The sequence below is a fragment of the Pleurodeles waltl genome, chromosome 9 (genome assembly GCF_031143425.1).
Source record: "Pleurodeles waltl isolate 20211129_DDA chromosome 9, aPleWal1.hap1.20221129, whole genome shotgun sequence".
Classification (NCBI taxonomy): Eukaryota; Metazoa; Chordata; class Amphibia; order Caudata; family Salamandridae; genus Pleurodeles; species Pleurodeles waltl.
This window is the reverse complement of record NC_090448.1, coordinates 1004737062-1004881240: the sequence shown is the minus strand read 5'-3', so window position 1 is coordinate 1004881240 and position 144179 is coordinate 1004737062.

Below are 144179 nucleotides of genomic sequence, written 5' to 3'. Positions count from 1 at the left end.
AGCAGGGAAACAGGTGGATGAGGTGGAAAGTGACTAGAATGAGGTGAAGAGAGTGAGGAGGGAAGAGGCAGAGGGTGAGATGAATGAGACTGGAGGGTTAAGTAAGAAGAGAGGAGGGAGAGACAGAGAGGAACGAAGGTAAAGTGGACAGAGCAGAAGTGATCAAGCCCATAGGTTTAAACCTCTAGAAATACAGTTAAAACTAGTAGACAGAGCCCAGCAGTAGAAGTGAGATGCAGCCCACATCTGTAAAAGACCATCCAGCATGCCCAGACCAAGCACTTCGGTACCTGGGAGACTCTGGCCCACCCATGCCTTTTCATAGCCCTTCGAGATCCCAAATTCTGGAGCCGGTCCTGGTCTGGAGTCTTCTGGTCAGGTGAGCATTTATTTCCACATAGAGAACATTGCTGTGGTCCAGCTTGCTGGAGATGAGGGCTTGGTTGAGGGTTCTGCGAGTGTTGGCGACAAGCCATTTGAAGATTTTCTTGAGTGTGTGGAAGCAGGAAATGGAGACTTTGTTTACATTGCTGGTTATGGTAGACCCAAAAATATATATATTTTCTTTGGACCCAGCAATACATTTTGTTGAAATATTATTACGAGCAATAATATTATGATCTAGCCAGTAATGCATTGGTATACTTACTGCTTTGGTATATTAGAGAAACATATGAGCTCTGCTTACTTTTTCCGTGGGCAAGGCTTTGACCAAAACGTGTTGGCGGGGAGATCTGATTTTCCAATAAATCACATGAATTGACGGCGCATTTGGAGGTGTTCTGGCTTTCCTTGAACTAAAGGATTGTTTTTTGGCATATTGTGGGGCTTTCCAGGACCCGGCCGGGACCGCTGTGTGACTGCTTCCGCATTCCAGACACTGTTTGGTAAAATAAAATATTATATATATATATATATATATATATATATATATATATATATATATATATATATATATATATATATATATATTCACCACCAGTTGTCTTGCAGCGCGCATCTTCAAAGCATTGCACATACTCCAACCGACGCGTTTCAACTGTAGCCTTTCTGCAGCAAGAAAAAATTCAAGCTAACTCTTATAATTATGTTTCACCTAGAGAAGAATCATACTTTTGTCTAGTGGCAGTTTTTCTTGCCATAAAGTAACGCAGAAGGTTTATATTTCTTCTGCAAAGATCAAATCTGTATTTTATGTGAATAGCTGAGTGTATTAGTAAAACCAGCTGTTACCTGCGCTATAATACAAATGAAGTGTATGCATGAAGAGGGCTATGGAGAGATGAAAGGCACTTTTGCTGGGCGGTAGTGAGGGAATCTGAGGAGGAGGTCATGGGAGTGGGAGCACCTATAATGATTGTCAGACTGGGCGCCACAGGCGCTAAAGACTGTGACGATGGGTATGTCACAAGGTGAAGTAATAGTGTGTCTTTTTTGTTTTTTTGAGTGTCTTGAGAGAACATGATGATTGACGGAAGAAGTGAAGGTAAGGTGACTGACATTTACTGTTACACGCATCACACACACACACCCACCAGTTATTTTGAGACTGTCTATGTAGGCTAGTGTTTTAGAGGGACAGTTTAGCCAGTAGCAGAGATGGCGTCTCGTTAGATGACTGCTACCCAAGCCCTTATTCGGGTTATGGAGGACCGCTCTGATGGATTAGAAGCGAAGACATCAGATACTGAGACAGCATCTGAGGGATAGAACAATGGAGCAGACTCTGAGAGTGATTTTTCAGTTATCGGAGTCCCATCCGACAACCTCTGTTCCAGTGATTCTGAGGGAGGTGATGAGGACAGACATGCTTTCCCTTTGCAAGCACAGACTGTTCAGCGGGACAATAGTGGGTTAGCCCAACCCAGAGAGCAAATGCATGCGGTGGCAAACACAGTTGGAGTGCTCTCTTGGGAGCTCCCCAATTTAGTTCAGCCCCAAATTCCACCACCCAAATCGTATTGTGGAGACATCAAAATTATCTGTCACAAAACAACCTGGTTTTGTAAGGCAGGCACCTGAGGTTTTGGTCCTGGGCTCGGCGGCTATTTAGGGAAACCTACCAAACCCAGACCTTTCTGGAAAATAGATGCCCAGGGAGTCCACGTAGGTGTGGCTTGTGTGGATTCTCCAAAGTTTTCTTACCCAGAATACCCCCGCAAATGTGAAATGGTGAATTAAAAACTCTATTTTCTTCTTGTATTTCTGTCACACAAACTACAGTAATATGCCATGAAATTACAAGTCCACAAAATTCCTACCACCCAGTGTTTCCCCACCAGCCCTGATAAAAACGCTACCCACTTGATTGCCTGTACCTAGTGCCTGCATCAGGAATGGATCACCCCAGGGTCAACAGTTGCCCTCATGTAAGGACTGACATTGACCATTGTGTGATCCACTCCTGTCACAGGCACTAGGCCAACCCACACAAGTGAGGTACCATTTTTAACAGGAGACTTGGGGGATTGCTGGGTGGAAGGAAGTTTGTGGCTCCCCTTAGTTTCCAGAACTTTCCATTGCCGAAATGTGCAGCAAACATGTTTTTAGCCACTATTGAGGTTTGCAAAGGATTCGGGGTGACAGGTTTATTTTCCATAAATGTATAGGTTTGGTGGGTTTCCCTATGCGCTGGCTGAGCTACAGCTCAAAATCCACAGCTAAGCAAAAACATAATTTTTCAATGGAAAAATGTGATGTGTCCATGTTGCGTTTTGGGGCGTTTCCTGCACTGGCACAAGCCTATCCACACAAGTATGGTACCATTTTTGTCAGGAGACTTTGGGGAACACAGAATAGAAGAACCAGTGTTATTGTCACTTGTCTTTGTCTAAATTTTTGCCTTTCAAATGTAAGGCAGTATGTAAGAAAGAAGTCATTTTGAGAAATGCCCTGTAATTAACGGGCTAGTATGAGGACCCCCGAAATCAAAGATGTGCGAAAAACCACTTTTTCTAAACGCCTTATCTCGTGTCCATTTCGAAAATATATAGGTTTCCTTGATACCTATTTTTCACTCTTTATAGTTTACCAAATTAATTGCTGTCTACCCGGTATACAATGAAAATCCATTGCAAGGTGCAGCTCATTTATTGGCTCTGAGTAGCTTGGGTTCTTGATGAACCTATAAGACCTATATATCCCCGCAGCCAGGAGAGTCCAGCAAACATAACTGTATATTGCATTAAAAAATCTATCATAGTTGGAAAAAGTTACGGAAGAAAACATAATCAGAAAGGGCTGCTTTTCTCAAATCACTTTCAATATTTGTTTATTTCAACTGTTACTTTCTGTAGGAAAATCTTGAAGGATCTACACAAATTACCCCTTGCTGAATTAAGAATTTTGTCTACTTTTCAGAAATGTTTAGCTGTCCAGGATCCACCATTCCTTTCACACACATTTCTGTCATTAACTGGAAGGAGGCTGAAAGCACAACAAATAGTAAAAATAGGGTATGTCCCATTAAAATGCCAAACTGTGTTGAAAAATGTGTGTTTTTTTCAGCTTCAAGTCTGTGTGTTCCTGAAAGCTGGGAAGATGGTAATTTTAGCATTGCAAACCCTTTGTTGATGCCATTTGCAGGTAAAAAACAGACACTTTCTTCTGCAGCACTTTTCTCCCATTTAAAAAAAACCTAAAACAAATTGTATCTGTATTTTGGCTAATATCTTGGTCTCCTCCAGTGGAACCCACCAACTCTTGGTACCTTAACAATCCCCAGAATGTTGGGGAAAAAGGATGAAAATTTGGGGTGTATAACCTATATGCACAAAAAGTTATGGGGAGCTAAGCCTAAACTTCCCCTAAATAGCCGAAAAAGGGCTCACCATGGGGGTGGGTGGGAAGGGGGGATAGGGGAAGCCCAGAAGCTGAGGGGTTAAGCAAGAACCCAATCAAAACACCGACCATGACTCCGCCCATACCCTGAAACCACAACAATGCCAACAAACAACCTATAACTACAAAGTAAAAAAAAGTGAATGGAACAATAGAGAGGTTGTCTGCTTTTGCGGGAGACTGACTCAGATGCATGGTGTAGAAAATCGCACAGCCGTTACAAACCTACATGTTGTAGGACCACGGGCCCTAAAGCGTGTTGGAATCTCTGCACAGGACAGTACCAGTATTAATGCAAAACAACAAGCTAAAATAAATATTACTCATGATATGAAACAATCACAGATGGAAACCAGAATCGAAGGTCTGCAAAGGGCTTTGTCTCTTGTATAAAGAACTGTACCAGAGCACGCTCTAAACATAGACAGATGCAAGGTACTGGCAAGCAAACCAAACATAAGCTTAGAGGTGCAGTGCAGTGGCCTCAAGGTTAGGAATGGTCCCACCTCCTCTGGGATGTGTCCAATGTGATGGTTGTAATCAAAACAAAAGGATTGTTTGGACATAAGGAAGAACTTCAGAGAAAGCACACACGCCGGAGTCCGCCAAAGAGATCTAATAACTATTGCAACCAGCCAAAAGACAGTCATCTGGTTAAACAGAGAACGTGCAAACGGAGCACCAGGCACTGGTGTAAGCTGCAGGAAGCTCTGCCCTGGACATAGGTAGCCTTGAAAAACAAGTCCACTTCCAAGTGGGACACTAAAAGAAAGCGGAGGAATAAGGACAAAATATACTGCTGGAACGGAGAAGAGATGGAGATCAAGGATGCGAAATACGAGTCATGGGGGACTCTCGGGGATACTCTGAGAACCAGACTCACAGTGCCTGGCTGGGATATTGGAATGTGTCCCATATGTAGACGAGACTGAGATTCAAGGGTGCTGCCGGACTGCAGTGCATAAGCATCTAGAGTGGTAGTTCAAGAGCAGTCATGCTGTATAGGGACTCCACTCCAAAATATGACCTAGAACTGCTTAAGAGCATCATTGTCCTTTAGCTCTGGCACAGAAGCTCGCAGGTTCACACCAGTAAGTTCTCGGAATGGGAATAGCCCCTCTCCGCCCCCACTGCTCATGAGCAAGCCCACCAGAGACACTGCTCACGACACGCGGGCGCAAGGAGCCCCTCTGTGACTAAATTGTCAAAATGCTCAATGCTTTGCAGTAGAATCATGGTGAATTTTAATTATATGGGGGTCATCTGCGAGTCTGTCTTTGAAACTAATTTTGAAACAGGGCAGCCTTATCCTGATGTTCAGTTCCTCAAAACCCCCTTTCCATAACTCTATTTAAGTTCCTCATTAATTGTATGATGTCCTCCACCACACTGGGCAGAAGAACTTAGGTAAAGAGTTAGTTTACTAGCATGTTTTTTTAAATAATCCCTTGTTTGCAATAAGACGGCTCATCTTTTAGCTGGCAGCAATAACGCAACACTGGACAGACTTGTGAGATTTGCAGATGCCACGACAACCCTTCAAAGTTGGATCCTTGGGGTTCCCCCAAGAGATGAAATGATATGAGCTTCATCTGAGGAGTGCAAAGGTTTGGGGGGGAATGTCAAAGTCCCTCGACTGGATTTCCCAGAGCAGTTTTTCTCAGGCAAATTAATTGCTGAACATGGGCAGAGCAAGGCTTCAACGGGTCACTGTATCTGCAGATGCTTCCTCCAGTCTAGCCTCTGAGCCCCAGCCCCCAGTTGGCAGCCCCCAGAAGCCGCAGGGCAGCACAATGCTAGTCAGTGTTCAGAAGTCCAGCATATCCTTCATGCAGGCTGCTGGGCTAATGTTTGTCATGACACATGCCACTTGTATTGCATTGTAGTGCCTTGGGCTGTCCGAGTATGCGCTCCTGCTCATCACTGGGATTTAATCAAAACCACCGACTGGCTCGCGGATGTTTGTTTTAAGTAGTTGGTTGTCTTTAGCCATCTCGGGGTACAGGAGTGCATTTTTAGGTCTTGCCTAAAGACAGGTTTAGCTGTGACCCATCTTTTTGTTTTCCAAAAAAAAATCACAATAAAATGCATAATATAAATTTACACCCACGGGATTTCAGTCAATCCTGTACATTCACTGCACTGTTTTAGTGCTTTCACATTGAACTGCTGCTCTCCTCTGCAGAGAGCAAGAGCAAATATGTATGCCCACTTCATCATTTGGCTGTCTCGCACTACACAAAAATAAATAAAACACTGCACACTTGCCAAGGGTGAACTACTGGCTTCACCAATGCTTGTTGGCCGGGCTTTTGCGAAGTGTATCCCAGGAGTGCTCGTTTGTACGCAGCGCTTGACGGTGACATATCTGCTGTGGTGTGCTGGTGGTCCACGGGGAGGCCAGCCATCCAGAAACTGCAACTTCTTCAGAACTGAGCAGTGCGAGAAGTAGTTGGAACTGCAAAATAAAAGAGTATTTCACCGATTCAGCAGAAGATAAGAGCACTGGTTCCTCCTCTCCGCCGGACTAAATTCAAAACCCTTACGATTATTTATCGAGCCAGTTTAGAACATCTTAATCGCAGTGCACAGGTAAATAAATCAAGTCAACCTTCGTCCCCAAGAGAGCCAATACTGAACTGGGATGCAGTGGATCAGGAGGGCCGGGGGAAAGCTCGTTATTTGCTCTGACTGGAGGAGATACGTGGAATGCTGTACCACCTCCCAAACATGAAACAGAAGCTTACATCTTCAAGCTGACCTGAGAGTTTTTCATTATATGTTCTGATGCCAATTGCGGGTCGGGTTGTGCTAGATGATGCCGATGCTCCTAGGTTTTGGCTGCACCTGAGACCATTGCAGAGAGAGAGAGACAAAATGAGAGAGACAGACAGAGAGACAGAGACAGACACAGTGCAACCTGTATGGCCTGAAGGGTGTTGGTTAGTTGTGAGTGAAAAGCTGGTGTCCTCTGTTTTGTTACACCAAGTTCTGGGGTTCATGCCTTTGTTTCATGCGTTCAGCTTTACTTTAGATGTTCAAGTCTTCCGTTTGTGTTTAGTGCTCTTGGAGAAGGGCATTTTGCTATGTGTAAGCCCCTCAAGGATAAGCTATTTTAACAGGATTGTAATATCGTTGTATTTAGAGTGTTCTTTTGTGTTGGCAACATTAGGTCACTCCTGTTTTGGCTAAATTGCATGGCAAAGACACTGGTGGCATCGGCTGTGTATTGTAAGTGTGTGATGCAGGAGTGCTTAGTGTTATTGTATTGTATTGTAATCGTATTTATATAGCGCTTACTACTCCTGACGAGGCGTCGAAGCGCTTTTCGGGAATGAGTACAGTTTTAGTATTATTATGAGTTAATTGGAGCCGCGGATCTGAGAGTTTGTTAGTTAGATTGACTGGAGTAATGGAGGGGTTTAGGAGGAAAGAAATCCAGAAGTTTTAATTGGGAGTATATTCTTAATTTACTCAACCCAAAGGCTTGGGATGAGTAAAGGAGGTGGAGGAGGGAACAGTATGTGGAAGGGTTAGGGAGAGCATAGTAGCAGGGTGAGATAAATACGGGAGAATTTAGTAGGGTTGTGTGGGAGGTCACGGTAGTAGAGTGAGGTTTGGTGAGTTAGATGTGGAAGCGGAGGGAAGAGCTTAGGCAGAGTTATTTAGGAGATGAAAGTAGTAGAAAGGATTTGGGATGAGTCAGAGTGAGAATGGAGGATAGTTTGATAGAGACATGACATATGATGCTGGGTAGATAAGTGTGATAAGATGAGAGCAGGAATTCACATATCTAGTATAACAACCCACCACGAGCCATGCAATGACCCACGAACATGCCAAGCACAGAAACAACATATACACATATATATATATATATATATATATATATATATATATATATATATATATTTGTATATATATATATATACACACACATATGAATACACACACATATGCACATACAATACATAATTAGAACCCTGGGTAAAATATACTTAGTCAAACAGGTTTAAAGAGTGTGTGTGTATTTTATTATGACATAGTAGCAATACATATTTTCTAAAGAAACCATAAATAACTAGAAATATACACATAATCTGAAAAAGATATTTATCAACATAGGCATATGCAGTTCATAGTTGTTTGAATATGGTAGTTATGATGGAAAGAGACAACTCTTGAGTAGTTTTCTGAAGACAAGAAAGTTATCTGTGGCTCTTATAGTTGGTGGTAATGAATTCCATAGTTTGGCTGCTTGAATGGAGAAAGATGTACCACCTATAGTCTTTTTCTTGTATGGTGGTGTTCTAAGGCGGGGTGCCAATCTTGAGCGGAGGTTTCTTTGTTGGATGTATTTGGTAATTTTGTTTCTGATAAAAAGCAGTCCTGTTCCATGTATAGCTTTGTGGGTGATACAAAGCAGCTTGAAAGTGCATCTTCTGGCAACGGGTAACCAGTGTAGTGCTCTCAAGGCCGTGGAGATGTGGGCTTGCGGCTTTACATGTAATAGTAGCCTGGCTGCGGAGTTCTGGATACGTTGTAGTTTTTTCATAACAGATAGAGATGATCCATGGTAGAGGCCATTGGCATAATCCAGTTTGGATAGTACAAGCGACATAGTAGCTTGCACCTTGTGTGGAAATCCGAGGTGGGGGAAAATGCGTCGTAAAGTCTTCAAGGTGATGAAGCTTGTTCGTGCTAATTTGTCCACTTGGGCATTCAGAGTTAACTTGGAATCCATGGTGATTCCTAGGTTTTTAACTTCCTTGGATAATTGAGGAGGTGGTCCGAGATCGTCAGGCCAGACGCAGAGAGGGTCATCATTTTTCCAGTCACCACATATGAGTATTTCTCTTTTGGAGGTATTTAGTTTGAGATGGCTCCAGATCATCCACTGATCAACGGCTCTGAGGCAACTGAAGATTTGTGAGTTTTCAATGTTTTTGGGGGATTCTAATTTAAGTAGTATTTGTGTGTCATCTGCATAGTTGTAACATGTGAGATGGAAATCATTGATCAGTTCTGGTAAAGATATCATGTAGATGTTGAAAAGCAAAGGTGAGATGATTGACCCTTGGGGGACCCCTGCTTTTGTGAGGTAGGGTTCGGACGAGAAGGGGGGCGAGTGGATGATATTCGATCTCTTTTGAAGATAGGAAGTAATCCAGTCGAGAGCAATCCCTTGTATGCCAGCTTCGTGGAGTCTTTGAGTTAGGGTGTCATGGTCAACCGTATCAAAGGCAGCTGAGAGGTCCAAGAGAAGTAGTGTAGCAACTCCATTTCGGTCGTCTGTGTTTTTAAGATCATCCCAGATTGCTATGAGTGCCGATTCAGTGCTTCTTCCTGGGCGGAATCCAGTTTGGAAGTCTGAAAGTATAGAATTGTCTTCAATGAATTGTGACATCTGGGCGAATGCTGCTCTTTCTATCAATTTGCCCAGGAAAGGTCCATTTGTGATTGGTCTGTAGTTGTTGGGGTCTTGCGTGTCTAGGTTTGTTTTCTTTATTAAAGGCCATATGTATGCCTTTTTCAGGTCTACAGGAAAAGTTCCTGAAGATAAAGAGTTGTTGATGATTCTTCTTACAGGTGTGGTAGCAGAAGTAGATAGAATAATGTTCTTGAAGATTTGTGGTGGGCAAGGGTCAGAAGGGCAACCAGAAGGTCTGCTTGCTTTGACCAAATCCATAAATTCATGCTGGGATATTTGTTTGAAGGACTGTAGAGGTTGGGTTGGTTTATTCTTAGAGGGTATTTTAGGAAAGGGGTTGGCGCTGATGGGTTTCTTCTGTTTTAAATAGGAGTCCAATGTGTCTGCCTTGGTTGTGTAGTGAGTTGCTAATTTGTTTGTGAAATCTTGAGTAGTGGGATGACTTCCTTCCATGCATGTAGGTTTTCGAAATTCATTGCGAATTTTATAAAATTCCTTGGTTGTAGATTGAGCATTTTGAATTCTGTCTGAATAGTATCTTCTTTTAGCTTTTTTGATTGATGATTTGTATATCCTGTTAAGTTTGTGTAGCTGCAGTTTGTCTTGACTGTTGTTTGTTTTGAGCCAGTTCCGCTGCAACTTTCTGATTTGTTGCTTTATCTTTTTAAGTTCTGTGTTTCTCCAAGGTGTTGGTTTTCTTTTGTTGTGTTTAGTTTTTCTGAGTGGTATTAGGATATCAAAAGCTTCCTGTAGCCACTCATAAAGTTTTGGCACATAATTAATTGTATCTAGATCTGTGTTTGCTGCTAGTTGTGTTTCTAAGTGATCCAAATTGAGTTTGCTCCATGGTCGATAGGTGTATGTATGTAAGTAGTTGTGGGGTGTGTTGATTTGTGGAGTTGTATGTCGGAAAGTTATCATATGGTGGTCTGACCAAGTGATTGGCGTGATGCTATGAATAGTAACTAGTTCAGGCTTAGCAAAAATGACATCTAGGATGTGTCCAGCGATGTGTGTGGGATTGTGTACAATCTGACGTAGGTTCAATGCAACTAGGCCAGTGGTGATAGCTTTTGGATGGGGCATGTTGGGTTTGTCAAACCAAATGTTTACATCCCCAAGAATGCATAGGTTGGAGTATAGTGTAATAAGGTTTGAGACTGTGTCTAGAAAAGCATCTGGGAATGTGGAGTTGTTAGGTGAAGGCCTGTAAAGGTGGAGAAAGTTACAGGAGGAAGTTGGAGTAGGTTGGCATCTGGTAAGGAGGGCTTCACAACCTTGTATGGAGATGTTGTCTGTTTTACTGAGGTTCAATGCCTGTTTGAATATAATAGCTAGTCCACCTCCTCTCTTGCCTATACGGTTTTGAGTGATGGTTTGATAGCCCGGAGGAATGGCTTAGTGCAACACTGGTGCCATGTCATCTCCCAACCAGGATTCAGTTATGAATAGTAAGTCAGGTTGTGTGTCTGTGAGCAGGCCGTAGATGTGGTGCTTGTTTTTTGAGAGTGATCGAGCATTTATGAGCTGGCAGTTTAGAAAAGGTGTGTTAGTGGTAGCGTTGTTTTGTTTAGGAGAAGGGTAAGTAGTGTAATGTGAGCTTGAAGCAGGAGTGTTGCTAGTTGTGATAACTGTTTGAGGCTCACAATAGTCGTGCTTTTCAATATAGTGTTCCTCTTCCAGCAGGTTAAGGAGGCATTTTGTTGGGTCTGTGTGTGTGGGTGGTGGACTTGGTGGCTGAGAGAGCCATGAGGAGTGTACTGTTTTTTGTAGGGTAGTTTTATTATGTAATAGACAAGGGGATGCGAGGTTGCTATGAGTGGCATGTTTTTTATTTTGTTTGCGTTTGTTTAGTGTGGATGGAGTATGGGTTAGGGGTGGTGGAGGAGCATGTGGATCATGATGTATGGCTCTAAATTGTGCAATGAAGGAGAGGCGAGTGAATGAAAGTTGCTGGGTTGGGGTGCTTATGGTAGGTGTTTGTGAAGAGTGAGAAAGTAGGGGTGGAGATAGGATGGAATTTGTATTCTTTGTGTAGTCCTGAGGGTGGGAGTGGGTATGACGATAAGTGTAATGTAAGTTTGTGTTGATTTGATGTGCTGATGTTTGTGGTTGGTATTGTTTTTGTGGAATAGTGAGAGGGGATATTGGTGTACTTGTTTTTGGTGAGGGATTTGTTTGTGAGTTAGTGCTGGTAAGTGGAATTTGAGTGTTAGATGGGGTGTTGATGTGTTTTGGAGATGAATGTACGAGGTGTGTAAGAGGTGATGGATCTGTGTCAGGGGAGTTAGTATTAGTTGCGATGAGTGGAAGAGGTAATATGTGTGGTGGAGTGAAATGTGGGGATTGTATGGTTGTGTGTAATTGGTGAAGAGAGGGGAAGAGTGTTTGTAGATGGTGTGTTTGAAGGCAGGGTTTGGGCATTGTTATGATGACAGGTGGTCTGTGTGGAGAAAAAACAGCGGATAGTGTTGTTGGTTAGTATGAGCAGAGAGTGTGTATCTGGAAGGCTGAGACTGAGGTAGTTTTGTGTTGTGTGGGTGATGGCAGGTTGTGTTAGTGGGAGTGGACAGAGTAGTGTTGGCTGTGAGAATGCAGGTGTTTGACTGTAGTAATTGTGGGGGATATGTGTATATGTGTTGTATAAAGGGTATTGTGTTGGGTGATGGGGCAATGCAATCTGTCTGTGGTCAGTTTGTGATGTATGAGTTGGATGTCTTTGTAGGATATGTGTTTGCATGTTGAGGGAAGTGTAGGGGCTTGAACCAATCTTGGTCCATAGAGAATTGGGCAGCATTTCTGGCCCTAGTCCCTACCTGGCCCAAACAGGCCCAAACAGGCCCAAACAGGCCCAAACAGGCCCAAACAGGCAGCTGACCTTGTCCTCTTCGCCCTTTGCTGAGACGCCCGGGCTGAGACGCCCTGAGTCCTAGCCTTTTATAGCCCTACTGGCCAATAAGAAGCTGGTCCTAACCCTAGCCAATCCAATTTCAAGCCCTGATTCAACAACTAATGGGAGACCCAGCCCTAATCACCAATCCTAGCCCTATTCCTGCCCACCAATCCCAGCCCCAGCCCTAAAACCAGCAACCAATCAGAATCCCAGCCCTATCCACCAATCACAGCCCTAGAACCAACAGCCAATCAGAATCTCAGCCCTATCCACCAATCACAGCCCTTGAACCAACAGCCAATCAGAATTCACAGCCCTCTCCACCAATCACAGCCCTAGAACCAACAGCCAATCAGAATTCACATCCCTATCCACCAATCACAGCCCTAGAACCAACAGCCAATCAGAATCTCAGCCCTAGAACCAACTGCCAATCAGATTCCCAGCCCTATCCACCAATCATAACCCCAGCCCTGGAGCAAGCAACCAATGAAAGACCATCTCCCAACAACCTATCACAACAACATATGAAACAACCAATAGCAACTTATATAAGGAGTAAGTTAACTGGAGTCCAGTCCCTGTGGTCAGCGGGAAAGGCATCTGCTGCTCTATTCAGAATCTCCTTGGATACAGACAGGCTGAATCCACACTTCTAAGATAGCAGAGTCTACTTTCCAGGTAAGTGAGAGATTGTTTAAGAAGCAAACACTGGAATTGTGCTGGGCGCGCACTCCAAAATCAGGCTTTTTTAAAAGGCAAAAATACAGGGGGCAGACAGTTTTTAAGCACAATTTAAATCACAGAAACAGATTAAAACAGTCTCCTAAAAACACACTCTGCAAGATGTATGTAGCCTTTTTACTTAGAAGAGAAAAAAAGGGGGGGGGGACAGGGGGGTGTGCCACATACTAGCAAGGCAATTCACACAGTCACGGCAAAAACAAATTAAAAAAAAACACCACTTAAAAGAGGCCAGGCTGCCTGAAACACAGAGAGTCCACAGTAAAACAGACACAGGTAGCTGAAATAAACACTTCAAAACAAATAATACTATTTACCCAGAAGAATCTCAGGGCTCCTTACCTAGGTCTTTTTGCAATCCTTGAACACTGGGCTCTATCAGGACACAGGGGAGATGCACAGAGGCTCACAAAATGGAGGTGGCTGATTTGGGCTTCCCTCCACAAACTTAAGGGGCCAGAGCAGGTGTGGAGGGCGGGTCTCAGGTGCAGCAGGGACTCAGGGAGCCAATCAGCTAAGTCCAGTCCCTGTGGTCAGGGGGAAAGGCAACTGCTGCTCTATTCAGAATCTCCTTGGATACAGACAGGCTGAATCCACACTTCCAAGCTAGCAGAGTCTACTTTCCAGGTAAGGGAGAGATTGTTTAAGAAACAAACACTGGAATTGTGCTGGGCGCGCACTCTAAAATCCGGCTTTTTTAAAAGGCAAAAATACAGGGGGGCAGACAGTTTTTAAGCACAATTTAAATCACAGAAACAGATTAAAACAGTCTCCTAAAAACACACTCTGCAAGATGTATGTAGCATTTTTACTTAGAAGAGAAAAAAAAGGAGGGGCAGGGAGGTGTTGTAGTAGTGGTGAGAACTTGTTAGGTGGCTCATTGGAATGTACCTCTGTGCCTTCGGCAACCTGGACTGTAAGAAATCTGAATAATAGTTGGAAGAGGTGAGCGCCACACTCGGGTAATAAACACAGTCCATGTCAGGGTGGGCCACAAAAGTGACTATATAAACCTCTGCTTGACCCTATGGTACCTTGGCACAAAAGCAGTCAGGCTTAACTTAAAGCCAATGTGTAGAGTATTTATGCAGCACCCAAACAGTAATAAAGTGAAAACACAACCCAAGAAAAATTACAAGCCAATTTAGTAAAATAGAGTCCATAGAGTAAAATTTAATAAATAAAATGATGACAAAATCCAATCAGCAAAGCCAGAGTTATGCATTTTTTAAGTTTGAGGTTTAAATAGCACCAACAAGAACAAAGCGCCACCTGGTCGTACTGGACCTGGTCAAATACTACTTTAGAGTGACCTCAATGGGGTTTTCCTTCTCAAAGTCCAAGTGAGAAACCTTGGGTGGAGCTTTGGTTGCTGGGGGCCACAAGAAAGGCATTGTCAGTTTGAGAAGCAGTTGCTGCTGGAGTTTTGAGTTGGCGGTTGACCCAAGCGGTTGCTGTTACGCATGGACAGCAGGTTGCTATTGGACCTTTGTGTTGGCAGAAGACACTGATCATTTCCGATGCCAGGAGCCCCAAGCTTCCTGATTTTCACAGGGAGCTTTATTTTGAAGCAGAAAGGGTACTCTTGGTTGCCAGCCAAGGGTCCAAGACATGGGAGGCACCTCTTGGGGATCAATACTCACTCCAGTAGTGACCACCAGCAGAGCTTAGGCATGTCCAGTTTTTGCTGGCCAGTTGCAGCGAAGGCATCTGGAAGCTTGTGTCCATATAGCTCAAACTAGAGATCAGTCAGCTGACCCTAGAAGTTACTTCTGGGGATTATGGGTTCAAGGAAAGCAGATCCAGTCTTTTTTCTTCAGACAGCAGTGCAGTCCTTCTTCTGAATATTCCAAAGGTCAAGGAGTGTTCTGATGAGAGGTTCATAGGATGCCATCCTTAGTGCCAGCTTGTGGGTGGGGGATACACCCTTTGTCTAACCTTCTCCATTTTCTGGGTTTAGCTCCAAACTGTCTAGTGGGACAAAGAGTGGGCAGGTCTAGATGTGAGCTGCATTTGTGGCATGGCAGGCAGCTTCAGAAATCAGGAAGGGGGTTGGCACAGCCCTAAAGCTACCCTTTGAAGCTAAGGAAGGGCTGAGTACATCCCCTCAGGCCATCCTGCATAGGAAAGGAAAACCCTGCTCCACCCCCTAGACCCTTTTGTCCCCATGTCTGGCAGGGATATACAACACACCACAGGACCCTCATTCACAGTCATGTGACCTTGGACACTGGCATAAAGGCACATTTGGTCTAGACATAAAAATGACAACTATCTAAAAGTAGCATTTTCAGAATAGTAGCTTAAAATCAATCTTTACCATTAAAGCCTATTTTAAATTACAAATCAAATGAGTGAAAGGAGTATTTCTCTTTGCTTCCAAACTGTAGTTATCACTTACTCAGCATAATAAGGTAACCTAGTGTTATTTTATGAAAGAGAGAGCCTTGCTACAGTGTAAAAACTATTTTAGGAGTTTTTGACTGTCAGAACATGTAAAGCTAACCACACATACCCTATGTCTTAACTACTAAGGACCCTACCCAAGAGCCTTTAGGGGTTAGCTTAGGAGAGACTTTAATTATTAAAACAGAAGGGTAAGGCTTGGCTAAAGGTTGTTTTTGACAGGTCGAAACAGCAGTTTAAAGCTGCACTAAAGCTTGCAGTGCAGACCTGATATATGTTTTATGGTGTTACTTTAGTGGGTAGCACAATGAGTGCTGCAGCCCACTTGCAGTTTTTAATTTATAGGCCTTGGTATATGTAGTACCATTTTCTAGGGACTTATAAGTAAATTAAATGTACCAATGAGGTGTAAACCAATTTTGCCATGTTTTCAAGATAGATCACAAGTAGTTGACCAATGATTAGCAGGGAAGACATGAACAGAGTCCTAATGCCAACAACAATGGGCTCAGCAAAGGGAGGCAAAAATCTGGGGTGACCCAGTGGAAAGGGCCAGGTCCAACATGGACTCTATTGTGTAAATTACATTTTTGCTGAGACTACCGTGTTGAAGAACCACATTGTTGTCAATAAGATATTAAGAACTTTGACATTTGTTCCAGACTTTAAAGCCAGCATTTTCAGTATTTACTAATATGTAACAGGCAATTATGGTATTTTAGTTTTTAGCCCTGTTTCGATGGGGATGCTTTAGACCTCTATCAGCACCAGATACTTCCTAGTCATATAGCTGGTCTTCCCGAAATCCCCACATAGAGTGTCTGCAGTGTAAGAAATTGGTTTATTAGTTGTGATGGATGTGAGTCCTTCACAAATAATAGGCCTAAAATTACCTCCTTATTGGGAACCAAGTACCCTATTGTAGTACTTGACTCTTTCAGGGTAATAAAACAGAGCAGTCCAAAGCCTACTCAAGGAAGGTGGTGTAACCAAGTAATCTCCATTTGCTTGAACACAACATCTACACTTAAAAAATTATTGTCCAATCAGTGTTTTTATTTTAAAAAGGAAAAGTAAATCTATTACACACACACTACTGAATACTACACATCAAATTACAAACAGGTACATCAGGTAGATGGAAACCCCTTTGGTGACACCCTTGAATCACATTTCACCCCTTGTGGGTCCTGAACCCCAAATCCCAATACCTCCCACCTATACCAGATGCAACATCATACTATAAGGGCGGTATCACTTATAAAGTGAGCCTAATGCCTAGGTAAAGGGGTCATCACATTAATATATGTCACAGGCCTTTTGGCTTATCAGAGTGTTACCACATTATTGAAACAGTAAGTACATGGTAGGATTCACCATTGAAACCATTGGGAGTAATAATCCTGTCAATGCAATCATTATTTATAAGGGCACTGCAATGTTAATTAAGGGAAAGTATTTTTAAATTGAAAACAACCACAAATGTGTCAATCTTCCCTTTACACTCCACAGGCAAAACAAATGCAGTCATAGGACCAACCACTATGGATCCCTGAGCTCCAAAACCAAAGAGTTAAAACTCCAGAATTATTTTTAAGACATTCAGGGGGTCATTCCTAGCTTGGCGAGCGGCGGTCGCCGCCCGCCAAGCGGGAACCGCCACTTGGCCGCTCCGCGGTCACAAGACCGCGGAGGCCATTCTGGCTTTCCCGCTGGGCCGGCGGGCGCCCGCCAAGGGAGCGCCCGCAGGCCCAGCGGGAAAGGCCCTGCAACCCAGAAGCCGGCTCCGAATGGAGCCGGCGGTGTTGCAGGGGTGCGACGGGTGCAGTTGCACCCATCGCGATTTTCACTGTCTGCTAGGCAGACAGTGAAAATCATGCTGGGGCCCTGTTAGGGGGCCCCTGCACTGCCCATGCCAGTGGCATGGGCAGTGCAGGGGCCCCCAGGGGCCCCACGACACCCGTTCCCGCCATCCTGTTCCTGGCGGTAAAAACCGCCAGAAACAGGGTGGCGGGACGGGGGTCGGAATAGCGCCGCCATGGAGATTCAGCCCAGACAGGGGAAATCCGGCAGGAAACCGCCGGATCCCCTTTTCTGACCGCGGCTTTACCGCTGCGGTCAGAATGGGCAGGGAAGCACCGCCAGCCTGTTGGCGGTGCTTCCGTCATTTTAGCCCTGCTGGTCGCGGACCACCAGGGTTAGAATGACCCCCTCAGTACCTACTGCAACTTCCACAACATGCTTCAGCAACGTTGGTGATGCCCCTAAGCATTTCGGGCTGCAAAAAGGAAAGAAATTATGCCTTGTGCTATGTCTTCTTTTTATTTTAATCCGTGCTTTTTTAATCTTCCCAGAGCCGGGTGCCCTAGCCCCTTTGATAGGGCACTCGGCATGTATCTATGGTACGGACCACACGGGCAGCCTACTCTTGTGCAGCCTGCACAATAAGCACATCCTCCTCTGTGCTCCCGCCTCACAGGTATCAGACCCGCTGTGCTTTGCTTCCGCCCAGTGGAGGGAGCAGTGTTGTCCTCAGCATCTCTCTTCTTCAGTGAGTTCCAAGGGATCGGGTCTCCAGGACATTTGGGACTTGCGCTGGCCCTCTCGCATCAGCGTCCCAGGCATGATGTACTGGGGCCCAGTAAATACCGGGTAAGCCCTTGGGGAGAAAGTTGCCCCAGAGGGTGAACTTGTATTTGGGAGGGGGCCCCACATTTCCCACTGCAAATGGATGATAAGAAACAACCTAGTGCTGGCCATCAGGGTCTTAGCCTTCCCGGAGTTCAGGGAAATGCAGCGGAGGACTATACACCAGTTTTTGCGTTTCTTTCTTTTTAAGGTAAAGTCTTTGAAAATGCAGAACTCTGGTCCCTTATTTATGGCTGATGTAGGTGATTTTTGGCTCATTTTGCTCCTGGTGGCCACGGCTATTCACCAGGGGTATTTTCAACAGGTCCCCTGGTCGCTAAAGAGTGCACATTGTAGAGAACTGGTTTTTCTGGCACCTGTAGGAGGCTGGCTTGGTTTGTAGTGGGTACCTTGGGTACTTACACCTTATACCAGGTCCAGTTATCCCTTATTAGTGACATTTAGTAATGTTCTAGCAGCTTAGGCTGATAGAGGTAGCCATAGCAGAGCAGCTTAGGCTGAACTAGGAGACATGCAAAGCTCATGCAATACCACTTATTTAGGTGACACAGTACCAAAAATATCTTAGAGACAATACTCCTTCTGGAGGTAAGTATTATACACAATATATACAATAGACACCAAAATAAGGTAATTAATTAGACATAGGATAGTGCAAACAATAGGGAATGCTATAGAATGCAATGGGAGAAAATAGGTCTGGGGCAACACTAACCATATACTAAGAAAGTGGAATGGGAATCACAAATTCTCCCCTAGACAAGAGTAGTGTGTGCAGAATCGCTGGGAGAGTAAGAATACAGTAAAGGTAAGTAAATTACCCCACTCCAGAGCCCAGAAAAGCAGGAGTAAAGTACTGCAAGTTTCCTTAGAACACACTACACCTCATGATTGGAATTATTGCAAGAACCAACCAAGTCTGCAAACAACAAATAGTGGATTCCTGGACTTGAAGACCTGCAAAAGAAGGAGACCAAGTCCAGAAGTCAAAAGAAGTTCCATGAAGGACAGGATCCCCTGCCAACCCAGAAGAGGGTGCAAAAGAAGAGTTCCCATTTGGACGAAGACTGCAGAAATGCACCCTAGGAAGATGTCAGCGGGTTCCTGCATGGTGCACTGGATGTCCCACGTCGTGAAGTTGGATGCAGGCGAGATTTGGCACTGGAATTCTCCAACAAGCCTGGGTTCCGGCAAAGTCGTGTTTTGCGTCAACTAGGTGCTATCTGGACCCAGGAGGGACCTGGTGGCCTCCACTCTGTGTGAGGAGGAAGAGGGGGCTCTCAGCACTTCAGATAGCCCTCAGAGCACCAGATAGCACCCACGGGTGTCCCAGGACACAGGGAGAAAGGAGGAGCAAAATGCGGTTGGTGCAGCACTACAAAGGAAGGTCCCACGCCGCCAGCAAGTTGAGCGTCGCAGGATAGAGTGCTGGGGACCTGGGCCAGGCTGTGCACGAAGGAATTTTGCAAATAGTGCACAGAGGCCTCAGGAGGTGAAGAAGACGTTGTGCACAGGGGTACTATCATTCTCCGGGAAGGCAACGTCTTACTTCCTCCAAATTGGGACAGCAGGACCTCAGGACAGTCTGTGTCGATGGGGTCCACCCTCTCTGTTCCAAGGAGCACGCTCGTCACCAGAAAAGGAGTCCAAGAGAACCGGTCGTTGACTTAGAAGGTGACTGCTTCATCAGAGGAGTGACTCCGTCACCCCACAGGAGATTTTTTCGGTCTTTCTGGTGCAGGGTGAAGACATGGAGTCCTCGGAGCATGCACACCGTGGAAGCTGTTGCAGTTGCTGGCTGGAGCTGAAGTTGCAAAGGGAAAGTATCCCTTCTGGACACTTTGCTGCTGTTACAGCAGTTCCTGGTGCAGGCTGTGGTTGATCCGAGGTCAGAGGATGAAGTAGTAGTTGCAGAGGATTCCTGCCGGAAACTTGCAAGTAGAATCTGAAGAGAACCCACAGGAGAGACCCTAAATAGCCCTGAGAGGGGGATTGGCTACCTTATCAGGTAAGGACCTATCAGGAGGGGTCTCTGATGTCACCTGCTGGCACTGGCCACTCAGAGGCCTCCAGAGTGCCCCCACACCTTGCAAAGCAAGATGGCTGAAGTCTGGAACACACCGGAGGAGCTCTGGGCACCACCCTAGGGTGGAGATGGACAGGGGAGTGGTCACTCCCTTTTCCTTTATCCAGTTTCGCGCCAGAGCAGGGACAAGGGGTCCCTGAACCGGTGTAGACTGGCTTATGCAAGGAGGGCACCATCTATGCCCTTCAAAGCATTTCCAGAGGCTGGGGGAGGCTACCCATCCCCAGACTGTTACACCTATTTCCAAACGGAGAGGGTGTAACACCCTCCTCCCAAAGGAGATGCGTTGTTCTGCCTTCCTGGGACTGAGCTGCTCAGATCCCAGGAGGGCAGAACCCTGTCTGTGAGATGGCAGCAGCTGTAGCCGCATTGCAAGCCTCAGAGAGCTGGTTTGGAAGTACTGGGGGTCCATGGTGGAGCCTCCAGGATGCATGGAATTGGCTCCCCAATACCATACTTGGAATGGGGTGACAATTCCATGATCTTAGACACCTTACATGGCCATACTTGGAGTTACCATTGTGAAGCTACATATAGGTATTGACCTATATGTAGTGCACGCGGGTAATGGCGTCCCCGCACTCACAAAGTCCCAGGAATTGGCCCTGAACTATGTGGGGGCACCTTTGCTAGTGCAAAGGTGCCTTCACACTTAGTAACTTGGCACCTAGCCTTCAGCAAATGAAGGTTAGACATATAGGTGACTTATAAGTTACTTAAGTGCAGTGAAAATGGCTGTGAAATAGTGTGTGCACTATTTCACGCAGGCTGCAATGGCAGGCCTGTGGAAGGGTTTGTCTGAGCTCCTTATGGGTGGCAAAAGAAATGGTGCAGCCCATAAAGATCTCCTGGAACCCCAATGCCCTGGGTACCTAGGTATCATATACTTGGGACTTATAAAGGGGGTCCAGTGTGCCAATTGAAATTGGTAAATTAAGTCACTAGCCTATAGTGACAAATGTAAAAGCAGAGAGAGCATAAGCACAGAGGTTCTGATTACCAGAGCCTCAGTGACACAGTCAAACACTATACACACCACACACATTAGGCCATAAACTATGAGCACTGGGGTCCTCACCAGCAGGATCCCAGTGAGACAGGCAAAAACATACTGATATACAGGCAAAAATGGGGGTAACATGCCAAGAACGATTGTACTTTCCTACAGCACCTGCACCAGCCTTCTCCTCTGATTGGCTCCTCCCCTGCTGGTGAGTCCCTCTTGCACAGCCCCTCCGCCACAAGCCAGCAAAGTACCCTTCCACCCGCAGTTCCCTGCCCTATAGCATTCTAGCTGTCTGTAAGGGCACCGTAGGGAAATATGGAAATCCAGGTCTTCCCCCAACTAGTCATCAGGGGTCATAAAGGGGCCAGTGTCACTGGCCCTGGAGAGACGCATCTAATTCTAGGGGTCTGCTCGAGACAAAGCCCGTAGTCCTTGTAGGCTATCAAGTGGCTACTTTTTCCAGCTGGCCATTCTTCTGCTGTCATCGCTCCTTTGTCCAGGATCATCTTCCCTGTCCCCCCATGAAATTACAATGAGTGAGACTCACCCACAGCAAAGGTCCAAAACGGGGTGATCAAAAGGCAAAAATCCTGGTGGACCGAATGGGCAGGAGGAATTTGCAACACGCACCTATGAGAAAAATGTGTTTCCCCCGCTTCCATGTGTGGGTCATCTATTATTTATTTCTGTGTGTTTTATGAGCAATCAACCAGCATGTTTAAAAGATTGGTCCGTGGAAATTAGGGTAGGGCTCTGGTGTAGATACGTTTAAGGATTTATAAAGTCACCATGTGTCCAGAAGTGTTGCAAATATGTTTTGGTAGGTAACTGGCTATTTTAATGGTAAGTACATGTTAAGATGGGTGTTCAGGAAATGGACAGTTTTTAGCATTGTCCATAAATGTGTCAGATATGATTTAGGAGGGTGTTTGGTGGCTTCTACCATAGTTGTTTGAGTGTGGGGAGGACACAAAGGTGCCCAAACTGCTATTGCCTCCAGAGGTGACATCTTTTGTTATAATCCTGCCAGTTGCTAATTCTTCAGTTAGCTGTTAGTACCAATATGACTGAATAGAAATTGACTGAAGTAAGTGAGGGATGCACACAACCTATCGCAACTGTGTGTAGGATATTGGCATGGTTTGTTGGAGGTGGATGTGGGCTAAAACTGATGGTGGTCACATGGATTGTCCTAAACAGCATTGGAACCCTGGCACAGTAGAGTTGAATTTACTGGTGCAACTTACTGACTGCTTCTAATGTTGGAGGTGGTATTATGGAAGTATATCTGTGAGGTGACCACAAGATAGGCGGAAACATCATAGGACCTGTCACAGAATGGGTGGAGAAGGTAGAGGTTGTGAGTAAAAAGCTGAGGGTGCAGATAATTCAGAGCATTATTTTTAGCCCAGGGACAGCCAACCAGTGGGACTGGGAGAAGGATCCCCAGTGGGGTCTAAGATCGGAGTAGGGTAGGATGGGGAAATAGAGCTATTAAGTATCAGGATCTATGGCGATTAGCCCAGTGGTGCCCTTGTAAAATATTTGAAAAGGAGGTTCCTATGATTCCACGCCATTGGTCCATCATCATTCTAATGCTCATACCTGGGCAGCCACAAAAGCAGGACCTAAGTGTGCTATGCATGACAGAGTAGTATGTCAGAGAGGTCTTAAAAGCTCCCTTGACTATCTGTAGAAGCTAGGTAAGCCATGGAGTATTGGGTGATCTGGCTCAAACTGTGTCCCCACTGCTTGCCCCAACCCCTCGACTTTCTGCAACACCACGTCGCTTTCATTTTTCACCCCTCTGTACCCCTCCATCGGCTCGCATCTCTTCAGCCGGACAGCATCCAGCTCCTTCTCGGTAAATAGAGCTGGCTGTGTATATAAAGCGGGCTGAGTCTCACACACTAAGGTAAAGGGGCACCCTCGCCAGACGATGCAGGTCATACATTCACACATGAAGAGGTACCTAGAACGAAAGCCCCGTTCAACAGTTAGGATGAACCTGCTGAAGAAAGTCCAGAGGCAGACAGGTGAACTGTTACAAAGCCCTATATATCTGTTATCTGTGAATGCACATGTACTGCCAAAAATCCATAGGTTTACGTCTGCTGGGTATTCACAAAAGGGTACCTACCTGATGAAAACGCCTTTGATCTTGCATAATTCTACACAGTGACTGTGTACAAATACTCAGAAGTAAACTCCACGCAAGGGACAAGGAGTAGGTGAATCAAGGGGTGGCTTGGCTTGTGAACCGTTCTTAAGCCTTAAATATGACCAGACATATGCTACCGGAAAGGGCGGGAATACGACCCATTCTAGGATGAGAGGGTAACGGAAGGGCTCAAAACGTCCTAAGAGGGTAGGGGAAGCCGTTGCCACGCAGTGAAAAATGTTGTGTGAAAGGTAAAAAAAATGTGGACTTTTACTTTATGTACAATTGCACTTTGTGGGAATTTCAGCATCCAAACATTTCATATGACATCTCCAGTAGTACACATTGAAACAGCGAATGATGCCCCTTTCCTGGTGTGAAACGTAGTAAGTCTCCCCTCATTCTGTGGGTGCAGATTAAATGCATTTTTCGTGAACTGCGCCAAGGATGGAGGTGGGGTGGAGGTGGGATGGAATTTAAGGTTGTAAATGAGACGGAAGGGAGTAGGGATGAAATCTACAGACCCACTGAAGTGCCTGTGAAGGTTGTAAGGAGGCGATCCGGGCTACACCTGCTTATTCTGGGAAGAGTGCTAGAAAATAAAATGGTGACCAGGGCGAGAGGACTGCACGGCTCGAGCCCAGAGAACAAGAAGTGGTATCTAATAGGCAGCCGATATTTAGGAGACATACATTCATTTAATACATCTCTTAATAGAGGCTATTAAACCAAGGAGTGCCGCGCCTCAGATCAGCACTCAACCTTAAAAAAAAGAAATCCCTGTGTTAGGGTTTTATTTATATCATGCGTCCTTATTGATGACAGGATTAAAGGTGTTGGTCAGAAGCTGCTGTGCCACGCAGTGATCTCGGGGTCCCTTACCTTAACATGCCCATTATCGTGTGTGAATTCAAAAACTAACAAAAAAAGCATTTGCAATGCAAAGGGTCTCGCATCTGCTTGAGTTAGAGCTATTAGCGTTGTAAATTCCTAAATGGACTGTTCTTGCCACACAAATTTAAAGAAAAAAAACGAGCGCGATCTCGCTATGTAAAACCCAGTGCGATTGCGCTGAAATTGAAATCCCAAAAAACAAGTGTGATCGCACTATGTTAAACCCAGCACGATCGCGCTGCATGGAAAATAAAAAGATAAAGTAGTTCAGAAATCAGGCTGAAAACATGGAGCCTTGTATGTTTTCAGCAGTTGGTCGGTGCGCTCGAGGAGGGCTAAACACCGGAAAAGGCATGATGTATGCATGCCTTTCACTAATGAAAGAAAGCAGATTTTAAAGGCAAGCCCACGAACCAATGAAAGTGACAGGGGTGACATGAGCATTGTTACAAGCCCAAAGAGAGATTACAACAGGGAAGGAGCGCTTGTGCTCTCGACGCTTAAAATGTGTAAGCCTATGAGAAACAAGAATATTACTAAGCATGTCTTACACTGCAGGACACTCCCCTGTAATGGCACAAGTAAAATGTCATGTTATGGTTAACACTGAAACAATCTGTTCCAGTGGGTGACCTGTAAGAATTTTAGCTGACTAGTTTCATTGCATTTAGTATCTAACCAAGAGGAGCGACTTCCTCAGGGCAAAACAAGGATACCCTGTTACTAAATATTATAAGCACATCCTTGAGCCATAAATCCACATATCTTCTAGAATGAGAACATTTGTAAAATGTTATGAAAGGGGGAAAGAATGTGACAAATATACGTAATAGGATCCATGTAACCGTGATGACCCATTTAATTTCATTCTCATATTTACCACCCTTGTTCCTGAGTATGTTTCACAGATACAACACGTATTCCCCTGTCGTCAGGTTAGGATACAATTGAATATACTGAAGCGGTCTGTTATATAATCTGTGAGGCAACCCTCACCTGTTGATGTAGGCAACAAATGCTATGGTGGCTTCTAAGAGCTGTAATACACAAGAACCCACCAACAGGGCCACTTAAGCAAAGCTAGAGATTGTGCAAAGTATATACAGAAGGCTTAAATAAGGGACATATTTAACCGTACAAGCTCATTGCTAATGTTAACCCCACAAGCAGGTATCCTTGGGAACTGCAACGTCTCAATATTTCATCACTGACATATGCAAGCTGACGTTTCAGCACCCCCAATTGATCTTCCTTTGCCCCATCGGCTTGTGTTGTTAGCCTGTGAATCTGTGTTCCAGGAAAAATGTACAGGGGCCCATTGACTACTTCATGGGCGACGTCAGCATGGAAACTGACAGACTTGCCAGCCAAGACCTTCACTGGCCAGTTTTAGGTGGGCCACCACTTTGGGTCTGAGAAGTTAAAGAACATGACAACAGAGTATCTACAAATCTTTGCTGTGCGCTTTTCTAGTGCAGGAGCCACTGCTTCCTCCTATAATAATACATTTAAAATACCCAGAGCTGTTAACAGATAATATCACATAGTAACCACAGCATGTAAGATTAAAGTAATGACCACCCCGTGCAGGTTTACCATTAGTAACCACTTTGCACATCAGGTATGGTTAGAAACAATAATGTCATATAAAGCTCTATAAGTATGAAATGCTTCTACGGGAGTAATTACAACACAACCATTGTTATGCCAGAGGTAGAATCAATAAGGAGGCAGATTCCCAAAATATTCCAGAATGGATAACATGATGCCTGAGCTAGACACCATTATGCCAAGAGTACTCACAATTTGTCAGAACCTGGTCACCATTATATCAAACCAGGGCCCCCATTATGCAAGGGCATAACCACTATTACGCCAAGGATGCCAAAATGTATCAAGATGAATCCCTATTACACCAGGGGAGTATGCCACTAAGCCAGGGATACATACCATTATTCCAGGAATGGTGATCATTGTGACAGATAGCCTCCCAAATGCTGAGGCACTTTTTATACCACTAGTGGTCCCAGATGACGGAAACTGCCACTAGGCTGAGAATTTATCTGGCAGAAAGACACAACTGTTTGCCTATTGCTCACACCCTAGTAACCCAACAACCCAACTTCTCACAAACTCTTTCTAGGTTTGTCCTGAATTCAGCACCAAAAACCTGCGGAACCTGATTCCGGGTCAGATGGGACTGCAACATGTTAAGCAGAAACCCGTGCTGGACTAGCATTTAGCATTCCAGAGATAATTATTCTGATTGCTTTCTCTTGTTGAAGTATGTAATCTTCATTCGTCCAGACATGGGAAAACAAAGATACCTTATTTTTCTAACTTTTCCACCAATGGCAGAAAGATCCTTGTAAGTACCCTTGAAGATAATTTCAGGCTGAAAAGTACACTTCACAAAAAATAACGTACGTCATGAATGGCAAAGTGGAAATAACGATGACCCTTTCTATAAATTGGCACTAAAAGCTGTACATCCTTCAAAGTACTGGGAAAAGGATATTCCCCGTCAGGGATAATGTGATGAACACTCTTGAAATGGATTATCTGCACATAAATACACTGGCATCCTTCAGAAGCGGCTGTTTTTGAAGCACCGTTGGGGAACTGGATTCTTTTATGGAAGGAACATCCCTAATTTGGTAGCCTGTGCAAGTAAAACCGAGTACTCTCTTGTCGTCTACTAAGACTTCCTAGGCTTAGTACATCCAATGAAGAACACCTTCCAACATGTAAATGATCATTATACAACATCTGCTTTCTGGAAGCCGTCCACAATCCTACCTCAAGCCAAACTTTGTTTTGGGCCGTGGGCGATGATCCAGCTACCAAAGCTCCCCCTTCTCAATACATCACTCATGATGTCATATAGAAATTGGCCCCGAGCTTCCATTTTATTGAGAAAATCAGCACAATTTCCCCCCACTCCACTCTTGGATTCTTGCTTCCAGTTTCTGATAAATCAAGCAAATGGGATGCATAGATGACTTATGTTCTAGAACACAGTGTTGGATTCAGGACTGGGTATGTTTTTCCCCTAATTGTATCTCCCTTCTGATCTGCAGGCTCGGCTGGAGAGAGATCCTCCGCCATAAAATATTGGCATCTAACCAAGTTTGCCGACATGGAGTCCCCCTTGTTTGCTGGTGGGAGTTCTGAATCCGTCACTTCTTTGAGATTTAAACTTGCCTTGATAGGGGATCGCAGCCTTTTCATTTCCTTGGCGCTGGTCCTATTACCACGCGTTGCCTCAGCAGTTCAAAGGCGGACGGACTGTCAAATTCCTGGAAGAACCCGCACTTTGATGCCAGGCATCTTTTCTGCCAGAAGAAGGTCCAAATGCGTCTGTAAAAGTGCCAATTGGCTCAAAAACTCCTCCGTTCTGATAAACTTGTCTCCCTTGCAGTCACTTATTGAAGTGAAGTTTACAAAGCGGGAGAAGATGAATGAGAAGGATGGCCAGACTGCAGATGCATTTTATTCACTTGTTTACCTTTTTCATTTTCCTCTAATAGCTCCAAAAGAGTCTACTGTGTTAGTTTTTTCTTGGGACTTAGATGCTATTGGCTGAATTTCCCCTCTGCTTCTTTAAGCAAAAGGGATCTGAACGTCTATATTAATCTGAAACGTTTGATATACTGCATTGCAGTTACAGCTCTGTACCTGTGCTTAAAATGTTCCATATACACCTATGTCACTGCAACCTCTTTTTCTTCTGTTTCCCTCAGTAATGGACCAGTGAATTCGTGGTTCATCCTCGGCATTCTGGTGTCCACGGAGAGGAGTCTGTTGCAATATGGAGACCTGCCTCTCTAATTTATTCTCGTGGCACTTCCTTCCCAACAGGATTTAAGAGCAGGCTGGCATGCAGGGTGGTGGCCACTCTGCATAAACCACTCTGTGTCCTCAGCGTATGACTGTCTATGTAGTTAAGGGCTCAATAACTTCTCTGTCTGGCACCTTCAAGATCAAAAATCCCTGACCCTCCCGCAGAAGACTCTTTACCTGCTGTTGTCACTCAAATCGACTTGTCTTCCTCGACCTACCGCCACCTGCGCCAGACTGTATGGGAATAGAAAGAAAATAATACTGATAAGGACTCTTTGAGGACAGGTCCTAATGTGTGGGCCAATAGACAACCGCCTGTGGTAGATAGACCAAAGCAGAAGAATGAGGAGGTTAGGATTCTTCTAGGTTGAACTCCTTAGTGAGAGGGATCACAGCTACACTAGGTGCAAAGCTGGCACAAAGCGTTCATATGGGCAGCAAGGTGTCTGCTTAGGGAGAAATGAACTTATCTCAAAGTAGAAAGTACTGGGAAAAGGAAGATGGTGATTGCACAACGTTCTAGTGCTGTCTATTTCCACTTGCCCTCAGAATGTAAATGGTTCCCTGATTTCGAGGCACAGTGTCTTTACTTGGACCTGTAGGTAGATACCGAAAGTAGGCATAGTTCAACCTTGCAGAGCATAGTCTTGGCATGCACAAGTTAAACTTGGGAGAAGAAATTGCAAGTATATTCAGTCCATGAGTTTTAGCTCCAAGAACTAAAATAATTGAGCGTTGAGGACACAGTTTTATGGTTGTGTTTTAATGAAGCCGGAACACCATTTAGTGTATAGATCATAGATCAATGGTAAAGCAGACTCAGTGGAAATTCAGAATTCTGGGAATCACTCTTGGACTAGGTGAAATGGGTAACACCAGGACAGAAATTGTGAAGATGCAGAAGTTAAAGGCCCTTCCAGGTGGTTGTACGAATTCACAAGGAAGGCATGCCTTTAACATACATTTTTTTTTTTTTTACGAAGTATGCCTTTACCGTGCAGGTATGTACAAATAAAGTGAGTTAAACACCTCTATTTCTCTGTATGTATATATATATATATATATATATATATATATATTACCTACTGGTGATAGCCAGTAGGGAGTTATAGTTAGGTAGTTAGGACCTAGTTTCCATAGGAAAAGCATTTTATGTTTTGTCTATAACTTTGGCGTCATTTCACAAATCTTCACAAAATTTTCAAAGCTAGTTTACCACTCATTTCCGCTGCTGTTTGGAAAGTTTTGGGATGATTAGTTAAACTGGGACTGAGAAAAAAGAGAGGCCCCAAAACATGTTTTTTCCATGCAATTTCCCATAGGGATTTTAGAGACAAACCCCTGAACTGCTGGACGGAATTACACCAAACCTGGCAGAAAGCTAGATCTTGGCTCAGAAAGATTGCTTTTAGTAATTTAGTGCAAATCCAAAACAATGAAAAACTGACATAAGGGGTCAAGAAACAGGTATCCTGACCCCATAGGACAGATGGAGGGGTCTCTGAGAGACCCTTCTTGGGAAGAAAATAGCCCCCAATTATTTTTTTTTTAGTTGCTGATCTGCAGATCCACCGTGGTGCTCAGTGTGCCCCCTGTGTAAAACTGTGAGGGGTCTTCTGCTCCAAAATCCAATAAAAAATACACCCACCTACACACCAAAACCCGCTACTCGTGGGCAAAGGCCCTGCAGAGCATGGGGTTGGGTGCATGCATTGGGGTTGGAAGCAGGGCCTGAGCACAGGCCAGGCCCTGCTGTTTGGCTATGCGTGGCTGTGATTGCATTAACGTACAGTAATTATTATATATTACAATATGGTAAAAAAATACAAATTCACTGAACAAAACAAAGGTTACAGGTATGTTATAGTTAGGTTGATGTTTTACCCATACAAATCCATATAAATTCAGCAGTTATAGTAATACTTATAGTTATACTTATCTGAAGAAACTATAACTTGTGCCTTTATGTAACTTTAGGCCACAAGTTATAGTTTCTTAACATAAGTAAAACTATAAGTGTAATTATAACTGCTGAATTTCTATGGTTTTGTACGGGTAAAATGTCAATCTAGCTTTAACGTCCCTGTAACCTTTGTTTTTTTCAGTGAATATATACATATATTTATATATACATATTTTCAACTATTTTTTATTTTTTAAGTCTTTTTTTTTTTTTGGGGGGTAGGGCCCTCAACTCTCCCCTCTATTAATTATCCTTATCACCTTATGTCCCTACCCATCCATAAAAATACCCTTACCCACCCAAAACCCTAGAAACACCTGTATTAACCTAAACCCTAAATTACCACTCTATACCCCTTTCCACCCTAAACTCATAAAACACCCTTGGAACGCAATACCCTTATCCACCACAAACCCTAAAAATATCCTTGCCACCCTATGCTCCTACCCAGCCCCTAAACCTTAAAAATTCACTTACCAACGTATGTCGATATCCACTGCTAAACTGTAAAATGACCCTTACCACTCTATGCCCACCCTACCCCTGAACCCTAAATATAACCTTATCACCACACACCTGTACACACCCTTAATCACTAAAAATGCCCTGGCAAAAACCCCCCAAAGGTTACAGGGAAGTTATAGTTAGGTTGACGTTTCACCAAACAAAACCATAGAAATTTGGCATTTATAGTTAGACTTATGTTAAGAAACTATAACTTGTTACCCAAAGTTACTTTCTGATATGAGTTATAGTTTCTTCAAGTAACTATAAGTATCACTGTAACTGCTGAATTTATATGGTTTTGAATGGGTAAAACGTCAACCTAACTATACGTCCCTGTAACCTTTGTTTTTTTCAGAGAATTTCTATGTTTTTTTTTAAAGCAAACATTGATATTTCTGTCAGGTTGAGGCCAGCCAATCAGTGCCTTGCTTTTCTCCTGGATTTGAGAAGGATCTGAGGAGGATACAAGGATCCACAGATTGACCAAAAAAGGTCAATTTTCTGCCCGTGGGGTGTCCCTAAGGCACCCCTACATGTGTCCTATGGGGTCAGGATACGTGTATCCTGTATGTATTACACTGTTTTTTCCCACCCTCCAGCCAATGCGAGAAACAAAATGGGGGCTGCAACTTTTCTGTCAGGTTGCAGTCAGCCGATCAGGGCCCTGCTTTTCCTCCAGATCCAAGGAGGATTCGAGGAGAATACACACCTCTAGATATAAAATTTATTTTTCATTTAATAACTTCGAAACTATTGAATGGATTACACCAAGTAACAAAAAGCGTGACCTCTGGACCAAAACCTACCTTTCTTCGAAATTTGGTGTAATTCCGTCCAGCGGTTCGAGCTGTAGTCATGTTCAAAACATTTATGGGAAATACATGGGAAATGCACTTTTTTGATCCCCCTTTTTCTTGACCCTCGCTTCACGGATCACCCTGAAACTTTCCATGTGCAACAAAAATTACTGACACACTTTCTAAAAAAACATTTTGTGAAGATCCGTCAAACGGCACCAGACATATAGGCATGTCAAAAAAATGCTTTTCCTATGGAAACATGAGCCTAACTATAATAACCTACTGCTTTTCCTATTTGAAATATGGTCCTAACTATAGTAACCTAGTAGGTTTTATATTTATACTGCCTACTGGTAGTTATAGCTAGGATCCAGGGCCCGATTACAAATTTAGCAGTCTTGATACCGGCAGCGGTCTTGGTACCGGCAGCGGTGTCAGATACACTGCTGCAGTGTTTGCAGTTTGTCTGCCCTTTTACAATGCATGCAATTGCATAGACTAAAGACTGCTGCGTTCCCGCCGACACCACTAGCTGCAGTGAGATAGGCCAATGCGTTTGTCAGAGGGGGGACTGCCAGTGTTACCACCGGACCAGTCATGAAGTGCCTTCCTGCCGATGTGACTGTGGCGGTCCAACCACCACATCTTAACTGGTGTAAAGGGAAAGATATAAGGCTGAAATTCACCTGTACTCAGCTTCACAAATCCTGTGCCACCATGGAGCTGATCGTACACTTATGTCTGCTGTTTGTGCTTCTCGATGATGCCCAAAACGGACTCCTTTGTGGATGTATCCAACAGTAAGCTAAACACTTATCTGTTTTCATCAGCTCTACAGCAAATAGATGCCCGCCATGGAACTTGCAAGAGATTTGCAGTCCCTGGGCCAAGCAGATTTTGTGGGCCCCTGTTCGGAGTAGTTCTCAATGTAATACCCAATCACAGTTCCATGATGCCATCTCGCCATGTCACTGCACAGCCACACTCTACAAAAGTTAATATGTGTGCACATCCCTTAATCAGCGTTATTGATGTGTGTATTAAAGTGTGTAACACAACAGCACCTCCTCATCAATATCACACCTATTAATCTATGTGACACCCTCGCATTGCTCACATGCTATGGCCTGTTGTGATATCAAAGATACATCTGTATGGATGTGTCATGAAACTGAAACACGCCTTCTCTGCTAAATCTCTGTAATGGAATTCCACATATCACCCCTATTTCAAGGTAATGTTAGGTAAATGGGATGCTGAATAATCATTGTGAGAAACATTCAAAAGCCACAATGTAAATAATCCCTGCAGAATATGTATGCCTCTACCAGGGGGACCTATGGAAGGCTGGTGCTGTGGGCCACAATCCCCTTTGCACTTGCCTCAAAATCTCTATTTGAACAGGACCTGTTGCTTGAAGTATTTCAGGGATAACCAATAGAATAACCAAGTGCCATGCATATGTTGTAAATGTGTATGTGGAAGTTGTGAAAACAAATACAGCAGTAACAGCATGTGTCAGGCATTTAGATAAAGTAGGTGTAAGGTACACACATGAAAATGGAGACATGCCCAGTTAAATGTATACAAAGGTATGACAATTGAACACCCTCCATGTGTGGAGAAACACATGTCTAACTTGCACACATTAACAAATATCCAACCTACATCACAGGGAGAATTATAACCCAATGGATGTTGACATTGGCCAAGCCAAGATGAAATACTTACCAAATGAAATACCACCCAATGCAATGTCAGCCCCAATTGGATTACATCCCACATATTCGTTCATTGAACATTTTTCCTTGTCCAGAGTGACAGCAGCACTGGTTCCAAGATCAGATCATACCAACCACATCAAATGGATCATCAATCAGGATGAAAAAAACACAACTGTAGTCACACATCCCAAAGAATCCATGAACATCATAATGGTAGAAAAGTAATGGCAGGACTAATATGTAAAAGATCTGGACATTTTGTTTTATTCCAAACAATTTAGAACTGATGTAAAACAAAGGCCAATTGTCAGTCCAAGCAAATAATGTGTGGTCCAGCACACTGCTGTGTCTCTAAATCTGCCTCTCTTAGCACTGTCATGGGAACCTGCCCAGGAAGGCGCATCTAGTGGGCAGTTCAGGCACCTCAATGATGTCATTTGGGATGGGTGGGGCCGGTTTTGGGATGAGTGAGTTTGGTTTTTGGAGGGGTGGGCCTGACTTTGGGAGAGGAGTCCTTGGTTTTAGATTTCTTTGGCGTAGGGCTGGGTTTAGTGGTGTGGGGATCAGGTTTGGCAGTGGAGGATTTGGATGTGGAAGGGATGAGTTAGGGTGCGGAAGGGGCCCCTTTGACTTTGGGAGGTGGGTGGTTTTGACATTGGCAAGGGCAAATAATAAACTCTCCTTGGGAAAATGGGTAGGGTCTCCAGGAGGGATTGGGGGTTGGGAGGTTCGGGGAGTGGAAGTGTCAGGTGTGGGTGGGTGTTTTTTTAGGCCTGCTGTCTGTCTGTCTGTCTGAAGTATGCTATTTATGTTTTGGGGTGTCTGTTGTGTGGGGAAATGTAGGCATTTGCATTTTTTGGTGGTGTGTGATGTGTATGCACTGGGTAGGGGTGTGGGTGGGTCTGTTGGTGTGGATGTGGTGTCTGAGGGTATGTTGGGAATGGTGGATGGGTCAGTGGGTCTGGGTCTGAGTGTGGTGTCTGGGGGTAGGGTAGGGGGTGGATGGGTCTGATGGTGTGGTTGTGGTGTCTAGGGGTATGGTGGGTGTGGTGTCTAAGGGTATGTTGATGTGGTGGTGGATACGTCTGTGGGTGTGGTGAATGAAGCTAAGGTGGGCATGGTGGATGGGTCTGTGGGTGTGGTGGTGGTGTCTGGAGGTATGGTGGGATGGTGGTGGTTGTGAGGGGTGAGTGTCTGGTGAGTGGTTGCATGCTTGTGTGTTTTGTGGTGTTTCTGTTTTCATGTGCTGTTTGGGGCTGTTGAGGTATGTGCATGCTTATGTGTGAGTGTGCTTGGGACAGGTATGGAAATAGGCAAATTGGATGGGGAAGATGGAGGAGGCAGGGTGGACATTTTTGATGGGTGGAAGGCTGCAGTGAGGGAGGATGCAAGAACCTGAGATGTTTCCTAGAAGGGTAATGGCCTCTTCACTCAGGGCAGTGGGGGTAACAGGGACAGGGTGTGAGGTGCCTGGAGAGAAGGAGACTGCTCCCCACTTAGGTGAGCGGACCTTGCCAACTAGGTGGGGAGAAATAGGAAAGGTGGAGATGGTAGTGTGGGTGGCGGACAAGGATGGTGTAGGAACTGGTCCTGTAAGTACCACCACCACTAGGGAGTGCCCACTGGAGCTTGACTCTGATGACAAAGAAGTTGAGTCTGTGTCCTCCGTGGAGATATCCCCAGTCCCTGGCCCACTGGGTCCCTCAGTGTCTGTTGTGTCACGACTGGAGATACCGTGGCCAGCTGCCTCCCCACAGATGTCATCCCTGTTTCTTCCCTTTACTTGGGATGATGCTGAAATGACAGATACAAACAGGGTTATTGCATGTGCCAGAACACACTTGACCAACAGCTTTGATCACAGAACATTACTAAAATGTACATTAGACCCTAGCTACAAGGTCCACTAAAGTGGCTTCAACATTAGCAAGACCACATGCATGCATGCTACATGACCTGTAAAAGGTTGCCCACATTGAAGTCATAATCACAAACGGCATCAAATGCATGAGTAAAGTTGTCTAATCACTATACCCATGTAACAAGTAGGACACCTTGTCACCTTGAATGGTTTGGCTCTTGTAGCATACCTCAGTAACCTGATGCTATCAAATAATATGGCAATGTGAAATTAATTCCTACAGATTCTACACAAGGGCCTGCAATCAGCAAATGTTCATATACCTAATACCACATCCTGCTGAAATGATGGTCAACTAATACAGCTATTTTGCAGCAATATGTACAGTAGCAGGAATAAGGTGACATGGAAAAACTCATGTCACACTGTTGAAACTTCCTAATGGTAACTTCCTAATATGTCTATTGTCAAATAGTGTCATGAAAGTTGTATTATTGTAGCTTCACTTTGTAACACATGTTACACCGAAAAGTAGACTGGAGACAATCTGGCCAAAATGGCAGGAAGATTTGTCTACAAATATCCACAGCATATTTAATCAACTATGCATAGGAAAATCACCAGTCTTGATTGGTACTGGTGAGGACACCATTCTAACATTGCATAACAAAGCGCCCATAGTCAATTGATTGGTGTTGAAGCTCAGGGAATCCAAATTACCTGAAGAGGTGGTTTAATCTGTTTCTTAATGGGAAGGCACATCACTGTACCTTTTTTAAGCAAACACAAATTCCATTGTATTACTGAGAGTACACACTCACATCTGATTTTTGCATTTGTGCATGTCACTCCCTGATGCATGTCAACATTCAGTTAATAGACCTTCACAAATAAACATGTGCAAATCACTTGTCTGAATAATGCCACATCAATGACATAGAAATCAACATTGTGTGAAATTACTGTAGGTCTATCTGTCATGTCCTTTATTGCTTCAGGACCTGACCTGACTAATGACAATGACTAACGGCTTACAGTACGTGTGACCCACCAACCACTGTTTACACATGCCTGTTTGTGGTAACACATGAACTGTATACCCATCACATATAATTATTTTCCAATACAGTTTGGCCTACACACACATATGTGATAGAATCAGACATCATCCTATGAAGACATGTTGACCATGTGTGAAACAGTAGCTTAAACGATACTACTAAAAATGAAAGGTACACATGCCAACATGTTGGCACAAATACTGATGGCAACAGTGATGTTTGATAACTCAAGTAACTGTACATTCCCCACTTACCAAGGGGATGTACTGCTCAGTGACTGCACGCAAAGTGCACTGTATGCTATGTCACATGTAAGAGGGCTGCTATCACATGAGACACTGTAGTGAGGGATCATCACTCTTGACACACTAAAGGCAAGTGGCCTGTTGGGTACAAATGTCACCCATAGCATCGCTGATTAATCACAGTACTCAGCCATGTGTCTGCTCAAGATGGTATTTTGGTAGTGGACTGGACTCTGCTGTGTTCCTGGTCATTAGGCCATTAAGTAAAGCACATCAGCATGCACCCACTAGCAGACCTACACAAACAATCCTTCTTTTTGTGGGTCGCACATGGCCCACCCCCAGTATTGAAGGGAGATGCTTTCCTGTAACACACTAATTAGGCAATGTAGCATGTATGATTCTGCCCAGAACTCACCCCCTTGTAGCTGCTGTGGTTCCTTCAACCGCCCATCAAGCTCTGGGTAGGCCACTGTGAGTATGCCAGCCATTATAGGGGGCAGGGCCTGGCATCCCTCCCCCACCACACATTGGAAGGACAGCCCCAGTTGGACCTGCATGATGTTCTGGGCCCAGCGTCCCAGGTCCTCACACCTTTTTCCGGCAACAGACGCTGCGCCAGCAATAGACCCCCAGGGTCTGCCCATTCAGGACGATGGCTCTCCATATGGCTTGCTTCTGATGGGCGTTGTCATGGATGCAAAAGACAAAGAGATCATAATTGCATATTTTAGGATATCTGTTTGGTTAACACACATTTGGTGTACACCCATAAAAAACATTTTTATATTGTTCACACACTACGTGTGTAATTCTCACATGCTGATGAATATAGGGACATAAATACACACTTTCATAGTCATCTGCTGACTATTCACAACCTTGGTCATGGCCTACACTGACTAAGCTAGCCCACTAAGATCATGTGGCCCAGGGCCAACCAACATGTACTGCAACATGAGCCACTATGAAACACAACACACCATTGTGACCTTCTGAAGGTTAAACCACTTGTGCATGACTGTACAGACACCTTTAAATCCAGGAACATTGACTTGTTGCATATGGTCCATACAAGCTACTACCATAGTATAGACTACATCCTAAGACTTAGGTCACAATGAAAGGGCTGGCATGTGTGTCACTGAGAGCTTCCTTTCTGGGGATGTGTGGACATGTGGGCTACCTAATGTAATATCATACTATGCCTAGTTGAGTTTGTGTGGTATGTACTGGTATCATAGGACACATTGTGACACTCTTACAGAGATGACATTCAACATACCATGGTATGTTTGATTGGTTGAATGTAACAAGACTAGTGATTCACATGTCATGATCGCTCCAAACTTAACTAGCTGCACTGCACATTTGTCACTTGTGCAATAGGCCTGTACAGTGCAAACATGACTTCTGGAAATGTGACAACAGACCTGTGGGAGTAAGGGACCTGTCATTAGTAAATGTCGCATATTGACAATGTGGGTCAATGTAAAGATGTACCAGGCCAGGGGGTTACCTCAGCCACCAAATGTAGTTTATGTAAAATCATTCAGGGCTACTGTTGGTTCAGAAGAATGATTTTGAGAGATCACCCTGTGCGTAAGTTGTATTGCCACAGTAACTCTGGCCCAGCTGGGGCCATGGCCCATAAAAGGAAAAACTATTCGTCAGGCCTTGGTCTCTGCAGGCTGAGCATACTAAACCCACATGTACATCACATTTCCACCATTTCAAATACATAACAGCACATTTTGTGGCCATCCTATATGTGAGCTCAAGTTTGTGTGGCACTCTGAAGGGGTCACTTAGGTTTAGCTAGCTCTCAAATAACAGTTTGCCAAGGAGCTAACATCCTCCTCAACTGCTTCTAACAGTATACATATACAGCTCATGCAAATACATGTATTTTCTCATTTACCATCACCTGAACATCAGCTATATTATTGGTACCCTAAAATGTCTGCTTGCATGGATATGTGAATGCAACAGAAGGAGGATCTATGGTTTATCACACATCACACAACACAATGGCAATTTGAAATAAAATATACAAAGTACAGGGCTCCACAATCCACAACATTTTCATCCTATGTAGGGAGCACAAAATGTAACTACAGTCATTTAAAAATCTCTCTGAGACTCAGAGGTACATTGTAGCCTGTGAGAAAAGAAGGGATAGTTTTGAACAGAGTCAAATATGTATATGAGGTAGTTACCTGTTCCTCTGGTAAGCCATAGAGCTGACAATATGGGGGAAGGACCTCTTCAACAAGTTTCTCCAGCTCCTCTGGTGAGAAGGCAGGGCCCCTCTCACCTGCTTGGCCTGGCATGTTTACCCCCAGAGGTGGCAGACAACAGCTAAAGTGGGAGAGGTGTTGAGAGCAGCAGTGTCAGGAGGCAAGTGAGTTATTTTTCAGACGACTGTGTACATGTATGCCACATGTGTGGCCATCAGTGTAGATGGACACAGCCTTTGGGCTGTGACCATCACAGTAAACGACATTAGCCTATGGCTGTGTCCACCATGGTTGGAACCGCACACCACTCGGTTGACTTCCGCCGGCAGCAGCAGCTTCCAAAAGGCCAATGTATGAGATCAGGCATCCACCATTTTAGCATACAAAACTACAGTAATGGTGACTGGCAAATGCATCACCACACTACAAATTTCATGGCGCATGGGAGAAGGGTACAACTGATGATTGATTCTGGTTCCTCATACACAATTGTGCCCCAGAGCATGTTTGTTAAAGAATGGCCCAAAGTACGTCTTTTACGAAAATATATCAATACTGGTGGGTATCAGGGTGAAAAAATAGATATAATTGGTTTCATGTTGGCTAAGATAGGGTTTGGTGAAAGACAAATTAAGGGAAAGGTCTATGTGGCCACTAATGGTCCACCAATTCTGGGTTGGCACCACCAGTATGATTTGCGTATCAGATTGGATCCCAGGCCTAGATAACATCTTAGAGGAATACCAAGATTTTTTCGCTAATAAAGAAGGAGAACTTAAAGGGTATACACACAAGATCATGTTAAGGAAAGATGCGGTCCCTGTGCAGCATAAGTTGAGGAAGGTCCCTATTAAAGCAAGGAAGGAAGTAAAAAAAATTGATTTGTGATATGGTACAGGAGGGCATCATAGAACGAATTGAGACATCAAGTTGGATCTCCCCAGTGGTTATCACGAGCAAGCCCGATGGGTCTTTGAGGTTCTGTGTCGACCTCCGGTCACTCAACCAAAATATAGTGGTGGATAATTACCCAATATTAATTAATTAATTTTACTGCTGACGGGTGGAAAGTATTTTTCCAAGTTAGATCTTAGAAGTGCATATCACCAGGTCAGATTACATGAAGAATCTAAAGAGTTAACAGCATTTATTACCATGGATGGGGTCTTTCAATTTAATAGGATGCCATTTGAGTTGGCCTCTGCGGCAGGTGTGTTTCTAAGAATATTGAGTGATGTGTTTGAAGAGGTTGATAACGTGATGTATTTTCAGGATGACATCTTAATTTTTGGGGAAACTTTGGAAAAACACAACCAAGTACTGAAGTGTGCATTGGAAAGATTTATGAGAGCAGGTCTTACGCTAAATAAAGAAAAGTGTAAATGTTTAGTTAACGAAATTGAGTATTTGGGATATACCCTCTCAGAACAAGGAGTCAAACCAAGGAGGCAGCTTTTGGAGGCCATTGAAAAAGTTCCATCCCCACAGGACAAAGAACAATTAAGATCATTCTTGGGACTTATTGAGTACTACTCCTAATTCATATAGAACTTTGCTGATAAGACTGAAAGCATAAGAAAACTTTTATGCAAGGGGCAAAAGTTCCAATGGGAAGATGAACAAGAAATTGCCTTTCAGAACATAAAAAAAAAATGTGTGAAGCTAAAGTACTTGTACCATTCAATGTTGGAGCTATACCCATTATAACAGTGGATGCAAGTGCAATTGGTCTGGGGGCTGTTCTTTCACAGAACTCTGACAAAGGAGAAGTGACAGTGGCATTTGCCTCACAATCATTGACCAAATCAGAGCGGAATTACTCTGTCATTGAGAGACATTGGCTGCCTCGTGGGGCATTGAGTATTTCAGAACTTATATTTGGGGACGTAAAATAACACTCCATACTGATCATAAACCATTGTTGAGGGTACTATTACCAGGCGGAGCTAACAAAGTGTCTCAACGTCTGGCCAGATTAGCTGCAAGGTTACAGGAATATCAATTCACCATTGAGTACATCCCTGGATGGCGTAACGTTCAGGCAGATTGTTTATCTCGCTTACCTTTGAATTGGCAGGAGGTAGATGAACAACGTATGCAGGAGTATGAAAATGAGGGTGTGGTTGCAAGTGTTGAAGACGTGCTAGAATGTGCTCAAGGCGTGGTATCGCGTGAGGAGTGGTGTGAGGAAATGGAGAGAGACGTGGTGATGAAGGGCGTTGTCAAATTGATTGTGAGTGGAGAAAGGAGAGAGAGTACATTGAGTCTTCAGGTTCGACCGTATGCGAAGGTCCTGGAGGAGTTGTCTCTTGTTACAAAGGACATTGTGGTGAGGGGTGACAGGTTTGTCCCTCCGGTGGGTGTAAGATACAAGCTTTTCAGATTGGCTCACAAAGGTCATTTAGGGCAAACTTTAATGAAAAAAAAGACTAAAAGAAATTTTTGGTGGCCAGGGATTGACGGTGATGTTAATGCTTGGGTTGAAAGGTGTGTTGATTGCGTGGAGAGTGAGAAGAGATTGAAAGTGGGCAAACAAAGTATAATGGGATCCATACCGGATCCTGGTATAGTGTGGCATACTTTATGCATGGATTTCATTGGACCTTTAAACGGTGTTCCATGGGATTTAAGGTATGCTTTAGTAATGATTGATGTCCATTCGAAATGGTTGACAGTAAAATTTATGAAGGCGATTACTACTAGAGCAACCATTAGGATAGTGCAGGAAATATTTCACGAAGAGGGTTGCCCAGTGAAACCTATTACAGATAATGGGACACAGTTAGTTTCCCAAGAGATGGAACAATTCCTCAAACAGTCAGGGATACACCATTCCCGTACTGCATTGTACAATCCACAGGCAAATGGCATGGTAGAGAGGTGTAATTGGATGGTAAAAGTAGTCATCAATATGGCAATAAGGGGTGGCAGAAATGTACGTACCATGGTGAATGATCTAGTGTGGGCGTATCGTACTACTGCACACAGTGTTACGGGTAAGATACCTTTTGAGAAAATGAGAGGCAGGAAAGCATGCACAAAAGTTAATCCACCATGGTTGTCGTCAGTGTTAGAAGAAGGGGGTTTGATCCAAAGAAGTGCAGGAACATCACTGTCGGTTTGGGAAAAGGATATTAAGAAGGGAGATCTGGTGAAAATAAGAACGGGATGTACAGGAAATAGTTTTATGAAATTCCGGGGACCATATGTAGTTAGAGATGTACATGAGTTTCATGTTTTTTTTTGTTAAATCTGTTTATTGGTATTTTAAGTTGGATAAAGCATACATAATAAAACATCTCTGTGTAAGTGATCTGTTCCATATCGTCATTTGGTTGTTATACACTCACGCACACCAGATAAAGATTACACTTGTGGAGAAAGAAAACATATCTGCACTAGTCAAGTATTACCCATTAACAATAGTCGGGTATAAGTAGGGCGGTGCATCGTGCGTGAATCAGATGTTCAGAGATATTGTATTACATTTATACATAATAGAGAACGTCAGAAATACATGAGCTAATAATTGAGTATACACAATTCTATAATTTGAGACATTATGGGGTGTAATGTAGTCCAAGACAGGAAGGATATACAGTAAGCTACAGGACCCAATAAGGTCTAAGCAAAACAGTGAAAACAACAATAAAGAGCTACTTGGTGAAGAGGAGGCGCATTGGCGCACAATTTGGATAGGTACATCATTGAGTGGGGTGCAATTGTTTGACGTGCAATAATTACAATCGGAGAGGGTGAGGGGGGGAGGGAGAGGGAAGTAATAAGCGATGTGATACAGTGATTGTAAGGTCTGGGTGAAACGATGTGAGGGGGCAGCGTGTTCAGAGCGCGAGAGCTACCAGTGGGTTGGGACCATGGAGCAGAAACATACGATTAATTTAGCTAGGGTTGGATGAGGTGTCCTCACAAGGTGAAGCGATAGGGGCGGGGCGGACAATTTATCTTCTACTTTCACTAGGTACGTGTTCCATAGTGTAATCCCACCTTCGGCCCCACGCTTGCGGTTGTCATGTTCAAGTGCTTGTGCTTCAATCGTAGCCCAGTGTAGTACCCCTCGAAGCCATTGCGATAAATCAGGAGGTTTCGGGGCCTTCCAATTTATGGCAACCAAGCGTTTAAAGAGGACCAGGGCGAGATCCACAAACTTTAAATAATACTTGGACAATTTAGATCTGCGAGTTATCCCTAAGAGGCATAGCAGTGGGTCTAATGGGATGGGAGCGTCTACAATATCGGAAATATGTTGCACAACATGTGCCCAGGTGAGGGATATGTCAGCGCATTCCCATGTCACATGTAGGAAGGTGGCATTGTTATATACAGCACAGCCGACCCCCCCCTACGTTTGATCTTCACCCGTTATTAAAAGATCTTTGGGTGCCCTCCCTTACACAACAACAGAGTCAGGACCTAGACCACCCACTGCAAATAGATGAGGTGAACCTCGCAATACAACAGATGGCTAGAGGGAAGACTCCAAGTCCAGATGGTCTCCCCGTAGAGTTCTATGCCTCCTATGGGACCACTCTCGCACCCAAATTATTGACTTTGTACGAGACATCATACCAACGGGGCGCACTCCCCTCCACATTGAACGAAGCACTCATTGTGGTCCTTCCAAAGCCTGGTAAGGATCCCCCCGAAGTGGGCTCCTATCGTCCCCTCTCCATTCTCAATATTGACTATAAGAAACTTAGTAAACTGTTGGCCAACAGGTTACTCCCCCTACTTCCTTCCTTGATTCATCCCGACCAAAATGGTTTTGTCCCTAATAGAACTACTTATGGTAACGTTCGACGTCTCTGCCACCTCATTGATACACTGTCCGGGGGCACGGCTGTCCGGTGGTGGTATCTTTAGACTTTGAGAAGGCGTTTGATACTTTGGGATGGCCATACTTATTGTGGGTGATGGGGCGCTTTGGTGTTGGTCCCCAAATGTTGCGAAGGATACACGGCTCCTCGTGCTAGGGTTCGTACTGGACACTGCGTATCTGATTCCTTCCCCATTCAAAGGGGGACCCGGCAGGGATGCTCCCTATCACCAATACTCTTCGCCCTGGCGATGGAACCCCTTGCTATACGATTACGGCAGGAAGAAACCGCGTGGGGCTTGTGGGCTGATGGTAACTGGCACATTACTTCTTTATATGCTGATGACGTACTAATTTATCTATGCGATAGGACTACTGCCCTAGCCAATTTATTCCTCCTATTAGACCAGTTCAGCGAGTTGTCCAGCCTCCGAGTGAACTGGAGTAAGTCCTGTATGTTCCCCCTCTGCAAAGATAGCAACGCTACACCCTGGGCGTCTCCTCAGGACAGACTTCCATGGGTGGCAGACAGCTTCCGCTATCTTGGTGTAAATATATACCACACTACCACAGATCTTGTGGAAGGCAATTATAATAGAGTGCTCTCCTCCATCCGTGGGTCCATGCCCTTCTGGCTAAGTTTGCCTCTCTCCCCAATGGGTAGAGCGGCTATTGCCAAAATGCTAATACTTCCCCGGGTCTTATATCTCTTCCTGGCCCTTCCATTCTTTCCGGGGCAACCCTTTTTCGCAGCGGCACGCAGTTTATTGACCTCTCTCATCTGGGGCTCGGGTCGCAAACGGGTCTCCCTCGATATATTATACCACCCAACTCAGGAAGGGGGTATGGCGATTCCGGATTTATGCCGTTATTACGCTGCGGCTCAGCTCCACTGGCTTATGACGTGGCTATTGGAGACCCCTTCCATAGAGGGGACCATGATTCGCCAGATGACAGGTGGCGCGGGGCTACTGCATTGGCTCTTTGACCGTCCTCAGCCCGACATACGCGTGGACCTGCTCCTTCGCACGGCAAAAGCCACTTGGGTTAAGTTTATTCACAGACGTCGACAGCGGTTTCCCTACTCCCCGGAGCTCCCAATCTGGGAACTACCCCAGATTCATGACCTCCAGCGACGATATGATTTTCGCGTGTGGCGTGAGGGAGGGTTGTCCCGCATCGGTGAGTTGTTTCAAGATGGGAAACTACATACTTTCTAGACACTCAGTACCCTTTATCATCTGGATCCCGGACAATTCCTAGCCCATGCAGCTCTACAGGCTGTAGTTCGACAAATGTGGTGCCTTGGATCCTTGGAACCTCCAACCCATACCATACTCCACCACTTATTGACTAGGACAGGGGAAAGGAAAGCAATTACTAATTGATATGCCTTATTGAGAGACACAACTGTAGTCCCCCACTCCAGATCTAGATGGGACCAAAGCCTGGGAGTGACCCTCACAGACCCCCAATGGACGATGGCCTTACAACAAGTCAAATACGTATTGCGGAATGCCAGACTGAAATTTACACACTTCAATTATGTCCATCAAACTTACCTGGCCCCCCATAGACTGCATCGAATATTTCCGGGAGCTCTCTCGGTATGCCCAAGATGCGGCCAAAACAATGCCACCTTCCTACATGTGACATGGGAATGCGCTGACATATCCCTCACCTGGGCACATGTTGTGCAACATATTTCCGATATTGTAGACACTCCCATCCCATTAGATCCACTGCTATGCCTCTTAGGGATAACTCGCAAATCTAAATTGTCCAAGTATTATTTAAAGTTTGTGGATCTCGCCCTGGTCCTCTTTAAACGCTTGGTTGCCATAAATTGGAAGGCCCCGAAACCTCCTGATTTATCGCAATGGCTTCGAGGGGTACTACACTGGGCTACGATTGAAGCACAAGCACTTGAACATGACAACCGCAAGCGTGGGGCCGAAGGTGGGATTACACTATGGAACACGTACCTAGTGAAAGTAGAAGATAAATTGGCCGCCCCTGCCCCTATCGCTTCACCTTGTGCGGACACCTCATCCAACCCTAGCTAAATTAATCGTATGTGTCTGCTCCATGGTCCCAACCCACTGGTAGCTCTTGCGCTCTGAACACGCTGCCCCCTCACATCGTTTCACCCAGACCTTACAATCACTGTATCACATCGCTTATTACTTCCCTCTCCCTCCCCCCTCACCCTCTCCGATTGTAATTATTGCACGTCAAACAATTGCACCCCACTCAATGATGTACCTATCCAAATTGTGCGCCAATGCGCCTCCTCTTCACCAAGTAGCTCTTTATTGATGTTTTCACTGTTTTGCTTAGACCTTATTGGGTCCTGTAGCTTACTGTATATCCTTCCTGTCTTGGACTACATTACACCCCATAATGTCTCAAATTATAGAATTGTGTATTCTCAATTATTAGCTCATGTATTTCTGACGTTCTCTATTATGTATAAATGTAATACAATATCTCTGAACATCTGATTCACGCACGATGCACCGCCCTACTTATACCCGACTATTGTTAATGGGTAATACTTGACTAGTGCAGATATGTTTTCTTTCTGCACAAGTGTAATCTTTATCTGGTGTGCGTGAGTGTATAACAACCAAATGACGATATGGAACAGATCACTTACACAGAGATGTTTTATTATGTATGCTTTATCCAACTTAAAATACCAATAAACAGATTTAACAAAAAAAAACATGAAACTCATGTACATCTCTAACTACATATGGTCTCCGGAATTTCATAAAACTATTTCCTGTACATCCCGTTCTTATTTTCACCAGATCTCCCTTCTTAATATCCTTTTCCCAAACCGACAGTGATGTTCCTGCACTTCTTTGGATCAAACCCCCTTCTTCTAACACTGACGACAACCATGGTGGATTAACTTTTGTGCATGCTTTCCTGCCTCTCATTTTCTCAAAAGGTATCTTACCCGTAACACTGTGTGCAGTAGTACGATAAGCCCACACTAGATCATTCACCATGGTACTTACATTTCTGCCACCCCTTATTGCCATATTGATGACTCCTTTTACCATCCAATTACACCTCTCTACCATGCCATTTGCCTGTGGATTGTACAATGCAGTACTGGAATGGTGTATCCCTGACTGTTTGAGGAATTGTTCCATCTCATGGGAAACTAACTGTGGATGCATCTTGGGCATACCGAGAGAGCTCCCGGAAATATTCGATGCAGTCTATGGGGGGCCAGGTAAGTTTGATGGACATAATTGAAGTGTGTAAATTTCAGTCTGGCATTCCGCGATACGTATTTGACTTGTTGTAAGACCATCGTCCATTGGGGGTCTGTGAGGGTCACTCCCAGGCTTTGGTCCCATCTAGATCTGCAATGGGAGTGGGGGACTACAGTTGTGTCTCTCAATAAGGCATATCAATTAGTAATTGCTTTCCTTTCCCCTGTCCTAGTCAATAAGTGGTGGAGTATGGTATGGGTTGGAGGTTCCAAGGATCCAAGGCACCACATTTGTCGAACTACAGCCTGTAGAGCTGCATGGGCTAGGAATTGTCCGGGATCCAGATGATAAAGGGTACTGAGTGTCTAGAAAGTATGTAGTTTCCCATCTTGAAACAACTCACCGATGCGGGACAACCCTCCCTCACGCCACACGCGAAAATCATATCGTCGCTGGAGGTCATGAATCTGGGGTAGTTCCCAGATTGGGAGCTCCGGGGAGTAGGGAAACCGCTGTCGACGTCTGTGAATAAACTTAACCCAAGTGGCTTTTGCCGTGCGAAGGAGCAGGCCCACGCGTATGTCGGGCTGAGGACGGTCAAAGAGCCAATGCAGTAGCCCCGCGCCACCTGTCATCTGGCGAATCATGGTCCCCTCTATGGAAGGGGTCTCCGATAGCCACGTCATAAGCCAGTGGAGCTGAGCCGCAGCGTAATAACGGCATAAATCCGGAATCGCCATACCCCCTTCCTGAGTTGGGTGGTATAATATATCGAGGGAGACCCGTTTGCGACCCGAGCCCCAGATGAGAGAGGTCAATAAACTGCGTGCCGCTGCGAAAAAAGGTTGCCCCGGAAAGAATGGAAGGGCCATGAAGAGATATAAGACCCGGGGAAGTATTAGCATTTTGGCAATAGCCGCTCTACCCATTGGGGAGAGAGGCAAACTTAGCCAGAAGGGCATGGACCCACGGATGGAGGAGAGCACTCTATTATAATTGCCTTCCGCAAGATCTGTGGTAGTGTGGTATATATTTACACCAAGATAGCGGAAGCTGTCTGCCACCCATGGAAGTCTGTCCTGAGGAGACGCCCAGGGTGTAGCATTGCTATCTTTGCAGAGGGGGAATATACAGGACTTACTCCAGTTCACTCGGAGGCTGGACAACTCGCTGAACTGGTCTAATAGGAGGAATAAATTGGCTAGGGCAGTAGTCCTATCGCATAGATAAATTAGTACGTCATCAGCATATAAAGAAGTAATGTGCCAGTTACCATCAGCCCACAAGCCCCACGCGGTTTCTTCCTGCCGTAATCGTATAGCAAGGGGTTCCATCGCCAGGGCGAAGAGTATTGGTGATAGGGAGCATCCCTGCCGGGTCCCCCTTTGAATGGGGAAGGAATCAGATACGCAGTGTCCAGTACGAACCCTAGCACGATGATCCGTGTATCCTTCGCAACATTTGGGGACCAACACCAAAGCGCCCCATCACCCACAATAAGTATGGCCATCCCAAAGTATCAAACGCCTTCTCAAAGTCTAAAGATACCACCACCGGACAGCCGTGCCCCCGGACAGTGTATCAATGAGGTGGCAGAGACGTTGAACGTTACCATAAGTAGTTCTATTAGGGACAAAACCATTTTGGTCGGGATGAATCAAGGAAGGAAGTAGGGGGAGTAACCTGTTGGCCAACAGTTTACTAAGTATCTTCTAGTCAATATTGAGAATGGAGAGGGGACGATAGGAGCCCACTTCGAGGGGATCCTTACCAGGCTTTGGAAGGACCACAATGAGTGCTTTGTTCAATGTGGAGGGGAGTGCGCCCCGTTGGTATGATGTCTCGTACAAAGTCAATAATTGGGGTGCGAGAGTGGTCCCATAGGAGGCATAGAACTCTACGGGGAGACCATCTGGACTTGGAGTCTTCCCTCTAGCCATCTGTTGTATTGCAAGGTTCACCTCATCTATTTGCAGTGGGTGGTCTAGGTCTTGTCTCTGTTGTTGTGTAAGGGAGGGCACCCAAAGATCTTTTAATAACGGATGAAGATCAAACGTAGGGGGGGGTCGGCTGTGCTGTATATACATTTTTATAATAATGAGCGAAGGTTGCGTTAATTGCTTCCTGTGTATTGACCACTGTACCCTGTTCGTTACGGATTGCGCCTAGTACTGTTCGTGGAATCTCAGAACGCAGTAACCACGCTAACATACGTCCTGGTTTGTCACCCTCTCTGTTTTGTTGCAGAGAGTATGTCTTATAATCTAATTTGCCGAGTCTGTGGGAGTCCTCCCGGTGTTGGCGCCGCCGCATGGATAGACATAGATGGACGGAAGGGTCAGTAACAGCTGCAGCTTCCAATTACCGTATTTCGTGTTCAAGCTTCCCTTTACTGTGGGTAAGGGCTGATCTTGCTCCCCAGGAGGAGGCCATGCAATGGCCTCGAATCACAACCTTCATAGCATCCCATTCTGTTCTAGGATCCCGACAGATCCTTCATTGTGTTTGAAATACTCCGTAACGGTGGTACCAAGTTGAGTTTTAAACAGCATGTCTTGGAGAGCTGCCACTTGCAGCCTCCACAACGGGATTCGCGGTCTGTTTGGCCCCCATTGGAACGACACCCTCAGGGGATTATGGTCCAACCAAGTTCTACCTAGATATTCAGAGCTACGGATGTGTGGCCACAATAGGGAATTACAAAAAATATAATCTAGTCTAGTGTGTATATGGTAGCTAGGGGCATAATACGAATATTCCCTATCGCCTGGATGGTGTAAACGCCATATATCGGATAGTTGCATAGTGTGTGACCAGCGTTGAAAATGTTTAGTGGCTAGGAGACCAGGGGTGTTTGGTATGGGAGGAGTCGAGCGATCCCTTGCAGTATGTTGGATACAGTTGAAATCGCCATCCCATAGACTAGGAGTATTGGGATCTAACAATATGATAGGAGTTAAATCATCTACAAACGTGCCTTGTAAGGTGTTAGGGCCATATATGGACGTCAAAAGAATAGGTCGCCCATTTAGTAGACCGTCCAATATGACATACCGGCCCTCCCTATCTACATGAGATCTAGTTTTAGTGAATGGTACTTCCGGTGCGAGCCATATCAGGGCGCCTCTGGCATACGCGGAATAGCTGGTGCCAAAAACTTGTCCCTTCAAGCGCCGCTGCAATTTAAGTAATTCACCATGAGTCAAGTGTGTTTCTTGCAGGCAGGCGATATGGATATAAGTGTATATTCTATAGCTTTTTATGGGATTACCCAATCCACGGATGTTCCAGGTTAATATATTATGGTCCGTAGTCATAGGCAGTAGGAGTGCGAAAGCATAGCAATACTCCCTCCCCCCTCCCTCTGAACCCCCAAAAGGAAGTGATCACCCTCATGTCCAACACCAAGCAAGCTCTAACCACAAAAAACATTGGAACAACTCCCAGATCCCAGGCCTGTATCGTAACAGATAGCATGCCATAACCCCATAAAGAAGAAACAAAAGCACGTAACACTTTACAAGAAACCGCTCTAACTGAGAGATAGTATACAAGCAGTATCCCCTGTGGTCGGGGGGGGGGTTGTATGTATCATGGAGTACAATAGAGAGCATCCCAGGGACCCCGGAATAGCTTCATACAATACAATTGCGCCCTGGGGCCACGAGAGAGATAGGAGGCGCTACTAATACGGAGGTACGAGACACACATCGCCAATATTTAGGAGCCATAGATTGCAGTGTGTCAAAGATCATCAGCCAGTCTTGGAGTTATCATGGGGGCACGTTCATCACCAGAGGTCTTGGAAGGCGATGTGGTCCCAGTATCTGAATCGGAGGGGAACTGAAACTTGTCGGAGAGGGCCAAAAAGGAGTTGTGAGAGAAGTGCGCTGCTTCCTGTATTGCTTTCTCTTGCTCAGTGGCCGCTTGAGCGTGAGAGGGGCCAGCTTTACTTGTTTTCCGCTTGCGTCATTTGGAGTGTGGGGTCACCCAAGTGGTGTCCTCCAGAGTATCTGAAGCTGAGTGCACCAATCCCTTCGCATGCAACCAGGTCCATGCATCCTCCGGGGATTGAAAAAGTCTAGTGGCCTCACCGTCGATCACCGGCAATTTAGCTGGGAATAAGAGCGCGTATTTATAATTTAGTTCCCGGAGGCGTTATTTTACTTTGGTAAAGGAGTTTCGCTTCGCCTGTAAAGTCAGGATATGCTGATATCGCTGCATTTTCGTGCTGCCATGGCCCGTGGGAGCGAGAGCGCTGTAGAATTAAGTCTCTATCGCAGAAATTCAATAACCGTGCAATAATGGGTCGTGGCGGCGCCCCTGGGAGGGGGCACTGCTGGGGATTCTGTGTGCTCTCTCTACGGAGAAAAATTTAGGAGGCTTGCCGTCTAGCACGTGGTCAATCAGCCATTGTTCCACAAAGAGTTCAGTATTGGGTGCCTCAACCTGTTCAGGAAACCCCACAAGTCTAATGTTGTTCCGGCGAGACCTGCCCTCGGCGTCCTCTGCGCGATTATGTAGGGTGGTCAGATCCAATTGCATTTGTTTCAGTTGGGAGTGCTGGTCTTGCACCGTGGGACAGATAGCTGCCAATGAGGATTCAGTTTCTTCCACGCGATCGGCCAATTTATGATGGTCGGCCCGAAGTAGGGTAACGTCTGTGGCGATTGTGGCGATTCTGGCGATTCTGGCTTCCAGGGATGTTTTGGTGTCGAGAATAGCCGGAAGGACCTTATCGAATTGGGCAGGGTGGGATTTGAGTGTAGTGTCTAGTTGTGCCAGGGTCTCCAGGACTCCCCCTTCCTTTGAGGCGAGATCCAGCTCAGGCCCCGGAGCCCTGGGCGCCTTAGGTTTGCCCATCATTGCCGCTCGGGGAGGGATATAGCGGGGCAATGGAGAAGAGCACTGAAGGAATCAAGGCAATGAGCAGAGGCAGCGGTGTGGAGTTCCGTGAAATTGAGATGCAACACCAAGAGCAGGCAGTGCCGGAGTGAATGGAAGTCGCTAGGTACCTCCAAGGCCCAGAGGAGTCACAAAAGTTTCTAGGTAGGTAATAGTTGAAGTAGTACTTTCTCGCAACTATGACGTAACCAGCTCGAAGTGGAGCACTTCCTGCCAATATCAGATAGTCTGGTAATCACCTCTTCATAGTAGTCCTTCGCCTTGCTGGATGCATCCGCCGATAAAAATCCCTCTTTGTGTCTGCAGAACATGCGCTGTAACTACTTTGTGTAGGGACACCGGCAAGAGGAAGGGTCGGCTGCCATATTGGAGCAGTCCGTTGTGGGTAGTCAACGGTCACCCGTGTCTCAGAGTCTCCAGAGATGTGTCCTAAATACTCCGAGACCCCCCGGGCAGGGGCCAACTAGTAGCTCCGGCGTACAGAGTGAGTATGTGGGGCCACAGTAGGCTCAGCTGGGTAGTTCATGCGGGCCTCCGTCCCCCGTGGGGGAGACCTCCCGGGCGGTGGGGGCACGGCACGAGCACCCGCAAGAACGATGGAGAGACGTGCAACGCCCGCGGCCCTCCAACAGGTCAGGAGGCTCCACGGATCCGGAGGCGGGGGACACCCACAATGAAAGCCAAGCGCTCGCCCAGGTCCACTCAGGTAGTATCGGGTCCGGTTGGGGCACCACGTTAGGGGTCCCTCGTGCCGCCCCATTCAACGTTCACCTGGCCAGTGCTGGCGCGTTGATGGGTCCCCCCTTCGCCGGTGCCACCTCAGCGCAGCATCAGGCCGTGCCGTCAAGGCCCCGGCCGCGGCGGTGAGTGCGGGACAACAGGGCACCCCGGCATCCCAAAAAACTCCAGCCAGCTGTCTCTGGAGCCTCCAGGCCACCTACAGATAGCGCTCCCTCGGGCCCTAGAGCAGCGGTACCGTTGTGCCAGGAGAAATGTTCCGGGCCGGTGCGGAGCTCTGAGCTACGCGTCCGCTCCGGCCGCCATCTTGGCTCCACCCCCACATGAGTTTCATGTTGTTTTGGAAAATGGTGAACGGTGGAACAAGAGGAGAGTAGCTTTGTACAGCAGAAGCAATGGAGATGGGAAGAGAAAGGTGGACTCTGAAGGATGGGATCCAGATGAGAATAGTAGCTTTTTACTTATGAGTGATGAGGACCTATTAAATAATAGAAGAGTGGATGTACAGGAGAGAATTCATTCACAATCTGAACATCAACAAAACACAGAGATGGATCTGAATATGGATGTGAATGCAAAAAATGTCCAAACAAGAATGGGGTTAAGGTCTCGTAAACTTCCAGGATATTTACATGATTACGTTGTGTAGGGTTTGTTTTGGTTTATACTACATCTTTTAAGAAAACAAAATATCCATATGTAGATGATCCTGTAAATCATTGTATTTAGTTTGTAGTTCATGTAGGATCATCATTGTATATAGTTTTTAGTTCATGTAGGATCATACATTGTTTTAGTTTTATGAAATTTGTTTTCCAAAATGTTTTTATGCGCAACCTGTACTTTGATTTTTTTTTTTTTAGAGAATTCCTTTTCAATCCCTTAGTCTTTTGCCTACTGTTTGTAAAGGAGGTGGCTATGTTGTGTAGTGATGCCGAGAATTCTACATTCGAAGAGAGCGGTTAGAGCTGGACGGAGGAGGTGCCGGAGGTGGGTGAGGGATTGATGTCGTTTTCGTGCCTGCAGACGTGAATGGAATAAATATCTACCTTATACAATTTGCTCTTACATGTCACCTTCTTTACACTATGTTTCTGACATCTTGCCAGCCTATGATTGGAACAATGTAATAAAAACTTTATAAGACAAGACACTTGTATGTATGTGTTGGTGTGACATGGTTGTGATCTTGAGGTAAACATTATGTACATGCAACATATCTATGCTTGCAAAAGTAGCTTGTTTTGTCATTGTATAGTTCATATGGTATTACATATCTACATTGCTAAATGTGAAATTTACTACAGCAGACAACGAGTTTGTGACTCGTGAATTTATTAAAGTGGTAAAAGTGAAGAAATACTTGGTGCAAAAACTAACATAAAAGAAAAGTGAAGTAGTCAGTCATAGTGAATGAAACCATAGAGGTAGATGCCAACTTATCTGAAAACCAACGTCCAGATTACTCTTCCCATCAGAAATGGAACAGTGTCCAGAATTTGTCCACAGAGTGAATGTGTGACACACAATGGAGGAAATTAAAGTTAAGGTTTCTTGCTGGCAGTGTTGAGTGTCTTGCCATCCGCACTACCTGGATATTTACATGGACATCCCTGCTTGTAAAGGAGTTTCAGCTGCTGAAGAGGCAGGTGTCTGGAGGTGTTTCTTTCTCTGGCAGGGCCTCTCTTCCTGTGGCTGAAGCAGATGTAGATGGGCTTGATGTTGTTGCATTACAGGAAGGGGCAGATAGTTGTGGAAAAGTCCTGCTCAGGGTTGTATGGATGTCCACCTGCACCCCTGTTAGGGAGCGCATGTTGGAGTTATGGGCCTCCATCTGTTGGTACATGTCCTCCTGCAGCTGCCTAATGTCCCAGAGTTCAGGAACAACCTGGCCCATCACACCTTGGGACTCCTGAAAGACCCCCAAGACTGGGCTGATTGTGATCATGGTCGTGCGTGGCCCGAGTGGCCTTGCTGTGCTGGCCCACAGGATCCTTCCCCAGGACCCTACCCACACAGGCCTGTGCCCTTGCCCCAGGGTGCCCTCTCCGACTGGATCCTGATTCCTCTGTATCTGGGCTGGTGAATTGCACTTCAGGATCCAGGACTGGGAGTGCAATTGTTGCAGCTGGGGTGGGAGTTGTCGGTGTGGGCACAGTGAGACTCACAGTTGTCATCTACGCAGACTGACCAGATGTGGCAGGTCCATCGTCCATGTCCATATGTCCAGAAGCATTGTCATCCCTGGGCTTCATCCGGGGATGGGTTGGGAGTCTGTTTGGTGGGCAATCTCTGCCCATTGTTATTGGTAGAAGTGAAGACTATATATCCAAATGTTTTGTGTTGCAGTGAGTAGAGACCTAGAAAAATATTAATAAGTAGGGTTTCATATTGTGATGTATTTCCATGGTATTGAACTCGTTGACAAGGCAATTGTAGAGGTTGCAAAAACTCTATTAGAATTTAGCAGCTCATTAGATGTGCTGTTAAGTTGCATTTAGGAAAGAATGAACATGACATCTAACAAAAGTTAAGCCAATACAGTAGAGAAGTAACATGTGTATTTGACCAATCCAAGGCCTAGTTGTGTACAATACAGGCGAACACACAACTTGGTTGTATATGTAGCATTAATCATCATGTGAGCAGTGCAGAGTCAATAAGTTACCTGCCACTTCCAATCGGCTGAAGCAGCTTAATGCCTTACAAATAATTGATGTACACACTTGGTAAGATGTCATTCATGCCATGGATATTTTCATTTGGGGATACCAGGACAACATCAAGCTAGGAAGGCAGACACGTCTCTGAGTTAAGCATGATATGTAGATTGCTCAGACCAGGATGAGTGCACATCTGTTGTGACATGGCAAACAAGTGAATATAGTCAAGAGCACAATGGCCTCTTGTTTTGAGTTACAGAAATAGGGCCTCATGGTAGTTGTATTCATGTCACTCTCTTTACTTCCCAAAACTTGACAATTGGTAGACTCCATGATGAGTGAACATGAGTTGTGACATGGCAAACAAGTGAATATGGGCAAGAGCACAATGGCCTCCTGTTCTGAGTTACAGAAACAGGACCTCATGTCGTGTCACTCTCTCTACTTCTCAACACTTGACTAATGATTGACCTTACATACCTGTTGTCACACTGCAATTAAGTTGGACCCTACATTTATATATTGACACATACCATGGGTCCTGGGGTGATATTTGATAGTAAAACGCTTAGACACCATTCCAACATATGGCATGTAATGAAGATCGATACATGTGATGTTATGTACAACAATATACATTGACAATCAAACATCTCTGATAAAGTGGGTATTGCATGTTAGGGAGGTAGATGGATAACACATTAGCGAAAGCTGGGATGTGAGCATACAGGACATTGAAGTTATGTGACAGTTATTTTGGTTTAACGTACCAGACCCCTCTTCCCCAGCTATCCCTGTCAAGTCCTCAGGATGCAGGATAGCCAAGACCGTCTCCTCCCAGGGAAAGAGTTGTAATGGAGCACTGGGAGGAGCACTACCTGTCTTCTGGACCTCCATGTGTTGCTTGGAGGTCAGGGCGTGCACCTCCCCGCAGGTCATTCTACCTCTTCCTAATATCCTCCCTTGTGTGCAAGGTGGTGCCTACAGCATTCACTCTGTCAACTATCCTTTGACACATTTCCATTTTGCTACTGAGAGGGGTATGTTGGATGTGGGCCCCTAACAATTGTGGCTCTACTCTTATAATTTTATCCACCTTGACTCTCAACTCATCCTCAGATAAACATGGATTTTTAGAACCTGACATGACTGTAAATTAAAGTGGGTGACAAGGACTAAAAAACAAAACAAGTGATAGTCGGAAAAAATTAGAAGAAGTGTGTGGAAAGTGTTAAATGGGATGAGAACAAAGGGCTGAGTTATCTCACAAAAATAAAACTCTGATATGTGGTCTCTGTCATGCCATGCTACAGTGGAGAGGCAAAGGATCATGGTCTAGGGTGGGGTGTGTTTTATAGTGTGATTTGCAGATGTGTCCACTTGGCCAATGGATGTCACTGTGTTGTTTTTTAATTCTTCCAATGGGCACTGTTCTGGTGCTTTTCTGAGAGTGTACCACAATGGCCTACTGCTGTCAGCTAACCACTGCAAAGGGACCTCCAGTACAACTGTGCTTTCATAATTGGCTCAGCGGTTAGGGGTGGCCATGAAGGCGACGCAGTATTCACCACCAAAATGGGCAGCCCGCTGCTGGTGGAAAGCACTTTATTGTAGCTGTTGTCTTCTTGGGACCACCACATCCCGCGGCTATATTTTATATACATGCGGGAACCGCGCTGAGCCTCTTTGACCCCAGGGACCACCATCTTCCTGCAGTCACATAATGAAAAAGAATGGGGGGGCCTGCGGTTTTGTTAAGAGGGGGTCTATGCAGATCCCCAGCCCCAGGGACTACCACCTCCCTTTGGCCAATACGTTACTTAAAATGAAGAAGGGGGGCAGCACAGCCTTCCTCCCAGGCCATTTATGGCCCGGGGACCACCACCTCCCCGGGGCCAACCCATATTAAGCAATCGAGTGGGGCCACGCAGCCCCTCTCCTGGAGCCATATATTTCCCTGGAGATCCCAGGGCTAGCTCCTGCTACCTCCCAAGCTGCCCACCCTTGGGCGGTAGCTGTTTGCTTTTGCTTACCAGGAGCTATGACAGTTCCCGCCAAGTAAAAGCAAACACTCCACTCCAAGCAAGCAGTAGAAATGCTCCCGCTTGATGGAAAAGGAGATTACATCTCTTTCCCTGTCCCCAGACATGCAGGCAGGGAAATAGCTGAAAGTATTGCTCCTGTACCCAGGGAGCTGCATTTCCAGCAATGATGACTCCCCCAGGAGGCGGGGAGCCAGCTGGGACCTCGGGCCTTGATGCTTTCCCCGGGGTACCTTGCATCACCACCAAAGAAGCACTTACTTCTGTAAAGTACAAATCATCTAAGTGTGTTTTCTGTGCAGTTTCACCTTGATGAGTTATCGAATGAAGAAGACATTTGAGCAACGATCACATCGCAAAGGTACAGACACACAAGGAAACTGGATACATTACCTCAACATCCTTTATGCAGCTGTAGTGTTGGAGATGCACTTTACATTTTCCCAATGAGATAACACTTACTAATTAGCCAGTCGAAAGCATGCCCTTTAGGTAGACATTCTGCAGAAAACACTGGCCTCTTCTTGGATAAATATGCAGGGCAGAATTCATTGTGGCACGATGCTCATTTCACAGAAAACAAACCTCAACTGGAAGCATTTGCAGATATAAATAACGCAGGGGCCAAAGTTGAAACTCAACTTCTGTAAAGTAATAATCATTGTAATTTTTGCGCATGGTGAAGGAAAAACAAGTGTGTTTTTGTTGTATTTCCACCGTAAAATGTTATCTGGAATCCTTGATGGATATGTTTGCATCCTTGTTTTTCTTTAGCGCAACAGCTCATGCAGTGACTGTCACGAGTGGGCTCTTTGTTGTCATATGCTGCTGAGACCAGAGACCGTTTATCCCTTTTAAAAACTGCACGTATGTAAAATGGTCTAGAAGCCCACCCTTTTGGCCCCAACCCATATACAATAGTGATATGCAGAGTATTCCCCCCATTTTCCCAGGAAGATGGACAGCTTACTAAAAGGATCCCCCAAGTGTGTTTCCCAGCAATTCTGGAGACTTGTTCTTGATGTGTAGGAATATGATTACATCTCCACCAAACAAAAAAGCACTTAATGAGTGCTGTGGGGTAGGTCACAGGTTGTGCGTAGTGCCGCGTTGGGTGATTATAGGGAGTTGGCCACAGGCCAGGCCCTGTGGCCAACACCTGCCCCAGGTAGAGTGGCTATAGGGGATTGGCTGCAGGCCCTGCGACCAAATGCCACAGCGTATTACGGCCAAAGGCTATGCATGGCACAAGGCTGGATTGCAGGGGTTGGATTGACGTAACGTAGTTAAAATTGCTTTACTTCAAAATAACAATAGTAATTCACTGAAAAACCAAAGGTCACAGGGACCTTATAGTTAGGAAATAGAATTAAAAAAACATAGAAATTCACTTAAAAAAACAAAGGTTATAGGGATGTTGTATTTAGGCTCACATTTCAAACGTACAAAACCATAGAAATTCAGCTGTTATAGTTAGTTATTTCAAGTAACCATAACTCCCTATGTAACTATAACTCACGCCCTCGCCAGGCACTGCTAATTGCCCAAAACATTACAACATTCATGACATCTTTGATAACATTATTGACAATATCAATATAATATTTGCAGTAAAAGTATTGATGAGATAACTGTGCATGACGGGGACGCGAGTTATAGTTACCTTAGGGCACAAGTTAGAGTTACTTGAAAAAACTCTAACTATAACAGCTGAATTTCTGTGGTTTTGTATGAGTGGGTGTGTGAGTGGTAGAAAGAGACTCTAAGAGAGAGAGAGTGAGAAAGACAGTGAGAGGGAGAGAGAGAACGTCTTTAGCCTTTCATGTATGATATACTAAGAATGAGATATTTCTTCACAAATTGAAAAGAAAAAAATATTTGTCAATTAAAAATAGTAAACTCACCTTAACCATTTAATTAAAAAACAAATAAAGGAGGGAAACAAACAGGGACACACCTGGATTTGAACCCTTAATGCTTGACCTTCACACATGAGCTAATTGTTTATTTTATTTGTATTATTTTAGCTCTTCATGAGCTATCTGGGACCAAGGGGGGAGCCTCAAGGCCTCCCCCAATGGTCCCAGATTATATTTATTTATTTTGTAATATGCCTTTAAAGGCTATCTAAGACTGTGGGGGGAGCCTCAAGGCCTCCCCTGCGGTCCCTGACTATATTTAATTATTTATTTTGTAATATGCCCTTACGGACTATTTGGGTCCGCGGTCGGAGCCTCAAGGCCTCCCCCGTGGTCCCCTAATATATTTATTTATTTATGTAGTAATATGCCCTTACAGGCTATCTCGGACCGCGTGGGAGCCTCAAGACTTCCCTGCGGTCCCATTGCTCCAGCAAGCCGGCAGCTGCTTTTAACAGCAGCTGTCTGATTGCTGGAGCAATGCTTTTATCTCTGTCCCCTTCATGCATATCTGCGTGCAGGGAACAGAGCTGAAAACTTAGCTTTTTGACAGCGGGACCAGTTGGACAGGTCACACTGTCAAAAAGTGGAATGTTAGCTGTGAATTGGCTGCAGCTTTCAAAGCTGCAGCCAAGCCATACCAAACAGCTATGTCCTGGGTGGGCACCCCAGGACATAGCGGGGCTGGCCCTGTGGGAGTGGCGGGCCCCAGAGCCATCATTTGCTCTATGAGGGGGGCCACTCTGCCTCCAGTCCAATGTGGAAGAAGCCCCAGGGAGGTGGTGGTCCCCGGGGCTTCGGGGGAGGTGCGTGACCCTTCTGCATACTATTTAAACATAGCCTTGGGGTGGTGGTCATCCCCGGGGCTGCAGGGGGGCTGGGTACCCACCTGCATTAATTGTTATGAGTGCCAGGGAGGTGGTTGCCCCTGGGGCTGCGAGTGGGAGCCAGGTGCCCCGCGTATTAATTTTTAAAAGCCCCAGGGAAGTAGTGGTCCCCGTGGCTATGGGAGGGGTGGCACCCCATTAAGAATAAAGTTGCCCCCGGGACTTGGCCCTCCTGGGGACTTGATAAAGATGAAGTGCGGGAGCCCGGGCTTCATTTTTTTTTTTTTTTGCCGGATCCGCAGATCTTTCTGGACCTGGACCTACGTCCCTGCCAAATTTGGTCTAATTCCGTCCAGTAGTTTTTGAGCTGTTCAGAATCCCTATGGAAAAATGAATGGGGAAAACATGCTGTGGGACCTTCCCTTTTTTTCGGCCTCCCCTGGATAGATAACCCCAAAACTTTCCAGGCAGTGGCTGACCGGACTGGCAAATATTTTTGGAAGGTTTTATGAAGATTTGTTAAGCTGCGCCAAAGATCTAGGCAAGTAAAAAAGCGCTTTTTATATAGAAACTAGGTCATAACTATAACTACCTAGTGGCGACTGCCAGTAGGTAATATATATATATATATATATATATATATATATATATATACCTGTATACCCTAACTATACTTACCATGTGTAGTAAAGGTAGCATGGTAATGTAAACACACCATAAATTGCATGCATGTGCATGTGGTAAAGACACTGCATGCTAAAAACATTGTTTTAAAGAATGTTTCCCTTCCAGGCATGCCTGGGAGTGCTGGAGGATGGTCAGCTGGCCAAGGCTCATCAGTCAAATTACACCAGTATCATTTGGACCAGAACCTTGTTCCGGAAAAGATCTCTATACAGTAGCTAGAACCTAACATGGCTCCTGTCCGCATGCCTTAAGTGTGTGGGTTGAAATGATCTGGTATTTACAACGAGAAAGGAGGTTGAGCATATGTACTGGAGCACTGCCCATTCTTACCTCGACAGCATGCATGTTAATCTTACGGCGGAGGTGCTGCTGTTTTCTTCTCTACAGACCATCTTGGATCAGGGGCGGCCCGTCCTTTAGGGCAGAGGGGCCACGCCCCCCCACCTTTTGCCCCTCATGAAGAGTGTCTGTCAGGCTGAACAAAGGTCAGCCTGACAGACACTCTCCATGTTCAGCTCAGGCAGCCAGCAGCAGACATGCGCGATTTGCGCAGACTCCTGACTGCCTGAGCTGAACTTTGCTGGGCTGAGGAGGTCACAGTTCCTATGGGCATGACCTCCTCGGCTCAGCAAAGGTGCCTCGAGGCCCTCCCCTGGGTGACCAGGAAAGCGTCACCAATTGACACTCTCCCTGGGCTCTTCAGTTTAAGCCCTGAAGTGCCCAGGGCGAAAGTCAATCAGTGACACTTCGTCACAGAGTGGGGTGGGGTCAGCAGTCTCACTGACCCCATCCCACTCTGTGACGAGGCTGGGACTGCTGCCTTCCCTCATTGGCTGACCTAAGGTCAGCCAATGAGGGAAGGCAGCAGTCCCAACCCTCCTGGGACATGGAGGCTGAAGGTAAGTGTGTGTGTGTATGTGTGTGATGTTTTAAATTGAATGTTTGGTGCGCGTTTGCATGTTTGAGTGTTATGAGTGTTGGTAATGGATGTGTGTTCGTGCGTGTGTGTGTGTGAAAGAATGAGTGTGTGCGATCTTTTAAAATGAATATTTGGTGCGTGCGTGCATGTTTGAATGGTATGAGTGTTGTTAATGGATGTGCATGCGTGCGTGTCTGTGTGTGAAAGAATGAGTGTGTGTGTGTGTCCCGTCCGCCCTCCTCCCTCCTAAAGCTGCAGGCCGCCACTGTCTTGGATTGTACTTGGTACGTCGCAGGTCTGTCTTAAACCGTACCCTCCCCAACCCCGGCTGGCCCTGGAAGAGAAACACTGTAGCCAGCTCACCCGTGAGCCCCGTGTCATTCTTTCTTATTGCCATGTGCTGCCACTGATCTTGTCAACATGTGGCAACCTCAGGTGTCCAAAGAAGCCATCTTCCCAGGTAAAATGCATTGGCTGAAAGGAAATGAAATAACATACTCCTGCGAAGAGAACAGCCAGTGAACGAATAGTCATCACCCCAAAAATAATTATACCAATAACAACAGTGAGAATAATAAACCGGCACTTCCATTACACTTTTTGAGTAGATTCAGGTAAAACCTTATTTTAAAAGGCAAAGGTTGGATCTCCCACAGGTCCTCGCTATTCAGTCATCCTTACAATGACTGCATTACACGCATTGCTGCTAGCCTTTTAGTGAGTTTTGTCTCCTTCGGTTTGCTTTTACCATTCTACGAACACAAACATGGATCTACTGTTGGGAGACTTCAATTGTATTTACTTAATTTATTGAGTTTTCTCAGATACAGATCACACCCAAAAAGAAAATAATTTGAGTCAACTATGAACTGAAAGCACTGGATAGTTTGCTCATGTAGGCAGCTGGGCAAGGTAAACATTGCCTGCAGCAAGCTTCCATCTGACATTAATTCCACGTGCATAGTTTTTTCAGATGGAATAATTGATAAGACAGACGTGTCTAGGCTTCTGGCCACATGCCAACTATATAGGCCTGATATTGCACACAGTCTATTTATTCACCAATAGCTTTTTAGGCCAATTTTTGCCGAAGGACAAACATTTTATATTTACCTGTAAAAAATAAAAAAAATAAAGGTGAAGATCTTCAAATGTCACTTCAGACAAAAATCACTTTGATTAAGAAACTTGTACCTTTACAATTTGTGAGGAATATGTTATTTCCGGACAACATGTCTTAATGTTTCTTCATCAGTTTGTGGTCACGTTTTAAGGTCTGGCTAGAGGCAGCTGTCTTGCTGAGCTTACACAATCTACATATAAAGACAGGTCTAAAGCTATTGATTGTTGTTTCAATGCAATTGACATATGAATAAGCCACATTGCACATTGATCAGGAATTCATTGATTGAAACTGTCTTTATTGACATACAGTGCACTTCTTGTGCAGCAGCTAAGGCCATTTAATGGTACAGTAGCTACAGGAAGGTACATGTAGAGGGCGTTCTAGATGTTGTCTGTGTAGCACAGCTGGGTTGACTACCTGAATGGGAGGGAGCTCGTTATCTGAGTCTGAAGTCCAATGTTATTATTCTATAAACTTTTGTCTCATCTATGATGAATAGACTCTTCAATAGAATTTTCATCAATGCGGCCTTAGTCTGATGGGACTCTTGTTCCAAACCCCAGCAGGGTCAATGGAGCTCTCTGGCACCGAGTTTACTCAGTTTGTACCACATCACAAGCGTGTGTAACCTCTGTTATCCCCTCCCAAGGCCCACCACTACTTAGGGGTGTCTACCAGGGCTCTACTTCTTTGAGAAAGAGGTTTAATGGGATTCTGGTGGTACAGATAGCCTCTCAGTCTGTACTTGGATCAACAGCATCTCCCAACCCTTTGTTGGTGCCTCCAAAGCTCCATTGTATCTGGGATCCGCTGGCAGTAGCAGGCAAAATAAATAATTTGATTGTTGCTGTAGGTGTTTTTGCATCTGTGAATCTGCATGTGTTTGAGTGTGTGATAGTCACTGTCAGTCTGACAGACTCACTTATTAGCCACTGATATGACCCACATACCAAACCATCAATAGCTTCTGGTGACTCTACCTTTGATCCGTCTAGAGGATCCATACACAAAAAAGATGGTGCAACCCGAGGCTTTACGGAGACGATTTGTAGCATAATGGTTCTTGGCATAAATGTTGCATCTGTCGCAAGGTCAGTGGTGGTTCCTCCGTGGGAGCAGAGGAGCGTCACCCCCCCCCGACCCCCCCAAACTGCTGTGCAGAAAGCGTCAAAAATAAAATGCTAATAAAATAATTTTATTACCATTTTATTTTTGACACTCTTTGGCAGCTGACTGCGAGGGCAGTGTTGGTCAGTGCGTCACTGTGGGGACTGGCCACTTCAGTTTAAAATGCACATGTAGGTTTGGCCGGCTACCTTTACTACGGTCAAACCAACAGGCGCAATTGAAACCTCTTCATCTCTGCTGTCCTGGACAGCTGGGCTGGAGAGCATGCACAGGCATACAGTGCCTTTTGGAGCGTGGAGTCGGCCTGCTCCAGCCAATCAAGACGCTTTTTTCATGCTGCTTAACAGCATGAAAACAGTGCCTTGATTGGATGAGAGAGTTGGCTGTCAGATTAATGCTCGGAGGTGCTGCAGAAGAATGGGGACGTGCTGCTGAACACCGAGTAAGGTATGTTTTTTTTAATGTTTATATTGGTGTGTATGTTATGTGTGTATGTAATGTGTGTAGTTTTTAGTGTGTGTTTTGCGCCCCTCCAATTTAATTTGCTACCAACCACCACTGGGCAAGATGAAGCCTATCCCTTTAAAGCCGGCCCTCGCAATATGGTAACAATTCTTGGAATAAAGTGGACACCCATGGCATTATGACAACCACTCCTCGCATTATGCTAGTCCTCACATTACGTTGACAATTCATGGTGTAATAGTTGTATGACTTGGCCTAATATGAACATCCAGATCATGGTGGTGCCCATCCCTAGCCAAGTGATAACCCTTGCCTATTGGTGGTAAATTCTGGCATACTGTGAATACCCATAGCACGATGACACCCACTTTTGTATTAATGCTATACATTTTTAAACATCTACTTCATGATGCTGTCGACCTTTGGCATAATGCAGTTAATTCTTGGCTTAATGTGGCTGTTCAAGGAATGATGTACCCACATCTGAGTAATGCAGCTTTCGCATAACTAAGGTAATTCCTGATTTATTCATAGACACTTTACAAAGTCCTAGCACTAAATAGTACTGTAAATAATATGTTATTAATTGCATTTCTGTACAGCCATACACCTGGAGGCATTTTAGCACTATTCAAGAAAGTCGCAAATTAACATGTTGCAGTGCTTACATATTACTACGTGGAGGGAGAAAGATTATCAAGGATTTCCTATTTTTTTTAATCAATTAAATTCCTGGCATGGGGCCAAGGGTAGATGATACCACTGTACCACATCAGCAACTGAGAAGGCCAGCAACCAGCTCTGAACTGTTTGGTTTCAGAAAGAAGAAACAGGAGCTGTTCAGATGACTTAAGAGAGTGCATGGGGCGATGACCTCAAGGTGTTCCTCTAGCCTCTGGTTATTGACTGATTTAGGTATAAGATACATGGATTTAAACACAAAATCCAGTTGAATGGATAAAAAATGTACAGAAATTATAACAGGAGTGATGTAATTGCGTCTTGGCCACCCCAACATCAATCTGGACCCTACAGTCTGTATCACTTGTAATCTGGAAATGAGGCTTTCCACATAGAGTGCTTCAATATTCAATCTGGGAAGACAAGATGACAATAATTCCCAATATTTTGAGTGGGAGAGAAATACATTTGAATTATTTTCAACCACTGAAGTTGAAGGAAGCAAGATCTAACAACTGAACTGATTGAGCATGGGGTCGTACCCATTTTTTAGTTGCTTTTATTGCCTAGGTTGCTATGAAATAATGGTTTGAGATGATTGTCTAATGACTAAAACCAGAGGAATGATGCCACTGTGGAGTCTTACCAGAGCTGCCAAGTTCCCCAGTTCCATGCGTGACTAATTAAGCCAGGCCCAGTTCTTTCTTAGAATTCAGAGACTTACAATCTTATTTAACCCTCTGTAAAATCAGTATTACAAGTACAACTATACAGTACTAAGAAAAAACTGAGACTGGATGAACCAGTCATGTATGGACCTGTGAAACCTGGCAGCTGTGATTATTCAATGACACCTCTCAGTTTTAGCCTACCGTGGCACATTCACCTAACAATTTCTGATAGGCAGCTATGGAGATTGGTTACAAAGAAGTCCGGATATTTAGTAACATTTGACACCCATTGCCTGCTATCGGCATCTATAAAAGTGATTCCTTGCCGGAGAGGTCTTGCAGTTGCCAGACATTTCTTAACAGACCCAAGGAAGCCTTTCTATTACAATCCTGTGTAAAAGCTCCCGCCCTCATTTGAAGATGCCTAATTTGTTATCAGTTAAGTAAGGAATCGAGTTTCGGATTAACAGGCTGGCACCATCGTCTTTCCTTAACTTTGCCCTTCATACCCGTCTGAATGACGGCGTCCAAAGCTCCCAGCTCTATTTTTCTCAGATCCTGAAATTCCGGAGTTTGTGAACTTCCGTGTAGGCTGACATATTGGAGAATGCAAGTTTGGGAACATTCTGTCGTTTCCTTCCTTTTTGTAGGTAAGATGTGAGAAACCCAGCAATGTCTTTTTTTTTTAGCTATTAATGTGCTTCACGCCTCTTATCTCACTGGAGGGACCACGTGTGCTCAGAGTAGAAAGGCACTAATTCTAGGGGAGGGCATGGGGGCGGAGGAAGGTAAGTGCACTGCACACTGCTGTAACAGAGGAAGGCTCGCGTAAAACAGACAGGCTGTAAGTGGGATATGTTGTCAAATACCCACATCTACCAACCTAGAAAACATTTCACTGTGAAGGGCGGGGCTTGGGTGAGGGGTCCTTCAGCTCACGCTTCACTGAACAGGCCTGAAAAGGGCCCGGCAATGGAGAGGTTGAGGGATTAACACTTTAAATAGCCTAGGAAGACACCCCTCCATCCCATCAAAGTGAAGAAAGGTTTCTGACACCTTCTCAGGGAGTTTTTAAGCTGCACAATGGGGTAGAATCCAACACATCAGTTGGAAACCTACTCCATGGCGGGGCTCCCTGCTCGACTTGTGCTCACCATTTGATATCAGCTCCTCGCTGGCTGACTGTGTGAGGAAAGCTGATACCATGTGTCACATGGCAGGACCCTGTTTGTAGTAGGCCTTTAGACCATAGGCTAAACCTTCCGAGATTGGACACTCAGGGTTCTCTTCTCTGTTCCTAGAGGGAAAAGAACTTGTATCTCAGGTTCCAAGGTGACCCTGTGCTACACAAATGTTAGTTATACAATGGGTGGGCGGGGCACCCTAAGTCACTCCTGTGCCAAATACTGTAGACACTGCACCCCCTGGCTGCAAACTGCTATACAATTTCCTCTGGAAAGCTCAATTGACATTGTTTTTCTTTCCGGCCATTCTGGATCCCTAAGATATACCCAATCATGCATGTGTGGTACTGTTATTATCCCACTAATGGTGGGAATGCAGACCATTTGCCACTGGCAAGAAATTCCACACTTTTACGACATATAAATGTGAGAAAATTGAGTTTTTTATTCATAGTTTGACATTTCCAGGCCCTTCTGGGATCCATGCAACTTACAGATCCCTGGATTTCCCTGGCTCTTTACTTGGTAGAAATGCCTAAGGTTGGTGAGGCTCCGTGTGTGTCAGCCAACCCAAGAAGGGAGACAACCTCACTTCATGTCTTTATAGACAGTCTCAAGTCATGGACATTTTAGCATCAAATAATTGTAAACAGGTGAATAGGTACAAACTAACACTTCATTACCTAGAATGCATTGTTTTTTGCACAAGTAGGGAAGACCAGAAACAGTCTCTGTAATGACACGGAGTGAAGTGATCACCCTTAACTCAAGAGTCAAATAGTGCAGCCATTCCCTATAATAAATTAATATTAAATTTTAACTTGAAAGATTCACTGGTTATGGTAAATGTTTTGGTTCATTGTTCGTTTGTCTGTGCACACATGTAATTTCACATTTCTATAGGAAGAAGTGTTGGAGCACAAGATGATAACCACTTTTACCACTGGCAGGGAATGTCACTCTTTTACAGACCAAACAGAAAAATAATAATAATAATAAACCTTTTTCTTATTCATAGTTTGTCTTGTAAGACATTTTGGGCGACATGAAGTGATTCAATTAATGGCAAGTCACACATTTCTGAAGTTCAATGTGTCTCTAGGTTTGCAAAATGTGTCTGGTTGTGGCAAGCAACCTCGGGTTAAAAACAGCAGCCATCTCACTTGGCAAAAAGGGATTTGGGGGGCAGCCGAACATTGGGAGGTCCACCCCCCCGGCAGACTGGGGGAGTGGTGCAGCCTGTGAGCTGCCTTTTTGTAGTTGGGCTATGTCTGTAGCCCAAGATAGCTCGGCATAGATATGGGAGGCCGTTGGGCCCTTCCCCACCATTTTGTGTCCAGGTGACGTGGTAGCTGTTTGGTTGGTAGATTATGTTTTTACCCTTAGATATGTCACTAGATTGAGCGTTAGGCAATAATTCTAGCCGTACTTACAGTAAGGGTAGTAACGTTGTTGAAGCGATGACTGCAGCTGATAAAAATGTGGTGATAGTGACGAGGCTGCTCTGCGAGGCTGGGTGTCTCGACCTGGTGATGCGGTGGAGAGGGTGGCACGGCAGGCATCGGTGCGGGTGTCATCTGCAGTGGTTACCTGCTCCCTGCCGCAAAAATGGAGGGCAGCATCATCCCTGGTATGGGTAAGTGCCAGGGGCTGCTCTGTTTCCAGGAGAGTGGCCCCTGTGGGCGCAAGCAGGGGCAGAGTGTCTTCGGCGGGGTCGGCCGGGCTGTATTGCGTGATGCCCAAGCTGTTGAGGGTAGTACGAGGAAGGGGAATGGCACGAACGGGAGGCCGGAGAGGCTGCGCGAACTCTGGCTCGCGGCCAACTTAATTGAGGAATGGGCTGCAAGGGCTGATGGAGCGTAGCGCCCGCTATGTGTGTTCGGGGCAGTGAGGATGCCCCATCTGAGGGCGCGTGCAGTGTCAGTGGAGCCGTATGCTAGTTTATCACAGACTGGGGAACACTTTAGAGCTGAGAAGCGAGCAGCGTCTCTTGCACTGCTTCAGAGGAGCCCCAGCACGGGGAGGGGTGGGAGGAGGGCCTATTATCAGGTGCAGTTAAAGGCTTAGTGGGGTTCATGTTTGGCCTCCCACAACAGGGCGAAGAACAGATAAGTACCATGGGATAGAAAAAGAAGGAGGTAATGATGATACTTTATTTGAATCGTGTGATGTTAGAGGAGTCAGGCAGGGAGCCTTCATATTTGGCAGTTATCATGGAATGAGTTAGGTAAAGGGGGCAGGGATATGGTTTCGCAGCTGAACAAATATCTGGGTAGGAAGTGGGGGGCCACAGCAGGGAGTCGAGGGTACAGGTAGCTCGTGGGAGGGGGGCAATGGAGGAGGAGAGACTTCGGTTTTGGAGGTGGCTTGGTGCAGATTGGATGATACAGCGTAGCTGGGGTTGGGGTAGGGGCAAGCCAGGGCTCCACGTTTGCATTAGAGGTGGCCGTGTTACAACGGAGTGGGGAGGAGGACATAGGGGATTCGGAGGTCCTGGCGGGGGGGGGGGGGGGGGGGGGGGAGGGGAGGGGAGGGGGATAGGAATGCAGCCAAGGGTCTCACACAGCAGAATGGGGACTGGATGGACATAGGGAAGGAACGGCATAAGTGGGTTCAAAAAGGGCAGAAGCCCTTTATGTGGCATGGTCAGGGACACAGCAAACCAGTCCTGTTCTCTTTACAGGCAAAGGAGCGTCGCAGATTTCCGGACTTGGTAGAGCTGGGAGCGGCTTGTGGGTGCTGAGGGGAAGAGAGAATAGAGCTCAGTGTGGTACACCTGACATCATCAGGGGATCTTTCCGAGGCAGACAGAAGAAGGCTCAGTTCGACCTCGTCTGGCCCACCGACTCGTAGGTATCCAATGGCCTTGAGTACTCTCAATTTGGTGGACAAACAGGTAGGGTAGGCAGAACGGCATGGACGAGTTATTTTAGCGCCCCTGGGTGCCACGCATCGGCCTACCACATACAAACCAGAAGCATTTTGCAGGCAGGATGCAGGTACGGGCCCCAGTGGGGGTGGTGGACTCGACAGGGGGCACAGTGTTGGATTATGATAAGACAAGCTTGGAGGAAGACGAGGTGCATAATGAGAAGCCTTAAAATAGTAGGGGGTACAACTAAAGTTCGGTCCAGTGTATTGCAGGCAAGTGAGGAACAGCCACAATGGAGATACACAAGCCACTGGCGAGGTGGCAAACAACAGTACTCCACCGTCCTTGGAGCCAGGTAAACCCCGGGCCATTGCTTGGGGTCCGGCAATGGTGTCCACATGCATGGATGTGGGGCGGCTACTGGGAGAAGTGGGGGTGCGGCTGCGTAAAAGGAAATATGTCACAGTTGTGGCAGTAGGTACGGAAGGACCATACAAAAGGAGCCGGGGAGACCAAAGTGGAGCTGGGGATAGTGGGGTAGGTAGTGGTGAAGGGACCGGTAGTGGGGGATCTCAAGAGAAAGTAGACAAGAAGGAAGCGTTGGAGAGCAATGAGCTCAGGATAAAGAGTTTACTCTACATGGGGAGGGGGTCACAAAACCATTGGGGGTGCACTTAATGCTATCCACAAAGGAGCAGATATGGAAAGGGGAGTATATTGAAATGCTCAATGTATTACATCAAGAAGTGCGCTCTAAAGAGGGTTCAAAGGAGGAAGAGTACACGTTGGTGAAGCAGCCAAAAGTGCCACTCACAATAGGAAACTGGACCGCAGCATTCCTAATATACGCCAGCCTTTAACGCAAAAAATAACCAGAGTGCTGTGTAGTCATGTTTAAATAAATGGAGGCTATTCAGAAGGCCCAATTTGCTGGGGAAGGTTATGCATGGGCACAATATGACGAGAAATATTGAGCACGATTGGCATGGGAGCCTGAGGTGAAGTGGGGGGAGTTAGACCCAGACCTGTTGCAGCACACTATGGGGGCAGCAAAGATGAGCAAAACCATCTTCATGGCAAGCGGTTTATCAATTGTTGACCCATGGAGGGGTGGGTTTCAAAACTAAAAGCCAGACTGGAACAGCAGGCAATTGCTGGGACTTTAATAAGGGGATGTGCACTCAGAATTATTGTTAATTCTGCCACAAGTGCTCCAAATGTGCAGACATGCATACCCTCACAAACTGTTTCGGGGCTGGCAGGGTACACTTGGGACAGGGGACAAGTCAATGGCAGCAGTATGGGGCATACAGGGACCACATCAGAAACAACAGTTTTCTGGCAACTGGGGAAGGGGGGAGAGGGGCCCACCCAGGGATCTGGTGCGAAAGGCCCGTACTCTGGTTAAGTTTCACAGGTTGGCGTACTAGCTGTTGGGAGGAGCACAGATTTTCTGGGAGGGGTTCAGATCTGGTTTTTGTCTGGTTTTTGTTTGTGTTACGAGGACCCGCAGTTGTGGAGTTGGGCAGAGAACTTGAGGGCTGCCAGAGAACACAAGCAGGTGGTCCAGGACAAATTGGGGAAGGAAATTGCTGAGGCTAGGATGGCGGGCCCCTTTCTCGACTGGCTGATGGGGGACTTGATTGTTTCCCCAAACAGGTTGGTGCCAAAGAAGGAGAAGAAGAGGTGGCCTGGGTCTCATATTCTTCCGTTGATATGTCCATGTCATTGGTAGTGACAGCGGGCCCAGAGGCACTAATGGCAAAGTGTGACGTGATGTCAGCTTTTCGGCTGCTTCCAGTGCATCACAGTGACTTTCAGCTCTTAGGTATACTATTTGAAGGATGCTGGTATGTTGGTATGGCCTTGCCTATGGGTTGCTCGATATAATGCACTCTGTTTCAATACTTCAGCTCCTTTTTGCAGTGGCTCTTTACATGGCAGATGGGCCATCACTTAGTAACCCATCACTTGGACAATTTCTTTTTCATGGGGGCACCTGGCTTGGGAGACTGCCAATTATTGCTGTCAAAGTTCAAAGAGCTCATGGGATACCAGGGGGTGCTTTTGGCACTGGAAAAATGCTGGGTCCACAATCAGTTCAATCCTTTCTGGGCATAGAAATGGACTCTGATCACATGGAGGTGAGGTTGTGACAGGAGAAAAAAGAAAAGATGTTAAGGCCGCTGGAATGCATCCTCACGTGAGAAAAGGTGAACGTGAGGGAGGTACAAGTCTTGTTAGGTCACTTGAACTTTGCATCTAGGGTGGTGAGGGTAGGCAGGACCTTTTGCAGAAGGCTGGGGCTGTCCTTATTGGGCCTCTCATTACCTCATCATCATGTACAGCTCTCAGCAGGGGTTAAGGAGGACCTTCGGATGAGGTGTTTTTTCTTGAATTCCCTTATTGGGATCCCACTAGCGTGCTGGGATGATGTGCACTGGGATGTGCAGATATTTTCTGATGTGGCGGGGGACTGGGTTTTGGCCTTTTTTGGCAAGTCAGGTGGTGTGCAGAGCCATGGCTGGAGCAGTGGGCCAAAGGGGGCAGGAGCACCCTGGTTCCCCCTGGTCATAGCAGTGACTTTGTGGGATGCAGGGTTGGTGCACAGGAAGGTGCTATTCAGAATTGGTTACATGTCAGTAGTGGAAGTGGCTAACAGGCAGTCAGCCAGGGATGCACAGGTTTTCAAATTGCTACACGTATTTGTTCTGGGTGGCAGTGGCGGCTGGCAGCTTTGGGAGGGGGGCGGGGCGGGTCCCACACACACACGCACACACAAACACACACACAGACTCATTCTTTCACACACAGACACACATGCACGCTCATCCATTAACAACACTTATTCCATTCAAACATGCACGCACGCACCAAACATTCATTTTACAAGATCACACACATTCATTCTTTCACACATGCACGCACGCACATCCATTAACAACACTCATTCCATTCAAACATGCACGCACGCACCAAACATTCATTTGACAAGATCACACACATTCATTCTTTCACACACACACACGCACTCACATCCATTAACAACACTCATTTCATTCAAACATGCACGCACGCACCAAACATTCATTTTACAAGATCACACACATTCATTCTTTCACACACACGCACGCACGCACATCCATTAACAACACTCATAACACTCAAACATGCACGCGCGCACCAAACATTCAATGTAAAACATAACACACATACATACACACACACTTACCTTTAGCCTCCAGGTCCCAGGAGGGTTGGGACTGCTGCCTTCCCTCATTGGGTGACCTGAGGTCAGCCAATGAGGGAAGGCAGCAGTCCCAGCCTCGTCACAGAGTGGGATGGGGTCAGTGAGACTGCTGACCCCACCCCACTATGTGACGAAGTGTCACTGATTGACACTCGCCCTGGGGGCTTCAGGGCTTAAACCTGAAGTGCCCAGGGAGAGTGTCAATTGGTGACGCTTTCCTCGTCACCCAGGGGAGGGCCTCGAGGCACCTTTGCTGGGCCGAGGAGGTCACGCCCATAGGAGCTGTGATCTCCTCAGCCCAGTAAAGTTCAGCTCAGGCAGCCAGGAGTCTGCGCAAATCGTGCATATCTGCTCCTGGCTGCCTGACCTGAACATGAAGAGTGTCTATCAGGCTGACCTTTGTTCAGCCTGACAGACACTCTTCATGCGGTGGGGGGGGGGCGTGGCCCCTCCGCCCTAAAGGACGGGCTGCGATATTTCTTTTAGAGTGCAGCACGTGCCGGGTGTGTTCAATAACTTTGTGGATGCTTTGTCTCATTCAGAGTGGGGGACATTCTGTGGGTTGGCCAAAGATTCCGACAGACTTCCAACGACAGTGCAAGAGAAGTTATGGTTGGTAGGCAACACAGGATGGTACAGCTGGTGGAACGGTCCCTTTCAGAAGCCACACGGGGAGAATACAGTCTGTCATGGTTGGAGTTCTTGGCTTCGGGAGTGCAGCGTAGGGTGCAAGGGTGGTTGTGGGCAGAGTATGTGATTCAGTTTATACTGGATTTAATTGATAAAGGCCTATCTTGGATTATAATCACAGGCAAATTGGCAGGAGTGGTGTTCATGAGAAAATTGTTGTGGGGATATGGCCCTTCCACAGGGGAGCTGGGTGCTGGAAGGGTGGGCAAAGGAGCTGGGAGCAGAGGGCGGTTCAGAAAATTGATCACATGGCAGTTGTTGTGCAGTGTCTTGGGGCAGTTGCCGAGGGTATGTTGTGAGGAGTCCGAATGTTGCTTATTCTCAGCCCTGATATCGTGGATGTTCTTTGGCGCCTTCAGAGTCTCGGAACTGTTGGGAATCAGGAATCAAGGGGGGGTGCTGTGGAAGGATGTCCCTTGCGGATTGGTAGCTGGGAGGTCTGGCTTCGGAGCTCCAAAACAGACCTAACTGCTGTTTTTTTTTTTTCAGGTTCCATAGCAGGTCCTGCGGTGAAAGAGGTGGCCATTTGGGTGGTGGCCCATTCTTTCATCAATTGGGCAGAAGTTAAGGCTTATCAAAGAGAATTAGGGGAACATTTGGGTCTGAGTAAAAATGTATTCCCCATCACCTGGAAAGGAAAAGGGGGGATGCTTTGGAAGGGCTTAATCCAGCGCCTAAATGCCCCTATGGTGGGTGGCAGATGTGCACATATGTGATTATCCATTTAGGAGAGAATGATCTTGTGAAGGAGAAGGGCGTTGCTTTAATGAGGGCCATGAAAAGGAATTTTTGACAAATGAAAGCAAATTGGTCCGGCTGCTTTGTCTTGTGGACAGAGTTTATCTGGAGGAGGTCTTGGATTGGGCGTTCAAGCCCACTGCCATTAACAGAACGTGCAGGAAGGTCAATTGGGAGATGGCCCGTTTTTGCGTGGAGGTTGGTTTCGGTAGAAAATGTCATTCTGATATAAAATTCGAAGAAAGTGAGTTTTTTTGCACTGACGGTGTGCATTTGTTGCTTGTCGGTATGGATCTGTATTTGTTAGAATTGAGAGACGTCTTGTCTGGAACTTTGAATCTCAGGAGATGAGGTATTTCACGAAGCGGTCTGGAGGAGGGGACAGAAAAAGCTAGCAGGCTCTCTTTTTCTGGGTGGTGGAGTTCTCAAACGTTTTGAGGATTTGTCAGAAGTTTGGTTGGCCTTGCCAGTTGGTGAACAGGTCCAAAAGGAGGGTAGGCAGGCAGTTCAAGGTTCATTTTAGGACATTTGGATACTTAGGGGTTCATACATGTAGTCAGAGGCTGTAGGGGAAATGTAAAGTTTTAAATGTTGAAATGCGAATCAGTTAAATGAGATAGCTGCGGGGTGGGTTTGTGGAGGGGGGACTGTAGGGATGGGCATGGTGGACATTGGTTAGTTAGACTTGATGTTTAGCACAGTTTGGTTTTGTAAGGTGAAAACAAATACAATTGCACACATGACAGTAACAAAAGAACAATTCTAATTTCAATAAGGTATTCAGATTCTATTATATATACAGTATATACAAAAACAAATCAAAGTAGTACAGTTGAGTCTTCAATCAAACTCTTCCCCTAACATATAGGTTCCACAAAGATCAGTCCAAAGTGTATTTATATCTTCTCCACAGTCCAAAATTAGTGTCCATCAGTCCAAAAAATATACATAGGTAGCACGATTCGGCCTTTGAAAGTTAGGATTTTAGAACACTGGAGGGCGATCAACCAAGAAGATGAGCGCTATCCCATAGCATCCCATATGAAGTCTGTACAGCACAGGGTGTTCATAAAATGTTCAAATTTATAGGTTTTGATCACTGTGAAACAAATCCACGGGGGGGTAATAGAGAGTTGGATTTACGGAGAAGAGAATCGAAATGGATTATGAGAATGGGAGCAGTGGAATGGGGTCTAAACACAGATCACGAAATGGAATATTTTTTAGGGGATAAATAATCCAGTTGAGAGCAGGGTCGAGATCTTATCTCATGAACTATTTAGGATTATGTGAGACATATCTTCTGAAGTATAACACACTAATTTAGACATAATCAATTTGCTTTATAATAATATAGTTCAGTGGAGTATAGGGGACACACATGTACTGGATCATGTGAGATTTGGCTTAAAGAATATTACTCACCTATACAAACATAATGTATTCAATGTATAACAATAGAATACAGTGAAATAAATAGGATACAAAGTATAGATAAGCATTTAATATATAGTGTAAGACACACTTATTATAACATCTAGTGAGGTTAGATAATATTTTTTGCACTATACTTATATATGAATAATTTCTCTCAATATCATGATGGAGAGACGCCAGAGTGGATTGGAGCATTACAGCTCCAGTCAACAACAATAGGGAAATGTATCGGCTAAAATGGAAATATAGGAAAGAAGTCCGTCATTAGTTTTTATCACCCCGGAAACGGGGAAGATACTGTGTGTAGTCCGTCCTCGATTTCCATTACAGAGAGAGTTGTTTAAATAGTCGGAGGCTACGGAGCCTGGGTTTCAATTAAATTATCGGAGCCGCAAAAGACGATTGAATTTGCAGCGTACTCGCTCACATGAATCTAACCAATTGGTAAGCACACAATACAAGGGTTATGAGTATAATTGTAACATTAAACTGTGGGAAACTCAGGTGATAAAACAAGGACATATAAATACCGTATTCCCAATATGATTTCACAGGGATATATATAATACTGAGACAACAATTGAAGTCACAAGGGACATAGAGACGCACTAGATGAGTGGAACACACATATATACTATAACAATGTAAATTCTTAAGATGATCTCTAATAAAGAAACATCTACCAAAAAGTTATGATATTTTACTTGTGTTAAAGTAGGACATAAGGAATAAACGGAACAGCTATAAAGGATACTATGGAGCACATGTAACAATCAAGCATATTTTGAAGGTATGACTAGCTGGAATGTAGTTCGCATAATTTGGATTGGTTTTTGGGAAGCATCCTCTACAAATACAATACAGAATAGGGTGGTCTATGCATGGGATGTGCACTTTTTTCTGTTGTGTAAGGGATGTGCATGTACACTTTGAGAAATTAATCATTGATTTTACACATGGTAGTTGGAGTCATAAATGTGGACTAGTCATTTTAAACCTGTCACAATTAATGATAAGGGAAATACATAGATTCCTACTGCCAAGCATGCTACTTCGTCATAATGTAACAAATCGGGAAGTGCTTAGAACACATAATATTTATATTACATAACATCATGTACGTAATGTTATTATAGGAAGTCCTGATGAAATCCAGGGGTACTCCCCGGATGAAACACGTGTTGACAAAGGGACAAAGGAGGAAGTTGCTGGACTGAACTGGTAACTCTGGAACTAACTACATAGGATGTATAATTTGGACTGATGGACACTAATTTTGGACTGTGGAGAAGATATAAATACACTTTGGACTGATCTTTGTGGAACCTATATGTTAGGGGAAGAGTTTCATTGAAGACTCAACTGTAATACTTTGATTTGTTTTTGTATATACTGTATATATAATAGAATCTGAATACCTTATTGAAATTAGAATTGTTCTTTTGTTACTGTCACGTGTGCAATTGTATTTGTTTTCAAATTAGATAACATGTTGTTGTCTTTTTAGGGGATGTAGAGGGTTTGACCCCAGTCATTTGCACCGTGTGATATAGTGGAGTATAACATTACAGAATTACAGTAGGAAGCGCCTATTACTCACTATTCACCCTCTCATTTGATGTGGTTTTGTGAGGTGGTTTGCCTGGTAAAAGTGATGAGCCCCAGTTTCAAAAAAGCAGCCTTTTTCACACAAGATGGTCTGTGATTTCTGCTGCACGTCTCTCTACCAAAGGAGTTTTGGGGGGACAGCCAACCATCTGAGGTCTGCCCCCTGGTCAGATTGGGAGGGTGGTGAAGCTCATGAGCTGCCATGTTGTGGTTGGGCTTTGCTTGTAGCCCAAGACAGCCAAGCCTATTTATAGGAGTCTTGCCAAATGTTTTTCAAAGTTGCTTGCCCCTTGCAAACTGACTTGACATAGTTGGCGTGGTGGCCCAATTCCTTTGCAGTGTACATTATCTTTTGATCCCTGTTGGGAGCTGTTTTTATTTGGAGGTGTGTAGGAATGCAGTATGCCATGTTATTGATTATCATTTCGTTCCACAACTTTTGAAAGTTACTATTTTAAGTGAGCATCCTCAAAACCATTTGTTTGCAAATCCTACCCTCGTAATTGGATAACTTTATTCCAAAATTTCGCCCAGTAGGAATAACACCAGTACCTAAGCTTAGATTCATGGGCACAGTTACAAAATGCATCCAGTTTGTCTTTATTTTATATAATTTTTCAATGTCAATTTATTAATCGCCCCTACTCAATGAAAAATCATTGTATAATATGTCTAGGTTTCTGGCTCTGCCTATTGCATGTTTTTGCAAATTATGAAATGTATCTAACTGAAGGATGGGAAGAGTCTGGAATCCATATTATGGCATCACTTTGTAGATCAGTCTTCGAAGCCAAAAGTTCTAGATTCAAACCATGTCACAGATTTCTCTTTTTCCTATGTATATTAACTATTTTGTCAATTTTTTTACCCTTTATTGGTTAAACCGTGACCAGCAGACACACATAGCCTGGTGCTGAATTCACAATTTTGTCTAGTTTATTGGTTCACCCTGGAGGTTCTCGATTGTTTCCTCTGCACATTGCAAACATGTAGAAACCACAAAAATAGAAAATATGACATTATGAAGAACGCCTTTTACTAACTTCAGATTTCAGAGAAGATGGCTCATTCCTGTTTGCAGCCTCAAGGCAAGGACTTCAATAGCTCACAGAAGTGTTTATGTGGGCAGGGGAGGGACCGTGAAGATCCACATGCGGTGGGGAGGGGGCAAAGGGAATGCACATTGCTGGGCGTAGCAAATAGCTGCTCTTCTGAGCATTTTAAATCGAAAGCTTGATTGTATTTTTTTAAACTAAAATGTGTAAGGCTACATAATAACACATGCAGCACTATGTCTTTATTTGTGACCTTAGCAACTCTGAAACCATAGTAAGATGTATATTGCTGTGCTTTCTAAATGTGTACAACAAATCATGATTTAAATACACATTGCTCAATAAATAGGGAGTCAATCTAGAGCATAACAGCATAAAATGTATAACTCCTGGTTCAGTATTTCAAAAGTAACACATTAGTACCTAAATAGCACTCTCTCAGACTACTTCCACAGCAAGAGCACCAACATCTACAACAATTTCAACCTCCAAGATGCCACCCTCCACTCCAGAGACCCCAACCAACCAGCAAACATGAGCCAAACCATTACCACCTGGTCTCTGCTCTCCGCCCTTGTCACCAAAGCCATCTTGTTTTCCATCCACACTGGGGTGCCCACTGAACCCTGCCCCTACCACCTTTACAACCTTGCAATGAATCCTATGCAACTCACCAGCATCATAAACACTTCCACCTCCACAACAACCTCCTGCACAGATGGAAACATGCTGACGTCAGACACCTTCTACAGAAAACCTCCACCAACCCCATTGATCCCAAAATCTACCTATCATATGATCTCCCTTCTTCCCTATACGGCCAAAGTACTCGAGAAAGCCATCAACCAGCAGCTCACTGAATTCCTGGAAAAAACATCTACTGGACGACTCACAATCAGGATTCCGTGCAAACCACAGCACTGAGGCTGTGCTGGTCGCTGCCACAGGCGATACCAGACCACTCCTCCACATGCCTCATGGGGAAACTGCGGCCCTGATCCTCCTCGACCTCTCCCCAGTGTTTGACACTGTCTCCCACAACACCCTCATCAACAAACTCTACAACATAGGCATACAGCAAGACACCCTCGACTGGATCACATAGTTCATTACAGGACGCACACAGAGCATCTGACTGCCTCCCTTCACCTCCCCACCAGAAGACATCTAATGTGGCGTACCACAAGGATCATCCCCCAGCCTAATCCTGTTCAACATCTACATGAACCCCTTCGCAGAAGTCGTCAGATCCCATGGACTCAACATACTCTCCTATGGAGATGAAACTCAAATTATCCTCTCGCTCACCAAGGACCCCTCCAATGCCAAATCCAGCTTCTGCATACCATGAACAATGTAGCCAAATGGATGAGAACCAACTGCCTCCAATTCCATTCTGACAAAACCGAAGTACTGATCTTCGGGAAGAACACCTCCACATGGGACCAGAGCTGGTGGCCGGAAGAACTCGGACACCCCCCCACACCTATGGACCATGCATGCAACCTCAGTATCACCCTCAATAGCCAACTGACCATGAAACGTCAACACAGTCACCTCCTCCTGCTTCCACACACTTTGCATGCTTCGCAGAATCTTCAGATGGATCCCAACTAACACCAGAAAGACTGTCACTCAGACACTCGTCACCAGCTGCCTCAATTATGGCAATGCCCTCTATGCTGGCATCTCCACCCAGCTCTCAGAAAACTCCAGACCATACAGAACACTGCTGCAGAATCATCCTTGACCTTCCCAAAGGAACCCACATCATCCCCCACCTGAGAGATCTCCACTGGCTCCCCACCCAGATGAGATGCCAGTTCAAGATCCTTAGGCACACCTACAAAGTCCTCCATGACCTAGGACCTGCCTACATCAATAATCGACTGAACTTCCACTAACCATCCAAACACCTGTGCTCTTCCTCACCCACCCTACGCACATGCCCCCCCATCCATCTCAGCCACAGCTGTGGCTGCTCCTTATCATTCATCGCTGCCAAGAGCTGGAGTGAACTTCCACTCCAGCGCTGTACAGCCTCCTCACTGGTAGACTGAAGGCCTGGCTCTGTTACATAGACACAACACCCAGATACCCCTTGAGGTGACAGTGTTGCACTGTAAAAATGCAGTTTGATTGATTGATTGACTGAAGTGAAGGTTCTAATGGCTCGCACCAGGGCCAGCTTTAGCGCTCTTGGCACCCGGTGCAACAGCCTTTTTTGGCACCCCCTCCTGCATCACCTCCTTCTCCATGAATTCCCTGACTACCACTCTCCGACAGTGCACCTCATCTCTCCATAGCTTCTCTCTGACCTACATTTAATTTTTTTTACAGTGCTACTCATAGTTCACTCACACCTAGTTCTGTGATCTGCACAGTACACGTTTTTCGCAGGAGGCACTTTAGCCCTGCTTGTTAGTTTTTGATGAGTCTAAACCACCACTAGACAAAACTCTGAAATCTCCATTAGGAACATTAATCACCAGAGTCATCTTGACATTTTTATTTTTGCATGGAAACTGCTGCAGGCACAAAGAAGTTTACACGCTTATAAATCAAGTTGTTTTTAAACACATCCGACCAAAGTCAGCGCCAGGTGCGGCTGCACCAGTCGCACCGCCCTGAAGCCTGGCTAGCACGTGGGTCACTGACAAGGCGTCCTCAGTGGCACAATGAATAACCCATGTTATTCTGGCACACATCACCTGCATAAGGCTTCCTGAGCATCTTTATCTATTACACAATTATCCCAGGCCAGGCTGTTTTCTAGAATTTAAGAAGTATGCCATTCTACACAAGCCCGAGAATGACATCTTGCATCAGTCAGGCTCTCAGTCCTGTTGCAGGGCAGAGAGCACAAAGTGCTCGTAAGTGGAAAATGCTTTCGAAAACACCCCTAAACTTAACCTAAATCCCTAGAAGCCCTGGGCTCTAGTTTGTGCCATCCAGATGTCTAAAATGCACATATATGCTTCTGGGGCAGTCGCTTGGAGTATAGCACACTGGGGGTTATTCTAAAAATCATGTAAGCTGCTATTTAACTCAACTATAAAGCTAAATGCCCTGAATTAAAGAGATATACAGAGACTGAAAACAACTCAACGGTTCACCGGTGCAGTGTCACAAATACGTGGCTGAGTAATATTTAAAGACAAAAAGAATATTTTTATAGAACTGAGGAAGGGAGCAAAGTAACCATTGCAAGATATTCAATCAACCATACAAATATTGCATTAGATTAATAAAAAAGGGAAAAAAAACTTAGAAAAAAAGGTGAGTTACGATGTTAAACTGTATTTAAGGAAGGTCCAATAAATATTCTGGCGTATTGTATCACACTTTCAAGAAAGGGGTCTCACAATTAGAGAAATATCCGGAGTTTGGCCTCTCTGAATATGTGATGAAATTATATGTCACTGCTTGAGAGCCTGCGTTTTTGTTTCACATATACAAAGGGTGAAATAGGCACTTCATGGTCAAGAACTATGGGCCATATGTACTAACATTAGGCATTGCAATTTCCTAATTGTGATTAGCTGTGAAAGGAGTTAGAAAATCACTATTCCCAATGTTTGAAACTTTTATTTTTAAAATAACGAATTCCTAGTGGGTCGCAGATCGACCTACCTCATGAGTATTAATGAGATAGATTGCAGTTTGCGACCCATTAGGATTTATAGCTGTCACAGAGATGGTGGCCTGCTGGGGCCAGCAGACCACCATGTCTGTGATTACTTTTAAATTAATCTTTTTTTTTCAGTGCATCCCCTATCCCTTTATGGAAACGGGGTTGCATTTATAAAGAAAAGATTCTTTCTTTATTTGTTTGTTTAAGAAGACACCGTGGTCCTGCGGCCCACTGCCTCCACATAAACAAACCTTTTTTTTTTTTTAACATTCACAAAGGGGAAGGGGGTTGCATGTGGCAACTTCTCTTTGTGAATGGGTTACCACCAGGCGTGGCTCCTCCGCTACAGCAGAGGAACCTCGCCCCACCCCCCCAGCAGCAGCAGCTGCAAAACTTTTACCAAAAAACAATAATAAACTATGTTTATTATCATTTTTTGGTAAAAGGGGCAGGGCCACAGACTGTGATGAGCACTGAGGGGAGTGCACAGCACTCCCTCTCACTGTGCATGAATGATTGCCTGGCTGTCTCGGGCCGGCCAAACGCACAAAGGCAGTAGGCTTTCTCGGCTGGATAGAGCAGGCACAGGCTCCAAGTCTGCCTGGGAGCGCCCTGGCTGGGCACTCCCAGCTAATCCTAACGCTGCTTTGAGCAGCATCAGGATTGGCCGTGGGCCAGGCTGGGAGTCCGTGCCTGCAGCCTGTCTGCACAGGAGAGGAGCAGCGCAGTGGTGACTGCGGCGGCCGCGAGGATTCAGGTAAGTTTATAAAAAATGTTATTGATTCCCTAACTCTTCCCTCACCCATGCTGCCCCACCCCTCTTTAGCACCATGAGGTGCTCTTGGTTACCACTGCAAGTTTGTAGTTGGTAAAAGATTCATGTTTTCTGACCGTAATTCAGCCGCAAATCATTAACACATATCAATTCAGTATTTGGAAGGGATGCCTCTTCTAAATACTGAATCAGTATTTGGTAGCAAACACGAATTGCAACCACAAATTGTATTACCAAATCACAATTTGATGTTTGTACATAAAGAAAAGCTTATTTGTGGTCGCAAATGACCCAAATCGTGTCCTTTGTGACCTTAAAAAGCTTTGTACATCTGGCCGTAAAAAATAAATATGTGGTCTTAAAGGCTTTGGGTATAGCAAGCACAATGGATATCTGGCAGTGGCCTTTAAAATATTTGCTGACTGGTGGGCGCTGTGGTAAGACAGATTGCTAAACTATAGGGGAGAGAAGCCACATTCTTAAAATTATATGTGGCTGAGTTCCCAGAAAGACAAAACAATGTAATTCCTGTTAAGCAAATTGGTTTGTGGGAGGAATGTCGAGCATACCCCTGGTAGCTCTGTGCAAGAAGGAAGGTCTTCTCCAAGGGAAATGTCATGTAGTACAGGTGCAAAAAATCTAAAAAACGCTGGAATAAAGAATTAAACATGTTGAGAATCCCAATAAAAATAGTTAAAAATAACATAATGTAAATATTAAACATGAGAGACAAATGAAAAGAAACTGATGTAGGTACCAGGATTTAATAAAAATAAAAACGTTCCAGTGACTAAGAAGTCAAAATCAATATGCTGCAGTAAATTATGACCTAGCTATCCCCAAGGCTAGCCAACGGCGGTGTCTGGTTAAATACCGGCTTTTGGTTTGCTCTGGTCAAAGTTTATGGGGAGGTGGATCCTACACACCAGTTGCAGCCAACATGTGATACAGCAAAGTATGTGAAGGGTTCAATGTCCTTCCGGTTCAGTGTTTCTTCTTCCAACTTAGAAACCTTTCTGGAGATCCGAAATCCTTAGCACAGCAGGGCTGGAAGCTCTGGCCCGGAAAGTCTCCACAAAGCTTCATACCTTTTTTCACAGTCCTGCTGAAGCCTCAGACATCACAGCAAAACGTTTTGTAAAAGATAAACCAGGAGAATACAGCCACTAAGGTCACATTCTTTTCCAGTAACATGGTGCATTCGCCTGGAAATTTCAGACATGAAAATATTCCCAAATATCAGAGAAACATCTGTAACTTCAACTTAGTACTGTGGAAGACCCCATAATATCAAGGACGTCTGCTTGGTCAGCAGACCACGAGTTTTAATTTTATGAAAAGACTTCTAGCTACTTCCCGTTAGGTCTACAACCCAATGCCCAGACACAACTAGTTTGCTGATTTTCCTCCGGGTAGACTCAGCTTTCTGTATCACCAAAATGCTCTCCAGCCTCAGGAGAGTTGTTCAAACAGCAGACATCCCCCTGGTCAGGCCCTATGCCTCTTTCTACTGCTGTGTCAGGAAGATGGGCCAGGTGCATGTGCATCCGTTTGCAACATGCTAGTAATTTGTGAAGCGACCTATGTACTGATAGGCCAGTTTGCAAATTACTGATTATAGTGGGTCATAATTAGACCTACCTCATGAATATTAATGAGGCAAGTCTCAAATTGTGACCCACTAGGAATTGCAGCAATCCCAAGAATGGAAGCATGCTGAGGTCAACAGAGCACCGAGTTTGTGACTGCTTTTTAATTTAAATAAAGCATGTTTTTTTCTTTAAATGCATCCCAGTTTCCTTAAAGGACAATGAAATGAAAAGTGTCATTTCTATTTTTCAAGATTAGTCAGTGGTCCATTAGATCACTGCTTACTGTAAAAAAATGTCAAACTTCACAAAAGGGAAGTGGCCCATTAGGACCACTTCTGTGTGGGACTGGCTTACCACCTCCTTTGAAGGGATGGTAAATATTTGGTAGCAAAACATTAATATATACCACTCCAATTCAGTATTTGGAAGGGACGACCTAAAGACGCCACTTCAAAATCCAGAATTGGTATTTGGTCGCAAACCAAAGTGTTATTTGGTAATGTGTTCCTGAATCGGAATTTGGCTTTAATGCATCAGAGAAAGGGCCCTGGTTATGAGGCTGCTGGTACAAGGACTGCCAGCATTGCAGTGATGGTAGGACCGCCGCAACAGTGGTGGTCCAACTGCCACGATGCAACCCTGGTGGACAGACCCACCAGGAGATTGCTGTCACCGTCGGGAACATTGTGCTCGACCTAGTGACAGTGCCCTGAGTTGTACTCAGCCAGGGCGGTGCTAAACTCAGTGCCACCTAGCTGATTACAATCCCATGCCCCACCAGCCTTTTCATGGTGGGGACCCAGCCATGAAAGGGCTGGCAGAAAGCCATGGCATGGGCAGTGCAGGGCCCTCCTGCCCAGCGAAGTCGCATTCTGAGGGTGCTGGAGGGAGTTGAGACCAATATCATAGCACTGCTCCCGCCGGGTAGCCCAGCGGAAGTGCATAATACAATGTTCCCAGCGGTCAGCCCGACGGGAACATTGTAATACGCTTGGGGTTGGACGTCACCGCCATGGCAGTGGAGTCCTCCCTGTAGCTTTGGTGAACGTGTGGTGGGACCGCTAAAGTCGTAATCTGGTCCAAAGTCTTTTTGCGGTTGAAAATGGACTGATTCTATGAATTGGACCATTTAAAACTGCGAAAAAGGCTTCATACGTCTGGTCCTATCTTTCTTAGTGCTCATCCATCTTCCATCAATTGTTCCATTGCCTATGTAAGTCCAAAGCATAACTTAATGGCTTTAGTGTAATAGTGGTTCATTATGTATTCATGACTAGCAAGCAGTTGAGAAAATACTTCTGATCTGTTTTTAGAATCTGTCACAGTAGGAAAGCTTTGGTGTGTAAAAAAGGAATGCCACTCATCAACCATAAAAAAATTGCCAAAACTGAACTGAGGTTACTTGTGTTCCCGTTCAGAGGGGACCCATCCTGGCAGTTTGGGCTGAACCAAGGCTGATGTGCTTCTGGCTGGATCCTGGATTGCGGCCCAGAGTTATTAACAGTGGCTGAGATTGATTCAAACAATCCACCCTTCATTTTTTTGTTTTACTCATAAGAGTTGGCAGGTCAGGAATGACTGAGCAACAAAAGGAACTTCAAAGTGAATACGTTTTTTTTAACCTAATTGAACATTTTGAAGAGAGTCCAGATGGGGGAATTGGTGACTTTGTCATAACTGGTTTTAGGGTGATCTGCATACCGCAATTTCTGAAGCGCTACGCAGAACTGCGGCAATCTGACATACGCATCTCAATGGTCCTTTGAGGTTTGGCCTTCTTGGTGTAGCCCCCCCCAACCACCCATCCTTTAAGATGAAGCCCCTCCAGTTGTACTCCCCTTTTTTACTAATTTATGGGTTTGCTTCTAGTTTGTGTGACTCCTAATTTTATTTTTTGGACAATCTGGACAACTTTTTCTACTTTCCTCTCCACTTATTTCATCCCATGTTTTTCAAAGATCGGGCATTTAGCATAAATATGTTGACTGTAGAGACTCGAGGAGAGGGGTTGTACAACTATTGTTTGTTAAATGTAATGTGAAAACACCTGTCGTGTGTTCATTTAAATTTGATATGACATATCTCATCTTTTCCTCACTTTATGTGTTCGTGCTGTATTTCCCATTCTGTATTAGATACTGGTGAGGCCACTAGACTTGCACAAAGCACTTTTTCAATGCAGGATGTGGATTTGTGGCACCTGTTAGCACAGTCCTTATTTTTTGTAATCCATTTGCTTTACCTGCGCACGGTCAGCTTATGTTCTCCATAATTTAATTACCTTAAAAGGATAAGGACTTGCCAGGGGTAGAGTTTCAACAATCTGACCCTCTAAGCTTTGCACATTGCAGAGGCAAGGTCTCCACTAACTGAGCCCGGGTGTCAGCTGAACATTTCTTTTGGATTTGGCGCACTTAAAATGTGTTAAGGCAAATAACCAGAAACCGTTTAAGCAGCCCCAGGTTACTTAATAATTGTTTTACAGAGGGCTGGGGGTCACTCACCCAACTGACCAGACAGAAGAAAACATATTTATAAGGTTATAAACAATATGTGGGAAGTATAACATTTGGTGTGATGAAACGCTGTTTCTCCACACACTTCCTGATTCTTCCACAAACATTACTGCATTTTAGGGCTGACTGCACCTCCCTTTTACCTGCTTTTACGGTCGTGGTTAAATTATGTGGTAAGCCCAACCACATAATTACCTCACATTTTTCAAATGAAAGTTGCATTCCTACAATTATTAAATTAGGGTGTCTGTATTATCTGTGAATCTGGGGCTCCTAAATCATTTGAATGAAGCGTGTGTCAATGAAAACCTAAACTACCCGAATTACCTATCCGTAGTTCGTTCTTTGCTCTGCTTGTGTCATTCGTGTGCACCTTTCTGATGAGTTACCAAAGGGTCAAATCTGCTAATTTGATAAAAAAATAGTTTTTGATTTTAGTAAAGGGCACACACGGTTGGGATAATTTATCTAAACAAAATTCAGCGGAGCACAATCAATAAAAGCATGGATTTTATACAGGCACACATTTTAATTTCAAAATTTCCCAGGCTTGCATCCTCAAGAATTATCTCAGAGTCCTGATGAGAGATTAAATTGTAATGCATTTTTAAAAAGGGCTTCTGGTACCACCCAAGCAGTTACAAGCCAATGGGCTTGTAAACAATAATTAGTAAGTCACCATTACAGCACCTCACTAAATAGTTGCATTGGGTGGAGGACTTAAACAACCTGGGTTGTTCCACCTGACATACTTGCCTAGTGCTGCATATCTTAGAGAAGCAGACGGTTAGGAGAGTGCGCCAGTTTATTATTCATTCAACCTCTGTAATAATTCGAGGTGTTATTTTCAACCCGCTGGGTGAGGAACAGACTCAGGAAGCTAGGAAAGCTCTTGGAGAAATTTTCCAAAAGAACTGTGTAAATCAGGTCAGTGTCTTAACCCCATTGTTATTCAGCCTTTATGTCACAAATGTGTTGTTTCGGCTATGAACCGTGAAACACATTCATTTAAAAACAAATTACAAAATAAATAATTAACACTGTGTTGAACAATACAATGAGGTTAGTATTATTACATAATGTAAAAGATAATATCGATTTTCTGAAAAAGCTAAAATGCAATACACCTAAAATGGCACCTTACTTTGACCCCTATGTTCCCAGCCTTTTAGACCATAGACGCTGGTCCACTGGATTTATGTGGCAGCGGAGGGCCAAATTATGCCACTGGATTGAGTAAATTATGCACCAAGAAAAGTCAAATTATGTGACACAATGCAGCACATTTTGTGATAGTACTACTTCATTATATTGTCATTTATGCACTTGTTAACACTGTCTTGGTATTTGTTGCACCTCATTAGTGCCAGCTTAACACCTAAATATAGCAAAAAGCAAGAGAAAGGTGACAGTCAACATTTGCAAAGGGCCCTCCACTGCACAGTAGCCCCGTCTGCTGCGTTTTTAGTTACTTTTGAACTCTTTGAGCCAGAAACAATTTATTTTTTTGAAATCTGTAGATTATGCAGAAGATGATGGATTATGTGGCAAATGCGGCAAACCTGCATGTGAAAAACACTTCAGCCACTCAATCGCATAATTCCAGCGCCCTGCAAATAGGGGGTGTTAGACCTCACAAATTCGTTTTTCACTATTATGAGGTCTGTTCCTCTCATAGGCCAACATTAGAACTGCCTTTACATACTTTTAAGTAGGGGATTCTGATCTGAAAGGAGTAGCCCTGTCATGTTTAATATTGCCAGAATACTATTAGAAAATCCCACTACTGGTGAAGTTGGATTTAATATTACTATTTGAGATATGCTACTGTTATAAAGTGGATATTGCTCTGCACTTACAGCCATCTGTGCCTTACAGCCTGTCTTCAACCCACGTCTGGTCTGTGTTGGTTGACAGCTCCCCTTGTGCATTCCACCCAGACAGCAATAAACACAGAACATTCAGTCACATCTGCATTCATCTACATACCGAATGGGTCACCCTGGGCAGGAAGGGTGAAGGGGCTCTCTCTCTTACACTTCAAAGGCTAGTGGCCTGCCCTCACACAAAGGACTGATAACCCCACACAGGGATCCTGGCAGACAGGGCTGGATTGAAAGGGACACTTGTGCACTTCAAAACCATCCTATGAAGTTTCCCCCACTTTCAAGGCATTTTTCGGAATGTATCCTGGGTCTCTGACCCCACCAAATCAGACAGGTACTGTCTGTTACAAGGATACAACCACTGATTTTTAAGGAATAAGACCCATTTAAAAAGTGATACCTTGACTTGTGTGTATTGGATTTTCATCATTTTGGTCTTATTTAATACAGATAAATATTATCTATTTTTCATAAACTGGCGTGGAATACTTTTTGTGGTGGTTTCACTGTGTTACTATATGAGTTATTGCACAAATACTTTACACATTGCCTTCTAAGTTAAGCCTGCCTGCTCTGTGCCAGGCTACCAGAGGGTGAGCACAGGATAATTTGGATTGTGTTGTAACTTACCCTCACTAGGGTTGTGGTCCCTACTTGGACAAGGATGTATACCTCTGCCAACTAGAGACCCAATTTCCAACGAGGGTGCTATTGGCCCACAAATAGCAGCTGAATCAGGTCTCCAACATAATGCCATTGCCTCTATAGAATTCATAATGCCCTAAGTCTTAAACAAGGGCAGGAGTGAAAAGGAAGATCCCTTAGGGGCACCCACAATTCATTTGTTATATCTACCAAACCACACACATCCAATAATGCACTAGATATTGATAAAGGAAATGTAATGAAAAAAGAAATGTAATAATAAATATTTCCATAAAGGTTCCAATGCCAAAAATATATTTTTTCCCCTTTGTATTCCCAAATAAAAACAATAAAACCACCCGACAGTACATCAACATGGGAGACACAACACAGACAATTTCCTAGTCAATTGTTTATCGCTGTCCACAAAATGGTTTGTCCTGTCCCATAGATATATTGTCTGAAATCTTTATTGGGCGGTTCCAAAAGAGGGTCCAGCAGTATGACAAGCGTCGACGCGTTTCAGTGGTTCTCACAAATCCTTTTGACCACCTTCTTCAGGACAATATGATGTTCTCCCATCATAGTAAATTTGGTTATTCAAACTAAAAACATATAAAAACACATATTTATATATAAGTTCCCATACATCACCTAAAATTAACATATATTTTCTCCAGAACCATCTCCAAATTAAAAGATCCCCATCTGGTGTTCTGTTAATCATCCAGGTTGTTTAAAACATCACCTTTATTATCCCATATTTCCTTTATCAGAGTTCAGTGTAGGTTATTCCCATAACATGCACTCCCTTAAGTTTTTTCAAAACCATAATTCCATCATATCAAGCATCATTTAATTCCAGTCTCACCCAATCAGGCTTCCCAATAGTTCTTTTTGTTCCTGGGGCGTTCTCTATTTTAACTTATTCCCGACGTTGATCAGTTCTGTATTGATAAAACGGCAATACAAATGTCCTCTCCATTACACAGTTGTAGGGGTAACTTGCATATATAGGCCCTCATTCCGACCCTGGCAGTTTCAAATCGCCAGGGTGGAGGGCAGAGGAAGCACCGCCAACAGGCTGGCGGTGCTTCCCGGGCCATTCTGACCGCGGCGGTAAAGCCGCGGTCAGAAAAGGGGAACCGGCGGTTTCCCGCCGGTTTTCCCGTGGCCCAGGGAATCCTCCATGGCGTCGCTGCTTGCAGTGCCGCCATGGGGATTCCGACCCCCTTCCCGCCAGCCTGATCCTGGCGGTTTACATCCTGGCATGGGCAGTGCAGGGGCCCCCTAACAGGGCCCCACAAAGATTTTCAGTGTCTGCTTTGCCACTGCACCCGTCGCACCCCTGCAAATCCGCCGGCTCCATTCGGAGCCGGCTTCCTCTTTGCAGGGGCTTTCCCGCTGGGCCGGCGGGCGATCTTTTGGAGATCGCCCGCCGGCCCAGCGGGAAAGTTGTAATGACCCCCGCGGTCATTTGACCGCGGTGCGGTCGTTTGGAGGTTTCCGCCCGGTGGGCGGCGCCCGCCGCCCGCCGGGGTCGGAATGACCCCCATAATGTTCATACGCTTCTTTTTCTGTATCCGCATGCATTCCCCGTGAATCACACACCATGCCTTCATGTATGGTGCTCATGTGCAACTATTTCTGTATCGTTATGTATTCCTCATGAATCACCCCCAATCTATTGCATACAACAGAGTTATTATGCAGTATTATCCAATCCATTATGGTCCCAATATTTCTAACATCTTACCCTTACTGTTTCTAGTTTTTCCTTGTTTATCCGAGTTCGAGAAGCCGGTATCCGTGCTTCTATCTTACTTTTCGACCTATAAATCAATATATGGGGTTCACACTCAGTTCCTTGTCACTTATTTCTCAGCATATGCTGTGTCTATCCTTAGTAATTTTAAGAGGGCTTGTACTTCATAATGGCTCTTCCTCTACCACAATTTAAATTATTATTCTTACCCCTCCCCTCTTTTACAGTTAATCTCTCAAGAGGTCTTCACCCTTTCGCCTGAGTCCTTCGTTATGGTAAGACTACACATCCCATTACACACTCACCTATTATTTTTTTTCTCCCCCCTTTTTTTTCCTTCCTTTCCTCCGGGGCAACAATTCCTTCCTCAGTCTCCTGCGTTCGGTTAATAGTGAACCCGAACCTCTCCTCCTGCCTCTTTTATATGTCATGATTCCCGTGTTCTCAGTGCGGTTTTCCATACTGTTTCAATCCTACCTCTGTCACTTCCTATGCGCGGTCCGTTGTCACCCGGCATCAACTATTCAATGCAACCACCTGCGTTGTGTCTCATAGTGGGCACCATCTTGGGAGTCCTCGATGTTTAAAGCCCTCAATCTTTCGTCTCTTTCAGATTTATACCCATGACATTTTGATAAATCACTTTTCTCAAATTCCTCCTCTTCTCGGTTTCATTGGTTATAAAATAGAGATATCTTATCTCTATTATCCTATGTTAGTATGGTGTATAATATTCAGGTAATGACTAAACTTCTCTCCCAATCTTCCTTCCTATTCAACCCTTTCTTAACAGTGTCCAGCCTGACAATATACCATAGTTCTTTCTTTTTCCTAAGCCCCTCACAGCTTCCTCCTCTTTTCTTTGGAAGAATTTTGTCTAAGAGAAACCATCATATATCTTTAACTGAATGTCCTAACTCCCCAAAATGGTCCACAAGTGGTGCATTCAGTTTACCTATCTTAATGGCCGACTGATGTTCAACCATTCGTGTCCTCAACTCTCTCACTGTTTCGCCCACATACCCCAAATTACAGGGTATAAAATTAAGTATACAACATTTTTACTCCGACAATTATTCATAGTGTTTGGGGTTACCCGAAATACAAGGTCACAGCAACTACAATTGGCGCATTTAGAGTTCACCTTCACTTCAATACCTACTAAATCAAGTTGTCTGGACATGCGTTCCTCTCTATAAGTATGGACTAGTTTATTTTTCAAATTACTGTTTCGTCGAAAGGCATATAGTGTTTTTTCTATGGTATTCTCTCCCTCACTATTCAAGATGTGCCAATTCCTATTAATTATATTTTTTATCTTATTACTGAGGCCGCTAAATTGACTCACAAATACAATTTTCTCTCTTTCCTCACTTTTGCGCTTATTTTCCAACATACTGTCCCTATTATAAAACCTCGCTCTCTTAAAGGAGTGGCTGATCAGTTTGTGGGGGTATGCTCTATTCTTTAATTTTTGTTTCAATGTGGTAGAGTGTTTGTAAAAGTCTTCTAACGATGTACAATTCCTTCTTAACCTCAAAAACTGGCCGAAGGGAATGCTGTCCTTTTGGGTTTTAGGGTGGAAGCTAGAGTAATGGAGTAAAGTGTAAACAACTCCACCTCTAGATGTCCCATATTCTCTTTAATCGAGATATCCAAAAAGTCCACTACTTCATTGCTCACATGTGCCCTGAATTTTAGATTGCTATCTCCCAAATTCAACCATGTCAAGAAATCCTCCAAGTCTTCCTTTAAGCCATTCCATATGAAAAATATATCGTCTATAAATCGATACCATGAGAAGACATTTTCAAAGAAGGGAGCTAATTCATTATAAACATGTTTCTTCTCAAACTTCCCAACATATAGACAGGCCAAACTTGGGGCACATGTAGCTCCCATACTTGTACCCTTCAGCTGTAAATACAAATCATTCTTAAATAAAAATAGATTATTTTTCAGAACTAGAGTGACACATTTAACAATGAAGTCTCTGTCTGCACCCTTCAAGTTAATCGTCCCAAGGCAATTATCGATGACTTTGATGGTATTATCCTGCGGAATATTCGTGTAAAGGGCTTCTATGTCTAAGGTAACTAGAAACTGTCTCTGCTTGTTAAAAGGCATGCCTTAGACCTTTGATATAATATGGGCCGAATCCCTTATATATGATCTCAGTTCCCTTACTAAGAGTTTTAGAAAGCTGTCAGCATACTTACTGAAAGATTCCAAATAGGGATCCAATACATGATACTATTGGTCTGAGCGGGGAATCCATAAGATCCTTATGGATTTTAGGGAGTCCATAGAAGGCTGGAACAATGGGGTTATCATTTTTAAAAAAAACAACCCTCCTCCTTACAGATCAATCCAGATATTACCCCCTCATCTATGAACTTCCCAAACTCTTTCTTCAAGGTTTCCATCCTTCCCATCGGGACTCTTTGGTAATGTTCTTCTACTGACAACAGTGCCTCCACCCATCTTTCATAATCAGAGATGTGAAAGATCACAATTCCACCTCCTTTGTCAGCAGGCTTTATAATGATATTAGGGTCTTTCTGGATGGATTCAAGGGCATCACACAGGTCTTTCTTTAGGTTGTAATTTGAATGTGGGGGGTCCTTTAGGATTCTCTGGATATCTAGTTCCACCATATTTTCAAACAGTTCTACTTCCTTCCCTACTTGGGCTAACGAGGGAGTAAAAGTTGCTTTTGGTTTTAAGCCAGAAATGTTATTTCTATCTCTGCTAAATTCCCCCTCTTCAAAGAACTTGTGTAACCTAATCCTCCCAAAGAAGGCTTGTAGATCTCTTTGAAATTCGAATTTATTTACCCTCCCTGTTGGTACAAACCTAAGACCCTTTTCCAATACTTCTATCTCCTGTCTGTGATAGATTGATTATAGGTGCCTTGTCTACCTCCAATATCTCTGATTCCTGGTTCTCATATATTCCTGTTGGAGTTGGTTCTTCTGTGGAACGCCCCTCCCTCTGTTCCCCCATCTCTCGGGCCTGGGCGTGAACGTGTCTCTAACAACTGTTTACCATTGTTGTACTCTCCCATGTCCGAGTTATCCTTCTCTCTATGGGAATGGTCCTCTTCTTCACTACCTGAGCCCGAAGTATCGGAGAAGGTGACATGCTTTCTTACTCCTCTCCGTACTGGCCATCTACCTCTCAGGGTCCCCTTCTGCCCAGAGTCTTTCTTCTTCTGATAATAATCCTCCTGTAGGTAGGGATATATCAACTCATAGTTAAATCTGTTGATGTCCTTCCTTAATTTTACCGATTTTTATTTATAAGGTAATCTCTATAGCCCTCCACTTCGTAATTAAGTTCCACCAGGCATTTTTTAGCATTTTCTAGAGCCATATCTCTTACCTCTCAGTAATGACCGTTGCCTGTGCTGTCTCTATTACTAGGAGCATCCAGTCTCGACTGCACCGATTGGCTAAAAGGGTCCAGGTCTCCAAACATTTTTAAGTTAAACAAGGGCAGTACCACCATCTAAATGGCCAGCAACGTTTTGCCCAAAACAACAGAAAGTGCATTATTTTTTCTCTTCTACCCATATTACAGTCCCAGTTTCCTTGGTTGGCTTTTTCATGCATCTTTGCACAGCACATATTAAGAACTGTAACGCCCTTTACCGCCGCCACCAATTCTGGATGGCGTTTTCTGTGCCTGACTTTTGAAAGTAAATTACTCCTGCCTTTGACAGGAGTAAATCGGCAACCTTTCACATTAATCGAAGATGCCAGAAATTTTTTGTAAATGCCTACAATGTGTAAGCTTGTGGGTATTCACAAACGCTCTGGGCACTAATGCCCTAGACATTTACTCACACGGGCACCGCCGTGTGAGTAAATCCTATAAACTATGCGAAACTGACTTCCGTGAATTACAAAAATTATTTTTGCTCTATTTCATGAAACAGACTATTTGTGCCTATATTGACTAACAGCTTTGTGAACCATATTTCGAACGAGCTCATGAAAATTATTTTGGGGCTCGCACAGTTTCAGCTTTTGAAGGGAAATGAAAAGATATCTTCCAGTGTCTTGTTTATGCAGATTGTCTGGAAAAATTTTGAAATGCTAAAATATGTTCCTACTGGTAGCAATCACAACCAGCCAGAAAGGAGGTGAAAACTTATAAAAGTGGAGAGTTTAATGGACAAAGCCATTAGTTAAATAAACACCTTAAAATTCCAAATGAAGAATAAAGAAAAAATTGGTTTGGAAGAAAGACGAGGAATGCAAATGACTAGGTGCCTCTAAAAACAATACATTAAAATTGTATTTGGAATAATACATTGTAATGTTTTATACTCTGGTACTGAATGATTTGTATCCATTTTTGGCTGTACTATATTTTTAAGTGAGGGCTAATTCAGAAAGACTGACTCTAAAAAGTTGATAATGCCCCCTCATAGAAGAGTTGTGATGTTTGAGGTACATTTCCAAATTTTTATAGGTTTCACAAATAACCTAAAGGGCCCACTACTGGAAATCTACAACAGTAGTTTCCCGGGAGTACGTCAAGTTTGGAGGACTTTTCCACTACGGAGTCGTGCTTGTATATTTCCACTAGGAGATACCCACCTGCATGTTTCTGAGTTCTACCTGGTTCAGGAACTCACGTGATAAAACTTACACGTCCCCATGTACTGTTTCACCAGCTGGAAGCAGAAGGAAAATGTAAGCAGAAATGATCCCGCAATCTGGTACTGCATGCAGTAATGGATCTGGTAATTCTGGGTCCAGGTGTTATTCCTCGTTGGGGAATGATGGTTAACTGGAGTGGAGATACTGGCTGGAATCAATAACTCTGAGCCTGGTATCTCATCCTCCAGTTACTTTGAAAGGGTGCCAGTGTTACAAATGAACATATGGAACGTCACTATATGGAAAATAATCATGAACATGTGTGTTGGAAATGGCCCTTTTTGCTAGCTCATCTCCAAACTTTTTGCCTTCTTCCTCCTATATTTTCAGGTCTGTTTTTGCTGGTTTATTGTCTCTGAGCACTTTACCACTGCTAATCAGTACTAAAGTGCAAGTGCTCACTAGGTAAATTCTATTGGTGATTGGTTTATCCATGATTGGCATATTTGATCTACTGATAAGTCCCTAGTACAGTGCACTAAAGGTGCACAGGGCCTGTAAATCAAATGCTACTAGTGGCCTGCAGCACTGGTTGTGCCACCCACATTAGTAGCCCTGTAAACATGGTTCAGACCTGCCACTGCAGTATCTGTGTGTGCAGTTTAAAACTTTGCCAGGCCCACACCTTACCTTTATGTACATGTAAGGCACCCCTAAGGTAGGCCCTAGGTAGCCCCATGGCAGGGTGCAGTGTATTTAAAACGTAGGACATGTACTGGTGTGTTTTACATGTCCTAACAATGAAATACTGACAAATTCGAGTTTCACTGTTGCAAGGCCTATCTCTCTCATAGGTTAACATGGGGTCTGCCTTTAAATCACTTTAAAGTGAAGATTCCCTTTGAGATCAGATAGAAATCTGGAGTTTAGGGTCTCTGAACTCACAATTTAAAAATACATCTTTAGTGAAGTTGGTTTTTGGATTGTGAGTTTGAAAATGGCACTTAAAGAAAGTAGGCATTTTTTTGCTTAAACCATTCTGTGACTGTGCCTGTTTGTGGATTCCCCGTCTGGGTCACTTGACAGTTGGGCTCTTTACACCGCTCCTCTAGACAGTGACACAAAGAAAGCTGGGGTGTAGCCTGCATATCCTAATGAGCCATCTGAGCCAGAGTGGAGGGAGGAGTGGTCACTCACACCTGAAAGGACTGTGCCTGCCCTCACAAAATGCATTTGCTAACACCCTGCTGTGTGTCTGGGGCCTAGCCTGGACAAGGAAGATCTTACAAACACTTGAGACTTTGCTTTGAAGTTTGCCAACTTCAAAAGCAGAAAGGGGTATAAGTATTGGACCCAAAACCCCAGACTTCTAGAATCTTTCTGGAATCAAGGAGACCCTCTGCCCAGGAGAAGAACTGAAGAGCTGAAGAGCTGAAGGAGGAGTACTGTCCCTTTGCTGTGTTGCTTTGCTGGCCTGGCCTGCAGTTGCTGCTTCTGCCTGATAAGAGTGCAAGGGGTGAACTTTGCTGTGTGTCCTGTTTGAGAAAGTTCTCCAAGGGCTTGGAGTAGAGCTTACCTCCTGTTGAAAGTCTCAGGGACACCAAAGACTTCAGTTTCCTCGACCTGCAGCACTGGGAACTGTGTGTTTTGTGCTGTTCAAGAGGAGAAACCACTGAGACGCTGCCACCAATGCCACTGGCCTGCACTGTGACCTGGCAATGCCGCACGGAGCCACACTGCCCCCTCTTCGCATCACGACCCTGGTTTCACCGTTGTTGTCATCAGATGACTTCACGGAGCTGCTGCTCGCACCACGACCTGTGGGCCCGCATTCCGGCATCGCCAGGTCACAATGCAGCCTGGGCATCCCCGAGGATGCCGCTCTAGTTGACACCGGCGCCGCTGCCTGCACCATGGCTTGTGGACACCGCTCATGAGGTACACTAAGTTCCGTCCCGTCCCGCACCGCAGCCCCGGTCCACCAACACCAGCACCATCGACTCCAGTGTTGTCACCAGGCATCCCTGCCTGCACCGTGGCCTGTGGGCACCACTAATGAGGGTCACGAAGTAATGTCCTGTGCTGCACCGCCAGCTTGGGCCTACCGGCAACAGCGCTTCAGCAACGACAATGCCGCTGCCCGCACCGTGACCTGGTGACGCAGCATGTTGCATCGCCCCGCTTCACATCGCAGCCCTGGTCTCACCAATGCCGCTGGATGCCGTCACCGAGCCGCTGCCTGCACTGTGACCTGGTAACACCACACGTCCCACCGCCCTGCTTCAAATCGGAGCCCTTGTCTCACCGACGCCACTGGATGCCATCACCAAGCCACTGCCTGCACCGTAACCTGTGGGCACCGCAAGTCGCATCATCCAGCTTCGCACCGCAGCCCCAATGCCATCCACGCGCTCCTGATTTCATCAGCCCAGAGTTCGAATTGCAATGTGTGTGACTTCAAGGGCCCGATGACTCCCGCAACGACTCCGGAACCAACACCGCGATGTCAGCGACACCGCTCCCCAGAGCTCACCGCGAGGATCACGACGCCCTGCAATTCCAAAGGTACTGTTTGCAGGTCTTCCCGACACTGTAGCTGGCCCGCAACACAGCATCCTCATAACTGTTGGTTTTGTTGATCACAACGCCGTGATAGCCCTGACTTGAAGGAACTGTATTTTTGAGTAAATCTTGAAGAATTCATATTTTTATTACTGTATGTTGGATTTTTATTTACTGATGTGGTGTCCTTTTCTAGTGCTTTCACTTATTCCTGTGTGTTATGTGCAAATGCTTTACACATTGCTTCTGAGATAAGCCTGACTGCTCGGGCCAAGCTACCAAAGGGGTGAGCAGGGGGTTATTTATCTGAGTGGGTATCTCCCTTATCCTGACTAGAGTGAGGGTCCCTACTTGGACGGGGTGCAAATCGACTGCCCACTAGAGACCCTATTTCTAACAATGTGCAATTGCACGTTACTTTGGGCCACATGTACAGAAAGATTTACCAGTCGCAAACAGCAAATTGGCCCGTTTGCGGACACTAAATAGCTTTCTTACATGTACCAACCCTACTTTGCGAGTCGGTAACCTATTACTGACTCACAAAATAGGGTTTGCGATTAGGTATTAGGAAGGGGTGTGTAAAAGGCGTCACCTCCTAATAGCGAGTCGCAAGGCCATGTAAGTTTGGTGATTGGAATGTGGTTGCAAAACATTTGCAGTTTTCAACCAATTTCAAATTGGTGGTAACCCATTCGCAAACAGTAAGGGGTCCTCAAGGGCCATTTTTAAAGGGCAGGCAGTGGTCCCACGGAAAACTTTTCATTTTTGTTTTTTAAATGCATCCCGCTTTCCTATAAGGAAAAAGGACTGCACTTAAAAAACATAAACGCTTTATTTAAAAAGCAGCAACAGACGTGGTGGTCTGCTGACCCCAGCAGGCCACCATCCCTGTGAGAGCAGGCCATTCCCAATGGATCGCAAATTTTGACCTCCCTAATTAATATTAATGAGACAGGTCCTTTGCGACCCATTTGAGAATCTCAAACAGTGTCCTAGAAACTGTTCTATATACTGTATTTTGTGACTTCCTAATTGTGAGTCGCAAAAAGTCACAATTAGGAAGTCACAAATTCCAGCAATAGTACTCTACTGGGAAAATATTTATCTCTGTGGATAAGCTCCTCCTGTGCGACTTGTGCCATCACGATGAGCACAACCCACTTATCTTGCAGTGTTTCTCAGCACATCCAGCCAGGACACCATCAGACTGCAGATCAAAAAGTGCACAACAGTGAAAAATAAGACAACAGCCTTTTTCCATCTATGCACTCAGGTTCTTGAACAACATCCCTGGATCCAGAACCATCATCCGATGGTGCACCAATTTAGGAAATATTTGAAGACTCACCTCTTTAAATAACACTCAATTACAATGCATTAACCACTCACAACCCATTTTCCTGGCTTATTACTGATTGTCTCTGACCACATACATTGCTCCGCTGCCTTTTGACTGTGTTTGCGCTACAGAAATACCATATTCATACTTGCCTTTCTGACTGTGGACAGGTACTTAGGCCCTGATTTATACTTTTTGACACAAAACTGCGCTAATGCAGTTTTGCGTCAAAAAGGTTAGCGCTGACTAGCGCCATTTTCTAACACCACTCGGGTGACAAATTTATACTTTGACGCTAAAAACTTTTTACAGTAATTTTTTCCCGCATTAGCCATTGCTCCTTGTTGTAAGACAAAATGACATTAACGGAGGAAAATGACTCAAATCCGGTTTATGACATGGAAACACGTCGCAAAACAGAAATGCGCCATTTTTGCCCACAACAGCATCAAAAACAGTCTCTAACGGAGCAAACAGTGCAAAGGAGCCCCAAAATGGATCCCAGAAGCCAGGCGAGACCCCAGGGAGACCCCATTCAACCAGAAACCAGCCAGCAGGACACAGACAAGACCCAGGGGAGGGAGAATAAAAAGAGGAAGTGTTGTTTAAGCGCAGAGGAGTATGAAATACTGGTGAGAGAGGTGACGGAGCATCAAAATCAACTCTTCGGCACCTCTAAATCATGGATTGGAAGGAGAGTGGCAATATGGCAGCAGATTGTGGATAAGATCAACAGTGTGGTAGAGGTTACGAGAACTGTGACTGAGTGCAAGAAACACTGGCATGACTGCAATAGAAGGACCAAGGAAAAAATGCCACGGAACAGGAAGGCAGCACTGCAAACAGGAGGTGGGAGTCCAGCACCGCAAGAGGACATGGATGAGAGGAGGAGATGGTTGCAGCAATCATCCCGGAAGAAATTGTCACAGGGATACAAGGACAGTACAGTGCAGAATACCAAGAAACACCACAAATGCAGGGTAAGTCAATGTCAAGTGCAAGAAGTGGGAGGCACATAGGACTCACACAATGTATGTCAAAGGAGCGCAGAGGGATACAATGCACATTAAGCAAGTTTCACCATGCCAACTTAAGCTTACCCATGTACCTACGCCTTGGGATTGCCATGCACCATTGAAACATACACAACCTGGGCATATTAAGAACACCAGGCCTAAATACCCACATGTACAAATGCAGCACATGGAATGGATGGCATGTATAATCACTGTGCCACTGGTTGTGATATCACAATATCCCTTGCATGTAGTCACATAAACACCACTAACACGACCAAGACCTCAGAGACCAGGTAGTCGGTCAACACAATTCCTGGGGTAACTACATAATGGTGTCCCTTGCTGTAACATTTTGCAACAGCCTTGCCTCATTGCCCAAACGCATGTGTGCTACATCTCACAGCACACTAGTCATTGCAACTGTTCCAACAGTATCCAGGCATGTGCCAGTAGTACCACCACGCTTAGACAACACATCCCCATGAGGCAGCCATCCCTACATCACGCAGTTAGGGAGTTAGGGTATCCCCTGGGTGCAGGGAACAATTAACTCAACAGGTGCTGAGGGAATTGCAGGCTGGACTGGTATCATTGGTAACATGCCACTATCCAGACCAACTAAACTGAAGTTGTGTTCAACCACACATCTTGATGCTGAACTGAAATGTGCCACTACAGAAAATATGTACCACAGATAGCAAACAGTAAGTCACAAAAGTCACAAGCTGAGCCAACAACTATTTGGACACAACCACGTCAGACACATGGGACTGGGGAAATAAACGCACACATACAACACATGGGCTATGGCTGTCACATAATGGCGGTTAATTCCACATCAACTGGTGGGGGATGGTGCATGGGCATGCCCGGTGTTGGTATGACTGCTAGTGCAGTGTACCCATTTCACTTGGCAGTATTAGTCACACGTTGTGATGGCGGCTGGTAATATGTCTGCACATGGTAGCTCTGTGGGGCACTTACTAGACATTATAGATGGATCAAATAGAGTCAGTGCCAAACGTGGCCTGCATTGGGTGTAACAGGACACCATGCACTCAGCCCTGCAAATCAGGCAGTGGAAAGGGCAAAGGGCAAAGGTATGGGACACGCTGCACTGACCATGCCAAGTGCATGGGTTGTGCAGGGGCACCCAGGGCCACACCACACCACGTCACCAACAACCATTTCATGAGGGTTACACCACCATGCAAAGGCTGGAAGAAATGTGGAAATATACCTGGAGGGTAGAGTTGAACGTATCACTGGTCTGGTGGCACAGGACAGATGCCATAGCCAGTCTTTCAGCTGCTGGTAAACCTGCCATGTGCAGGCCATTGGCCCATGGGGCATTACACATTGACAACAGTTGCCACTACCATCTGTGCTGTAGGGGGTGAAAAATTACACAGTGGCAGTCAGGTGCCCCTTGGACTGATGCACATGAAATATGAACCTACCTCAGGCCCTGAAGTACAACTCCTCCGAATTAGCAATGTCCATTGACACATTTACAATCAGGCACTGTCACATACAGAATGATGTACACAGCAGACATTTCATACCCATATTGGCCATCCCTGGGTTCAACCCTGTGCTTGTGTCAAATGAGCTGTTTTGTCACTATGCTGCACACATGCATCATAGTGCAAGGAGGGCTGCATTGAGGGGGAGTACACAGGTGTTTAGTAAGGTAAACAACCTACACTGACAGGAGTTGAAACAGTATTCTGCCAGGTCCATGAGTGCTATGCAAGGTAGCACACAAACACAAATCACAACATGAGGAGACATCAATGGCAACAAGAGCACAGTGTTGCGAATATGCCATCCCTGGGGTGGTGCAAGGTCTCAGCACAGCATGGGTGTATGTGAAACATGTAAGACTTGGACAGGAGAAAATTGCCATGTGTGGTGCTGTGGCATGAGCACAGCAAAACACATTGCAAGGCCTCATCATGCAAATGGATGCAAAGGGAGTGTAGAACCAGATAAAAGGCCATGAAGACACAATTAGGACAGACAACGCACTTAGAAGATATGATGCAGCCAATAATGGCAACTGGGCTTCTATTCATGTGACATGCAGGTTGGGCATAGGGCTGTAGACTGCAGCTATGATGTACTAGAACAATCCATTGGAACTATTTGGCGCATCATATGCCCCTAATGCCACTGGAGCGTCATTTTCAGTGATGCTCCTGTGGTTCTAAGCACTGTGCTATATTGACAAGGTAGCGTTAAGCCACTTTTTTGGGCATTATGTCACCTTGTTAATACGTAGCCACCTCATCATGACTGTGCGTGGAAGGTAGTGCAATGGGTGTTGCTGTGGGCGTGCTACAGCAACACATATTAAATTTCTATGCTGCCTCAGAAAATGAAATATTGTAAACTTGAGGTAGGGCCAAACTTATTAAGCCAGCCCCAAGGGTAGCATTAGCAGGGTGCAACGAGGAGGAATATATATATACCTCCTTCATTTCAGATTTTCCAATGTGTGCTGCATTCTGCAACCCGCATAGGAAGAGCAAAATGACAGAAATTATTGTTTATGAGTGTGAAGGTGTTCCTTCATGCACATAAACAATCATATGTAAATGACGATTTGGCTCTTTTGAGTGTGCTGCATTCTACAGCTCACACAGAAGTGCCAAAGTACCATTGGTGATTGTTAATGTGCATGAAGGGACACTTTCACACACATAAACAGTCACATCCATCAACTCATACATACTTGCACGATGGTGCAAGGATGCCTGCTATGATGCTGGCAGCTGAATCTTGCACCAGCATGGGGGACAACACAGGGGTGCCTGGTATTCACTTATATACGGTGCATTCTTGAGTCGCCAAAGTGGAGCAGTGCGGCGCTGATTATTATTGCACAAAACCGTGCTGCACCACATTTACATCAACATGGGCCTATTATGACAATGATCTTCAAATATCAAGTCAGTGACGTGACTTGTCAACTGCCACAACACAGATAGACTGATTTTACACCATCACGTTGCAGAGGGTTTTGGCTCTCCTGCAGATCTGCCTGTCCTGGAGGACCCTGATGACCTGGATGACCAGCTGGCAACTATCAGGCCAAGAGACCCTCCAAGAATTCCTTGTAAACATGCAGACACCACCTCCAGTCGCAAGGAGGAGTATTGAATCAGCAGACATCCCACAGGCCCCACTTAGCACCCCAAGAGTACCACCTGCCAGCACCGACACAGTAGAGGGCTCCGAGGACACAGGCACCAGCTTTGAGAGGACAGTGTTAGGAGTCCAGCTGGAGCTAGACATGGAGGTGCGGGTGTGGATGCAAACAATGGCAGCCAGCCTTGAGGGGATGCGGACGTGCATGGTCACGGCAACAGGGCAGACTGCAGCCAACCGACGCACACACTCCCCAATGCGTGGAGTCCTTGAGTGTCTGAGGGACATAACTGCTGCCATGAGGGAGAGGCCACAACAACTGCCCTCCCAAACTTGAAGCAGTGTGCTTGAGGACAATAAGGACTCCATGCACCAGGAATTGGTCTCCTTCAGGGCAGACATGGCTGCCTACCACAGGGATGTTGCAGCTATACTTAAAAAACAGCAGCTTCTCCTTGCCGCAGTGATGCCATATGTAGTGCCACAGATGGCAGCTGCTGGCAATTGGGAGTCCACATCTGCAACCACTGAGGTGTGTGTGGCCCCCTGTACCTCCCCGCCACCACCATCAAGGGTAGAGGAGGCACCGCACACATCGGAGGATGAAGATGTGGAACAGATCATATTCACCCATAGGAGTTCCTGTTAGCACCAGCCCATGCCACATGGGCAGTGTGTACCTTTGTCCTGTGCTTGACATCATGCCAGTGTTGGCACTCTGACAGATATGCACTCCTCCTCAACACACTGTTGACCTTTCTGCTATGGACTGCTATTGTCCCTAACTTTCCATTTGGCAATTTATGTTCTCCTGTACTGAAAGACACTTTACCCAAGCATGTCCCATGACATGTCCCTCAACCCTGGACTTGTGCAGTGTCTCAATTGGATGGATTCCACAAATGGGGTCACATACCAGGATATTGTATATACTTAGCAGTGTTACACTTGTAAATAAACACCACCTACACAAATAGCATGTTTGTGTGTTGTGACACTTCTAATATGCCTAGTGTTTGTTGCATGTCTAAAGGCAGCATAAGAGTGCAGTAATATGTGGGCACATGTCTATGCACATGGTACCTACATGTTGTACTTCGATGTTGGCCTCATCCCCTACAAACAAATCACTGAATATGTGATACATGTTGAACACATGTATGCTACACCCACTACATTTTCCAAGAATGGGTGTGGAACATTAATCGGGCAATATCGTCAGCTGGGAGTACCAGTAGAACACATTGGTGTGAAACAGAGGGAATCCAACTCATCCATTATATCCACTGCTCAGTTTAGCAGGATAGAAATTATGTGTAGGCTGTTGTAATATGTCCCACAGTGTCCAACATTCCAAAACAAAACTCATACAATGTCAGCTGAATTCCCACACCTAGTCTGTCCTATACATGGTCAACATAGTCCGCTTGAGTGGTGGGAACATTGGATGGCAGGTGCACAGGTAAGTAGATGTGTTGTAGCTGGCAATGTGACAGCTCAGTCACAATGAGGTGTTGAACATGTCAAGAGAGGGATTTGGATGCAGGACGGAGTCCCCAGGGCAACACACAATTTGCACTGTACACCCATGGGAAGACCCTGAGAGCCAAGCATATGACACATGAAGTAAGGGAGTACCCAATAATTTGTATCATGATTATGAAATCAATAAAGCAATAGTAATTAACACCTATCCTAACTACACATAACCCACAACAGACCCTAACTACTCTATGCTACACTTACCTTACACATTTAACGAGACACCCTAATATTTGCCCCCACCCTCTTACATCACAAGGACACATGCATGACAACATACACTAAACTAAACACTAACTAACTATGACTAAACAAATATATATTTTTTGTATTTTTTAAAAAAAATTATTATTATTTTTTTATAAACTTATAAACGCCCCAACATCACCCCATCTACCCATCCACATAGTAAAACATTGCGATTAGAAAACCCACCCCCAAACCTACTTATCCTAACTAACCCACTAACCTTATACTATCCTACAACTAACCATCTAATGCCCACAGAAAACCTAGAAAAGGATGATGGAGGGGAGTGAACTTGGGAACAGTGACATAATGCCATTCGGAGGTTGCCCCTTTTCAGTCTTTTCTTTACATTCTTGAGGGCCTTGCTATTCTTGGCCACCTCTTTCTCAATGGAGTCCAACATTTGGAGGACCTGTTGTACATCCCTCTGAATATCTGTAATGGCACTCATGTCCATGGCATCAGATGTGGTTGGCTGTGTGATGGTACTTGTGGGTGCAGCAGACCAATATTCATGTTGGCAGATGTGGGCCCCTGCACAGCTGTGGTGTTTGGTCCAGCCTGTATGGGCAGTGTGGGTCCCCCTTGGCTGAATGCCCGCCACAGTGTGGGTCCCCCTTGGCTGAATGCCCGCCACTCACCAGTGGATTGCTCCGAGCGATAACGGCGTGCCATCCTCCTGAACCCAGATTCCAGTGCCAATATGTGCCTATAGCGCACTGCCCTCTTCTGAAAAGCACGGAGTTGGTCGTTATTTCTGAAGGAAGCTGATAAAATAAGACAGGCAACCATCAGTGCCAGAATTGTGTGGAATATATACAGTAAATTAGCTTACTATCTACATCGAATAGCACATGCACTCCTACTCACAATCCAGATGATACAATGGCCCTGATGTATGAAACAACAACACTGCCTTAGCACCATTTCCATTACACCATATCCATCCATAACAAGATTAGTTAACAAACTAATGTAGATCTGCTTAGACTTTGCGCCATGTGTGACAATGCTAAAGCAGAGTTAAAATCACATTGACCAGGGCCACTATTCCTCTTTGTATGTGTCAAATTTTCTAACGTACATCACCTGAAACTTGATGCTGTTATTTTTTTGCATGAATCTTTTTATTGTTTATTGATAATAACAGACCATAATATTGCAGTAATGTCATTACTTATGCTCAGTAGTCACATATCCTGTGAGGTGCATGAGAATCACTATAGTTGGTATAGTGAATAATAACTAGGTTAGTACGAGGAGCTGGTGTATTGGCTACCAGAACATGTGAACTACATATTACATTCAGTGGTGTCTATGGAGGCTTCAATATTAAGGACTTGTGCATCAAATAGTAAACTACATGTGTTCGAGTATAAACCTTAAAGTATTCAGCAACTCTATTGCTCCACTAAATGACAGTGAGAATGACTATGGATTTGTGTGTAAATGCGGATTCTAGGGCAATGTTAGGCAAAACAGTAACATACAACAACAAAGGAATTAAATGGAGTAAGGAGTCCAAAACAAGCAATTCAGTGCCCCCGTATGCAAGGAGTTCCCCGGCAAGATTGCGGGTATATCTGCACATAAAGCGATTAACTTGTGTCTAAATATGCAGCGCCACCACTGAACCAATCCGGATCATTGTGTTAAAGTGTAATAAATGAGCAAATCGCCAATGACACTTGTAGCACATTGAAAGACGACTATGGCTGCTGTAATTCATTGAGTTGCTGCAAAGAGGTCAGTGACCGTTTTCGGAGTACGTAAGGATGTCAACATTGTTTCCCAGCCATCAGAGAGGGGATATTTACATAGGCCAAGTGTGTCCTCTCGTCCCAGCGCCACCCCCTCAGCTTCTGCCCATGTCAGGAAGGAATGTTTCCAGGCCAACACAGTTGGTGCTTTGGCAGCCTTCCATCTCCGGGTTATCAGCTGTTTGGCTGTTAAAAAAGCCCAAGGTCTAGGAATCGGACGGTATCCTTGCAGTTCGTACTTCTAGGAAATAGGCCTAACACGCAAGCCTCCCATGTGTGTGACAGTGAGCGTGACGTGCATGTCGACAAACAGGCCACAGCAGCGTCCCAGTAATTATGTAAGAGGGGGCAAGACCATATCATGTGGAGGACATCCGCATTTATGTGTTTGCACTGGGGACAGGCTGCATCAATGCGGCAGAAGTATCTATTAATGCGGGCCAGAGTAAGATATGCTCTATGATTAATGTAGAATTGTATAAGTCGGAATCTGGAGTTGCGGGGGATAGTTGTGTGGCTGGACAGGACCGATCTCCATTGCGCATATGTGAAGGGAGTGCCCGAGTCCCCCTCCCATGCAGTGCGCAGTGCACCGTGATCATGCTGTGCGTGAGTCCGAAGCGCGTCTGTGAACCATCTAATCAGATGTCTGCCCCGCCCCATAACCTATACATATTGTATTAGAAAATGTGTTGGAGGTTCCGTTGTTAGGTCCCCCCATCTACTTGATAATGACCTCAACAACGAGTTATATAACAGGAACTGTCCCACCGGGAGATCCATTTCAGCCACCAAAGTAGGAAACTGAGTCAGTTTGCCATCGCTATAAAGGTCACCTACCGTATATAATTCTACAGCATGCCACGGCCGGAGCTCAATGATAGATGTGACTACAGGGCCACGAGGTGTACCCACCAGCGCCAAGGCCGGGGTGAACGGGATGGTCCCCTTCGTAACTTGCAGGCACCTGAAGTAACAACGATGGGCCACATTAAGGAAAACCTTCTCAGGTAGTGCTGAGTCTGTAAATGGATGGAAAAGGTGCGTTAGCCGGCAAGTGTCCAGGGCTCGGAGGTGGTCGCCATGTCGGAGAGATGAAGTTCCGCTAGCCATCGGGACACCCACTAAAACTGCGAGGCCAAATAGTAATGTTCCAGGTTCGGCACCGAAAGGCCACCGTGCTCCAAAGGTAAGTAGAGTTTTTTCAATGCTACTCTGCAGCGACCCTTATTCCAGATAAACTCGCACAAGTTGTGTTCCAGTTTCCTAAAAAAATGAACTGGGATATAGTATGGGAGATTGGAGAAATAGTATAATAATCGCGGTAGCACGATCATCTTCAGGAGGGCAACCCGGCCTGCAACCGAAAGTGGCAGCGATTGCCAGGTCATTTGGGAGCGGATGGATGTCGCTGCCCTTCCAAGATTTCCATCATATAGGTCCTCCTTCCAATGATATATTTGGATGCCTAAATACCGGAACATCTGTGGCTGCCAAGGGACATCAACGTCAGAAAGGCACAACTCCGGATTCGGCAGTTCCGGGTCAAAGAGGAAAAGATTTCGCCCAGTTGACACGCAGGCCCAAGAGAGTTGCAAAGTGCTGCAGAATAATCCAAATCGCCGAAGGGATATTAGCAATGTCTCAGAAGTACAATAGGAGATCATCATCATATAGTGATACGGTATGTAAACCGTCACCCAGCGCGATACTCCAGTGGAGGCCCCGGCTGCGAAGTTCTACGGCCAACGGCTCCATCGCTAGGAAGAACAGTAACGGGGAAAGAGGGCAGCCCTGTCTCGTGCCTCTGTGCACTTCAACTGGGTCCGAAATGTTCTCACCCATCTTGACCCGAATCCTAGGGCAGGTATATAAAGGTTTAACCAGTCACAAGAAATGTGGGCCAAGGCCAAACCGTCATAAAGCTTCAAAAAGATACGGCCACTCCAGTGAATCAAAGGTTTTTTCCAAGTCAAAGACCAGACACCCCGCTCACGGCCAGACTTGTGTCGAGCATCAGAATAGGCGTCTGATATTGTGAGAAGTATCTCTCGTGGGTACAAATCCATTTTGATCAGTGTGAACCAGGTCCGAGACCAGGGGTGCCAAGCGTGTCGCCAGAACCTTAGCTAGAATTTTATAATCAGTATTGAGCATCGTCAGTGGTCTATAGGATCCAAGTTCCGATGGGTCCCTGCCTGGCTAAGGGAGTGATACCAGCAGCGCCTCTCTTTGCGATACCGACAGAGATGCCCCATGTATAGATTCCTCGTATAAACGAAGGAGGTGAGGCGCAAGGGTTGCAGAGAAGGTCTTGTAGAAGTCAGCTGGAAGGCCATCCGGACCAGGGGTTCTGCCCGGAGATAGGCATGAATACTGCCCTGGATCTCGGAAAGCATCAGCGGTTCCTCCAGGTCCTCCCGTTGAGCGTCCGTTAAGCAGGGCAGGGTGATTAATAAGAAAAATTCCTCGCAGGCTTGTAGGTTCAACGGTGCAGAGGAGCTGTAGAGTATGCTGTAGTATTGTGTAAACTCAGAATGGATCTCTGAGGGGGTGTAAAGTACACCCCCGGTCCCTGAGCGAATCTCCTCAACCGGACCCTGGTCTTGCTCCCGCCGGGTCAGCCAGGCTAAAAGCCTGCCCGACTTATCAGCAGAAACATGTGTGCGCGCCGAGTGGGCTGCATAATTTAAGAGGGATATATGTTCAACTCGGGCTAATGATAATTGCGCCATCCATGTAGGACTTTGAGTAGCATCCTGCTCTTCCGTTCCACCTGTGTGAGAGCACTTTCAACAGAGCGTAGCAGATTCCGCTGCGTACCCATGCAATGGCCCCTAAGGAAGACCTTAAATGCATCCAACTCAATCAATCCGGAGGACACCGTGCCTGTATTATGTTAGAAATATTCGGGGATTGCCCCATCCAACGACGCTCTAAAAGCTGCGTCCTCCAGGAGCCTCCAGGTAGGTATCCTTGTGGGAGAGATGTCCCATCCCAGTCGCATGAGCTGTGGGTTGTGATCCGAATGAGTATGACCCAAATAATCTGTATCCAACACTGCAGGATAAAAATTAGTTGTGCATAGAAGTCTATCAAGACGAACATGCAATTGATGCGGGCGGAGTAGTATGAGTAGACTCTGGCGGTAGCGCCAAATGTCCAGCAGGCACCAATTCTGGAGCCAGGTGTTTGGCGCGCATGCAGCAACCACAGTAGGCCCTGTGGGTAATGGAGGGAAGGATCGGTCCAAGTCGGGATCCAGCACACTATAAAAGTCCCCCCCAATAACCAAGAGTAGCCACTCCATCTCGAAAGCTGGCTGGACAGGGAGTGGTGGAAGGAGGCTTGATCCGAGTTTGGTGCATGTATGGAGCCCAACGCCAGGGCTCGGCCTGAAAGTCGCCCCCGCACCAAGGCATAGCGCCCCTGCTCGTCATCAATTTGATCCTCTGCTACAAAGGGGGTGCCCGGCCTGATCCAAACCAAAGCACCTCTGGCGTAGGAAGAGTAACCTGTTGCATAGAGCTGTCCCCTCCATCGCCGCTGCAAGCGAGGTACCTCGGGCTGTGCCAGATGTGTTTCTTGCAAGAAAGCTATGTGTATTAGGTGTCTTTTGAGATATGAGTATATGGAATATCTGTTCGCAGGCGTGTGTATGCCGTGCACATTCCATGTAAGAGCGGAGTATGAGTTCATGGCGGGTCATGGTAACGAAAGCGACTAAACAGCTGAGTGTCTCGTATGTGAGAAGCTGTATAGATAACAGCGGGGCTCCAGCAAATCAGTGAGCTGAGAAGTTCTGGACTCCATTCCAAAACTAACAAAACAAATACCATTAGAGCAGAGGGACAACTGGTATCTGCCCAAACCGAGCAACCCGTAGAGTCAACAAAACAGGTATGAACAACAAGTCTCCACTATTAGGAGATTGGGGTAGGCCAGGTAAGTTGTAGGTGATCATAAGGTAGAGCAGGTTCCCCGGATAGCATGAATGGAGGGGGGCCAATGGATGTGAAGTGAGTAAATGCATGAGGGATACAGGAGCGTGAAACACTCCACAGGGGGCTCCCGCTGGCGCCCAAGGACGTCAAGAACCGTTTCATAGCAGTCAGAGTCTCTGTTGGGCCATGAAATAGGTAGTACAGAAAACATTCCCAATTATAGAAACTGCAACAATTGAGGTGAGAACAAGGATATCATCCGGGAGTGATATCAGCTGGCAGAGGTTAATATAAAGATGTTAGAGCAGATCATCTGCCGTCTGGGGTGTCACTTCTAGGTGCGCCGGGGATCCCGTCTCGGAGGAGTATCGAGAAAAGAAGGCTCCTCACTGTTGGACTGTGAGAGTTCAGTCTCCGCTTCTGAAACAACAGGGAGTACATTAATAGCCGCTGCTGACTGCAGCGCGCAGCGACGCTCCTGAATGATCTGCTCCAGATCAGGGATATGCTTCACCTTCCTCGGGCGGCCGTTCGATTTCTGCGGTTTTGTTTCTTGTGGGAGCGGCAGCCCTGTGTTATTGTTGGATCCGTCTCTGGGTCTCGTCCACTGATACGACCAGTAGATTCCAGCCACTCCCATGCCGACTCTGGTGTGGTAAAAAAGTGAAACTTGTTCTCGGCTGTTATGTGAAGTTTGGCTGGGAATAAGAGGGAGTGCGTGAGGTCAAGGGACCGGAGTTTATGTTTTAAAGGTAGATATGAGGCGCGTTCCTTTTGTACAGCCAGCGTATAATCAGGAAACAGCATGACCTGGCCATTGTCCACTTGGATCGGGGCGACGACCTGACCATCCGGAGGATAATGTCTCTGTCTGCATAGTGAAGTAGACAGAGCAGAAATGGATGCAGTCTGCTCCCTGGTGGCCGCGCCCTGGTAGGGACCCTATGCGCCCGCTCCACCGAAAAGAAAGGCGTCAAGGATCCCTTCGGTACCAGCCCTCGAAGCCAGGATTCAGAGTAGGCCACCGCATCCCGGCCCTTCACACCTTCCGGAAGGCCTATGACCTGAATGTTGTTCCTCCTGGTGCGGCCCTCAGCATCCTCAACTCGGTATTCCAGCTCACCTATTCGGGTCAGAGCATCCTGCAGCGAAGACTCCAGTCGAGACGTCGTGGGCGCCAGCTCACCAAGCCAGTCCTCGAGTGTGCATGTTCTGTCTACTAGTTTGTGGTGGTCCGCATGCAGCAAGGTAAGGTCGCTGGTCACCTTATCTATTTTGCCCTCAAGAGATGCGCAGGCCTGCTCCAAAGAAGCACCTATGCTCTCCACCCCTGCCAACACAGCGTCCAACTTGTGACTATCCTGAGGTAGTGCTTCCGATGAGGACTTAACGCCAGTTCCGGAGCGGAGGCGGCCAGCGCCCGCCATATTTGTGGCAAGGAAGTTATGTGTGCTGCTGCAAGGCATCACTGCAGGTACAAGCCAAGGTTCAGCAAACGTGGTCAAGGAGGGCCCGCTTGCAAGCGTCGTCTGAAGGGACGATGTGGCAGCACGAGCAGCCCCCACCCCCGTCTTGTCTGTGCCACTAGGTAGGTCAAACCGCAGATAGACCCATAGGAGGCGGGTAAGGTGACCAGTCAACGTATCACATCAGGGTGCCTTCAGGCACAAGTAAGTCTTCTGCTCTCCGGTCCACAAAACAATAGTAGGCAGCCAGCAACAACAAGGAGCCCCACCCTGCAGGGCACAGTCGTCAACAGGGTCGGGCATCGGCACGTGGGCGATAAGAGTGGGAGCAAGATAGGCCCGCTTACTTGCACATCAAAGACAGTGGGGTGCAGCAGCACGAGCAGCCTCTACGCCCAACACAGCACTGTCCCAATGGGCGTTTGTTCCAGGTGTCTGTGGCGTGCGATCGCGCCAACACTCGCCGACAGCCTCAGGGTGTCCAGGATATGGAGCGGGTGGGCCACGTTCCACTTAGCTTGCACGTAGAGTCACAGCAAGTCCCAGGGCCGTCCCAGAACACCAGAGGTCGGCGAGCAGCAGAGGCCCACTGGCGTTCCCAGGTTAATCAGACATCAAAGCGCCAGCTCTACAGGTGACACCCACCCAAGTGCTGCTGCTCCACAGGCCGTGCGTGGCCGCAGTGCGTTCCTCCAGCCGGGCCTGTTCCTCCTGCCTCCTCCAGGGAGGCTGCCACCGGCAACCCCACACGCGACGCAGCAGCTCCAGCAGAGCTCACGGCTTCTCTCACCACCGCAGCTGGAGCCGCGGATGCGCCAGAGGTTCCACTCATTGGAGTGCGGGGCGGGTGGCGGTCATCAGCCCCTATGCCGTTATTCCGGTGGATAAACCGGAAATGAACCGCAGTGCACGATCAGATCGCGCCCGCCATCTTGGCTCGCTAGCCACGCCCCCGAAACTTGATGCTCTTATTGTGAGTATGGGATGCTGTTGTTTACTATAGGGGGTTCAGTGTTCAGAGGTACATAGGCAAGCCTGATCAAAATGACTGTCACCTACACTGTGAGCATCACATCTACCTACACATTTGTTGATCCCACCCCCTCTGCCTCAGGGGCATGGCCATGCAGATCAACATCTCATCTGTCCAGGTCATCCACCAATGCAAGCCCACTCATACATGGAGTCAGGGAGTGAACCATAATTTAGCTGATGACAAAAATGAAGCTGGTATCCACAGGTCTATCACTCCTACATTCATGTGTCCAGGTGTAGACACCCATCAATACCTGATCAGCCAATGCCATTCCTCACACACCCATTACCATGCCAGCACACGATTGGACTTGACCTTCATGCACGCCTATTACATTCCATATAGTTGTCACGTAAGTGGCTACAAAATTATTGGCACCATGCTGGGGGACAAATGCCCACACAATCCCACATGAACATTACACTACAGGGATGCACCAATTTGGTCCAAAATGGTGCATCACTGTGTTGTGGGAATGACGGTGTGTTCCAGTGCCATTATATGCACAACTGTGCACATCTAAGTCACATATGGAGCTACATGTGATTTGTCATCACCTTTTTTACACAATGCTGGCCATTGAGCACCAAAAGCCTCACAAGACATGACTCTCTGCACGTGCATGGGGAACCACTTAAATGTGACACAGTGTCACCATCCAGCCTACCTTGAATTCTGATCATTATACAGCATTGAGTGCTGAACTCATGACTCACTCACACTAAACATTTCAACACTACACGGGACAGACAATATCACACTTACTGGATACATCTGGGTCCTCAAACCTTGCCTCCTTACCTATGGTGTAGGAGGGAGGTCCACCTGAAATATATGGATGGAAAACCATGGTTAGTATCACATCACTGTCACTACTAGTGGGCAACATATGGCAGTATGTACTATTTCAGAAGAGTGAGGAAACCATCCAGGTTGTGGACAGTGCAACAGACACACCACTGCAAACTCACAATGAGACTGTCACTCTGGTAAATGAGAGCCATACATTTACACTCTTACACTGCGCCTAAGACTCATGTAGTGCTACACCCTGCTACAACCATATGTGACCAATCTGTAGAAAATGGAACTCCATGAAATGAGGGCGAGGTGGGTGACAGATAAATGACACGACCCTTGTGCTCCGCAAGACAACTGATTCATATATTCTGGCTTGTCCTGCAAGGCACACAGAGGCACTTTGTGGAGGACAAGCGGCTAAATAGTCAGTCAGCAATTTTGATGCATTGAGTTATCCAGACTGATGTGTCACAGGTGGTTGATGGCATCAAATGGCCCATTGCCAGTGCCCCTTAAGGAGGGTATTCCCCCTTTGTAAACAGAATGGCAGGGATGATGTATGTGAAAATCTGACATTATTGCACCATACATGGATTGTCGTACTTAGTTGTCACAATCCACTTACAAATAGCATGCTGGCAGTGTCGTGGCTTACAATACATAACACAGTGCTGGGGCACAGATGTTGCCATAGCCTCTGAAATGTGTGACTTAGTGATAGATGTGCATGACTCTCCTAACTTATGACATGCATTGGTAAAATGTTAGGATATGTGAAGCCCATGTCTATACTGGCAGAGTGACACTTCATTCTGGTTGCATGCAACCTGTCCACAAGCATTGCATGCAGCATGCCAACACATCTGCTACTGTCATTCAAGTGCAGTGAACAATAATTAGTTAGCCAATGGGGTAGTCACCAACAGGGCCACCAATCATCACACCAAGATGGTCCATAAGATCCTGCTCCCTGGCCTCAAGATCAGCCCAGCAATGCTTCAGGTAATGGTCATTGCGACTGCTGTGGTACACCCTCTTCAGGTGGTGGAGCACCTTTCCCCACAGCAGCCGCCTTGCCTCCATATGGTAGCCCTGGATCACACGGCCACCCATCTGTAGCATCAATGGGAGGTAGTGGGCTACCAGCCAAATAAAGCCTCCCAGCTCCTTCTCTCCCATTCTGGTCTGCCTCCCCCTGCCAGACATTGCACTGGGGTACAGGTTGAAAAAATGTAATATTGAGAAACAGAAATAATGAAGGGAAACTTAACACCCAAAAATTCACTTACCCAACTAACCCACCTATAGAACTAACCCAGACAGACACCCCACAGCTTTGTGTTTGCTAATTTTTTCCAACGCATTTGTGTCTTTTTTTTTTAGTCTAATCCTGATTGCGTGATTTTGACATTTGTTAATGTGTACACCCTGTATCAACATAAAAATTGTATGTGCTGAGCTGGGGTATGGATTTTGTATATGGCCACGTGTGGTAGTCCATTGTACAATGTGATTTGTGTGTGATTGGTCTGTTACACCAATGTGTGTGTTACAGAATCAACAGCATGCAAATGTATACACGTCATGCAAATGTCTGTGGGGGTCATTTCAACCTCGGCGGTCTTTTCACAAGACCTCCGAGGGACCGCCATGCTGAAAACCGCCAGTGCTGGCGGTTTTTCCACTCAGCCAATTGTGACTGCTGGCAGCCCTCCGTCCTTTTCCGGACGGAGAGCCGCCAGCAGCCATACTGGCAGTCGGCGGGGAAGTGGAGGTTGCTCCACCTCCACCGCCCCATAAACAGAGTACCGCCCACCGGCGGTGTTCTGTTGACGGGGGTGCTGGTGGCAGAGCAGCCCCCATGGATCCCGTCCCCTCCCGGAGAATCAACGGACCAGGTAAGTTGATCGTCCGTTAGGGGAGGGGGTGGAGTGGTGTTGTGTGCGTGCATGGGGGTGTGAGTGTGAGCATGAAGAGGGGGTGTGTGATTGCGTGTATGCATGCGGGGGTGTAGTGTCTTTGGAAATGTGTGCGTGTCTGCCTGTATGTATGTCTGCATGGATGTGTGCGTGTATGTCTGAATGTGGGTGTGTGTGTATGACTGTGTGTGTCTGTTGGCATGTTTTTTCGTTTGTGTGTAGGTATGTGTGTTGGTGGTGTCTGCATGCGTGTTGGGTGTGTGTCTGTATAGTGATGTCGGGGTCGGGGTGGGGAGGGGTGTTCTGCCACCTTTGGGGGTTGGCAGGGGGGTGGGGGTATCGGGGAAGGACTCGGGGTGGGGGAGACCCTATAGTGCCAGGGAAGGGATTCCCTGGCACTGATAGTGCTTACCGCCATGGATTTCATGGCGGTGCCCAACCCCATGAAATCCATGGCGGTCAGCCGGGTCATGATACCGCCAGGGGTCTTGTGACGGCCGCCGGGCTGGAGACCCAAGTCTCCAGCCCAGTGGTCGTCTCCGCCATGGCGGTCTGTTCAGAGAAGTGGCGGATGACCATGGCGGTTACATAATTCCAGGTTTTTTACCGCATGTGTTCACAATCATTCTGATGTGCATTCCCTAGACATGTCCGTGCAAAGTGTGAGGCCATGTGTACCCTGTGACAGGATTGGGCCCCATGGCAGTGGCAGGAGTGATTTCCATGGATGTTCTGCACATGCTCCATTTCTCCCATTGCTTGTATTATCCTGGGCTAATCATGTTGAGCATTGTCAACAATGATGTCCCCACCTTGTCAAACATGCTCCATGCAGTCATTTCAACCCTCACACTAAGTTGTGTTAGTGGTCTGTTCAAACATTACAGCCTCACCATATTTTGACATTGACTGCCTCATGTGTGGGCCCCTTATTTAGGTCATTTTTTGACATATTGTTGTGTGTGATGAGCTATTGTTATACAAGTTGGCAACGTGGATGTAATTAATATTTGTGGTCCATAAACTATGTCCTTCAGTTGTCACAATCAAGTGATGAGGCTAATTGTGATGTTTGTGATGGTAAAAGTTCACTCTTATGCTTCACATGTGATGTTGCTACAGTACTCTACAGATTTGTATTTGTGACATGCTCCCTGAGGTTATACTCACAATCCTAAGGCATATGTTTAAGAGATTGACAACACCAAAGCCAGATTGTTTGAATGAGTGAGATGTTTACTGACAAAATTTACAAGGTGAGTTATGGGATGATTATGTGAAGAAGTTCTGTACAGTGTGCAGTCTGCAGCGTATCCCAGCAGCTGTGTTGTGGTCTTCCCCCTCATTTTCTTCTCCACCATCCTCCTCCTCAGGCAGGTCATCAACCTGCTCATCTAATGGTACGTTCATCCGTACACATATGTTGTGCAGGATAGCACAAGTCGATATGATCTTGCAGACCATTTGTGGGACATATAGGAGGCTGCCTCCTGTGATGTCCAGGCACCTGAATATGGACTTCAGTATGCCAAATGTCCTCTCCACAATAGTCCGTGTCCTCTGATGTCCTTCATTATATGCACGCTCTGCTGCTGTGCTTGGGTTGTGAAATGGGGTCATTATCCATAGCTGTATGCCATAACCCAGATCTACTGCAAAAGATTACAGGGGTAATTTTTTGTAAGGGCTTGCAACAGGTAAGTCATGTAGCATGGCAGTTGATATTAGGATCTGGTTGTGGCTCATATGTATTTGTGTTTTGGTGTGAGTTCCTATCCTTGTGTTATCTTTCCTCAGCACTCGGTTGTTGGACATGACAATCTTGTGTTTGGGTCAAGGACCTAGAACACTTGATTTGGATTCCACACTGATAGTCATTATCTATGTACCATGAGTTGTGTGGTGCACCTTTGTATCAGTGTGCTATCACTAGAGGGGACATGACACATCCTAACAACACAATGGGGTCAGATGTGGTGGCAACATGGTAGCACTACAGTGCCTGGACAACCCATCCCTTTTGACATGTGTCATTGCAGATGATGTGTGACACTTAGGGCCTATCACATTGGTAAGTGTGAATGCACAACATGTCTTCTAAATTGGCTACTGTGTCCTGCAACATTTCAACTATGCAAGAATGCCCCATATGTGACATGTTACTTGGCAACCCTTTGTTGTCCCCTGCGCCAGTTGCTCATGTGTAGCCGTGCACCAACGCTACCTACCCTTCACCAAGGTACTTAGCTATCTGCCTTGTTGAGGTGGATGTATCTGTGCTGGATGGTACACCGGCCTCAACATATTCTTTTTTGATGGCCAATTGGCTCTTTCTGTGTGTGCAGCCCTGTGCAGCATTGATTTTTGCCACATTCATCTGAGTTCATAGCACTGTCTAGTTTCTATTTGCAAACTGCATACTGCAAACTGGGGTGGTATGTGTTGTTGGCACTTCCTCAAGTTTTTGGGGACAGCTACATGTGAGTCTGCACCTTCATTCTATGTATCTTGTGTTGACAGACCTGCAGCAAGAAACATTGCACACCTCTTCCACGCTACATAGAGCATGGGAGGGTGGCCAATTTAGAATGTGGCTTCAAGTAATGAAGAGATGGTCATCTGCCAAGATGTACATACAGTGCAGGCCATGACTATGGAACTATGGGCTATTAAATTGTTCCCTTGGTGTTCCTGAGTGGCAGCTAATGTTTGTGTTAGCCATGAGGTGTCCAAGGGTGTGTATCCCATTGTCACAGGATGATCAACATAACTAGCAGTGTCTCTCCTATCTTCCTAAACACTCATGTGCATTTCAACTGTCGACACATGCACAGTGCAGACTATGGGATGTAGCTGAGATACTTAGCAAATGTGTCCCTTGGCACAATGCATGTGAGGTCAGTGATGCCCTGTTGTCTTGCACTGGGTCCCATTATGAAATCCATGATCTGCACTGTCTGACTGTGTCTCTGCCCGTTAGGCCATTTCATGCATCTGGTACAAACATGATGGTGTTGTGAGTCAGTGAGCGTTGCATGTGAGGTTGCACTTCTGTGACTGTGGTTCCACTTTTCACACATCTCGCACATGGTATGTGATGGGGATTGGCTTGGGTTTACACAATTAGCGTAAAAAACAAATGACGCTAAATCAGCACAAACAGAGTATAAATATGGGCCTTACTCCTTCTCCAGAGGTAAATTTGATTACATTTCTAGGATGAGAACCCACCAACAAAACATTTGTAAATAAATACAAACCTATGAATTTGTAGGTGTTTACTACACTTTGCAGCAGTATCACATCAGGAAGAAAAGTGCACCTTACAGGTATATTTTCCACAGCTGTAATGTAATTTACCTTCCGAATGCTAGGTTCTCAAAACATCAAACATGCCACCCATAGTTGACACCTGCTCCTCACTCGATCCATCTTAAAGCGCCTCGAGGCCTCTTGTGAGGGTAAGAGACGCAGAAATGTTACAATACAACACATTTCAACAAATTCTGGCTCTTCGAATCGGGGTGTAGAATTTACCTTCCCAAGTTGCACCTTAAAGAGCGTAAGAAATATTCCAAACCTAGCCTTAAAGTACCCATGAAATACGATTTCATTAAAGGAAGCTGGGGTAGCAGAAGAGGGAGAGAGGTGCCAGACGACAAAAGAGGACGTTTCCTGCACTGTTGAGACAGCCACTGAACTGACATGAGAGTGCGATCAGTAAGAACTGCAGGTGGCGCTCACACAGGCCAGATAGGCAGTTTTTTTGTTCTGCTCCACGTACAAACAATTTACACATCTGTCGAATTGTTTCCGCACCTGATGTTATCTGTGCCTAAATCTGATCTATGGAGAAAAATGTGCTGCTTCCGGCGGCCGACTGGTGCACACCCCGTTTCTTAAAGGATTAAAGAAGCAGTGTTTCCGAAACAATTCTCTAGACCTGTCCAGCAACAGGACACGAAACAAGCATTGTCAAGGGCAATAGATCTGGCTTCCTGATCTGTGTGTGTGTGGATGGGTGCATGCAGTGCTTAATTTGTAAATAAAAAAGGCCTGGTGCCCAAAGCTCTCTTCTGAAACACGCGACTGTTGCAATTAAAAGTGAGAGGAGGGAAAACTGAGGTAGTGTAAACCCAAGCCATCTCAGGCCTCGTAAATATTTTTTCAGCCACTCCCTGTCCCTTCAGCTCACTCTTGCAGCTTTCTGCTTTCTCCCTTTGTGACCCTTTTTTGTTTTTCTCTTCCGCTCTCTTTCCCATGTGTGTCTTTTGCTCGCAGTAAATGCTTGAGGCAGAAAAATAAGCACCAACCCTCAAAAATAAGTACCGGTGCTCCGCACCAGAAAGAAACCAAGGCTCAAATTAAGCGCTGGGTGAATGAAATATTTAATGGCTAACCAAAGGCTTAAAAAAGGGTGAGTGCACGGATGAATGGGTGGTTGAGGGACTGAGAGCAGGGATGGATGTATAATAGTTACACCCTTTTTAAAGGCCAAGGCAGAGTGATAATGTTATTAAAATAGTACAAGAAATTACCAATATTTTACAAATGCAAGCTTGTGAGAAGGCATGGGCACAATTGTGGCATGGATACTAACCAACTTATGCAAGTGTATGCATTGCACAGGAGCCGGAACGAGCATACCACGGATGGCCCCTTTTCTGCCCAGGATTACTACCATTAATAACGAGTATTATGGCCAACCTGGGTGCCATCTTATCGCGGAGGACTACAGTATGAAAAGAACTAAGACGCAGAACTCATCCCTGCATTATGCTGTGGTTAGCGACCACCATCCACGAATACTCACACTATGGACACATTGCACCCACGATGGGCAGATCACGCCCCTCTTACCTGTCACAATCATCTGCACATACATGCAAAGTGATTCATACACACCAAGTGCAAACCACCATAACATTAACTTTCTATAGCATACATATGCATATACGTTGCCAATGCAGCACCTTCGGAAACACACAAAAATGTTACATGCTCTAACACTTCCTTAGAACATGAGACCCTGGTTTAGCATGCCTTTTAAAAATGCCCCAAAATTCCAAGAGAAACCCTAGCAAAAGGCAATGATATACCAAGGTAATACAACAATACAACTATGCAGCAGCACATACCATAACAGCAAAAAAATAAGTCCAAACTACACTAATAATACAAAACACATCACAAAATGAAAGACAAGCTAAACAAAATAAACACACACCACCATTCCATTGCATTGCTGTGTTGCTGTTTTGTCATTTTTTTGCTGCTTTGCCTTTTAAGTCGTATTACTGTCATTCTGGTTTTGTGCAACTCGTGCTAATTTTCTGCCTTTGTTCTATTCTTGTAGTGGTGTGTTGTGTCGATATGTTTGTTTATGTGGTATTTCTGTAGTCTTTTTGTGTTTTTTTTGTCGTAGTGTGCATTTTAATAGATTTGTGTTTTTGCTTTGTTCAAGTGGGATTTTTTACATATCCTGGTAGTGCAACTGTGGTGGGTTGATCTGTACTTTTTGTTGTGCTTTGTTTGGCTATGTGTGTGGGTTGTGTTGGTTGTATGGAGTTGTATGTGATAATACTGTTGTAGGTCTGTTGTGTTGTGTGTGTCATGTTTGTGTTATGCTGTCAACCATTTGCAAATCAGTTTTGACACTGTTGAAATAGAAACAGCCCAGTGGAACTGCTGGACTGCATTTTCTTCGAATGAGAGCACAAGCGACCTTAGACTGGCTTGAGCAGATGGTACAACTCACAGCCTACGGCATAGCAAACATGAAGCCCATGTTAACCTAAATCTCTGCCACTGGCTATTGGTGTGGGCTGCAATCTGGTCTATTGTTTTATGCCCACTACTCCACTCTGGACAGAGAGCAACTATATGCAAATTAGTCTTGTTCCTGCTTTAATAGAAACAGTCCAGCCCTAACTGCCAGGCCATGTCCCATCTGAATGAGAACACAAGGAGGCCCAGACAGGTTTCATGCTTGTTGGGCATTATCAGTGAAATGTATACCAGAACACTACTTACCATACAGTCTATACATCTTATTACTCAACAAGCACAGAGCCAAATCTATTACCCTTTTGTGCACTGGAGAGATATAGGGTGGGATGTGGGTGGGTGAGGGTAGTTGGGAATGGCATGCATTGCATATATACGAGATACTTTAGCACTCCAAACAGAATTACTACTGAATAAGATATGTAATAGCAATGCTTTTGGTATTTGTAAAACTAATAAAATCTGTTTTAAAAATGTCAGTGAAATGCTTCATCCCATGGCACAAGGAGCATGGAGCCTACCCTTGGGCATATCAATTGCAAATAGGGCATCACATTCAAATACCTAAAGGTGAATGTTGGAATGCTTGTAAAAGGCTGAGTCAAGCTCAGCCATTGCAGTAACTCATTCTGCAGTACAGACCCTGTGTTCTTTACTCTAAGAGTGTCAACTGGCCTGGTTGTAGCTACTAAAAGACTATTTCCAAGTAAGACCTCCCCCAAGACCTGCTGTTCCAGCCCCCCCACACTGCCTTCCCCAACAGCACACTGGCTCCACTGAAAGTCACTGCGCAAGCACAGGTCTAAAGATGTTTGAGTTATAGAACTAAATTGGCTTCCCTGCCATTCTTGCCTCATCTTGAAGATAATCTGCATTACAGACAAGGCAAACAGGAACTGCACCTCTCCATACCCGGCAAAGAAACTGACTACCTCAACTGGACAGTGCTGCACCAGATGCCAGGACTCTGCGATTATGTAAAGAAAAAACTGCAAACAGACAAAACTAGAAGGCAAGTCTTCTCCATCCAATGTCCCTAGCTATAGAGTAATATCGCCATCATAATCACAAGATGCTTAACCCTTATATAATTCAGAAAGGACACGAAGAGCCACCGCTTTAGAAAACACTCCACACAACAGGATTCACCATCCTTCCAGGATCATAAGGCAGGGCGTGAAATTTGGGACTATTCCAGATTTCTTGGATTCCTAAGTCCACAATTAAGCCTGTGCTCTATGCTGGTTGACAGGTTTAATGGGTTTGGTTCATGTGATCATCTTGCTTATCGGTTTTTTATTTGCAGCATTTGTATGCAGCCTGAACTTTATCAAACTGCGTAGGGAGGGTGGAGCTGGGAAACTGATACTGACTGAGCAATTAAAATGGCAGTCATTACGAGGAGAGATAAGAAATCAGTGAAGTCTGAAGTAATTGCTGGTTGAAATTACAAGTTTATGTGTGTGTGTGTGCACGTGAGGGTTTGAGGACTGCAGCAGAAGCCTTGTTGGCTTAGCAACGCGCAAGGAGGGCAGTGAGGAATTAAAAAATATATCTCACCCAGAAGGGAAGCAAATTGAAAGAATTAATGAGGCAATGCGTTCTTTTATGGCTGTGGGCAGGTCTGTTGCCTGATTAACTGAAGACATGTGTCTGGAAAAGTTGTGCAGGGCCTCTGTCTTGTTGATCATAACAAGAAATGCAGGCACATATCATTCCAAGAGAGAGGGGCTCTATTAGTTCAGCTCCCTAAGCTGACAAGACAAGCAAAGCATGATGAGACTAGGCTACTGGCAGGCAGACCTCACACGGCTCGCTGCATCAAGTAGTCCACCTTCTTGGGTTGCACTGAGGTCCAGAAGCTAGAGAGGAGTTGCCAGACCGGCCACTCATTTGTGTGCAGTAAGTGGGTAACGCACAGCAAATCACCACTAAAGGCTACCAAAGTCATGGGCACGTTACTAGACACTCTGGGGAGCTTAGAGTCCTCGGGGAAGTTCTTCCCAGAGATCTGAGCTCATAGCCAATGCGAGATGGCTTCTACTTCCCAGGTGGGGAGCATAAGTACTGCCAGATATCTCTGTGGACCTGAGGAGGATCTCACTTTCATACCTAGAGCAGGTGCAGGTGAATCACTACCACCATCAGGCTCCTGTGCAAACTGGAGTGGGATGAGAGCTGTTGCCATATGAGTGTGTAAGACAATAGGACAGAGAGGTTGAGGAGTTGACACACGCATATGTACCTTGAATGCATTAGTATACCCGTGGTTGTCTTTTTCTGGCAGACTCAGGAGCGTAACTCGGAAAGGGAGGGGTGCTTGGGCTGTGAAACCCACCTAATAAATTAATTCTGGTGTCGGCAATGTGTCCAGGGGCCTCCAGTCAGGCGACTAGTGTCTGTGATCTGGTTTCCACTGGGATTAGCAGCACTCATAGCACAATCACACATCTTCATGAAACTCTTTATGAGGATCTTATATACACCTACCCCTACTCATATGCAGGCAGTCACTGATGTACCCTTAAACGCCAAAGCCCATCCCCGCCTCAACACAGCCAGTTCAATGAGAAAGGCCCAATCCAGTTCATTTTTGGGACAGGGGTCCTGAGACCCCCATCTGTATTTATTAAACATATACACAAACATAATTTTCAAACATTATTGCACAGTAACCCATATTATTTACATACTAATTTCCATAGCTGAGACCTAGCCTTAACAGAGACGCTAGTACATGGGAGTTATCTAACCATAAACTAATTTGGTTCCTGTGCAACCAAGCATTCTGAGTGAGATCATGACTTGTTTAGGGACCCTTCCTCTCAGAACCCCCTGTCCAAGAACAATGGATGGGTCCCACCTTAAGTGAGGACCCCACCAACTGCCCTCCCATTTCAGGAATTTCTGTGCATGGCAGCCAGCTGCCCTTAGTATATCTACGTTGGGCACCCACATTCCTTATCCCCCTAAGGGCCTGTGTCAGCTCATGCCAATTGCATCTCCATGGGTGGTTGGAGGGTAAGGACCACATGTCGGCAACTGCCCTCAACCCCCACACTCCAGTAACCTCCTTTCGACTTGTTGCCAGCATCCCTTAGAGGGTCCCGTGATGCTGCTGTTAACTTTTGTCTAAAAGGATGCAGTCCATGAACCCTAAATATCCCCATCAATCCTGACCGCACCCACCAAACTACCTAAATAGGGCATGCCATCACAACCTGAACGGAAACAAACGTTAAAATATGACATTAATCAAACACAATCACTCCTGCAAAGAAAACCAGGGTTAATAAGCCAAAATATCTGTCCCAGTCAGCTATGCCCCATCCACCCGAGCAAGTACCCTCCCTGTGCTCCTCGCTCTGAGGATGGTGGGTGGGAAAACAAATCATGGATTAGGTTTGGCTGTGTGCGGTGGGGAAATGCAAGAAGACTCCCGTCTGGTAACTCAAGCAGTGAGTGGAAACCAAGTAGGCCCGCTTGCCGTGTGCACCATCTTTCAAGGGGCGGGGCCGACCTCCCACTTTGGTCGCAACTACTTTAGTGCTTCTGGAGGTCGCGGCCAGCCGGCCAATCCCGTTTGGCTAGCCTCAGAGCCCCTGACATGGGCCACGTCTCCGCGCCATAGTAGGAGGCCCCACCTCTGAGTTGGGGAAGCCTCTGTAATCCCTCACACACACAAGCCAATAATAATCAAAGGGATGGATTGCTTTTACATAGTGCAGAAAATATTTCTTAATTTAACACTATTTTCATTCTTTGTGCTCTCAAACCTTTTTATTTAGTTTTATTCAGGTGCTTCGGGACTCATAGCAAATGGCAAAAATATTTGATTTGATGGGAAAGAGGTTAGTAGACTAATTAACAGTGGTTAATTGGAAAAACTTCCCTTTTCAGAGGTAGATAGAGTTGAAGACAAAAGCGGGCATCCATCCTTGAATTAATGTTTTACAGGAGAGAAGTGAGGATTGTCTGGCTGAAAAGGGTGAGCTGTGAATAGCACTTCCCTTTTTCTTCATAAAAATCAATTTGCCAACTGTTGAACGTAACCATTTTCTAATTTTGCAGGGCAAAACGGCAGAGTAGGTGCCCTACTTGCCCATGACATCTTCCTAACATACACCTTCTCTTCACTGTCTGTCTTTTTTGTAGTATCAACCTGTCCTTTTAGCAGGAAGGGGGTGTTGTAGGAAAGTACCATCTTGCCTGGCATGTTACCCCCATTTTTCACTGTATATATGTTGTTTTAGTTGTATGTGTCACTGGGACCCTGCCAGCCAGGGCCCCAGTGCTCATAAGTGTGCCTGAATGTGTTACCTGTGTAGTGACTAACTGTCTCACTGAGGCTCTGCTACCAGAACCTCAGTAGTTATGCTCTCTCATTTCTTTCCAAATTGTCACTAACAGGCTAGTGACCATTTTTACCAATTTACATTGGCTTACTGGAACAACCTTATAATTCCCTAGTATATGGTACTGAGGTACCCAGGGTATTGGGGTTCCAGGAGATCCCTATGGGCTGCAGCATTTCTTTTGCCACCCATAGGGAGCTCTGACAATTCTTACACAGGCCTGCCACTGCAGCCTGAGTGAAATAACGTCCACGTTATTTCACAGCCATTTTACACTGCACTTAAGTAACTTATAAGTCACCTATATGTCTAACCTTTACCTGGTAAAGGTTAGGTGCAAAGTTACTTAGTGTGAGGGCACCCTGGCACTAGCCAAGGTACCCCCACATTGTTCAGAGCCAATTCCCTGAACTTTGTGAGTGCGGGGACACCATTACACGCGTGCACTACATATAGGTCACTACCTATATGTAGCTTCACCATGGTAACTCCGAATATGGCCATGTAACATGTCTATGATCATGGAATTGCCCCCTCTATGCCATCCTGGCATAGTTGGCACAATCCCATGATCCCAGTGGTCTGTAGCACAGACCCTGGTACTGCCAAACTGCCCTTCCTGGGGTTTCACTGCAGCTGCTGCTGCTGCCAACCCCTCAGACAGGCAGCTGCCCTCCTGGGGTCCAGCCAGGCCTGGCCCAGGATGGCAGAACAAAGAACTTCCTCTGAGAGAGGGTGTGACACCCTCTCCCTTTGGAAAATGGTGTGAAGGCAGGGGAGGAGTAGCCTCCCCCAGCCTCTGGAAATGCTTTGTTGGGCACAGATGTGCCCAATTCTGCATAAGCCAGTCTACACCGGTTCAGGGACCCCTTAGCCCCTGCTCTGGCGCGAAACTGGACAAAGGAAAGGGAGTGACCACTCCCCTGACCTGCACCTCCCCTGGGAGGTGTCCAGAGCTCCTCCAGTGTGCTCCAGACCTCTGCCATCTTGGAAACAGAGGTGCTGCTGGCACACTGGACTGCTCTGAGTGGCCAGTGCCACCAGGTGACGTCAGAGACTCCTTGTGATAGGCTCCTTCAGGTGTTAGTAGCCTTTCCTCTCTCCTAGGTAGCCAAACCCTCTTTTCTAGCTATTTAGGGTCTCTGTCTCTGGGGAAACTTTAGATAACGAATGCATGAGCTCAGCCGAGTTCCTCTGCATCTCCCTCTTCACCTTCTGATAAGGAATCGACCGCTGACCGCGCTGGAAGCCTGCAAACCTGCAACATAGTAGCAAAGACGACTACTGCAACTCTGTAACGCTGATCCTGCCGCCTTCTCGACTGTTTTCCTGCTTGTGCATGCTGTGGGGGTAGTCTGCCTCCTCTCTGCACCAGAAGCTCCGAAGAAATCTCCCGTGGGTCGACGGAATCTTCCCCCTGCAACCGCAGGCACCAAAAAGCTGCATTACCGGTGCCTTGGGTCTCCTCTCAGCACGACGAGCGAGGTCCCTCGAATCCAGCAACGCTGTCCAAGTGACCCCCACAGTCCAGTGACTCTTCAGCCCAAGTTTGGTGGAGGTAAGTCCTTGCCTCACCTCGCTGGGCTGCATTGCTGGGAACCGCGACTTTGCAGCTACTCCGGCCCCTGTGCACTTCCGGCGGAAATCCTTTGTGCACAGCCAAGCCTGGGTCCACGGCACTCTAACCTGCATTGCACGACTTTCTAAGTTGGTCTCCGGCGACGTGGGACTCCTTTGTGCAACTTCGGCGAGCACCGTTTCACGCATCCTCGTAGTGCCTGTTCCTGGCACTTCTCCGGGTGCTACCTGCTTCAGTGAGGGCTCTTTGTCTTGCTCGACGTCCCCTCTCTCTGCAGGTCCAATTTACGACCTCCTGGTCCCTCCTGGGCCCCAGCAGCGTCCAAAAACGCCAAACGCACGATTTGCGTGTAGCAAGGCTTGTTGGCGTCCTTCCGGCGGGAAAACACTTCTGCACGACTCTCTAAGGCGAGAGAGATCCGTCCACCAAAGGGGAAGTCTCTAGCCCTTTTCGTTCCTGCAGAAACCTCAGCTTCTTCTGTCCAGTCGAAGCTTCTTTGCACCCGCAGCTGGCATTTCCTGGGCATCTGCCCATCTCCGACTTGCTTGTGACTTTTGGACTTGGTCCCCTTGTTCCACAGGTACCCTAGATTGGAAATCCACAGTTGTTGCATTGCTGGTTTGTGTCTTTCCTGCATTATTCCTCTAACACGACTCTTTTGTCCTTAGGGGAACTTTAGTGCACTTTGCACTCACTTTTCAGGGTCTTGGGGAGGGTTATTTTTCTAACTCTCACTATTTTCTAATAGTCCCAGCGACCCTCTACAAGGTCACATAGGTTTGGGGTCCATTCGTGGTTCGCATTCCACTTCTGGAGTATATGGTTTGTGTTGCCCCTATCCCTATGTTTCCCCATTGCATCCTATTGTAACTATACATTGTTTGCACTGTTTTCTAAGACTATACTGCATATTTTTGCTATTGTGTATATATATCTTGTGTATATTTCCTATCCTCTCACTGAGGGTACACTCTAAGATACTTTGGCATATTGTCATAAAAATAAAGTACCTTTATTTTTAGTATAACTGTGTATTGTGTTTTCTTATGATATTGTGCATATGACACTAAGTGGTACTGTAGTAGCTTCACACGTCTCCTAGTTCAGCCTAAGCTGCTCTGCTAAGCTACCATTATCTATCAGCCTAAGCTGCTAGACACCCTATACACTAATAAGGGATAACTGGGCCTGGTGCAAGGTGCAAGTACCCCTTGGTACTCACTACAAGCCAGTCCAGCCTCCTACATTGGTTGTGCAGTGGTGGGATAAGTGCTTGAGACTACTTACCACTTTTGTCATTGTACTTTTCATAAGAGAAAAATATACAAAACAAGGTCAGTGTATATACACATAGCCAAAAAGTTTTGCATTTCCTCTTTTCACTCTTTTCTAAGTGCTGAAAAGTACTTCTAAAACTTTCAAAAAGTTCTTAAAAGTTTAAAAAGTTTTTCTGTCTTTCCAAAAAGTTCTGAAAACTTTTTTTTTTTTTTTTCTCTTTTTCTATCACTTCAACTCTCTCTAAAAAAAAAATGTCTGGCACAGGAAAAAATGTTGAACTGTCCAAACTTGCATATGATCACCTTAGCTGGAAAGGAGCAAGGAGTCTCTGCATAGAGAGAGGTTTGAGTGTAGGGAAGAATCCTTCCTTAGAACTGTTAATTAATATGCTTAGAGTACAGGATAAGGCCATAAGTGCCCAATCTGTAGAAAAAGTAGCTAATGGTTCTCAATCTGATCCAGGGACTCCCCCAGGAAAAGGTTCAGGAAAGAAACTTCTCAGCCTGCCCATTACTAGACAGTCTAGCATAGTTGGTACAGAGGTTGAATCACACCATACTGATGGTGTGCTCTCACATTATGCTGGTAGCCAAGCTGTTAGGGTGCCCTCTGTAAGGGACAGGTCTCCTTCTGTTCATTCCCATCATACATCTGTATCTAGAAATGTCCCTCCCACCCACCCTGATGACAGATTGTTAGAAAGGGAGCTCAATAGATTGAGAGTGGAACAAACCAGACTGAAGCTCAAGAAGCAACAGCTGGATTTGGATAGACAGTCTTTAGAAATAGAGAGGGAAAGACAGAAGTTGGGTTTAGATACCCATGGTGGCAGCAGCAGTATTCCCCATAGTCATCCTGCAAAAGAGCATGATTCCAGGAATCTGCACAAGATAGTTCCCCCTTATAAGGAGGGGGATGACATTAACAAGTGGTTTGCTGCACTTGAGAGGGCCTGTGCTGTACAGGATGTCCCTCAAAAGCAGTGGGCTGCTATCCTATGGCTATCATTTAGTGGAAAAGGTAGGGATAGGCTCCTTACAGTGAAAGAAAATGATGCCAATAATTTCCAAGTTCTTAAGAATGCACTCCTGGATGGTTATGGCTTAACCACTGAACAGTACAGGATAAAGTTCAGAGAGACCAAAAAGGAGTCTTCACAAGACTGGGTTGATTTCATTGACCAGGCAGTGAAGGCCTTGGAGGGGTGGTTACATGGCAGTAAAGTTACTGATTATGACAGCCTGTATAACTTAATCCTGAGAGAGCATATTCTTAATAATTGTGTGTCTGATTTGTTGCACCAGTACTTGGTGGACTCTGATCTGACCTCTCCCCAAGAATTGGGAAAGAAGGCAGACAAATGGGTCAGAACAAGAGTGAACAGAAAAGTTCATACAGGGGGTGACAAAGATGGCAACAAAAAGAAGGATGGTAAGTCTTCTGACAAGGGTGGGGACAAATCTAAAAATGAGTCTTCATCAGGCCCACAAAAACACTCTGGTGGGGGTGGTGGGCCCAAATCCTCCTTTAATCAGAACAAGGAAAAGAAACCATGGTGCTATTTATGTAAAATAAAAGGCCATTGGACAACAGATCCCAGTTGTCCAAAGAAAGGCACCACAGCTCCTACCACTACAACCCCTACTGCTACACCTAGTGTCCCTACTAATAGCAGTGGTGGTGGGAGCAAACCTACTAATAGCCAATCCAAGGGAGTAGCTGGGCTCACTTTTGGAAATTTAGTTGGGGTTGGTCTGATTAGGGAGACCACAGAGGCTACTTTAGTCTCTGAAGGGGCTATTGATTTAGCCACTTTGGTTGCTTGCCCCCATAACTTGGAGAAGTACAAGCAACTAACCCTAATAAATGGTGTTGAGGTCCAGGCCTACAGGGACACAGGTGCCAGTGTCACAATGGTGATTGAGAAACTTGTGCACCCTGAACAACACATACTTGGACACCAGTACCAAGTAACCGATGCTCACAACATAACACAAAGCCACCCCATGGCTGTTGTAAATCTCAACTGGGGGGGGGGGGGGGTAACTGGTCCAAAGAAAGTTGTGATAGCTTCAGATTTACCTGTAGACTGTCTATTAGGGAATGATTTGGAGACATCAGCTTGGTCAGATGTGGAGTTGGAGGCCCATGCAGCAATGCTGGGCATCCCAGGGCATATTTTTGCTTTGACAAGGGCTCAGGCCAAAAAGCAAAAAGGACAGGGAAGCTTGGATCCTGGAACAATGGACCAAGTGCTCCCTAAAGCTAGGGCTAGTAGAAGCAAACCACTTCCTACTATCCCTCCCTCTACAGTGGATTCAACTTCTGAGGAAGAAGAATTCCCTCCCTGTGCAGAACCTACACCAGAGGAGCTGGAAGCAGACACTGCTGAGCTTTTGGGTGAAGGGGGGCCTGCCAGGGAGGAGCTGAGTGTGGCACAGCAAACCTGTCCCACATTAGAGGGTCTCAGACAGCAAGCTGTCAAACAGGCTAATGGGGATGTCAGTGACTCTCACAGAGTTTACTGGGAGGACAACCTCTTGTACACTGAGCATAGGGATCCTAAACCTGGAGCTGCCAGGAGATTAGTGATTCCTCAGGAGTACAGAAAGTTCCTCCTAACACTGGCACATGACATTCCCTTAGCTGGGCACCTGGGTCAAATGAAAACTTGGGACAGATTGGTACCATTGTTTCATTGGCCTAGGATGTCTGAGGACACAAAGGAATTTTGTAAGTCCTGTGAAACCTGTCAAGCCAGTGGCAAGACAGGTGGCTCTCCAAAGGCACCCCTTATCCCACTGCCTGTGGTTGGGGTTCCCTTTGAAAGGGTAGGGGTTGACATAGTTGGCCCCCTTGACCCTCCTACTGCTTCAGGCAATAGGTTTATCTTAGTGGTAGTGGACCATGCCACAAGATATCCTGAAGCTATTCCTTTAAGGACCACTACAGCCCCTGCAGTGGCAAAGGCCCTCCTGGGAATATTTTCCAGGGTGGGCTTCCCAAAGGAAGTAGTATCAGACAGAGGAAGCAATTTCATGTCTGCATACTTAAAGGCCATGTGGAAGGAGTGTGGTGTAACGTACAAGTTCACAACACCCTATCATCCACAAACAAATGGACTGGTGGAGAGATTTAATAAAACTCTCAAAGGCATGATTATGGGACTCCCTGAAAAACTCCGCAGGAGATGGGATATCCTTCTACCATGCCTCCTTTTTGCCTACAGGGAGGTACCCCAGAAAGGAGTGGGCTTCAGCCCCTTGGAACTTCTTTTTGGACACCCTGTTAGGGGTCCACTCACACTTGTAAAGGAGGGTTGGGAACAACCTTTAAAAGCTCCTAAGCAGGATATTGTGGATTATGTACTTGGCCTCAGATCAACAATGGCTGAGTACATGAAAAAGGCCAGTAAAAACCTTCAGGCCAGCCAAGAGCTCCAGAAGCAATGGCATGATCAGAAGGCTGTTTTGGTTCAGTACCAACCAGGGCAGAAAGTGTGGGTCTTGGAGCCTGTGGCCCCAAGAGCACTCCAAGATAAATGGAGTGGACCCCACACAATTGTTGAAAAGAAGGGTGAAGTCACCTACTTGGTTGACTTAGGCACTGCCAGGAGTCCCCTTAGGGTGCTCCATGTCAACCGCCTGAAACCCTACTATGACAGGGCTGATCTCACCCTGCTCATGGCAACAGATGAGGGACAGGAAGAAGACAGTGATCCTCTACCTGATCTCTTCTCTTCCACAGAGCAAGATGCTCTTGTGGAAGGTGTAGTTTTGGCTGATTGTCTTACTGCTGAGCAGAAAGATAATTGCATAAATCTCCTAGGACAATTTTCAGAACTCTTCTCTACTGTGCCAGGCACCACTTCTTGGTGTGAGCACACTATAGATACTGGAGACAGTTTACCTGTCAAAAGTAAGATCTATAGGCAGCCTGACCATGTCAGGGACTGCATAAAGCAAGAAGTTCAGAAAATGTTGGAACTAGGAGTGGTTGAGCACTCTGACAGTCCATGGGCTTCTCCTGTGGTACTGGTACCAAAACCCAATTCTAAAGATGGAAAGAAAGAAATGCGGTTTTGTGTAGACTATAGAGGTCTCAACTTGGTAACCAAAACTGATGCTCACCCTATACCCAGGGCAGATGAGCTCATAGATACACTGGCATCTGCCAAGTATCTAAGCACTTTTGATTTGACTGCAGGGTATTGGCAGATCAAATTGTCAGAAGATGCTAAACCTAAGACTGCATTTTCTACCATTGGAGGACATTACCAGTTTACTGTAATGCCTTTTGGTTTGAAAAATGCACCTGCCACTTTTCAGAGGTTGGTGAACACAGTCCTGCAAGGGCTGGAAGCTTTCAGTGCAGCATATTTGGACGATATAGCTGTCTTTAGCTCCAGCTGGGATGATCACCTGGTCCACCTATGGAAAGTTTTGGAGGCCCTGCAAAAGGCAGGCCTCACTATCAAGGCTTCAAAGTGCCAGATAGGGCAGGGTAAGGTGGTTTATCTGGGACACCTTGTTGGTGGGGAACAGATTGCACCACTTCAGGGGAAAATCCAAACAATTATTGATTGGGTTCCCCCTACCACTCAGACTCAGGTGAGAGCCTTCCTAGGCTTCACTGGGTACTACAGGAGGTTCATTAAGAACTATGGCTCCATTGCAGCCCCTCTTAATGACCTCACATCCAAGAAAATGCCTAAAAAGGTATTATGGACAGCAAACTGTCAGAAAGCTTTTGAGGAGCTGAAGCAGGCCATGTGCTCTGCACCTGTCCTGAAAAGCCCTTGTTACTCTAAAAAATTCTATGTCCAAACTGATGCATCTGAATTAGGAGTAGGGGCAGTCCTATCACAACTTAATTCTGAGGGCCAGGATCAACCTGTTGCTTTTATTAGTAGGAGGTTGACCCCTAGAGAAAAGCGTTGGTCTGCCATTGAGAGGGAGGCCTTTGCTGTGGTCTGGGCTCTGAAGAAGTTGAGGCCATACCTGTTTGGCACTCACTTCATTGTTCAGACAGACCACAAACCTCTACTTTGGCTAAAACAAATGAAAGGTGAAAATCCTAAATTGTTGAGGTGGTCCATATCCCTACAGGGAATGGACTATACAGTGGAACATAGACCTGGGAGTAGCCACTCCAATGCAGATGGACTCTCCAGATATTTCCACTTAGACAATGAAGACTCATCAGGTCATGGCTAGTCTTATTGTCCTTCGTTTGGGGGGGGGGGGGGTTGTGTAGGAAAGTACCATCTTGCCTGGCATGTTACCCCCATTTTTCACTGTATATATGTTGTTTTAGTTGTATGTGTCACTGGGACCCTGGTAACCCAGGGCCCCAGTGCTCATAAGTGTGCCTGAATGTGTAACCTGTGTAGTGACTAACTGTCTCACTGAGGCTCTGCTAATCAGAACCTCAGTGGTTATGCTCTCTCATTTCTTTCCAAATTGTCACTAACAGGCTAGTGACCATTTTTACCAATTTACATTGGCTTACTGGAACAACCTTATAATTCCCTAGTATATGGTACTGAGGTACCCAGGGTATTGGGGTTCCAGGAGATCCCTATGGGCTGCAGCATTTCTTTTGCCACCCATAGGGAGCTCTGACAATTCTTACACAGGCCTGCCACTGCAGCCTGAGTGAAATAACGTCCACGTTATTTCACAGCCATTTTACACTGCACTTAAGTAACTTATAAGTCACCTATATGTCTAACCTTTACCTGGTAAAGGTTAGGTGCAAAGTTACTTAGTGTGAGGGCACCCTGGCACTAGCCAAGGTACCCCCACATTGTTCAGAGCCAATTCCCTGAACTTTGTGAGTGCGGGGACACCATTACACGCGTGCACTACATATAGGTCACTACCTATATGTAGCTTCACCATGGTAACTCCGAATATGGCCATGTAACATGTCTATGATCATGGAATTGCCCCCTCTATGCCATCCTGGCATAGTTGGCACAATCCCATGATCCCAGTGGTCTGTAGCACAGACCCTGGTACTTCCAAACTGCCCTTCCTGGGGTTTCACTGCAGCTGCTGCTGCTGCCAACCCCTCAGACAGGCAGCTGCCCTCCTGGGGTCCAGCCAGGCCTGGCCCAGGATGGCAGAACAAAGAACTTCCTCTGAGAGAGGGTGTGACACCCTCTCCCTTTGGAAAATGGTGTGAAGGCAGGGGAGGAGTAGCCTCCCCCAGCCTCTGGAAATGCTTTGTTGGGCACAGATGTGCCCAATTCTGCATAAGCCAGTCTACACCGGTTCAGGGACCCCTTAGCCCCTGCTCTGGCGCGAAACTGGACAAAGGAAAGGGGAGTGACCACTCCCCTGACCTGCACCTCCCCTGGGAGGTGTCCAGAGCTCCTCCAGTGTGCTCCAGACCTCTGCCATCTTGGAAACAGAGGTGCTGCTGGCACACTGGACTGCTCTGAGTGGCCAGTGCCACCAGGTGACGTCAGAGACTCCTTGTGATAGGCTCCTTCAGGTGTTAGTAGCCTTTCCTCTCTCCTAGGTAGCCAAACCCTCTTTTCTGGCTATTTAGGGTCTCTGTCTCTGGGGAAACTTTAGATAACGAATGCATGAGCTCAGCCGAGTTCCTCTGCATCTCCCTCTTCACCTTCTGATAAGGAATCGATCGCTGACCGCGCTGGAAGCCTGCAAACCTGCAACATAGTAGCAAAGACGACTACTGCAACTCTGTAACGCTGATCCTGCCGCCTTCTCGACTGTTTTCCTGCTTGTGCATGCTGTGGGGGTAGTCTGCCTCCTCTCTGCACCAGAAGCTCCGAAGAAATCTCCCGTGGGTCGACGGAATCTTCCCCCTGCAACCGCAGGCACCAAAAAGCTACATTACCGGTCCCTTGGGTCTCCTCTCAGCACGACGAGCGAGGTCCCTCGAATCCAGCGACGCTGTCCAAGTGACCACCACAGTCCAGTGACTCTTCAGCCCAAGTTTGGTGGAGGTAAGTCCTTGCCTCACCTCGCTGGGCTGCATTGCTGGGAACCGCGACTTTGCAGCTACTCCGGCCCCTGTGCACTTCCGGCGGAAATCCTTTGTGCACAGCCAAGCCTGGGTCCACGGCACTCTAACCTGCATTGCATGACTTTCTAAGTTGGTCTCCGGCGACGTGGGACTCCTTTGTGCAACTTCGGCGAGCACCGTTTCACGCATCCTCGTAGTGCCTGTTCCTGGCACTTCTCCGGGTGCTACCTGCTTCAGTGAGGGCTCTTTGTCTTTCTCGACGTCCCCTCTCTCTGCAGGTCCAATTTGCGACCTCCTGGTCCCTCCGGGGCCCCAGCAGCGTCCAAAAACGCCAAACGCACGATTTGCGTGTAGCAAGGCTTGTTGGCGTCCTTCCGGCGGGAAAACACTTTTGCACAACTCTCCAAGGCGAGAGGGATCCGTCCACCAAAGGGGAAGTCTCTAGCCCTTTTCGTTCCTGCAGAAACCTCAGCTTCTTCTGTCCAGTCGAAGCTTCTTTGCACCCGCAGCTGGCATTTCCTGGGCATCTGCCCATCTCCGACTTGCTTGTGACTTTTGGACTTGGTCCCCTTGTTCCACAGGTACCCTAGATTGGAAATCCACAGTTGTTGCATTGCTGGTTTGTGTCTTTCCTGCATTATTCCTCTAACACGACTCTTTTGTCCTTAGGGGAACTTTAGTGCACTTTGCACTCACTTTTCAGGGTCTTGGGGAGGGTTATTTTTCTAACTCTCACTATTTTCTAATAGTCCCAGCGACCCTCTACAAGGTCACATAGGTTTGGGGTCCATTCGTGGTTCGCATTCCACTTCTGGAGTATATGGTTTGTGTTGCCCCTATCCCTATGTATCCCCATTGCATCCTATTGTAACTATACATTGTTTGCACTGTTTTCTAAGACTATACTGCATATTTTTGCTATTGTGTATATATATCTTGTGTATATTTCCTATCCTCTCACTGAGGGTACACTCTAAGATACTTTGGCATATTGTCATAAAAATAAAGTACCTTTATTTTTAGTATAACTGTGTATTGTGTTTTCTTATGATATTGTGCATATGACACTAAGTGGTACTGTAGTAGCTTCACACGTCTCCTAGTTCAGCCTAAGCTGCTCTGCTAAGCTACCATTATCTATCAGCCTAAGCTGCTAGACACCCTATACACTAATAAGGGATAACTGGGCCTGGTGCAAGGTGCAAGTACCCCTTGGTACTCACTACAAGCCAGTCCAGCCTCCTACAGGTGTCAGGACACAAATGCACATATAAACACTCACACTCATGCATCCACACTGATGTGCACACATCCATTCACTACACTCACCCCCAAATATTCATGCATGCACGCACTCACACACCAAACATTAAAAATAAAATCATACATACGCAGCTCTGCCTCACAGATCCCAGGAGGGCTGGGTCTGTTGCCTTTCCTCCTAGGTCAGTCAAAGAGGGAAAACGGCAGTCCCTCACTCGTCGCAGAGTGGGATGGAGTCAGTGAGACTGCTGACCATACCCCACTTTCCCACGTTATGACCAGGGCTCAGTGATTGGCACTCGGCCCTGGGCACTTCAGGGCTTAAAACCAAAATGCCCACATCTGAGGCAATCAGTGATGCTCCGCCTAGTCACAAGGGGGTGGCCCCAAGGTGCTTTCCCAGGCTGAAGAGGTCACACCCACAGGAGCTGTGACTTCTTCAACCCGGCAAAGTTCAGCTCAGGCAGCCAGGAGCCTGCACTTTTAGCACATGTCTAGCTTCTGGCTGCCTGACCTAAAATTAAAGAGTGTTTGTCAGGTTGACCTTTTCTCAGCCTGACAGACACTCTTTATGGTGGCCAAAAAGGGAGGGGGCTGGCCCCTCAGCCCTTTAGGACAGGCTGCAACTGCTTTTTAGGTTGAGCATAGCAGCGCTCAAGTGCAGCTTTTTCGACACATTGGTATGTATCTGGGCTTTTAACTACGCCCCGCACACCCATCATTATCACTCGTTCATGGGCTTGCCCTTCAAAAATCCTTTATCTTCGTTGGTAAATGCTTTCCATTTGTCCCTCCTTGCGGCGGTTTTGTTACCACCTTGGCCATCGACCCTGTTACGTGGATAAGTGCACTTTTGCCGATAACTTCGACTGCAAGCTAACTTCTTTTTCCTTTTGTGTCTTTCCTTTGCACTCACACTCATGGCGGAGGTGGCCTATGAATCGGCTCACTTATGTGAACTGTTTTACTTTTTATTTTCAGTTTGTGTGGCAAGAAAACTCCAGTTAGGAATTTACAACGCTAAGAGCTCTAACTCGAGCAAACGCGAGACCAATTGCATTGCAAATGCTTGTTTGTACCTTGATTTCAAACACACAATATATGCAGAATTTTGTCCTAAATACTGCACCTCCAGTTTTTAAGGCTGTGCTTCAGAATTACCACGATATGAAGGTCAAATCAGGTCTGCAGACTCTCAAAGCAAATCAAAAGCACATCCTGCACTGCTGTACAGTAGCTGCTTAACACAATTATACGGTTAAAATGTTCCCAGGTGACTTCGCAAGGCTGTCTTACATATAAAATAAAATTGACAATGAATTATCATTTTTTTCATATCCAAATACCAAAATTATGATGATTATGATGACAGGACCTTGCTCTAGGGTCAGTAAGTAAACCTCAGGACCTCACTCAGAGTGAAGATTGTTCTGTCCCGTAAACTCTTTCAGAGTTTGAGTTACTTTGAAGTAACTTCTCATTTCTCTTTAACCATATGCAAGCTATTAATCCAGCTGGATCCAAGAGGGAGGTTTGCCTCTCTAGAATTCTCAAACTCTTTGGCTCCAGCACTGCTGATAGATCTTATGACAGTATTAAACTGTTCGCTGAAAGGGAAATATATCCTTCTGAAATGGTAAGTCACAATTGTAAAACAAATCTTCAAAAATACATCTCTAACTGCCTCTGAGTTAAACTCTAGACCCATCTTCCTATTACTACTACACTCGCTAACACTTTTGGTAACGGTCGCTATGGGGCAGTTCTAAAGGTTTGCCAAGTCACATAAGTTGCTTGACTCTTCCTGTGGAGGAATTCACCATGTAACTAATTCTGAATTTGTGACCAACCTGTTTTAGGTGACCTAAGAAGGAAGTTGACCATGTTGATACCACAGTGCTCGTCCTGTTGGATTCATCAGCAGCCTCTGATAGCATTCACTATACCGTCTGAATCATCAGGCTAGACCGCACTGGCTTTAGATGAATTACACTACAGGGGTTTAAATCATTCTTTCTTGGTACTCTCAAACAGTAGCCTTATCACCATGCTAATAAAATGCTGTGAGGCTAAAGAGGGATGTCTCTGCAGGCACCTAGGGGCAGATTTAAGAGCCCCTAGTGCCTTCTTGCGAGACATTAGCATAATTGTTTTACACTAATGTGATCCAAATAGGCCAAAATTGCAGCGCTAAATTTACAAAGTGGTGCAATGCATACACTGCGCCACTCTGTAACCCTTTGTGCTACATTATACCTGCCCCAGGCATAATGTATGCACAGGGGGCGTTCACCCATTGGGGATGGCAAAAAAATGGTGCAAAGAAATCGAAGAGATTTCTTTACAACACTTTTTCCCGCCACTTTTAACGCCTGCTTAAAGCAAACGTTGAAAGGAGGCATACCATTGTTTACAATGGGCCTCAATGGGCTTTGCAGGATTAGCGTCAAATTTTTTTATGCTAATCATCAAAGCTCCAAACTAGCATAAAATATGTTGATGCTAGTTCCTTAACTACTGCCATGGTGTGCCATATCTTAGACACGGCGAACACATGGTGGTGTTAGGAGGGAAGCTAAGGGGCACAAGAAAAGTTGTACTGCACCACTTTTCTTAAATCTGGCACTAGTTTGTCCACATTTTAATATCTATATACAGATTCTGGCCTCCCGATTACACAAGGTATAGGCCAAATTTTAAAAGTATCCAAATGACACTTCACTTGGGTTTAAAATGTTAATCAGGCTTTCAAATGCAGTCAGTGAGTTTTCACCTTCACTGTTAGCAGCCAGATTATTGAGAGAGTATCGGAAACAAAATTATCGTGTGGCCAGAATATTGTTTAAAAAATATCAAGGCCCAAAATATCAAGATGGTTAGTGCAAATATGTAAGTATTATATATATATTATCAATACATATAGTGCATGTATGTGGAGGTATATATAGTAAAACCTTGCTTACCTGTAGAAACGTACCTTCACAATATCTTTGTTCCGATATTCTTGACACAATATTTTGTTACACAATATTTTAGTTTTGATGCCAACCGTGAAGCTCAATTATCGCATAGTTCCATGTGGCTTTTTCCAGTGGATCTTTGGCCCACTTCAGTGAGGACATGAATAATCTGGGGCTGACAGTCGACAACAGGCTGTCTGGATAAACAGTTTGCAGAAGGCACTAACACGTTTTACTATCACATTAAGATGCTATGCAGAAATGTACCTTATTAACGGTGCCATCTACATGGGACATTGGAGACTGCAAATATCTAGCCTTATTTAGACCAAGGAAACAACATTTGCCTGTCAGCCTCAGAAAGGAGAGTGGTCACTTATAATTAGTGACAGAAGATATCTAGGAGGCTTGGGCACATGTGGTCTTGTATCAGACATTGTGAGAGTCCAACACTGCCTACAAAATAGAAAAACTTTAAAAAATCTTTTGTTATTGTCCATACTCCCATTTTCTCAAATGCTATATATTTCTTGGCAAGTATATTCAAGCAATAATCCCATTCACATTAGTGGTTATCAATAGAAGCCCTCCCAACTCAGATGTGTAGGAATACAGGATAGAGCTTCCCATGAGGGCTGCAGCTGAGCTATGGAACATAACAAAAACAAGTGACACTAAAAAACATAACCAAAAAATAACATAATCAATTAGTTTAACATGAGAAGTCATTCCAATTTTAGTCCAGAAGTTCAAAATTGTATTTGATGTTTTGCTCCAAACAATGACATGGATCTTGCTTGTGAATGTCATGTATAGCAACTGGCAGCTGACACGTGTTTTGTCAAAGTACGCCTTTATCAAGACTCATAAAAGTATTATAATCGTCAAAGTATGCCACAAAGAGCAAAACATGTATAAGTCAAGTTCAAGGAATGTGGCCTGTCCATAGTGCCTAGTAAATAATTAGGATGGTAGAGAATTGTATTAAAGCACAAAAACCTTCAGTGGAAGCACTTGTGCTGGTAGAACATGATGCCGAATTGTAAACAAACAATACTCCTGGTGTAGCCCAAAGTAAGGACAAATAAGTCCATGATAAGCCTGAATGAGTGTGTCTGCCCGAGGACTAGTAAGTGTTCCCTATGCTATATTTTGCATCTGAAATTGTACACAGATGAATTCCTCCTACCATTTTGTAAAAAGACCTTTAAACACAGTTGTTTACTCAATAGGTGGGGCACTGAATAATGACTGCAAGGTTATCTTTGTTTAGGGCCACGCCAAGAAACTTCAGTGTTATTGAGAATATCTAGGATCAATGTTTGGGTAGATTTGAAAGACTTCAAGAATATTGTTTACTTTTCACAGTACTAATTATTATCCCTCTCACTTGCTTTTCTTACGTCCTCCAGCCCTCTACAATTTGAATTTATCAGTCACCTACCCCTCCAACACTGGTTGTCACACTATCTTTTTCATTGAACACCACTGAGTGATGATTGAGAAATCTGTTTCACACACCCCAAATCTAAATGATTAAGCTATGCCCCTTCACATATTGTCCTGCCGCAACATGGTTGTATAGCACGCAATTAGCCTCTGAGTGTTCTTCTTTGTGGAACTATACAGTGTTTTTCTCCTTGACTGACTACCAGAATGGAGGCACTTAGAAAAATGTAAAATACATCAGGTCCCTGTAGTACACATCACACTGGACTTGGAAGGATGCCCAGTCTTATACAGGTTAGTGCTAACCAGATCCACTCAAGGTGTATTTTGGAGCCCCAGTGGGGCTAAATAGAGTTGTACAGACCATAGGCAGGGTGGTGTAAATGTTTTATAGGCTTTTGCTAAATAATGTAGATTGGTGTTGGGTGGCGCAGAGGTGATAAGACTTTCATGAGCTATAATAGTCCATGGACATTCAAATACTAAATGTCTGGGATAGGAGAAATGACAAATATATGTGATTTTATCCCTATGGCATCCAGGAGGGGCAGACATATGATCTTTTGCTCGAACACATCACAGGAAGTTCTATCTCATGACCTTTGAGTTTGATGATATTATGGAGAAATAAACAATTCTACAATAGATGTAAGATGAGTAACATAAAGAAGTTGCGCAAATTAAAGAATTAGTTTTTTAGTTAGGCCAGTATACTAGGTATAGTCCTGCCATCGCATGGCAGGGGTGAAGTCATCATATACCAGGGGCCATCTTTAAGAGGCCACCTTTCACAGGCATCACTTACCCAGGTATACAAACTATATGCATGCTAGTGTCTTCAAAAGCCTGAAAGTACAATCTTACACACCATATTATCAAAATGCCCAAACAGCCTCAAATGTCCAGACTCCTACTCAAATACGGTTACAGCTTTATATGCCGAGGCACCCCTGAATACCAAGGGACAGCTTCAAGGCTAATACAAAATTACTATTTCAAGTGTCCCACACAGAAAAAAGTCCAGCATGTACAGGGTCGGTTCAAATATCTCTTGCATGCACACAACAGGTACAGTAGCAGCACGGTGATCATTCATAGGTCTAGCTTGGGGCCACCATATGAGCAGGAGCACAGTGGCTTTCAACTTCTGCAGAAATCAGTCCATACCCAAACTGCATCTAACAAACTGTACAACCAGAAGCACCAACTCCAAACAGCCTCAAACATGTGATGAAACCAGCATGCAAGAGACCAGCAGGCACAAGTGTACAGTTCAAAATGTTTGACTCTTCTCAGGTTTAAACTTAATGGTATTCAGCATTATTAAAGGACAATGCCTTCTACGGGCATTGGTTGCAAAGAAAAGGGTCCCTCTGCCTGCTTTGCAGCATATAGAAACAGTATTCAAACAGTCTTAGGAGGGGAAGGATGGGCAGGGTAAATCCAGACTCTCAGTTGAACTCAACATCACTGGTAGGATGGGAGGGATGAGCTGGGCCCAACCCCACATACACTTGAATAGGCTGTGTTCTGTCTCCACATACAGGGCTACATATCATTTGTAGTTAGTCTTGAGCCAGGGCCAGGAAGGCAAGGCACCTATGCACTCCTAAGGCATGCCTCCAGGAGCGTTTCCCCACTTCAAAGGCACAACTGGGTATAAATAATACCTCATACCATCACTTCAGTACACTTCTGCACCTGTGGATACTCTGCCAGGAAGAAGCGCTCCTGTGTTGCTAAAAACACTGCCACTCTGCTGGACTGGTGCTCTGAAGAAAGGGCTGCCCTGTTGGGCTGACCTTCAGCCTGCTGCCCCTCTTCTCCGGGGAAGAGGAACTGGACCTGTGACTTTCTCTTGAACCCAGGACCCCAGAGTGATTACAAGGGCAAGTCTGTTGGCCTCCTGATCAGACATAAAAGGCATTCCAACATCCTTCACCAGCCCCTGGACCTAGCTGCAGCGATTTCCTGACCCCCCCCCCAAGTGGGGCCTCTCAGATCCTGGATCATTGATGTGGCTCAGGGCGCTGAAATCAAGATTCTGTGCTCTTCATGACTGGGCCCATTCATACGAGACCTTGCCACTTGCATCGCAAATCAACGTCAAGCTCTGTCATCCCGACTCTTTACACTGTGGCATCAACCACTCACAGGGACCACCATTGCAAAGCTCCAGCAATTCCACACCATCATGCTCTTCACTGACAGCCTTCCACAATGCTCTTCCTGCCCCTCGCAGCCCTCTTTAAGGCTAACAGCACTCT